Source organism: Ostrinia nubilalis, chromosome 15, assembly GCF_963855985.1.
Source record: "Ostrinia nubilalis chromosome 15, ilOstNubi1.1, whole genome shotgun sequence".
NCBI classification, from domain to species: domain Eukaryota; kingdom Metazoa; phylum Arthropoda; class Insecta; order Lepidoptera; family Crambidae; genus Ostrinia; species Ostrinia nubilalis.
In genome coordinates this window covers 8,467,341-8,608,961 of record NC_087102.1, presented here as the reverse complement: position 1 = coordinate 8,608,961, position 141,621 = coordinate 8,467,341, and the positions used below count along the sequence as shown (strand labels likewise).

Genomic DNA, 141,621 nt, shown 5'->3' with positions numbered 1-141,621 from the left:
GTTGTAGAAAATTCTCGAATTGTTTAAATGGAGTTTTGGGGCAAAAACATTCTAAACTTATAAGATGCTTGTTGTTATAACACTTTTAAGTATCTCGTTGCTGCATTTCTCTTTTTTCTAGCCAAGAGCGTAAATAAACACAGCGGTGAATGAACTAAATGAAAAAGATAACTGTGCAAGTTCACAGCTCATTGCATTGGCAACTTCTAAAAAACTAAACTGAAGTAACTCTTATAATAACAACCATCCGTTATTTTTACTTATTCATCTCAGTTTTTAAAAATAAAACTAAACAAAAACTGCCACTAAGTAAAACTTTATTTAAAAGTTACAAACAAAACGAAAAACAAGTTTATTGCAAAAACAAACAACTATCATAGGAAATATGTATAAAGCTCTATTGACAATAGTTAAAACAAGTACATAGGTATCCTACTAATCCTAATCCTAATTATTAATTATTGCGAAAGTTTGGATGTCTGGATGTTTGTTACTCTTTCACGCAAAAACTACTGAACGGATTTTGATGAAACTTTACAGTATTATTGTTTATAACCGAGAATAACATATAGGCTATAATTTATGACGATCTATGATAAACTAAATTTCACGCGGGTGAAGCCGCGGGCAAAAGCTAGTTATTAAATAAAGAGAAAACGGTTGATATTTCTAATTTCTGTACATGATATATCATACGAGTATTAATGTTTTGTCACTTCTTACATTTTATAAAATATTATTAACGGTCTTGTTTTTTACTGAAGTCAAAAGTTCACGTTGGAGTGCCTTAAAAGTAATTCTACGTAGTAGTAGCAAGTTATAGTTAAGTAGAGGTAGGTACGCGCATTATAACATCGTCTAACTTATTATTAAGTTAGCTAACGCCGATGGCGACTACGCGGATTTCAAGTGGCCTTCAGTTTATGTGTAGCGCGATTCGTCTCGCCGCCGGCTCGTAGCTAAGTACCTACATCTAGCCAGACACAGTGCCATCTTAAGTGGCTGTAAATAAGAGCTATTCTGCAACTAAAATGAGTTGTCTGATGTACTGTCGACTGTACTTACAGCAACCAACTTGATTGTCAAATTAGATTTTTTTTCCAAGATTCGGTAGATTTATTTCTTATCGTGTTTCAGATCCGTATTATAGAGCTAAGCTTAAAACTCTATTCAATCTTGGTCATAGTGTCCTGTAAATAGTCTAAATATTGAATTTCAACATATCGGAAACCTAAATCTATGCTTGAGATCTATTTTTAAAAACTTTTGTTCTGTAATACGAAATACGGACCCTAGTTTTAAAAGTTTATAGCAAAAAAAGTAATTAGTTCGTAGCAAAAAAGTACTCAGTTCTTCAGTCTAGTCATTAAAATGCCATTACGAAAGAAATCCATAGCGTGCTATCATAAATATTTGGTATTTGCGTTCAAGTTATGAATTAATGAAACGTAATTCCGATATTTTTATGCATAACTATGTTCCAGTAGTTACCGATTTGCAGGGTAGTACCTACTGAAAAATGATTATGTAACCTTTCGTGTAATAAAGTAATACCTGAGCACCGAGGTAAGATAATTAAAGTATAAAAAGTACATTAATTTAGTCATAATTTGGCTATTACAGCTGTAATTTAGTAGAGCATTTAGTTATGGAACGACTCTACCAGAACTAGACAGCAAAGTGGCCTATTTTGTGTTTTTACTTATAGTTGTACCAAGGCTTGTTTTATACATTGTAATAATACAATGATGATTGCAATGAAAATCCAAAATTATACATAGGTACATACATACCTAATTTCCCTTAAAAACAACTCGCTTTAGCATCTTTGTAGTAGGTAGGTACTTAAGCCTAAAAAGTAATAAACACGTACATGACCATAGAAATGAATTATCATCACAACTAAGTACATTCAACATGAACGGAATTCGAACCCACAACTACCGGCTGATGTAATCCACAAGATATGAATCTAAGCTGAATCCAATCGATGATATTGAAATAGGAATAAATAATAAAATCAATCTTCTTTGGTAAGGTGTCAGTAATTTATTAATGTAAGAATAATCTTTTATATTTTCCAAAACATTAATGTATTATTTATAATGAATACTTAATTATCATTTGTCCGGAGTTTCAACACTTTCGCTAATCGAATTAAGATTTAAGAAGTAATTTAATCCACCCCAATAAATCCATTAAAGCCAGTGACAACCTTGTTGATTGGTGAATTAGAGGCATTCGGTGTTTCGCGTTTTCATAATTGGATAATAATATATCTAATTAGTTTAATTTAGCTGATTGCTAATAGGTAATAAATAACGCACGTCCTTGGTTTTTATTACTAGATGGAATACGGCGATCTCAGTTTGGACTAACTAAACTGTCCACAAACATGATTTTTATAAAAACTACTAATTTTTTGTGAAATGTAATGTCGTGAAAAAATGATGGGCCTGAAAAAATATTTTTCTTATCTTAATTTATTAGTCTTTGTTAACTTATAGTTCCTATAAATAATAATAGTCGTGGTCTGAAAAAATCTCATATTGAGGATAGTTTCAACATTTATTGTAAGTAAATGCATGTATTCACATCGGATTTCTGCCTACAACCTAAACCGTGCCATTTCAGGGTAGCCCACCACAGCTTAAAAAACAACATTTCGCCGACTCTATAGCCGTAAATTATTGTAATATTAATTTATAATGTTATTCCAGTCCATTCCTCAACTTATAAGGGTAGAATATTGTAAACGAAAGTTTATTTTGTGATTAATAACTTCATATTACCTACTATAATCAAACCCCCACGATAAATTCACGTATGTAGGTACCAATGTCTGTACTAACACAATGAAAAAAAATGTTAACGCTGCGATATCGCCCCCATTGTTATTTTTAAATGCTTTCCATGGCCTTCAGTTCTTTGTGCTAAATAAATACTAATCTTAGGCCTTGCCAAATGGGCATACGAAAATAAATTTCAAAATCCTTGGTTCTCTATTCTATTCATTTTACTATTTGTCAAGTACTACCTACCTAACATTTTTTTCAATCGTTTGGGCTGCTGAAAAAAATATTAGCCTTCAATCATATAAATAAATTAATAAGTAAATTTATAAATAGTAGATCCTTGATAAACCATCCTGGGACAAGTAGGTAGGTATATTTTTTCTTAACATCTTTCAGGCGATTTCCAAACCTTTCCTGCGTGTTTTAAGTAACCCATCTTAATGAAACTGAAAATTATATGCCCTTTTGTCTTCAGTCAAAAACCACATAATCTAGCCCTACCCAAAAATCGAACCCATCATTTTGTGTCAGGTCACCGTTCTATATGCCAAAAAATACCGCATCGACTAGATAACCTACATCCTACTGATTATTATCAATGAAGGACCGAATGCACCGAACGCCTAGACAGCAGAGATTGTACATTCGCGCAATTTCTGTTGGTAAGTAACAGTTTCTGAAGTTGCACAACTACAAGTCGGTGTTGTAATAAATCTAAGCGTTCGAATACAGTACAAATACCCGGCACGGACGGACGTTGTTCTCAGCTCTAATTCATCCTCTGTAAGTGATTATGAAAGTCGTAAATAACCTTACGACGATTCACGTACACCAATTTTCATCTTCATGTATTTTCTCACGCATGTATTTAAAATAAATTTAATGCAAGAGCATTGCATGATTGCGTGCAAGTCAAATCGGCAAAGTTAAGCATCGCATACAGCGTGGTTTCACATTAGCAATTTGCGATGTACAACGACGAGACTGTTTATTTTTTCAGTGTTTAATGTTTATTTTTGAATATTTTATGTTTATGCTGACAGGTTGACCAATTTGCATTTCCACCAATTCAAAAAGTGTAGATAAAATGTTCCAATGATTTCTTTATTCCTACTGTAGGTATTTACTATTAATTACAATAAAATGAAAGTGTAAAAAATAGATAAAATAAGCGCATTTGCCGTGTGGGGACGGCCGTAAAAGAATACTTTTCCCCACCGCCCACAGGAGGCGTGTCGTAAGAGGCGACAAACTCCTGTAGCACCGGACGGGCAGCAGCGTCTGCGTGCGAAACCAAGTAAAAAACTGCGATCGCCAACCCGCCTGCCAAGCGTGGCGATTAGGGCAAAACCCTCCAAATGGTGGCACAAACAAAAAAACGGCCCCTAGTCCCCGGCGGCCCCACTATCCCGGACCACGGTAGCGGTCACGGTAACGGTGGGGCAAGGGGTGCGAAGAATCCCCGGGGGATGCCAAGCTACCAACACCGACGACCTCTGGCCCTGGCAACCTATAACGCTCGCACACTGCGTACAGACGTGAAGCTAATGGAACTCGAGGAAGAATTGAGCAGGTTACGGTGGGATATCGTAGGATTATGTGAAGTCCGAAGAGAGGGAGAGGACACCATAATTCTCAAATCCGGAAACCTGCTCTATAACCGGGAGGGCGACCAGCAGTCCCAGGGTGGTGTCGGGTTTATCGTCCACAAGTCCCTTGTCAACAACGTGGTCCAGAACGAGAGTGTTTCGGCGAGGGTAGCGTACCTGATACTCAGAATCATCAAACGGTATTCGCTGAAGGTCATACAGGTATACGCACCGACCACGGAACACCCCGACGACGAAGTGGAGACTATGTATGAGGATATTTCCAGAGCCATACATAGCTCCCGGTCCCATTTTACCGTTGTGATGGGGGACTTCAACGCGAGGCTAGGTAAACGAAGCGATAATGAGCCGAAAGTGGGGCAATTTGGGTATGGAGAGAGGAACGCACGTGGCCAACTGCTGGCTGGCTTTATGGAGAAGGAGGGCCTCTTTATGATGAACTCCTTCTTCAGAAAGCCAAAACAGCGAAAGTGGACATGGCTGCATCCCAATGGCGCTACAAAAAATGAGATAGACTTCATCTTGTCGACGAAGAAGCATATATTCAATGATGTCTCTGTGATCAATTCGGTCAAAACAGGAAGCGATCACCGAATGGTAAGAGGCACATTGAATATCAGACCCAAGCTCGAGAGATGTCGACTGATGAAGTCTACGCTCCGCTCAGCGCCCATCCAACTCCAAAACCCCGAAAGCTTTCAGCTCGAGTTCCAAAATCGTTTCGAATGCCTAGGAGACTGCGAAAATGTGGACGAATACAATGACAGTGTTAGCTACATAAATGGAAAATGCTCAGCTTTAAACAGGAAACTGTATTCAGATCACATAAAAAGCACAAAAGGCAAAGCAACAGAATTTTTATCCAAAAACAAGATGGCTAACACCGTTGCTAGGCTGCAGTCCATAGACCATGGCCTAGCATCGGTGTTACCAGATCTGTCGCCAACATTCTCCCCCCTGGTAAGAACCTAGGTTCTTACCAAAGAAGCTACGGCGACAGGTCTAGTTTCACAATTTTACGCGCAGGTCGACGTAGGACCCCTGCGCTAGTCCGTACGTCAGCCACTCGCACGATCCCGTCCTTTCCAGGGAATACTTTCTCGACCCTACCACGAGGCCAAACATTACGAGGAAGATTTCCGTCACAAATAAAAACTAAGTCCCCAATATTGAGGTTGCGGTGCTGGTTTGACGATAGGCCTCGAGGTAGTAAGTCGGGAAGGTATTCCTTCACCCAACGAGACCAAAACTGATCAGCAAGTCTGACCGCCTTCTTCCAATTTTGCCTACTTATGAGGTCCGACTCGGTAGAGGCCGGGGCTGGTAGGCATGCGTTCGCTCCAGACAAAAAGTGGTTCGGAGTCAATGCCGGCGCTTCGTCGTGAGACACGGGCACGTGCGTCAGGGGCCTGGCGTTTACCACCTGCTCTACTTCGGCCAGCAGTGTAGCTAGGACTTCTTCTCTAGGCGCCCTTTCTTTAAGTACAACAGCGAGGCCTCGCTTCACACTTCGCACCAACCTCTCCCAAGTGCCGCCCATGAACGGCGACGCCGGCGGTATAAATTCCCATTCGATGTTGTTGGTAGCAGCAAAGTTCCGGATGTACGTGTGGTCAATCTCGGCCCAGGCTTCCTTGAGAAGACGGTTGGCACCAACGAAGGCTGTCCCGTTGTCAGAGAGAATTTTGGTAGGACAGCCCCTCCGAGCGATAAATCTGCGGAGAGCCATGATCGCACTGTCCGCTGACAAACTCCCAACAACTTCTAAATGTACGGCCCTTGTGACCAAGCACGTGAAGAGGGCCACATACCGTTTCTCTCGCGATCTTCTGACTGCAACGTCCACCGGGCCGAAATAGTCCAATCCGACGAATGAGAAGGGCCGGTGATGATGTTGTAGTCGTTCCATGGGCAGATCTCCAATCGGTGGAACTGTTGGCGTGGCTTTCCTCATCCGACACACTCGGCACTGCGAGGCGATAGAGCGAACTGCTGGCCGAAGGTGCAGAATGGCAAATCTTTGACGCAGTTCGTTCACCACTGTCTCGTTGTTTCCATGTAATGCCCAAATGTGATAACGAGAAATGAAGAGTCTGATCGTGGGATGTCGGCCGTCCAGTATAATCGGCTCTTTAGCTTCAATGGCAACTTCTGGAGCGGAACTGATTCTGCCGGTCGCCCTTATCAGGCCATCTTGGCATAACTTGGGAGCCAACTTGTTTAGCCGGCTCCTCTTTGGAATGTCCTTATTTTGCATCAGGCAGTCGAGTTCTTCGGCGAAGGAGTCGCGTTGAGTCTGCTTAAGGAGATACAACTCGGCGTTCTTGACGTCACGTGCGAGTAGCGGACGCAAACCGGGACAGCCGATTGTGTCGGCCGCGCGTGTCTCGCGTTCTCTCAGGAGACGCGTGAATTGGAAAACACGTGCGGTTGTCCTTAGTAGGCGCCGCCAATCCGAAAACCGTTCTGAAGACAAAGCAACGCAATTAATATTAACAGCCTTTTCACTGGTTTTCATTTCCTCGTCTGTAGACGTGATTTGATCGGTTTCCCGAGGCCAAGCTTCCTCTACTTGATTTAAGAAAGAGGGGCCTAGCCACCATCTATCTAGAGAGACTGAATTAGAACGAGTGGCGTCGTCTGCCACATTTAGAGCTGAAGGTACCCAACGCCATTCGTCCACATGCGTCTGCTCTGCAATTTCGCCCAACCGGTGACTAACAAAGGCTTTGTATTTACGAGAGTCACTCCTCACCCAAGCAAGAACGGTCTTTGAATCACACCAAAATACCCTACGAGAAGCTTGGCCACGGTGTTCACTACATATCGTGCCAGCTAATCTCACACCAAGCAAGGCTGCCTGGAGCTCTAGTCGAGGGATGCTGGCTGACTTTAAGGGGGCTACTCTAGACTTGCTTCCGATCAGGGCGAGATGAGTGGTACCGTCGACAAATGTAAAGCGCCAGTACGCGACGCATGCATAAGCTACCTCGCTCGCATCTGTGAACACGTGAAGTTCTTGGGTTACACACTTTGCGATAAGTTTATACGAGCGAGGTATGCTTACGGCGTGAATCGACTTAATGCGACGGTACCACTCCTCCCACTGCTCTCGCTCTGAAGGAGGAAGCAGAGCGTCCCAAGAACTTACTAGCCGCCACGTTCTTTGAAACAGGATCTTACCTCGAGTCACTATGGGCTGTAAAAGTCCCAAAGGATCATAGACACGCATGAGGTCTCTAAGAACCTGACGCTTAGTAAATTTTGAAGGCAACGGAATGTCAATATCAATTTTAAAACCAAATGTGTCGTCTCGAGGATTCCAATGCATCCCCAAGACGCGCACATCTGCCTTTTTCTGTGCACCCCCATCTAAATTGAGGTCGACATCAGTGGTATTGGTTTTGTGTAATTCAACAGGGATAAATTTCAAAGCTTCAGGGGCGTTGGACACCCAGGATCGCATCTCAAAGCCACACTGCTGGTGCACAAATTGCACATCAGCTGCTAGACGCGCTGCTGTATCTAAATCATCGCAAGATCCCAAGAAATCATCCATGTAATGATCGCGAATAATAGACTCGGCAGCATTGGGATACTTATCCTGAAAGTCTTTAGCATTCCTATTTTTAATATAAATAGCCGTGAATGGGGAAGCTGATGCACCAAATATTAAAGATGACATCCTAAACTCCGTCAGATGTCCATCCGGAGAATGCCAAATATACCGCTGGCAATCTCGATCCTCCTCCCTGATCTTAATTTGTGGAAACATCTCGCGTATATCCCCATTTAAAGCGATTTGACCCTCGCGAAACCTCATCAAAATGCCTAGCAAAGATTGTAACATGTCAGGCCCAGGGAGGATGAGCGAGTTGAGACTGACGCCCGAGGATGTAGCCGAAGCATCGTGCACTATCCTTAGCTTACCCGGCTTATTCGGGTTAGTCACCCCAAAATGGGGCAAATACCAGCGGCGCGACGACGAACTTGAGTTACCATGGCTGTCATTACATTCCTCCGCGTAACCTTTCTCAACATATGCTTCTATGTTCACCCTGTATAATTCGGCGTACTCTTTATCTTTTGCAAACCGCCTACGTAAGCCTTCAAACCTAGACAGTGCTAAATGATATGATGATGGAATATTAGGTTCGTCTTCGCGCCACGGTAGCCCGACTTCGAACCTCCCATTTTCGAGCCTACGTGTTGTTGTCTCTAATATGCTGATGGCCCTAGCATCTTCCTTGTTAACTTTGTTTTCATGTTTAATGCCTAAAGAGTCTAGTTCATAATAATACTTAATGAGACTGTCCAGTTTATTGTCTGACACGTGATTGAAAGAATGGGTAAAAAAAACGCTGCGTGGCACCTCCCCGAATACAACCCAACCTAAAGCGGTGCGGGTGGCCACCGGCTCGTGCGCGTTGCCCACTCTATTCTCCCGGGAAATCAGCAAGGGCCAATCCGAGGTCCCTATAAGCACCTTAGGAGTCGCCATGGTAAAGATCAAGTCTTCAGATAAGTCCCGGAGATGATTAAAATTCGTGTCAGTAATCGTTACCTCCTGAGGTCGCAGCTTTAAATTAGGAATGGCACGAGCTTTATGGACCCGGTACGTCTCATTCCCGTGCTTGCCGCGAATATCAAAGTCAATGAATTTGACCGGAATGTTACTCGTTGTGCCAGTGATTGTATCAATAGTCATACTTTCCTCGATCCCGGTAACACCTAGCTGCTCTGCCAACTCCGAATCAAGGAGGGTTACCGTAGATCCATCATCTAAAAGAGCGAACGAATTTATTTCGCCTTTTGGGCCAGAAAGTACCACTGGTACAACTTTTAGAAGAATATTGGATGCACACTCGCTTTTCGGCATGCAAGAATATGCGGCACCCGAACCTGCGTGATTCCGATCCATAGTAACGGAATTTGATGACAACTCACTGACTTTAGTCAAAACCTCCTTTGAAATATTTATTTCTTTTTGTTTGTCAAAAGGATTGACAGACGTTAATGTCAACGGAGTTTGACTGACGGGTGACATGACATTATTTACATTTTGAATTTGTGATTGTGAAAATTTACATAAATGCAGAAGTCTATGATGGAATTCTTCACATCCGTCGACTCCGCATGGCTTGGCCCTGCAGTACTTGTAATTGTGCTTGCCCCTGCGTAGACATTTCGTACAAGTTTTATTTTCGCGAACCCATGCTACCCGATCAGACACGTTTAGGGCTACGAACTTCGGGCACGTCTTGATGCCATGATCTCCGGCAGCACAATACAAGCACTGCAAGGGCCCCCCATTGCCAGGTGATGGCAAATTTGATGGTACTGCAGATGGAAACGAAACTGTGTGATGATGAGCCTGTGTAATGCGGAACGGATACGAGTTACTGCGCTGCGGATATCCAGTAGTATGCTGTGGTGTCGTCGCCCTAGGCCTGTCGCCTTGATGTGGGGCGTTGAAGATCTCACACGGGCCGAAATTCGCTTGCTTATCGGCTTCCACCTCCAGGAAGCGCGCGAAGACTTCAATTTGCGGATGACCGGGCAGGCAGCGCTCCGCAGCATAGTCGCACCACTTGCTTTGCAGTAGCGGGGTCAATTTTGACACTAGAACGTGAATAAGCTCTGGTGAATGTATGTAGGGTGAATTATTTAATAAATTGACTACACTAACGCAGTTTCTTACTTTGCTAGCAAAAATAGCCAATGCATTAGGATGAGTCCCAACTTTTGGTAGGCTTCTTATTGAATTAAGTTCATTAAGAACAATTTGTTGAGGCCGAGCAAAACGCGACTCTAAAGAAAGCATTACAGGCTCGGGGTCAGAAGCACATAGCAAGAGGGCAAGCACCGCCTCTTTGGCATCCCCGCATAAAGCATTGCGTAATCTTGCTATGTTTTCGCCTGCACTGAAATAGGCTTTGGTGTCATGGAATGACCGCTTAAATAAAAGCCAGTCCGAGACGTGGCCGCTGAACTTGGGAAGCTCAGTATTACAAGCCTTTACGTTCGGTTTAGCCAATGATACCAAAGCTTCTGCCAGTTTCGTGATATCACTTACCGGGACCTTGCTGTCATTACCGATATTGCCTTGCTGGGGACGCGAATCCAAATGCAGGGCCTCTTTGTGCAGCTGGCGAGTGATTTCCGGTGAACGTCGTGAGGCGTCGTGCACCTGCTCTGCAACCGGGGCAGGATGCACGGAAACATCAACCTCACCGTGTCCACACGGCAAAACCTCATCGGGCGGCTCGCTAGCTGTGACTGACGCTGCTCCTGTAACAGTTCTCTCAACCCAGTCGGCTGTGGCTCGGCTCCTGGCACTGACTACTTCCTCTGCCTCAATAGCCGCGACAGTCGCTTCAAAAGTGGCGTCTGCGGCCTCTCGCTCAGCCGCCGCGACAGCTGCAGCAGTAGCGGCCGCGGCTGCAGCCTCCCGCTTCGCAATTTCGGCAAGATGTTGTTTGCGAGCCGCTTCCGCGGCCTTGAGGCGGGCGACTGTTGTGGCCGATGACGCAGAGGACGAGGAGCGAGCCTGACTTTTGGCCTCACGGGCCTGCGATCTTGTAAGCATTTTGTAGCAAAAGAATTTAGAATTTTGAAAAACTGGTTTTTAAATCAGATCCGGCTCGAAACAGAATGTTAGCTACATAAATGGAAAATGCTCAGCTTAAAATACGAAACTGTATTCAGATCACATAAAAAGCACAAAAGGCAAAGGCAACAGAATTTTATCCCAAAAACAAGATGGCTAACACCGTTGCTAGGCTGCAGTCCATAGACCACGGCCTAGCATCGGTGTTACCAGATCTGTCGCCAACAGACAGGTTCGTGGAAATTGTCCAAACGACTGGGTCTAAGTTCTTTAAAACCCGTCGTTCAAAAGGAACCAAAAAGATCTCTGACCTCACCAATCAACTCATGGAAGAGAGACGGAACTTGGTTTTGCAGTCCTCTGAAGATGCTGCTCAGTATCGGCGCCTTAACAGACAGATCTCCAAGTCTTTGACTCGCGACCTACGCCAATTTAATACAGACCGTATTAAAGAGGCGATTGAGCGAAACAAAGGCTCTAAAGTGTTCGCAAGAGATCTGTCTGTTGGCCAAAGTCAACTGACCAAGCTGAAGACAGAGGATGGCAGAGCCATTTCGTCGGGGCCGGAGATATTGGAAGAGGTTGAGAAGTTCTACGGACAATTATACACGACTGTACGCGCACCTGTCACAAATCTAGCCGAAGACCCAAGAGCTAGACTGACCCGACACTATACCGAAGATATCCCGGACGTCAGTCTGTACGAGATTAGAATGGCTCTCAAACAGCTGAAGAACAACAAGGCACCGGGTGATGATGGAATCACGGCTGAGCTTTTGAAGGCAGGCGGAACGCCGGTACTAAGGGCTCTTCAGAAGCTGTTCAATTCCGTCATCCTCGAAGGAAAAACGCCTACGACATGGCACAGAAGTGTGGTGGTACTCTTCTTCAAAAAAGGTGACAAAACCTTGTTGAAGAATTATAGACCCATCTCACTTCTGAGCCATGTCTACAAGCTGTTTTCGAGAGTCATTACGAATCGTCTCGCTCGCAGGCTCGACGACTTCCAGCCTCCCGAACAAGCCGGTTTCCGAAAAGGCTTTAGTACCATAGACCACATACATACGCTAAGGCAGATTATACAGAAGACCGAGGAGTATAATCAACCACTTTGCCTGGCGTTTGTGGATTATGAAAAAGCCTTCGATTCGGTCGAGACCTGGGCAGTGCTACAGTCTCTCCAAAGGTGCCAAATTGACTATCGATATATCGAAGTGTTGAGGGGTTTGTACAAAAACGCCACAATGTCGGTCCGCCTCCAGGATCGGGACTCGAAACCTATCCAGTTGCAGCGAGGGGTAAGACAGGGAGACGTCATATCTCCAAAACTGTTTACCACCGCCCTGGAAGATGTCTTCAAGCTTCTGGACTGGAACGGATTTGGCATAAATATCAACGGCGAGTACATCACCCACCTTCGATTCGCGGACGATATCGTAGTCATGGCTGAGACCTTGGAGGATCTAGGCACAATGCTCGATGGCCTCAGTAGAGCCTCTCAACAAGTGGGCCTCAGAATGAACATGGACAAGACAAAAATCATGTCTAATGTCCGTGTTGCACCCACTCCTCTGAAGGTTGGAGACTCTACACTCGAAGTTGTTGACAATTATGTATACCTGGGACAAACAGTCCAGTTAGGTAGGTCCAACTTCGAGAAAGAGGTCAATCGTCGAATCCAACTCGGATGGGCAGCGTTCGGGAAGCTTCGCCATATACTCACGTCCGAAATACCGCAGTGTCTTAAGTCGAAAGTATTTGACCAATGCGTGTTGCCAGTGATGGTATACGGATCTGAGACGTGGTCGCTTACTATGGGCCTCATAAGAAGGCTCAAGGTCACCCAAAGGGCGATGGAGCGGGCTATGCTCGGAGTTTCCCTGCGTGATCGAATCAGAAATGAGGAGATCCGCAGGAGAACCAAAGTAACCGACATAGCTCGCAGAATTGCTAAAATCAAGTGGCAGTGGGCGGGGCACATAGCTCGTAGAGACGATGGCCGTTGGGGCAGGAAAGTTCTCGAGTGGCGACCACGGGCTGGAAGACGTAGCGTGGGCAGGCCTCCTACTAGGTGGACCGACGATCTGGTAAAGGTCGCGGGAAGAGCCTGGATCAGTGTTGCCAGAAGGTTACTTTTGTAACCTTTTAGGTTACTTTTGAACTGCTGTGGTTACTTTTAGGTTACACTAATGAAAAGGTTACTTTTAGGTGATTTTTCAGAAATTGTAGAATTAACTTTACAGGTTATTCAGTAAAAAATATTAATAGTGACAATTTAAAAATTATGTTATAAAGTGCATTTAAACTTGAATTTGATTTGTTATTTGTTAAAAAAAATGAGTTTTAGCGAATGTTTTTCGATAATAAAACGCAAATCCATGAAACGTTTTTATACGACTGGTCACTTTTCGAATTTAGATGATCAATGAGGATCAGTACTGTTGTAGAAAATTCAATAAAACTATTCAATTTCAAATTCAATAAAGATATTAAGTAATAAACATAGGCCGTTTTTGCCGCTAAAAGTCAACGTACGCAGGGCCGCGTGACGTCACTATATCCGAATCGAGCGCAGCCGGCGTACTATTGGGATGGAAAATATTTTTTTCCAGCTAAACTCTCAGTTTTAGAAAAAAACTTTTAATAACATTTATTCATCAAAATAAAGTAACCTATCGACCAGTAATTTTTAAAAATAAAAATTGTGAAAAATAAGTATCGCTATGTCCAAAAACCACATTTTCATAGGATTCGATGCAATGCGGAGACGCGGTTGGGGTGAGTGTAACTTAATGATTGTTTGTATTGAACATAATAATACATAATATGATGCTAATACCCAGTTTCTGGCCTGGGGGGGGGGGATAAGTCATACCCAGCTTATAACCTGGGGGAGGGGCAAGCCTTACCCAGCTTCTGGCCTTGGTGGGAAAGGGGGAGAGGCAAGTCATACCCAGTTTCTGGCCTGGGGGGGGGGGGGGGTTAAGTCATACCCAGCTTATGCTTATGGACTGGGGGAAGGGGCTAGCCTTACCCAGCTTCTGGCCTGGGGGGGGGGGGGGTCAAGTCATAACCAGTTTCTATGGGCTGGGAGGAGGGGCTAGCCTTACCCAGCTTCTGGCCTGGGGGGAGGGGGGGGTCAAGTCATACCCAGTTTCTGGCCTGGGGGGGGTATGTAATACCCAGCTTCTGGCCGAGAGGGAGTCATACCCAGCTTATGCTTATGGGCTGGGGGGAGGGGCTAGCCTTACCCAGCTTCTGGCCTGGGGGGGGGGGGGGGGTCAAGTCATACCCAGTTTCTGGCATTTCTGGCATGGGGGGGGGGGGGGGGGGGTGTCATAACAGGTAGGTATTGCGTGTACATCGAAATGATCTTCATAGCAATGTCTTGTAGCCTAGGCAGAGTGTATATGCTATACCTTATTGTTAGAAGTAAATAAATTAATACTTATACATTTTCATATTTTACTTGGAAGAAGATATGACTCTAACAACACTTATGAACACTTTATTTGAATAAATCGCCAAATATACCACCGCGGAGACCCCAATCGCGTCTCTGCGTTCCATTGAATCATATGAGCGTATGGATTTTTTGCGTTATTTTTCACAATTTCAATTTTTAAAAATTACCTATCGATAGCTTACTTTATTCTGATGAATAAATGTCATTACAAGTTTTTCTCTACAACTGATAGTTTGGCTAGAAAAAAATATTTTCTATCCACGCAGTACGCCGGCAGCGTTCGGATCGGATATAGTGACGTCATCGTCCCCGCGCCGGGCGGTCAGTGAACTTTTTTAGTAATTTGGCCATAACTTCGTCAATTTTTGTCGTAGAACAAAAATTTTTGGACTGTGTATTAAGGATTTCTTAGCCCTATAAATCTGCATTCACAGCTAAAAATCGAAATGATCCTCATTGTATAGCCTGACCAGGAACATAAAAACCCTGGCATAGAGGCGCGTCAATTGCATTTGATAGTGCAACACTGAGTACAGTCGTACCTGTGTTAAATTAATAGGCTAACTTTATGTTTCAGGATTACGGGCTAATTTGATATTTTCATAAATTAACGAAAAAATATTATTATAGGTAACCTGGTTTAAATAAATTAAATGAAACCATCAATCGAGCTAGTAAGATTTATTTTATTATTCATCAATAATCAAATTCAGAACTTGAATATTCAACTGCAATGTCTCGGTACTTCTTTCCCAATTCCATAAAATTCAACACTTAGAAAGTGACAAAAAACTTTAAAATAGGTAGTTGAAACAAACCACAGCTAATTTTCTTGTGGACTGTACTATACGATAAACATGTCAGTCAATTTGACAACCTTTGTTGGAAACATTATTCAATGAAAATATTGTCCGAACCCTTGGTATTTCTCTTCGAGAAATACTTTAACACATTGTGAACCACTTTTCTTTCACGACCATAAAAAGATTTTAGCAATTTAATTCACAAAATCAATTGCGCACATTTAAAATAAAGTTTGTTTACACTTTGACAGCAATAGACTGACATGCAAGGTGACATGTCAATGAAGTTTTCAGTTACTGTTGCCATTAAAAGAAATTAGTACCATTAGTTTTCCGCAACATGGCGAGGGTTTTTATGTTCCTGGTCAGAGCCCCGATTACGGTAACTTTTAACGTCAACAATCCAGACACGCTTCTCGATTCTGCGATACGATTGGTCGTTCAACAGCGTACGTCAGCTGTTTTGACCAATCGTATTGCCGAATCAGAAACGCGTCTGGATTGTAGACGTTAAAAGTTACCGTAATCGGGGCTCTGGCTATATTCATTTTCCATCCATGAACAACCTTACACAATCATCGCTCCGCACCCCCCCCCCCCCCCCTCTCCACCGTATGAAGGTTACTTTTGATTCAAAAAGGTTACTTTTTTTTTATATTTCTGGTAATTTCTGACTAGACCCGACTGGCAACACTGGCCTGGATGCGGGCAGCGCAGGACCGTTCATTGTGGAAAACCTTGGGGGAGGCCTTTGTCCAGCAGTGGACGTCATTTGGCTGAAAAGAAAGAAAAGAAAGAAAGCGCATTTACTTACTAGTTCAAATATACATAGGTAACTTATGCTGGGTTGCACCACTTAACTTTAACCGTAACTTTAATCATAACCGGTGTCTTTTGCATGGAGTTTGACAGATTTTTGTCCTTTAGGTACCTACTTACCTAAAACAGTACTTAGCAACCCAATTAATTACACGATATTTTATTTTACGTAATATTTACCTAACACCTACCTATCTTAGGTACTTATTAAAATAATGAAGTTTAAATTGCTAACCTACATATTCTTCTTCCCGTCTTTTCGGAAGTTACCTTTTTTGATAGCGCAATTAGTGATTTTACCTATATTTTTGTTCATTAGGAAACTCTTGCTTCGTAGGTAGGTACTAAATTAAATTAAACCGTGTCCGTAGGTAGGTAACTAAGTACTTAACAATTCTAGCGCACAGTCTTGCATCAGCTTGCGAACAAAAACATTAATCAGGTTGCCTGAATAGATATCTAGTGCAAAGAACAATAATTTCGAAAGAATTGTTTTCCACGATATTATCTAGTAGGTAGGTACTTTACCTTCGTTCTCACATTATTTTTTTCGTTAGAAAAGGCTGAAGACAAGACCAGCCTGATTACATTGCAAAATAAACTAGGTCATACAACCAACAGACTGTTCTGTATAGTAAAGATCACAGCTCATCAAACTATACCTTTATCTTTAGGTACATATTAATTAATTATGACTGTATTTAATTTATCCTTCCTACCACTCTAGGGCCTCTATTCTGATTTCTGAAACGACTCTTATGTTATTTAACTCACCCTGTGTGTTTCTTACTTTTTACGCCCTGTATAAAACTAGGTTTCCTATTGTTAAAGCTACTGCTATCTTAACTTGTGGGACTGTTTTCATGAAAGAAAAAACACGTAAGTATAGGTATCGTACTTAATTAAAAGTAGATAATCTCTACTGATGATGGAGCTGAGATTGTTCATAACGAATCCGGGCCCATGCTCGATAACCACACTAATTACTTAGGTATAGTTCCAAAATACTGGACTGTCCTGTCGATGACATTGACAGTGGGGCGCCACCGTCAATACCGGATCGCTGGTTCAGATTTTTGCCATGTTGGAAACCATATAGTTGAACGATGGTAGCGCCCCCCTGTCATTGAGTTTGGCGGGACAGTTCAGCGTGGGTCATCTATATGTATAGGTACCTACAGATAATAAAGAGAAAAGATGCAGAGAAAAGTTCCATTTACTCAACTAGGAGTACATGCAGTGAGGTAGGGTAGATGGAGTAGTAGTCGTCAAGTTTTTATTTTGTATGTAAGCTGTATTTACCTATAAAGACACATCTTTTGGTCTTGTCATCATTGCATGCATTACTTGTTTATGTAAAGTTGTGTTGTTGGTAGATCTTTGTCAATAAATAAATAAATAAATAGAGTAATGCAATGGTCGTGTGGGGACGGCCGTAAAAGAATACTTTTCCCCACCGCCAACAGGAGGCGTGTCGTAAGAGGCGACAAACTCCTGTAGCACCGGATGGGCAGCAGCGTCTGCGTGCGAAACCAAGCAAAAAAACTGCGATCGCCAACCCGCCTGCCAAGCGTGGCGATTAGGGCAAAACCCTCCAAATGGTGGCAAAAACAAAAAAACGGCCCCTAGTCCCCGGCGGCCCCACTATCCCGGACCACGGTAGCGGTCACGGTAACGGTGGGGCAAGGGGTGCGAAGAATCCCCGGGGGATGCCAGGCTACCAACACCGACGACCTCTGGCCCTGGCAACCTATAACGCTCGCACACTGCGTACAGACGTGAAGCTAATGGAACTCGAGGAAGAATTGAGCAGGTTACGGTGGGATATCGTAGGATTATGTGAAGTCCGAAGAGAGGGGGAGGACACCATAATTCTTAAATCCGGAAACCTGCTCTATTTCCGGGAGGGCGACGAGCAGTCTCAGGGTGGTGTCGGGTTTATCGTCCACAAGTCCCTTGTCAACAGCGTGGTCCAGATCGAGAGTGTTTCGGCGAGGGTAGTGTACCTGATACTCAGAATCACCAAACGGTATTCGCTGAAGGTCATACAGGTATACGCACCGACCACGGAACACCCCGACGACGAAGTGGAGACCATGTATGAAGATATTTCCAGAGCCATACATGGCTCCCGGTCCCATTTTACCGTTGTGATGGGGGACTTCAACGCGAAGCTAGGTAAACGAAGCGATAATGAGTCGAAAGTGGGGCAATTTGGGTACGGAGAGAGGAACGCACGTGGCCAACTGCTGGCTGGCTTTATGGAGAAGGAGGGCCTCTTTATAATGAACTCCTTCTTCAGAAAGCCAAAACAGCGAAAGTGGACATGGCTGCATCCCAATGGCGCTACAAAAAATGAGATAGACTTCATCTTGTCGACGAAGAAGCATATATTCAATGATGTCTCTGTGATCAATTCGGTCAAAACAGGAAGCGATCACCGAATGGTAAGAGGCACATTGAATATCAGACCCAAGCTCGAGAGATGTCGACTGGTGAAGTCTACGCTCCGCCCAGCGCCCATCCAACTCCAAAACCCCGAAAGCTTTCAGCTCGAGTTGCAAAATCGTTTCGAATGCCTAGGAGACTGCGAAAATGTGGACGAATACAATGACAGGTTCGTGGAAATTGTCCAAACGACTGGGTCTAAGTTCTTTAAAACCCGTCGTTCAAAAGGAACCAAAAAGATCTCTGACCTCACCAATCAACTCATGGAAGAGAGACGGAACTTGGTTCTGCAGTCCTCTGAAGATGCTGCTCAGTATCGGCGCCTTAACAGACAGATCTCCAAGTCTTTGACTCGCGACCTACGCCAATTTAATACAGACCGTATTAAAGAGGCGATTGAGCGAAACAAGGGCTCTAAAGTGTTCGCAAGAGATCTGTCTGTTGGCCAAAGTCAACTGACCAAGCTGAAGACAGAGGATGGCAGAGCCATTTCGTCGGGGCCGGAGATATTGGAAGAGGTCGAGAAGTTCTACGGACAATTATACACGAGTGTACGTTCACCTGTCACAAATCTAGCCGAAGACCCAAGAGCTAGACTGACCCGACACTATACCGAAGATATCCCGGACGTCAGTCTGTACGAGATTAGAATGGCTCTCAAACAGCTGAAGAACAACAAGGCACCGGGTGATGATGGAATCACGGCTGAGCTTTTGAAGGCAGGCGGAACGCCGGTACTAAGGGCTCTTCAGAAGCTGTTCAATTCCGTCATCCTCGAAGGAAAAACGCCTACGACATGGCACAGAAGTGTGGTGGTACTCTTCTTCAAAAAAGGTGACAAAACCTTATTGAAGAATTATAGACCCATCTCACTTCTGAGCCATGTCTACAAGCTGTTTTCAAGAGTCATTACGAATCGTCTCGCTCGCAGGCTCGACGACTTCCAGCCTCCCGAACAAGCCGGTTTCCGAAAAGGCTTTAGTACCATAGACCACATACATACGCTAAGGCAGATTATACAGAAGACCGAGGAGTATAATCAACCACTTTGCCTGGCGTTTGTGGATTATGAGAAAGCCTTCGATTCGGTCGAGACCTGGGCAGTGCTACAGTCTCTCCAAAGGTGCCAAATTGACTATCGATATATCGAAGTGTTGAGGGGTTTGTACAAAAACGCCACAATGTCGGTCCGCCTCCAGGATCGGGACTCGAAACCTATCCAGTTGCAGCGAGGGGTAAGACAGGGAGACGTCATATCTCCAAAACTATTTACCACCGCCCTGGAAGATGTCTTCAAGCTTCTGGACTGGAACGGATTTGGCATAAATATCAACGGCGAGTACATCACCCACCTTCGATTCGCGGACGATATCGTAGTCATGGCTGAGACCTTGGAGGATCTAGGCACAATGCTCAATGGCCTCAATAGAGCCTCTCAACAAGTGGGCCCCAGAATGAACATGGACAAGACAAAAATCATGTCTAATGTCCGTGTTGCACCCACTCCTCTGAAGGTTGGAGACTCTACACTCGAAGTTGTTGACAATTATGTATACCTGGGACAAACAGTCCAGTTAGGTAGATCCAACTTCGAGAAAGAGGTCAATCGTCGAATCCAACTCGGATGGGCAGCGTTCGGGAAGCTTCGCTATATACTCACGTCCGAAATACCGCAGTGTCTCAAGTCGAAAGTATTCGACCAATGTGTGTTGCCAGTGATGGTATACGGTACTGAGACGTGGTCGCTTACTATGGGCCTCATAAGAAGGCTCAAGGTCACCCAAAGAGCGATGGAGAGGGCTATGCTCGGAGTTTCCCTGCGTGATCGAATCAGAAATGAGGAGATCCGCAGGAGAACCAAAGTAACCGACATAGCTCGCAGAATTGCTAAAATCAAGTGGCAGTGGGCGGGGCACATAGCTCGTAGAGACGATGGCCGTTGGGGCAGGAAAGTTCTCGAGTGGCGACCACGGGCTGGAAGACGTAGCGTGGGCAGGCCTCCTACTAGGTGGACCGACGATCTGGTAAAGGTCGCGGGAAGAGCCTGGATGCGGGCAGCGCAGGACCGTTCATTGTGGAAAACCTTGGGGGAGGCCTTTGTCCAGCAGTGGACGTCATTTGGCTGAAACGAACGAATGCAATGGTCGCCTACGAACTTCAGCAGGATAGTCCATTAAAAAAATTAAAGGAAAATAATCTACCTATATACTTACCAAAATAATTTAAGACTAACGAGAAACTCTAGTCGTAAAATAAAATTACGATAGTTCGCAGTATTCGTACATAGAGGAATTATTATTCGTACCATAAAAATTATGGCAAAGTTCAATCGCGCGCCAAATGACATGGAGGACAAATGTTTGGCATTACACATTTATGTCTTTGTCTTTGCTTGTAGTTGAAAAATAATTTTCATGAAATGTCAAAATGTCACGCATTGTTTTGCTGAATTTCTAACAGCTGTTACGTTTTTGCAGTACGCTACGTTAATGTGAAATTTTGAAGAAAATGAACAGAAATTACAACGGTAGAAGAATAGCAGAGTTTCATGATGAACACTGCTGCGCGGGAAACGTCACCGGCAACTTTCGGCGCACCTCTTCACTGCGGCTGCGCGGTGAAAAAATGGTGCAGCGGTCGCCTCTCTCCACGAGGAAATTAATCCCAATAATCACGGAAAACACGCACCAGAAGAACCGGAGCGATGGCGCCCGTCTCGTGGAGCCGGGGCATCGCCAGCGGAGCCACGTAAGTACCGGCCTTGGGCCTGAATAATTTACTCCAACCATTGCCATGGCTACTCAACCCAAGCCATTTAAGCCTTGCTGACGTCTGCATTTGGTAATAGGGGTAGTCTGTCTATGCTCTGCTGTGAATTATTTCATAGTATTTTTATTATATAAAAATACCAAAAACTGGGTATTTGTATACATATTGGGTCAGTGATAATAAAATAAATTACCACATTTTGGACAAAACTCCAGAGAACTTCATGATATAATTTTCATAGTTGTTGTATTATTTTACAAGTTTTATTAAATTACTTAAATTGATTTTACTGTACTACAAATTGAGCAGGTATTTGAACTTTTTGTGACACAATTTTTCCCATGTTTGCAGTCGTTCAGTTCGAATGCTCAGCAGAAGCCTAGAAAATCCTGCCTGAAACAGGACAACTGCTTTGATGGGAAACTGAACATGACTGACTCCGCTCACACCCCACCTGGATCTCCGGAAGACTTGCCCGATGACGAATCTTTGCACAGCTATGGGAGTGCTGCAACTGCTGCTTCGGTGGATGCTGGTTATGCTCCATTCAATGGGACTACATTCAGTGGCCGGTCAATGAGATATGTCCTTCACTGTTCATCGCATGCAGGCCTTGCAGGAGATGAATACTTGACACCCACTCAGCGAGCTCAAAAACAAATACGCAGGCTCAAAAGCCTCCTGACACAAGCGAAAAAGGATCTAGAAAAAAAAGACAGTGAAATATTTCATTTGACCAAAGAAGTTGTTGAACTTCGCTTGTATAAAGCATCTATATGTTCCCCAGATGAAAAATCCAACTCAAGTGAAATTGTGACTATTAGAGAAAATGCAGATGAAGCATCTATTGAACAAGACAGTCCTAAGCGTGGAGTGGCATGCAGGAGTTTCGATGTTACTGACAGCCCATTATTCAAAGACCAGACACCGACAAGGTGTCGAAATGAAATGCAGGGATCTTTCACAGATTCAGGCCACTTTGATGATCTCACCAATTCTTCCTTGCACTCCAAGGAGTCTGTTCACATGTTGACTCATGATGTATCATGCATGACCGATTTTGATGATGGCGAAGAAGAGCGTCGAAGCTTAATAGAGTTTTATGAGAAAAAAATTGAAGATGTGGTAAGGTCACATGTTGGGGAAACACAGGAACTGAAGAAGGGCCACAATGATAAGGTGGAAGCGCTACTGCAGAAACTAGCAGACGTCAACACTCGCTACTGTGAGCTGCTGCCCAACTATGAACAGGCCAAGGAAAGGATCCATGTCCTGGAGAGGCAATTGGAAGAAGCAAGCAAGCAGTTGCAGGACGAGGATGGCCGACATCGCTCGATGTACTTGCAAATGTACAACAAAGGAGTTGAAGCTGCCAAGTTTGAATTAGAGAAGGTGAATATTACATAACTTTTATTTATCTGCAAATGCAATTTAGTTCTTCTTTGCCTGACCTATGGGAATAGGCCTAAAATGTGAATTTTACTACATTTTTCTGCAATTTAGTCATTTTTATAAAACATCTGACAAAACTTGTATTTCTTGGACTCATATCTTTCATGACACTGGTGATTACATCATGCTTAATTTGTAATCATATTATGTAGATATTAGAGATGAAACGGATAGTTGTTTGGCCGGATACCGGATACCGGATATCCGGCCAGCTGCTAGGCCGGATAGCCGGATATCCGGCGGCCGGATAGTTGGACCATTGTCTCGTTGAATGTTGTGACGAGTATAGCGCCGCGCAGGTGCTTCCAACGCGATCAATGGGTCTATTAGTAGACTAGACTACACACACAGTCAGTCACAGTCACACTTTTCGAAAATCGAATCCGTCCGAATAGAATGTCAGATTTTGCCACTTGTCTAGGGGGCAGATCAATTCGGGCGATTTTGCCACTTATCTAGGGGGCAGATCAATTCAATTTCGGTTGCAATCGTGAGTGTGTGATTGAATAGCGAAAATTTAATTAGTTGCATCATGTCATCAGACCATCAGTGAAAAAAAAAATCGCATTTATTTGGCAATATTTCGACATTAACAGATATTTACTATAATATGTATTCGTCATTAGAGTGAATAGCCCAGAAAAAGAAATTAGTTTTGAAAGGCCTTAAATACGGCTTTTTGTAACTTTTTGGACTTTAAATAAAAGCCGTCATTATTGTAAGCCATTTTATTGATATTTACCTCAAAGATTAATGTATTTCATTTTATTAATAGGAAATTGTCGTAGCTTTTTAATATCCGGTATCCGGCCGGATAGTGAGTTACTATCCGGTATCCGGCCGGATAGTAAATTTAGGCCGGATATCCGGCCTACCGGATAGTTACCGGATATCCGTTTCATCTCTAGTAGATATGTCTGTTATTTTAAATGTTTTCCTCTTTTTTTCAGGATACGGAAGCTGGTCCCTCTCAAGTGAACAGAGTATCCGTGGAGGAGTTGCTGGAGCAACTACAGATTACACAGACTGAGCTCGAAAATGTCCGAGTAAGGAAACTTATTTTCATTAGCACTTGAGTTTGCATTGTGTACCAAAACAATGAGACAAACAATAGCATACTCACATTGAATGATCATCCTTGACTACGTGTTTTGTTTTGTAACCTTTCCATTCAAATATTTGCCAGTCAGAATAATCCACAGACGTTACACACAATTAACATTTATTCAAGGATATTTTTCATTGCAGCTCATAACATTCATATTTCATTTCTCGACACTGTTTCTTCCAACCCTATTAATGAGAATCTAACCGTTTTAAATCTTTCTAACGCAGCCTATGTCACTGTATGTGACTGGTGTTTATTAAAAATGTATTAACCATCAAAGTGTTGAACATTAACCACGCATTGTACACCTAGAGTGGCGTAGTGTGTGCATGTAGTGGCGATTAACAGGAACTTGCTTTAACGTGTAGTGCATTGCAGGACACGGCATTCACAGCGGACCGAACGGCAAAGTCACAAGTACTTCTAAGTGCAAAGGAGGCTGTTTCTTTATGGGTCCTAGGAGCTCGAAAGGTTGGATTTTTTACGGACGACAGCATCCACTTAAACACTTCAATATTTTTTTACTTACACCTTGCTTAGCACAGAGGTTACGAGGAAGTCTTGCTAAAGTTTACTTACAGTTCCATTAAAATATTTACAGCTCAATATTTTTATGTCTAAAGTGGATGGGGATATGGATCAACTTTTTCACAGGATGGAATGTGGTTACAGCTGTGGATTACCTATTGTGTGTTTATTTACTTTTTTATATTTCATACAATTTAAACTGTGTCTGTATAACATGGTAATCCAGGACCATGTTCCTCATTTGATAAGTCATTCGAAATATCGTTCTTTTTATTTGTTAATGTTACTAATAACTAACATAATGGGGAATTGGGGATATCAAATAAATATTTTTAATTTACTAACACTTAATTTACAATATGTTGTTGGATAAAGCATAAACAGCTAAATGCATCAAATATGTGCCAATCTTTATTGCTGATACAATACATCACAAAATATCACACAAATGCACGTATCACAACTAGATCTTGCAGTGTGTACATTTTTGTAACATTCATTGTGCAAAAATGTAGTTGAGTATTTGTTTTTACATTTAGCTGTTTAATTAAACATAGTCACTAATTTAGCAATATTTGCTCCTAACGCATGTGGATTAATTTATTTTATTATTTCTTGCATAGGGTAGCTTTGCATGATGTTTTTTGTTTTGAAACAGCCTCTTTTGGTTTCCCGGGTATCATAGGTTTTTGGTAAATAGGTTTTTAAATATTACTAGATTTTGTTTCTGTACAATTTTTCAACTTAGTACATAATTAGAAGCTAATTATTTAGAATTATATTTTGTAGCATGAGTGTAGTTAAAGATCTGCAATTTCTGAAATTGATTTTGGTAAGGGAAGTTTTTTGGTTTGAGAAAACGTGGTTATAAATCATTGAACAAACGACAGCACATCAAACTAAACACTGTGGCATCTTATGACATTGTAAAAGGAGCTATTTTGTGACAAAAACTTGTGTTCTGATGTGCTGTTGACTGTACATAACCATGTCTGAGAGTAGTTTACTTTTGTAGCAGGCGAAAAGTAAACTAAATTTTACTTACTTTTTTCATATTTTAGCTGTATTTTTTTTTTACTTTTTAGTAGATAACGTGCATGCGTGCTACATCAGTTCAAGCGGATTTACTGTTCCTTGTCTTTTCTAGGCCATGTATCGTCGTATCGTGGAATCGCAGAAAGGCAGCAGAACCAATGTAGACCCTGAGGTGACTTTGCAGTTCCTCAAATCTGCAATTTATTACTTCCTCACTGACCCAGAAAACCATCAAGGACATCTGAACGCAATTGAAAATATCCTTGGATTCACCGAGGCCGAGAAGAAAAATATACGCAAAGCTAGGGCAACTTAAAGACTGCTGTGACTGTGTGATATGTCTTATAGATTAATTGTGGCTACTTAGATAGACATTAATTGTTGCATGTCGTCCGGGACGATGTAGCCTATAGATATACTTAATTATAATCTGCGTGCACATTAGCGTAAGTGATGTGAAACCGTCTCTACTTAGCATAATATTGCACATAATAATTTTCTTAAGTTACGGTGATTGTTATCTCATTGCATTCTATTTTTAATGCTTGTGAAAAGAATTTTCGTTTTGTGATTTCCTTTACTTTAGGGCCAAAGAAATTAAGTTTCCTATTACCTTGTGCAATTTTTATTTTTAGTTTTAAGATTAAGTACAGTGAGCCAAAACTACATTCCTTGTAGATTACTTAGATAAGTGTTATTATTTTATAGTTTTATTTCTTTTGTAACATTGTTTTCCTATTGGTTTGTTTTGATATTCCCTGTTACTTTGCATGCTGGTCAGCATTTTTAAGTATTTCATTTTATTGATATTACAAAATCATGATAAACTTTGATTAAGATTGTGATCTATTTATTAATAACTTACTTTGAAGATAGTTTTATTTACATGTTAAACTCAATCAACAATAAATTTTACAAAATCTATATTGGAATTTTAAATAAAACAGATCTTCAAAGTATGTTGATTACTTCTGTTTATTAGTTATTTATATGCCTATCATGTCTTGCCACTGAAATCATCTGTGATTGGACAATAGATTACCGCAGTATTGTCAGCTATTATACCATCATCACACGTAGAGTACGCAATACCTATCGGTATCGAGTGTAAAAACTTGCTCTCTACTAGGAAATGTTTCAAAGTAAACGAAAAACTATAATTAATTTTTGTTGCTTTGGAAGTAACCCAAGTAATTGTTAGATTTAGTAAAAAATATTACTTTAATAATTAACTGTATCTTGCATTTACTTCCTTAGCAAAAAATGTTGATTTATGTGTGCATATTAAAATTTCCTTGTAGTTGGCAGGTTAGTTTACGCTGCGGCGAAGCTATGAACAACTTACTACTTTATTTTCAATTTGATATTCGTAGAAAGAATAGTTAGTCGCTACTGACGTAAGCATTAAAGTATAATTGTATCTTTGTGCATAATTTATAAATTAACTACTCACCAATAGAAATCTTTTACAAATATCAAATTGTTAAAATTGGGACTATTCGTGCGTATGTGTTAAGAATTAAGACCAAGTTTGATAACGCCACTTGTATGTTAAATGCCGGCCCACTGTTATATGAGAGCTCGGAAGATTTTGAATTGTTGCATGTCTTTTAATCTTCCGACTTTCGCGCAATCAAGTTCATACTATCCCCTGGTTTCTGACCTAACGAAAACTGAACCTATGAGATATACATAAATGCATGTACTATGATTTCGCGAGGTACCAAAAACTAGGTCGGAGGAGGACTTTCGTCTGTCAGTCGTTACTATTGTGACTGGAATAGAAGATAGTCTTCTTTCAAGGTCAAGTTGGCCTATTTTCACTTGACAACTCGAATAAATGGCGTTGCAGTATTTGGTCGTGTGTATTGTAATAAACCGATGATTTTGCATCTCTACATTATGTATCTCTGCTTGTAATGTGATAATTAGGCAGGTAATCAAAGGCAAAGGTAACGTCCAATAGTCATAGGAAAACTTGTACCTAAAATAAGCTTCTAAGTTTATTTTAAATAATATTTACATTATTAGTGTTAAATACTGTTGATAATAATGTACATGACATTCACCATAAAATAGTGTTTCTGTGACATAATTTGCTTGCCTTTGTTCTCATTAAATTACATTAAAAAAATATTGTATTTTTCTTTGAACACTGACCAAAAACACTGATCGATATTTCGATAGTTACATGTTAAGTAGGTATTATTACTTTATGTGCTTGTTAAATTGTTCAATTCCCACGATGAATAATGAAGACTTTCAATTCATTGTGGCGAAATATCGGCATCCGTTCTTACACTTCTGCCTCATTTTATGTTCATAAAATGAGATGATCAGAATTTTTTTTTTCTATCTTGATCCCTAACAAATAAACCAAACTGACAATCTACAAAATGGTTTCTCTTAAAACTTCCCCCCAACAACCACCACCACAACTTAGCGCTATTAAAATTGCACTCCGCTCCCTACTCGGGAATCGTACCCAGAATGGTAGACTTGAGAAACCTGAATTTGTAACAAAAGTTTCGAAAAACCTATTGGTTATTATAAACCTAAAGGAATTAAAAAAAACGAAAATGTATACCAAATCAGAATTTATTATGTATAAAGTTAAGTAGATTATTGGTATGTAATAAAACAAAATATTCGTAAAAAACGCCGATTTTTAAAGCTAGCAAACTTACAATAGTTAATTTATAAAATGCAGTAAGTCTTTTGCATTGATCGATAATATCATTTACAGATTTATAACAAACAGTCTGCTACTATATATCGTTCAACAATACATTGCAAAAAAGTGTCCACTACTTATTAAAAATATGTATTTCATCATCACAATAGCCTCGTAACAACCTACTCACAATAAGTATATGTAATTCAATTGCATCACAACCTATCTTGTACATTTTGTTTTAACAACATAAATGATGTCACGTCTCATTTTTGTACGAGACAGCTTGCTAACATCAAAGTATCTCCACTCACAAGAGTGGAACTAATCATTGATTTAACAAATACAGTTTATGCACTATCTTTTCAATGCAATCATAATATAACAACAGTTAGCTAATCCGTAAAACAATCAAAATAGCTTGCCATTATGTATAGATAATTATATCTAAAATCTTATAGCAAAATTACATCTTAGTAGCTACGAAAATATCAGTCGAATCTGATTTATTTCTGTCAGTTATCATACCACACAACAACTTTATGGCACAATTAAAATTATGATTGAGGTTACACATAATATCACAAAACTTTGAGATTGTCATGGATCTTTAAACATCGCGACGGGAGATAATACAGTTCCAAGAGATTCTGATCAGTCTTTTGTTCCTAAAAATGATATACAACAACAAACAAAGTTGTTAACAACACTCGCACGTGTCAAATTGTATTCTGACAATAAAAACTTATCACATGGATAAATACCTTTGGACATACTAATTTGAACTGGTAAACCTACACGCTAAATTAAAATAAATAGTATTAAAGGTAAACGACTCGATTCGATTTGCGCACGCGCACGTTCTATTCAGTTCAATGATATGCAATCATTCGATTCAGCATCGTCGGTATCGCGCTGATATTTGTAAGGAGCTGCGATAGAGTAGCAATTGAAACCGAAAATAATACACGTTCGTATTTAGAATCAATCAAAACTGAACTTTACCTCCTCCCGGGACGGATCGTTGTTGGCCGCGACGGCCTGGAGCCAGTAGCGGCTGATCTGGCTCTCGATGGAGGGGGTGCTCTCTTTGCGAGCGCTGGCGGCGCGGGCCTTGCGCTTGGCTTTAGTGTGTTTGGTGCGGCGGCGGCCGACTTTTGTTTTCATTTCCGCGATTTTTACTGAAAGTTGGCTGTCGAGGGAGTTGCGTCGGGACTCGACGGAGACGTGGCGCAGGCTGATGCTGATCTGCGAATCCTGTGAGTTGCGGCGGTCGGGCGTGGAGCTCAGCGAGTGGTGGTGCGCCGGCAGCACGAGCGCGTCGCGGCGGCGCACGAAGCGCGGCAGGTTGGCCGCCCACGACGACGACAGCTCCGCGCTGCGGAAACACAAACTGTTTCACATCACAACCAACCACTGTTATTATGGGATAGCCGAAATTTACTGGAGTTCATTGCGAATCACCACAAGAAACCGCTTAAATCCAGTATATGTCTGTCTTTTCTTCTAAAAATTAATTACTTTAATCATTACATTTGCCCAGAAAGGCTGACTGGGAAGACAATGAGGGCTATCGTTTTTATACTTAACAGTTGGCACCCCTGGCGATTGACAGGACCTTACTCTACAGTGGCGCCATCTTGATGAGTGCAAATGCGATAGTCCTCCTACCACTTTAGCACTCACCAGATGGTGCCACTGTCTTCGCTACTAGCAAGTGACAGGACCTTACTCTACAGTGGCGCAAACTGGTGAGCGCTAAAACGATAGCCCTCATTGCGGCAGTAAGCGCGCGCGATGTACTCGTGCGTTTTCTTTCCCCATTAAAACGACTCTATCTACCAACTAAACTAAACGTCACCTCTCATGCTTGGCGTCGTCCGGGTAGTCAATAGGCGAGGTGTGGTCCAGACACAGCCCGACGAGGTCTTGCCGGCTGCCTCCCAACGATATGGACAGTCGTCCGCGCGCCGCGAACTCTCCGCGGCGGCGATGCGCGGGCGATTGACTCGTGCGTTTTCTTCCCCCGTTAAAACTATTCAGTCTACCTACAAAGATAACTAATCTAAACAGTCACCTCTCATGCTTGGCGTCGTCCGGGTAGTCGATAGGCGAGGTGTGGTCCAGACAGAGCCCGACGGGGTCTTGCCGGCTGCCTCCCAGCGATATGGACAGTCGTCCGAGCGCCGCGAACTCTCCGCGGCGGCAATACGCGGGCGATTGACTCGTGCGTTTTCTTCCCCCGTTAAAACTATTCACAGTCTACCTACAAAGATAACTAAACTGAACAGTCACCTCTCATGCTTGGCGTCGTCCGGGTAGTCAATAGGCGAGGTGTGGTCCAGACACAGCCCGACGGGGTCTTGCCGGCTGCCTCCCAGCGATATGGACAGTCGTCCTCGCGCCGCGAACTCTCCGCAGCGGCGATGCGCGGGCGATTGACTCGTGCGTTTTCTTCCCCCAATGAAACTATTCGCACAATCTACCTATAAAGATAACTAATCTAAACAGTCACCTCTCATGCTTGGCGTCGTCCGGGTAGTCGATAGGCGAGGTGTGGTCCAGACACAGCCCGACCGGGTCTTGCCGGCTGCCTCCCAGCGATATGGACAGTCGCCCTCGCGCCGCGAACTCTCCGCAGCGGCGATGCGCGGGCGATTGACTCGTGCGTTTTCATCCCCCGTTAAAACTATTCAGTCTACCTACAAAGATAACTAAACTGAACAGTCACCTCTCATGCTTGGCGTCGTCCGGGTAGTCAATAGGCGAGGTGTGGTCCAGACACAGCCCGACGGGGTCTTGCCGGCTGCCTCCCAGCGATATGGACAGTCGTCCGCGCGCCGCGAACTCTCCGCGGCGGCAATACGCGGGCGATTGACTCGTGCGTTTTCTTCCCCCGTTAAAACTATTCACAGTCTACCTCCAAAGATAACTAAACTGAACAGTCACCTCTCATGCTTGGCGTCGTCCGGGTAGTCGATAGGCGAGGTGTGGTCCAGACACAGCCCGACGGGGTCTTGCCGGCTGCCTCCCAGTGATATGGACAGTCGACCTCTCGCCGCGAACTCTCCGCAGCGGCGATGCGCGGGCGATTGACTCGTGCGTTTTCTTCCCCCAGTGAAACTATTCGCACAGTCTACCTCCAAAGATAACTAAACTGAACAGTCACCTCTCATGCTTGGCGTCGTCCGGGTAGTCAATAGGCGAGGTGTGGTCCAGACACAGCCCGACCGGGTCTTGCCGGCTGCCTCCCAGCGATATGGACAGTCGTCCGCGCGCCGCGAACTCTCCGCGACGACGGTAGGCGCGCTCAATTAACGACTCGCTCAGTCTATCTACAAAGACTAATCTAAACAGTCACCTCTCATGCTTGGCGTCGTCCGGGTAGTCGATAGGCGAGGTGTGGTCCAGACAGAGCCCGACGGGGTCTTGCCGACTGCCTCCTAACGATATGGACAGCCACCCTCGCGCCGCGAACTCTCCGCGGCGGCAATACGCGGGCGATTGACTCGTGCGTTTTCTTCCCCCAATGAAACTATTCGCACAATCTACCTACAAAGATAACTAATCCAAACAGTCACCTCTCATGCTTGGCGTCGTCCGGGTAGTCGATAGGCGAGGTGTGGTCCAGACACAGCCCGACGGGGTCTTGCCGGCTGCCTCCCAGCGATATGGACAGTCGTCCGCGCGCCGCGAACTCTCCGCAGCGGCGATGCGCGGGCGATTGACTCGTGCGTTTTCATCCCCCGTTAAAACTATTCAGTCTACCTACAAAGATAACTAAACTGAACAGTCACCTCTCATGCTTGGCGTCGTCCGGGTAGTCAATAGGCGAGGTATGGTCCAGACACAGCCCGACGGGGTCTTGCCGACTGCCTCCCAGCGATATGGACAGCCGCCCTCGCGCCGCGAACTCGCCGCGACGACGGTAGGCGCGCGCGATGAGCTCGTGTTTGCGCGCGCGCCGCGTCACCTCCGCCTCCACTGAGCACCCAAACTTCCTGAGTCAAATAAGAGGACGGTTAGACGCCTGGAAGAAGACAACTTCAATTGGCTGTAAATGAAATTTTTAGTTGCTAAAAAAATATAAATTATTTTAGGTGTGTCAATTTTTATACAGCTTGTCCGAGTTTACAATAAGGTTGATTATTCACTCCTCTCGTTCCCCAGCCCTCCGACTCATGTATACTTTTACTTGACTGCCAATAAAAACCGAACTGAAAGCTAATTTTGAATCAGAAGAAAGGAGGACCATCAATGAAGACCAGTGAAGACCAAGTTTGTCCTAGGGGAAAAGCTAGCCGAGTTTATACACGAGTCCTAGCTAGCACTGATCAGGAGCGAGGCAACCAGTAAAGCCAAGTTGAGGCCTAGTTTGTTCCTGGGGTAAAGATGTCTGGAGTTCCCAAGTCAGTCCAAGCACTGACCGGGCAAGGCAACCAATGTGACAAAGTTGAAGCCAAGTTTTCCCAAGGGGAAAGTTGATCGGCCGCAAGTCGCCCAGGCACTCCCTGCTGCTGTCCTATAGTGCTGAGAGCTAGTCTAATTCCCGAGGGAGTCTTAGAACTGACCGGGGGCGACGCAACCAGTAAAGCCAAGTTGAGGCAAAGTTCGTCGCTGGGGAAAGATGTCTGGAGTTCCCAAGTCAGTCATAGCAAGTGGAGCTAGTGGTCAAGTTGAAGCCAAGTTTACCCAAGGGGAAAGTTGATCGACCGCAAGTCGCCCAAGCACTCCTGCTGTCCTATAGTGCTGGAGCTAGTCTAGTTCCCGAGTGCTAGCACTGACCGGGCCAGGTAGCGGCGCCAGGCGGCGGCGGCGGCGGGCGTCCAGGTCCAGGTGGCCATGAGCGCGCCGGCCGCGAAGCAGCACATCAGCCGCAGCTGCAGCACCGACACTGAAGGACGCACGTCGCCCAAGCACTCCTGCTGTCCTATAGTGCTGGAGCTAGTCTAGTTCCCGAGTCCTAGCACTGACCGGGCCAGGTAGCGGCGCCAGGCGGCGGCGGCGGCGGGCGTCCAGGTCCAGGTGGCCATGAGCGCGCCGGCCGCGAAGCAGCACATCAGCCGCAGCTGCAGCACCGACACTGAAGGACGCACGTCGCCCAAGCACTCCTGCTGTCCTATAGTGCTGGAGCTAGTCTAGTTCCCGAGTCCTAGCACTGACCGGGCCAGGTAGCGGCGCCAGGCGGCGGCGGCGGCGGGCGTCCAGGTCCAGGTGGCCATGAGCGCGCCGGCCGCGAAGCAGCACATCAGCCGCAGCTGCAGCACCGACACTGAAGGACGCACGTCGCCCAAGCACTCCTGCTGTCCTATAGTGCTGGAGCTAGTCTAGTTCCCGAGTCCTAGCACTGACCGGGCCAGGTAGCGGCGCCAGGCGGCGGCGGCGGCGGGCGTCCAGGTCCAGGTGGCCATGAGCGCGCCGGCCGCGAAGCAGCACAGCAGCCGTAGTTGTAGCACTGACACTGAAGGACGCACGTCGCCCAAGCACTCCTTACTGCTGTCCTTTAGGGCTTCTAGACGACATCTGTAGGAAAAGACAAGTTTGACAATGTAATGAACATGTTTCTAAAGCTTATGGCAGTTCTCATTAGACAATAGACAGCGCTTCCATCTAACATCTGCAGGAAACAGGCTAGTTGACACCACTAGTCAATTAAGATAACGGGACTATTCCCACCGCTGCAACTCCTGTGTAGCCAGGATCTACAGCTTGACCTCCAATAAAAACCCAACCAGTTAGGATCAAGCTAGTGATCAGTCAATTAACATGCATTGCAACATAATTAACATAGTAAACTTCTCGAATGGCAATCTCCCACTCAGTGGACGTAGACGGCCTGCTGAAGTTCGCCTTGACGCGGGCAGCGCAAGATCAGCCATAGTTAATATCCACGTTCATGAGCAGTCAAAACACGATTCTCTCATACAAAGATAAGTTATGACGTCACTTTTTCGTCAACTCAACTATTTCATTGCTGACAAATACATTTTTTTTTTCTGAATCCGATTACTTATGCAATAAAACTTACATAATATTCTTCTTAAACGAATCTTTCCAAAGGTCAGCATTCCTGAACTCGTAGATATGGCAGGCGAAGGTGACGCAGATGAACACGGCGACCAAGGTGGCCGTTATGGAGCAGCGCGTGATGGTCTGGCGGATCTTGTTGGCGGCGCGGGGCGATATCACGTCCTTACTGGAAACGCGCACCGCTATCAAGGAGAACATACCTGCGGAAATAATATTAATAAATGTTTACTCATTCAAATAAGAGCGTCTCCTGAACCCAATCCCTTGCGCTTGTTGAAATTCTATAACCACGATCATCGAAGCTCATATAAAATTGAGAACAGTGTTGCTAACATTATATTGACTACTTTGGGTGCCTCAAACAATATGCTACTGGTTACATTTATGTGAAATACTAGCTTTCCGCCCGCGGCTTCGCCCGCGTGGAATTTTGTCTGTCACAGAAGAACTTTATCGCGCGCGTCCCTGTTTCAAAAACCAGGATAAAAACTATCCTATGTCCATTCCCGGGACTCAAACTATGTCCCTGCCAAATTTCATCAAAATCGGTTCAGTGGTTTAGGCGTGAAAGAGAGACAGACAGACAGAGTTACTTTATTATTACGCATTTATAATATTAGTATAGATTGAATATCAGATAAATATCTGCATGCTTCGATCTATGTGACGCTGGCTGACTGTACAAAATGTTTTAATTTAGTTCTTTACTATAAATTAAAAGATAGACGTCGACAAACGTCACTCTGAAATTACATGGGTAGGCATTCTTAATAACTACTGTAAATAACTACAGACTATTACAAGCCTCATAAAGAAGCTCAAAGTTGCATAGGCCTCAGGATAGAACATAGGCTCAGTCGTGGACGTCCCGTGGCTGAAATCATGACAATGAAATAACTACATCTCTTGCCTCTCAATAAGAAGTATCCTCCAAGCACCAGAACCACCGACAGCGGTGCCAATAACAAAGCAGCCCGCATCGGATGGTTGACGTATCCCACAAAACATATCCCTGTCACGCTGCTGCCATCCACCTCGCCGAAGGCCATGGTCGCGATCGTCAAGATTAGCGGGAGAGACCACGCCACTAGGTGGAAGTATGCCGCTTTTTTGTCTATTCTGTCTTGGATTTTGCCTGCGGAAAAAGATATTTGTTAGACTACATCACTTTAAAAAAGACTACTAATCTGTGTCGGATCTGAACAATCTTTACTTATTCTTCTTGTTATAAAAAGTTTTAGGAGTCAGAAAGTTAGCAAGATAAACAAAGGCTTGATGCCCTATTAACCCTTTAACTGGTATAGAGAAAATGTTTTTCATAAGATTTAAAGCTTATCTTACACTGTTTTGAATTGGCCAGTAAAGTTTAATGAAAAATAACTTGTAAATATGGCGCGTAAAATTTTTATTTCACTGTACTATCAGATGGAAGTGGAATATAAAATAAGATCAATATTTTGAGCGTGTATAAGTCAAAAACAAATTACCTAATGCTCGAAAACTCATGTGCCATGCGTATGTGAATATAACAAACCACACACAAGCTGCCATCATGAAGTAGTATACCTGAAACATAAAAAAAAAATTTATAAATCTGTCTATCATCACAAAACATAATTCATTTTTAATGAGAGAGTATTTTTTATCCTTACCAATACAAAAACAACAACACACGACAAATTTTCTTCAGCAGAAGGTTCTCCTTGCCGCCTGGTCCCATCTTTTGAGCAAACTATGTCGTCTCTAGACCCAACGCCAAACTGTACGAGCCATCTGCAACAAAAAAAAATACATGAGGCTGTGCTCGCACGGGTGACTATTTATTACCATGACGGTGACTAGGGATGTTTACTGGGTAAAAAGCAAGAGTTTTAATTAGTCCGTCAGTTAACTTATCAAAAAATACTTGACACGTATTTTTCACTTGTTCAATCGAAAGAAAATTTAAAGAGATCACGCTCGCCAAAGTTCTTAAGATGAGGCCCGTGACGTCAATGAGTGCTTGAAAGTGGAGCACTTTGTGACGTCGCGCGGAACTTCAATGCACCATAACTTTGTAATTATTTGTTTGATTGACAATTAAAAATATACGTGTCCAATATGTTTTGATATTAAAATTGACGGACAAAAAAATTTTTTTTAGGAAACTAGCCTATTCTAACAACTAAATCTGATGACATTGGACCTTTATGATAATAGTCATGGTTCACGGCTCTCGCTAAAATAAAGACCATAACATTCAAAAAAGATAATAATCCCTACCTATTGTTATGTATTTAAATTGAATATTACGTTTTATTATGGTGTTAGGAATATTAAAGTTCTAATCTTGCTTTGCAATTTGAAACAGTGGTGAATTTGATAAACGAAAGAGACTGGAATGCAATTTTGAATTTATAACTATTTTGATTTAGCTAATGTCGATGATACAGATTATGAAATGCAACTCGATCGAGTTAACTGCGCACCTCGCGCGTTCGCCACGTTCCGTACTAAAGCGTCGATGTGACGTCACGGCTGCCAGGTGAGCAGTTACTACAAGTTAAAGTAATAGGCATAGAAACGTTAGCTACATACCCCATCGATGCAACAGCAAAGCACACGTTGATGTAAAAAATAACAAGTGCGGGATATTTGTTAGAGCTCCGCCAATCTATAAGGAAGGTCGCCACCGTCAGCAAGTTGAGGGCCAAGCAAGTGCACGCGCACCAGGCCACTAGTCGGTGTATCTGCTGATGCTCGTCTTCGGTGTACAGAGGATCACGGCACGGCAACCCACAACCCGACATCCCTGAAAAATACAGCATATTAGTATACTGATACAAGAAAATATAAGCTATCAAACTTGAAAATGAAAACGCATAGATACCTTCATAAAAATGTAACTGCTTATTGGTATGTATAAGTGGTGGCAAACATTTCCCAGTCGTATTAAACTTCATCTCTCTCCCAGCGTTATCGCATCGAGACGGAAACAGTGTAGAATTGCATTTCAAAAAGGACGGAAAATATGAGGTATTGTACAGTATAGCGCAAGGTTCCATGGTGATTTTGCACATCTCGTAGGAAGGCAAGTACACCATGTCTTGGCCGAGAATCTCCTCGCATTTTGGCATGAAAGTCGCACAGAGTAAAGGCTGTATGACCGCCCAGCATTTTGGCACATTTATCAACTCCTTGTACTGTTCCAGCTGCATCTGAATTTCATTTTGAGTCTCATAAAAAGTTAGATGTACGCTGGTTTTGTCATAAGATAGTTTGGCACCTAAACAGGTCAGCTTATCCAGCTGCTCGCAATGAGCTTTTCTCACACAGCTGTCTAGTTTCATCTCTCTTTCTGGATACCATGGTGTAGCTCTAAAAGGATTCAGCAGTCTATAATTTGGCGTCCCATTTATAGCTTCGAGTGTAGGGTTTGTAATAGAAATTGCATTTTTGTTTCCACCATTATTAAGCTGGCTCGCGTGGCACATTAGAACAGAGGACGCGCAAAGGAGACATGCTAATAGGTTCATCTGTAACAAAAGAAAATTATGTTGACTAATTGCAAGCAGTAGTGAAATGAGGGTTTCGAATTAAATTCAAAAAATTAAAACTACACTTTATGTTTCAATTTGTCTTTATTGAAAGGTGAGGGCATGTTAAATGAAACCCTTTAATTTTCCATATTATGTTTATTCTACATAGTTAAGTTCTTTTCTTACGTCGATATATTTAAATATAATTAACTTAAATAAACTTTTTTGAATCCAAGATGTAAGGAATAAAAGGTTGAGGTATGAAGCCGGTGCAGTGCAGTTTGATAATAAAATATGTATTATTTTGTTAATTTGTTTATTCCATTTCCTGTAGGTATAACACATCACACCAGACACAGGTAATTAAATATTGTTTTTGTGCTCAGATTTTTTTTATTAAACATAAAATATTAGTAAATAGGGAAGAAGAATAACCAATAGCATTGTTGAATATTTTCTATGTGCACAAGATAGAATTTGTTTCTTTATTGGATGGAGACATGATTACCATCAGTCAGGGTATCAGAAGCAGCTGCATAAAAACCAATTGTAAGCTACTGACTGACGCAGGATTTTTAATGTGCAGGGAAATAATAAATCAATAGGATCGAAGTACAACCGTATATTATCGGCGTTTCAAAATAAGCATTTTCAGTATGAAATAACGATTTCAACATCTGAAAAGGTCCAGCGCGGATGGAATACCTAAATTACTGAAAATTAATTAGAAAAACTTAAAAAAAAGTAATTATTTATTGTGACTGAAAATTGAAAATAGTAAGCATTACCAATCAACGGTGACTTATCATAATAGCTGATAGATTCTTGTCGATATATTTTCGCTCGTAGGCACGTATGTTTTTCCTTGTCGTGACAAAATCGATATAATAAACATTGAACTGGAACGTTAATCACGATCATGTTCCTAAGATTCTCCCACGAGATACAAAGACTAGTTACCGAGATAAAATACAATCTCAGCCGAAAATAGGGGAATTTGATGTAATGATGAAGTATGAAGAAATAAAAAAAATAATTTTAGAAAGATGTCTTCCTTTCATTCCATACTATTGAAAAATAAGAAAACCACTAAAAAATATTCTAAAGATATCTTTTATCTACCTAACTGTCGCAACTGTAATTATAAAAACTGCATGCATTTAATTTTATTTAGGTGATGTAGATACTGAAACTGTGATTATAAACCAAAAAAGTATAGTTATATTTAATTTGAAAATGATAATATCCACCACTAGTTTAATAGTAAATAGTTTGTTTAAACAACACCATTTTAAAATAATAAGGATAAAGGAGATTCCTGATTAGTTTTTGCCTCCTTTTACTTATCCTAATACCTAATAAATAAATGAAAAAATATAGAAACTACTAGTGCCTATTTAATAATAAAGTAAATAAACAAAAAATCTATAGCCACCAAACATGCACTGCATTTCACTGGCTGTATTATATTTCTAAGGGAGAGGATACACCTTGGACTCTTTATTTATTGTTTTTTTTTTTCAACTTTATTAATAACCCCACAATGTACAGTAATATTGAATTATCCGAATAGAGTTTATATTTCATTGTTGTAGAGGTTGTTCTTTATTTATTTATTAATGACAAAACAAATTCAATAAATACCAGTATTTTCTTACTATAAAGTCGAAGTTGTCAGGTCGAAGGCGCCGAAAGCAAATTCATTCGATGAAACTCTTCAACACCAGCCAATGACTGGAGACGACAGCTGGCTTGATGCCACCAACTAACTCCTTCCAAATATTGATTACCTGGCATCATAAAAACACCATATCATCAAGAATTCCTATTTGAAAGAATTTACAAATAAGACAGAAACTTACCAATTTTCCCAGGAAAAGATAGAATAAGTTTTTACCTGTACAAAAATCTAAAAAAATGTTTTGTGACGTAATACAAATTTATTGTTTTCAGCTTATTACGAAAATAAAATACAAGCTGTAAAATAATTATGTACAACCGTTTTGTAACGCCAACATGGTTAATGTCTTTTTCACTTATCCACAACTTAACACTCATCATAAGTCTTGCTTCAAACATAAACTGGTATCAAAGTCTGTGCATGCATACAATGTTAAGGCATTTAGCTAATTAGATATTGGTTTACCACCTCGTCTGAAACCCCGGGTATTACCGCCTCTGTTGGAGTTACCACCTCTTCTGTTCCACGGGGCCCCACGAGAGTTGCCCGAGTTGCCTCTCCAGTTGCTTCGTGAGTTGTGACCGTTCATTCCACGTCCGCGCCCTCTACCTCTTCCCCTAAAGCCTCCATCCCATCTCTGATTACGAGGATATCCATCATCACCGTTGTCACTGTTACCGTCATTATAATTATTGCCCTCATCGTAACTCTGATCATAAGATTCCTCCTCATTATAATCATCGTTCTGTTGGTACTGCTGATTATCATACCCTGAATCAAAGTGACCTTTGTTATATCCATTATCATTGAAGGGAGGACGAGGCGGCATATTATTCATGTGAGGCATATTATTCATAGGTGGACCCATAGGTGGCATATTTCCCATTTGTGGAGGCATATTTCCCATCGGCGGACCCATAGGTGGCATATTACCCATGTGCATAGGGCGCATCGGCGGTCCCATTGGTGGGCCCATGGGACCTCCCATTCCCATTGGTGGTCTCATCATATTTCCCATTGGTGGTCCATTGTTACCCATAGGGCCCATGTTACCCATATCAGGAGGGCCATTGTTATAATGTTGATCATCCTGACTATTTTGATCATTTACATCCATTTCATTATCATAATAATCCTCTTCTTGATCATAAGGCCTGTCATTGTTTTCATTATCATTATCAGTAGGCTCATTTTCATTATCATGATCAGGATATTCGAATGGTTGAAAGTTTTCTTCATCAGCATCATCCTCTAAATGAGGCATAACATCATGTAGCTCCTCTATTTCTCCAGAAGCAATGTATTTTTTTAAAGCTAAGGGACCCTCTGAAATAGCTTTCTCTAACTTAGAGCCTGGTTCAACTGGAATTAGTTTCCCATACATAAATATAGCAGATGGTGTTATCTGATGAAGAGGAATAGCTCCAGGAACAGATTCTACTAATGCTTGTGTAAGAGCATCTGTAGCAGCATCATCAGAAGAGGGGCCATGGTTCCATTGAGCTTGGAAGTTTCTTGGGATGGGTTTGCTATATGGTACCTTTTTAACTTTCTTTTCAAACTCTAGTGGCATATTTGTTGTATCAAAGTCTAGACCTGGAATGACTTTGTCAGTATCAGATGAAAATATTTCAACATTGTCTTCAGGACCCATTCCAGGGATTACAGCAGGTTCCTCCATATCATGATCATCTTGTACACCAGGAGGCAAAGTGTTGAGATTGTATTTGTCTCTCATCAGATCACCAGGTCTATTACGAGTCCAAAATTTGGAAGTGTGGTCATTGGATCCTGAACATAATATATGCCCAAGTGGATGCCATGCCATAGTCCAGACTATTGATTCGTGTGCTCCTTCAATACAGCCTACTTCTTTGTCTGTTCCCACATTCCAAAACAATATAGCACCATCTGATCCACCTGAACAAAACAGCCCTTCATGTGTGGGGTGCCAAACAACACTAGAAGCTTCCTTTTTATGTCCTCTAAATATTTGTAATTCAGTCCCAAGCTTACGAATATCAAACAATTTAAGTAAATGATCTCTGGATGCTGTTATTAACCAGTTGCCATTATCATTCCATTTCAAATCCATCACAGTTGATTTGTGTGCATGAAGAGTGGCTAAAGCTGTTCCCGATTTTGGATCCCACAGTTTAATAGGCTGTTGATTATCTTTACTGCCAGATACAATGAGAGCTTTATTCGGATGCCATTGCACACATTTGACATCTGCACCATGTCCTCTTAAAATTCTTTCTTCCTGGCATCTATAGAAATCAAATATACGCAGAGTTCCATCATCAGAACATGTAACAATTTTGGAATCACTAGGACTGAAACTTATTCCTCTTACAGCTTCTTTGTGAGCCTGGTACATTTTAACATTGTTCATGTTGCTTTGCCAATACTTAATGAACCCTGAATGATCTCCAGTTACCATCCAACCTTCACCGTGAGACCATACCATTGATCGAACGGGTGAGTCATGTGCTTGCAGGATAGTTTCAAAGTTAAATGTTAAACCGTTCCATAGAGTGAACTCCCCAGACGAAGCCCCAGTAATTAATCTACGACCCTCAGGCGTCCAAGCGACGGCAAAAATTGGACATCTCATTTTGTTGGTTGCAGTTTTGACAAATCGCGTAGTTACGGCGTTTATAGGATTATCAGGGTAGGAAGGAGGCGGCAGCAGATCAGGAGTATACATAGCATCGGGTTGGAGAGCGTGCCTATCGCGCCAATCGCGTTGCCACACTCGACACTCTAAAGCTTTTATTATAGCAGCATTATAGTCAACAGTTTTACGCATTACTGATTTACGTAAACGTTTACCATCAAAATCATCTTGAGTCATGTTCAGCGGACCCTGAGGAGGGAAACGCATCTGGTAGTTGAAAGGTCTAAAATTATGGCGCATGTTGTTGCGACCGGGCGGACCCATCATAGGTGGCCCCATTGGAGGACCACCCATACCAGGCGCGGGCATGCCCATATGCGGCGGAGGATGCCCGAACTCCATTGTTTATGACTTCAATAGGTACCTAATTGGAGAAAAAATGATTACCATTCGATCAAAATGAAAGAGTTACCGTGGTAGTTTATTGAGTGTACGCACTTAGATTCCCTTACCTTGTTTACGGAAGCACTGCTATAAAACCATTCTCGTGTCACTTTTAACACATAATATTAACATCGATGATCACTTTCTCTTACACGAACACAAATTTTTAATAAACGCTAACCTAAATTTTCTACAAATGAACGGAAATGCAAACAGCCATGTTGTCTAGATAACTTTTTAAAATTAAGGCATCTGGCTGGCGCAGTGTTGTTCCTGACAAATTTAGGGTTGCCGTATTCTAATTCTTAAATTGCCGGATTTTTAAGGAAAACTAAGAAAATTGCCGTATTGTATAAAATGTTTATTTGGAAGGTTTAAATTAAAAAAAATACAAGTGATGTATTATGTACAGTCACGGAATGAAAAGGTTCGTCAGTTTTCAAATTGATTCCTTAAACGAATCGCGAGCACATAATATTACCTTTTGAAACTATGTTACAGAATAATCTCGAGTTAGAGAAAATAATCTTTAACTATTCGTCAGTAAAGTTCAAAATTATTCAGATCAAAGTTGTTTGACGATTTATCTTGTCAAGAAGATTTTTATGATTGATAAACTAAAACCTTCTTGTTGGTTCAACCTGCCATTATTATTTCTTATAAAATAAAATAAAAACTATTGTCAATTGGTCAATGTCATCATTGCATTGCACTGATGGGATAGAAAAATAAACAAGCAAAACCTTCTTCGTTAGCAAACGTCATATTTATTTAAATGTTAGCAGCACTGTTTCTTACACTGTTATGTTGGCAGGTTTGACTCTTACAGTACCTAGTGCAAGCGAAAACCGACACTAAGGTGACGAACCTTTTCATTCCGCGACTGTACTATGCGTATACTACTTTTAAACTTACTTATTTTATTCTTCACTTTTTCACTGCAGACCCACGATACCCCTGGCGATACCCCTGGTGGTATCGTGGGTCTCGTTAAAGAACTACACTTCAGACCCACGATACCCCTGCGAGTAAAGTTGGCAAACGAGGACCGGCGCGGGCGCGGCGGGCGGGGAGGGGGGACGCACAGTGCACACGGCCAGTGCACAGTGTTGTGGAATAACACTATGAATTCTAAATTGATTTTGAACATGCAATTTAATTTATATCGTTAAAAATAAAAATAAAATAACAAAAATTCATACCTACATACAACGAATAAAATTAATTATAGCACTTATAAAATAACTTTTTGACTTTAATTATTTATTTTTGTTCTGGTACTTTAATCTATGTTATTTGATGTGATAAAAAGTTAATTTCATCTACCACGTTGTGTGTGACAATAATTTAAATGAGTAGTTTGCCATTAAGAAAAAACAAGACATTATCAATAATTTATATTTATTCACAATATTAATTTTAGGCCATATTTTAATTTTATGAAGTCAAAATAAAGTTTTTTTTAACATTACAAAACTTCTCCAGTAGAACAGTTTGTATGGGAAATATAACCAGTTGAACAGTTGCGCAGTTGAGCAGTCTAGTTGAGCAGTGGGGAGAAAAGGAATTTACTACGGTAAATAAAAGGTACCAGGGTAACAACCTTATGGGAGCTATTGTCAAATTCTTCTTGGTTGACCCGAGAAATAAATATGTATCACAAAATAGCTCCTTTATGGTTATGTTCCCCTGGTACTTTACTTGATACTAATTAATCATTATACGAGTATGTTGATATGAATTGTCGTTATTTTATTTTTATTTTTAACGATATAAATTTTATTGCATGTTCAATGAAATCAATTGAGAATTCATAAAGGTATTCCACAACACTGTGCACTGGCCGTGTGCACTGTGCGTCCCCTCCCCGCCCGCCGCGAACGCGCCGGTCCTCGTTTGCCAACTTTACTCGCAGGGGTATCGTGGGTCTGAAGTGTAGTTCTTTAACGAGACCCACGATACCACCAGGGGTATCGCCAGGGGTATCGTGGGTCTGCAGTGCACTTTTTAAGGTTTTGAATAATTTAGTCCAAGAACCTACCCGAATAAAAATGAAGAATCTACCAAAATGAGGAAATAACGATTTTAGACATTAAAATCTCGGAGATAAGGTTGCATTTTTGGCGTTTCTTTTCGTGGCGCTTCTACTTCATCTATGGTTTACAAGTTTTTGCGTTCGATTAGACGAAATATTTATTTTTTGTTTACTAAAACTCATGAAAAACTCATAAAACTCTACTTTACTCAATTGCCGTATATTTTGATACGGTAATCAAAGTGCTGCCGTATACCGTATTTATGGTGCCTAAGATGCCTGAATGCCGTATATTACGGCAATTGCCGTATCAAGAACAACACTGGGCTGGCGAAGTGCGAACAAAATTCATAACAGCATTGGACGTTTGGTATTTCAGTCGTAGGTACAGTCAGCAAAAAAACTTTAACAAGAAGAATAGGCAAGGATTATTAAATAAAAAAATAAATTAAAAAGCTTACCCCATAATTTTAACTTATATCAGTAATAAAAACCATAGGATTGATTGGATTGGCTTCAAAACATCTTTCAGCTTAAAAATATATTGTTCATGTTTCTGATGGGCATGGACGGAAAACGATGAGGACAAGACTTGCCAGTTGCCAGCTAGCGGTAAACCACATTTGACTCCACCTGATAACCTGACTTGCATTGCTTAGGTAGGATACCTTACCTACATTTACTTATATTTATAACTTAAAATGTGTAAATAGTCGTATCTGTACATTTTAGACTTGACAAAATTAGATACCTAGTTAAGGTTGAAATAGAATAAAAACACAATTCTTATAAGTAGGTATAGTTTTATTACAGTTATCGAATCAATCTTGTTTTCCTTCAAATCTTGTTTTTTTTTCCAAATCCTTTTTTATGCTGGAAGCCAATATCTTTCCATTGAGTTCCAAGGTCCATTTCACTCGAATCTGATAATACACTTACATCAGTAGTAGTCTCATCTACAGATACATCTTCTGTAACATGAATATAGTCGTCAAACAACGAACTAGTTTTTTGTTCAGCATTCTTTGTTTGTTCTTCTTTTAATTTATTGAGATAATCTTCATTATTTGTAGTGATTTCTTCTTCCTCTGTAATTTCTCTATCTTCTTCTATAGGTACCGTAATAACTGATGGAGTAGGAGGGGGAGGAAAGGTTGAGACGTCTAATGTCATAAATGCATCATGCTCTACAATCTCCCTAGCATCATCAACGCCACACGTTAGGAACTTATAGTATTTACTCATATCCAAAAATCCAAAACCGCAAGGGCGATCAACTAGTCTTGATAATTATCATCATGCCTTTGATAAATCCGGAACACTCGATAACTGAGCCGATATCGTCCTAAAATGAAATAGGAATTATCTAATAATGGTTCTTTTCAGAGTTAGAAAATTATTTAAAAAAATGTCTTAGGTTCCTTACTGGACATAAAGCACCAAATGACCGTGTCTGAAAAATATTATTGTTGTTAATGTACAATTGTTAGGTATTCTGCAAAATCCCAGAAATTAAGGCAGGTAGGTATTTGTGATTTGTAATAACGTACACTGCAGGGTGACTGTTGTACGCACAAAAAAATTTCATTGTAATTCCAAATGTTATTACATTTATGTTATTCATTTTATTTTACTATATTTATTAAAATTCATAGCCAAATGAACTGTTTAAGCTGTATCTATCATTTCCTCACAGATCTTCTACTACCCCATCCATAGTAACGACGACAGATATTAGGTTCGTTTCGTCTGTAGCCCTTTGGTGCTGATGCGTATCGCAATCTATCAACAACAAAGTCTGAACCAGACTCACGATGATGAAATGAGAATTGTCGGTTTAATACTAGCAGGGCTAAATTTGATGCAGAGCACTCTTTAAATACCATTGTGTGATTATAACCTTTAAAAATAAAAAAGGTTTGGTAAAATAACGTGTAGGAGACAATTTACAATAGCAGGCCCACAAAGTTAAAATATTCCATAATACCTGAGCCAAACTAAATAATTACCTCGATGAATACATACCTACATGTTGCACTATTCGCTCAATACCTGCATATTCTATAAATTTGTGTGTACCAGCAAATATTTGAAATTTATATCTCTCTCCAAACACGCAAATAGCAGGTGTAAGAACTACATGCGGTTCAATTAGGGTTCCAACGCAAAACATTAGAGCATGCGACAAAAAGTAAACCTAAGTGATAATACAGGCTTATTTTTTTATCTCTAAGTAGGTACATGCATTTTCCCTTAGCTGTATTTTTTTTACTCACAATAAATTGTGCTTCCAGAACACTAGCTTCAGTTCCTAAGAATCCAGCTGGATTCTTAAAGTCAATATCAACTGAAATAAGTAAACAAAGTTATTTTTTTGTGTTTTTTAAATTTAACTTATCTTAAAATATACTGGTTTCTTCTAAATTTAAATGTAGCGATGCCTCCTATTTGTCCAGCTCCCATTCTTACTTCATAAAATAAATTTCACGCAATAAAACAATTTCGAAACCATTCATAAAATTATATTTCAAAGGGACATTTATTTAAAAATTCTTAACTCTTGAATATTTTAACAATTCTAAAATTAAATGCTATCAATAGTTTACCTTTACGCATAGTGAATGTAAATTAATAAAAAATTTCATCCAAATCAAAATAATCAACTTGCTACACATAAACTTATGCACAGACCAGATAATAGAATCGGCAAAAATGTGCTGAAGGCACGGTTCTCTCTAGTAGTCATCAACCGGTTAGATCATTGGTTCCCAAAGTGTGGGGCGCGCCCCCCAGGGGAGGCGCAAAGACCTTTAAAGGGGGGTGCGGGACATCTGTGTACTTCAGTATAAAAAACCTGCGACCACTGAGAGAATGCATTCCAGTTCCAGGGCCCCGGTTGTGCAATTTTTTAACGTCTCCAATTCATTGGCCCTTCTTCTCCAGTTGCGCTGCGTTTTTCATTCCAGCTGAGGCGCAAATTCGGTATCGCGGTAAAGTTCACGAGCAAACCGCAAACAAAGACAAAACAACGGATTTAAACACTTTCCATTAAAAGTCCGAAAACCTTATTTTTTTACTAAAACAGCAAAAATTATGTTCGTGAAAGCGTTTGAGAAAAAGTAGCCTTCTTTCAGCAGTTTCAGCTTTTACACAAAGAAGCAGTTGCGTTTTGTTTTTGTTTGAACTAGCTGTCAAAGTGACACCGCGATACGAATTTGTGATTTTCGTTCGTCGTCTAGTCATGTTGTAGTTGAAAATATTTAGCGCAATCGGAACCCTGACTGCTCGATACAACGATGGTGGAAGTATCAATTAATGTAAGGGACATTTTGGCCAAAATGAGTTATACAGGGTGTTTCTTGTAAGGTGTCAAGCCGAAGGCAGGTGATAGGTGAGGACTAGACCTATCGATTTCACCCCCACGTATCGCACGTTCATAATCAAACTGTCACTATACAAAAAAGTCGATTTTTCAGGAAAAGCATTTGAAATGCTCAAATTTTAAAACCTTTGCAAAATGAGCAAAATGCTATTAAATGTTTTGTTTTTTGTTAAAGACCAGTAGTGGCTTATTTGGCTTTTACGGAAATATAATTATCTTTCAAATTATCATAATGGTTTATTTAATATTTAATTTTTTCTCTAAAAATAGTGTCACTTTTCCACTAAAATTGAGACAGTGACAGTTTTCAATTAAAAACGTGTTAATGTTGTATTATTAATTCCGGTAGAAATGTCACTATTTTCATATAAATTTGACGATGAAAAATTAAAAAATGATTATTATTAAATAAAACTAACATAGAAAAATCAGTAATTTTAATGTACTTAAAACTTAATAATTTGGATTAAGTGGTACCAATGGTAACAGTAATAAATGTAAATTCTCGATCAGAAATAAATACGTTACACACATGTAATTACTATAAAATTACATCACATAAATCAATTTCTTAGAAAACAAGGTACTCTCTTGTTCAGGCAGCCTTTAAACAACCAGACCTTGATGACCTCGATGAACTTGACGAACTAGATAGTGATTTTTCATGGGAAAAAGGCTCAGAGAAGTAGGTTTAAATTCTGGATCATTATCCAGCGGCCATTACCTCTGCGAGCTATGTGCCCCGCCCACTGCCACTTGATTTTAGCTATTCTGCGGGCTATGTCGGTCACTTTGGTTCTCCTGTGGATCTCCTCATTTCTGATTCAATCACGTAGGGAAACTAAGCATCGCACGCTCCATCACCTTTTGGGTGACCTCTCAGATTCATAAAATATCACTGGCAACACACACTGATCAAACTTTTGTCTTGAGGCACTGCGGTATTTCGGACGTTAGAATATCACGAAGCTTCCCGAACGCTGCCCAGCCGAGTTGGATTGACGATTGACCTCTTTCTCGAAGTTGGACCTGCGTAACTGGACTGTTTGTCCCAGGTCAGTAAACTTTCGAGTGTAGAGTCTCCAGATAAGTGGATACTACATGGACATTTGACATGTTTTTTGTCTTGTCCATATTCATTTTCATACTCATTCATCAGGCCCACTTGTTGAGAGGCTCTACTTAGGCCATCGAGCATTATGCCTAGATCTTCCACAGTCTCAGCCATGATTACGACATCGTCCGCAAATCGAAGGTGGATTATGTACTCGTTGATATTTATGCTGAATCCGCTCCAGTTCAGAAGCTTGAAAACATCTTCCAGGGCGGTGTTGAACAGTATCGGAGATATGACATCTCCCTGTTTCACCCCTTGCTGCAACTGGATGAGTTTCGAGTCCTGATCCTGGAGACGAATCGACATTGTGGCGTTTTCGTACAAGCCTTTCAACACTTCGATGTATCTATAGTCAATTTGGCACCGTTGGAGAGACTGTAGCACTGCTCAGATCTCGATCGAATCTAAGGCTTTTTCATAGTCCACAAACGCTAGACAAAGTAGTAATTACCTTGATAATTTCTTTGATTTTACTAGTGTTTGGATTGACTGGTGGCATTTTTGTTACATAAAATTATAACTACTTAGTCATTTAAAAATATTTCTTGATTTCACTATTTGGATAAACACAATATTCTACGAAGTGATGAACAATCTTTTTAAAAATGTAAGAGAAATATTGTCACTTTTTGTTTTAAGGCGTTTTTCGTATTACTTTATTGTGACTTATCTTATGGTTTTGGAGTAAAAGCGTTTTTATGCTAAAAATGACGTTTTTCAACACAGAGTTTACATAACTATCACGGCGTGCCCGTCCAGATCCCGTCACTACTAAAAACGTGTCACTGTTACTCACAACAAATGCCGGTTTTCCCATTAAACTCCATAACGACACTAGTGATATCTGCCGAACTATTTGAGCTTTAAGCGTGGGATTTTTACAGCATGCACTTTTCGCGGAGCGCTGATAGATGACGATGTTAACTCAATTTCTCCCAATTTCGTATAGTGACGGTTTGATTATGAACGTGCGGTATGTTCTACGATTTTTCGTAGTTTAGAAGTTATCGTTAATTTTGTGATTTTTTCAAATTTCATGACCTAGTGGCTTAATTTTTTTTTATCTTTTTTTTGGGTTGACTTTTCTCAGATTTCTTTTTTTTGACAGATTCCCTATTATTTGCAGATATTTGAAAAAAATAATCACCTTCCTATCTTTGATGCAAGATACAAAATTTTTGCTAGAAACATAAAAAATATGCTTTTAGCAGAACATTCTAAAATTTTCAATTGAAATGTATGAGAAAAAAAAAAGAATTTCCATAAGTCCAAAATAATTTTAAAAACTGCGCAGTTTTCTAAACTTTCATAATAACACAAAAAAACATGTACTTAATAGGCCATTATTTTCTGTAATCGCTCCACTAAAGTGGTAAGTCGGAGATTCCGTTACATGTTTTTGACTTTCTTAGGACTAAGTAATATTTGCAATCCCCTAAGTTTACGTTAAGTAGAACACATTTAGAGACAATAACTGAAAAGATTTTTTTTTATACCTAACGTAGAAGCTCTTGCTCTTCATGTGGTATACAAAAGGGAATATGAAAATTTTGATGATAAACCATATTAGAATGCAAGAAGCTTTTGTAAATTTACGAATAATTGTTTTGCGTCGTTGTCGAATGTGCATTCAGGTCAGCGACGGACATTTTGAACATTTACTTTAAATTAAATCATTACACCCTTTTTTGCTCTCTCTCTCTCTCTCTCTCTCTCTCTCTCTCTCACAGACACACACAAACACGCACACACACACGCGCGCGTACACACACACACACACACACACACACACACACACTCTTTCTCTTTCCTTTCACACTCTAATAGGTAGGTATATCAAATTTAATCGTAAAGTAACAATCACCACTGTGGTCTAGTGGTAAGACTACCTATGTATTTAGGACATCCAATTCCTCTGTGGTTTAGGATTCCGGGTGAAGCTCGCTGATCATCCAGTAGTTTCCAACTTTCCATCAGGTCAGATGAAGGGCAAGAGCTTCCTCGTTGTGGATAAAAAATGTTCTGTTCAGTTATTGTCTCTAAACGTGTTCTACGTAACGTACACTTAGTGGATTGCAAACATTAGTTAGTCCTAAGAAAGTCAAAAACTTGTAACGGAATCTCCGACTTACTACTTTAGTAGAGCGATTACAGAAAATAATAGCCTATTAAGTACATGTTTTTTTGTGTTATTATGAAAGTTCAGAAAATTGCGCAGTTTTTAAAATTATTTTGGACCTATGGAAATTCTTTTTTTTTCTCATACATTTCAGTTGAAAATTTTAGAATATTCTGCTAAAAGCATATTTTTTATGTTTCTAGCAACAATTTTGTATCTTGCATCAAAGATAGGAAGGTGATTTTTTTTTAATTATCTGCAACTAATAGGGAATCTGTCAAAAAAAAGAAATCTGAGAAAAGTCAACCCAAAAAAAGATTAAAAAAAAATTAAGCCACTAGGTCATGAAATTTGAAAAAATCACAAAATTAACGATAACTTCTAAACTACGAAAAATCGTAGAACATACATGGGGGTGAAATCGATAGGTCTAGTCCTCACCTATCACCTGCCTTCGGCTTGACACCTTACAAGAAACACCCTGTATATACCAACGCATTCAGAATTTTCGGCTCTATCGATTGGTATACTTGAAATGTTGATATCTTTAAAAAAATGTCCCTTACCTTAAACATTTTTAGTCGTCTAAATACGACTTTTGGGGAAATAAATGATTTAAAGGACGTAAATTCCTTTTAATAATACAATTCAGCCCTTACCCTAAACTGTTGGTTTTAACTTTTGAACTCATTGAACCTTACTTCATTTTAAACTTTTTGATTTATCATAATTAGGCCCTAACGTTAATATGCATATAGGATATCAATTACTTTTTTTGGTGGTGATATGCATTTAATGCCTCCCACTCCTACTACACTTATGAACACTAAGTTGTCTTGTCTCTATCTTTTTTCTGTTCATTTTTACGCAGTTGGGTTTTTGACCGAGGGGCTGAAGGCTCTTCAGAAGCTGTTCAATTCCGTCATCCTCGAAGGAAAAACGCCTACGGTATGGCACAGAAGTGTGGTGATACTCTTCTTCAAAAAAGGCGACAAAACCTTGTTGAAGAATTATAGACCCATCTCACTTCTGAGCCATGTCTACAAGCTGTTTTCGAGAGTCATTACGAATCGTCTCGCTCGTAAGCTCGATGACTTCCAGCCTCTCAAACAAGCCGGTTTCCGAAAAGGCTTTAGTACACCACATACATACGCCACGGCAGATTATACAGAAGACCGAGGAGTATAGTCAGTCACTTTGCCTGGCGTTTGTGGACTATGAGAAAGCTTCGATCGAGACCTGGGCAGTACCTACTACAGTTTCTCCAACGGTGTCAAATTGACTATATCGATACATCGAAGTGTTGAAAGGCTTGCACGAAAACGCCACAATGTCGTTCCGTCTTCAGGATCAAGACTCGAAACCAGTTGCAGCAGCAGACAGGGGGAACTGAAAACTCCAAAACTGTTCACCACCTGTAGAACTGCTTCTGGACTGGAACGGATTCGGCATAAATATCAACGGTGAGTAAATAACCCACCTTCGATTCGCACTCTAAAGGTTGGATACTCTACACTCGGCAGTTGTTGACAATTATATATACCTAGTACAAACAGTCCAGTTAGGCTGGTTATAGTGTCACGCGGATCGTCCAGTGCGGATCCGCTCCACACAGCCGATCTGTAAACTTCGAGGAAGCGTTTTAGAGTAATGCGGTCCGCAGGAATCGCTCGCTCCCTAGCAGTTCATACAGATTGGCTGTGCGGAGCGATCCGCACTGACGGTCCGCGTGACACTAAAACCAGCCTTAGCAAATCCAACTCGACTGGCAACGTTCAGGAAGCTTCGCGATATTCTCACGTCTGAAATATCGCACTGTCTCAAGACAAAAGTCTTTGATAACTTATGGATCTGAGACGTGGTCGCTTACTGTGGGCCTCATAAGAAGACTCAAGGTCAAAGGCGATGGAGCGTGCTATGCTCGTAGTGATTGAACCAGAAATGACGTGATCCGCAGGAGAACCAAAGTGACTGACATAGTCCGCAGAATCGCTAAAATCAAGTGGCAGTGAGTGGAGCTCGTAGCTTGCAAAGCTGATGGCCGCTGGGGCAGAAAAATTCTTGAGTGGCGACCACGAGCTGGAAGACGTAATGTGCTGCAGACCTCCACTAGGTCGACCGACGATCTGGTGAAGGTTGTAGGAGGTGCCTGGATGCGGGCGGCGCAGGACCGGTTGTTGTGGAAATCCTTAGGGGAAGACCTTTGTCCAGCAGTGGACGTCATTCGGCTAAAACGAACGAACGATGATTAAAAAAAACCTAACTGCGTAAAAATGATCAGAAAAAGATAGAAACAAGACAACTTGTTCACAAATGCAGACGTACGCATCATCAGTGACTAAATGTTTTGTTGGTGATGTGTATTTGATGCCTCCAACTGCATTTGTGAACACTAAGTTGTCTTGTTTCTATCTCTTCTCTTCGTTTTGTTAATGAAAACTCGAATGCAACCTCTACTTACATCAGGTTTCAATGTTAAAATTGTCAAGTTACAATAATATTACTGTCGTATTTATTCTTAAATGTACCTTACAACATACATGACATTCCATACTGTGAAATTTCAACATTGTAAGGTACAGTCAAGCTCGTTTCTTTAATGTAAGGGACATGCTATCTTTTAAACTACCCATTTTTCGAAAATTTGGCGTTTATATTATGAAAGAACAGAAAATTTTAAGAAACTTTGCCATAGAAACTATTTAAATCGTAACATCACATAAAAAGATATTGAGGTATAAAGAAAAAAAAATCGTTTTTTGGCTCTCCTGAAAAGTCGTGTTTTGTCCCTTACAGTAATTGATATTTCCACCATCGACAACCAATAAATAATCTTGACTGGAGGAGGGGGGCGCGGAATTTTTTGGTTGGTCGAAAGGGGGCGCGTCTTAAATAAGTTTGGGAACCAGTGTTAGAAATAATGATTGATTAACTAAAAGCAGAATAAATAAATGACTCAAAATAATAATAATAAGTAGGTATAATACGTGTTATTATTTGGATTTAATGCAAGTAGGTTCAGAATGTGGAAAATAATATGCCTAATCGTACACTTACGATCATGGATGGAACACAAACTTTTCTTTGAATTTTTATTATACCTAATGGAAAACAAAATTTTTTTTTATTCAACTAAAATTATCAATATAGATAGACGGTGATCTATTGTATCGGCACCAAAACACAGCTATTTTAAAACCTAACTATAGCTACCATATCAATCGTAAACAGCATAATCATTCCGATACGGGTTTGGGGAAAATTCTCAACAATATCCTCATTTCCCATATCATCAGGTAGAGTGATTGGCGTTGGGAATAGAAATAAATTTTAGTAATTTACTTTCTTCAACAATATTTATTTAATGTTCCGTTATTGGACTATTAGGAACCGTTATCACAGAAGGTGTTGGTGGAGGAGTGAAGGTTGTGAAGTCAAATGACATGTAAGCATCATGATCAATTACATCTCTGGCGTCATCAACACCGCAGGTTAGAAATTTGTTATGTTTAGATAGGTCTAAAAATCCAACTCCACACGGACGATCTACCAATCTTGATATCATCATACCCACAGCAAAACCAGAGCATTCAATTACAGAACCAAGATCATCCTAAAAAAGAATATAAGTGGTGTAAACAATGAAAGTTACAGTTTCATCTGAACACATTAATATTATACAATTTTAATTTTAATACTTACAGGACAAAGTGCCCCAAACTTATTTGACTGTAATAAATTAATAAATTTTATTAAAAGCTTAAAAATATAATATTTTATTATTAATTAAAAAAAATACGTTACTTTATTTCTGACTAACCTTGCATGGTTTTTGTTGTATACAAAGAAATTGTGAATCGTAGTTCCACATTTGTGTACACTGATCTGGCGGTAATAGATGAACATCTAACCGACGAAGGTTTATCGAAAGTGGTATAAGATATCCCTGAAAACACACAATAATATGGTCAAGTCCTAATAATTATGTTCTAGGTAATGTTGTAATGCAGTTAGTCTTACATTTCTGCGGCTCCCCCAACCATAATAACGGCAATGTAAGTCCTCTACACGCCTGAGTGTGTTGGTTGGTGTTAAACCATAACGTAACCTGTTAACAACATAATCAGCCCCTGATTCCCGCTGATGAAACGAGAACTGTTTACTTAGAACGAGTAAGCCTAAGTTAGCGGAAGCACACGTTTTCCATCTCATGGTGTGGTTGTAACCTGAAAAATAATACTCGTTCATTACTCTTTAAATTTTAATTGCCAAAGTTATTTTTTATCATTCAACTATCAATCCAACATTCGGACTACGAGTATAATTAAAGTCGGTGTTGGACTGGTCGACTTGAGATCCGATGAGAGCGGGGTCAAACCCGCCCCCGCTGGACTATTGTGATTTATGATGAACTCACTCTTAATCTTAACACAAGCAGCTTCAAGAAGGATAGTTAAATAATAAATATTTATGTTGAGTAAATTTGCTCACCTTTATGAATACACAAATGCTGCACGGTTCGACTTATACCAGCATGTTCTAGAAATTTATGAGTTCCACCGTACACTTCAAACTTGTAACGTTCTCCAAAAACGCATATTGCAGGAGTAAGCACTACATGAGCTTCAATCAACGTCCCCATGCAAAACATTAAGGCATGGGACAAAAAATGAACCTGAAATTTGAACTTGCAATAGTATTTTATTAAATGAAAACATTAGCTCAAAAATACTAAGCACATAATTAAGTAAATGATTTTTAATAAAAAAAAATCCAAGACTTTTTAATATGAATCATTCGAGATAAATATAAAACTGATGTTATCACAATTGCCTCACAACAAACTGCGCTTCGCTGACTTCAGCTTGTGTTCCCATAAAACCAGCAGCATTTCTAAAATCTATGTCAACTGAAAATAAAATTATAAAGTTTATTCTTTTTGTACCTAATTCCACTATAATATTTTTACGAAATAGGTAGGTACATTAAGGAAAAAATAATTACGTAATGTCGCTATTCCACCAATTTGGCCCGCTCCCATGATATAAAAATAAGCAAAAATAAAATAAATGCAATATTAACAAAATCAACGTGACAACAGTTTGAAGAAAAGTTATAATTAATGCCAATACTAGTTGTATTCATAGCATGCATTTTAATTTAACGATTCAATGAAACTTGTTTAATTTGTTAACCACTTTTATTCACAATAGTGTTTTTTATACCGACTAGTCTACGCTTAAATTTTTAACTTCTTGAATTTTGTTGCTGTCTGTACTTAGTTGAGTTTGGTGGCAAAAAGTGTGTTTCCAAGGTTTCGAAAAGATTTAAAAAGACAATATGTCAATGAAATGTCAAAAAAAGTAAGATATTCCATTATCTATAAATTTAAATATTTTGCTATTAACGTTTAAAGTAGCAAGAAACTAGAATATCTGTATCTCACAAAACTAGCATACAGATAAACGTTTAAATTATAGTAAACAGATAGGAACACTCCGCAAAATTGATTAAAATTCTGTGGGTCTAGACAAAGTGCCATTATAATCGCAAACCAGTCGAAAAGTGGTCGAAAAGCCCCTTTTTTGTATGGAATTTGACGGATTCGATTTTCGATTCGATCAAAAAGTGCGTTTTGTCTAGGGGGGCTGATGTGTCCATACTAATGTCAAGAGTGTCAATTTGTCTGGATTTTGTGCAGTGTGTGTATTACATCTACAAGAGAACTTAAAATATTTTTTAAATACTGCATGTTCTGTTACTCCTACGCGCGAAATGTTTATCTATAGAATATGTTGCTTTTGATAGTACTTATCTAACAGTGGGTAAAATCTATGAACACTTAAATATCACATCAAATGAATTATGAATATGTTTAGTGCTACTTGTTTGAGTTTCTTTATTTTATTGATTGCCCTGAATATTGAAATCACTCTATCTCAATACAACAAGCCGTGGGGTGATAAATATGAAAATAACAAGTGTCCAAAATTGTATCCAAAAAATTTCGTTAATTACATTCCTGTAGGTAAGTGAATCCGTTTTGAAATTGTCGATAACATCAACAAATGATGCCAGTTTACGTAAATAATAGTGTCTTAATTAAGGCAATGTAATATAATAATGTTATTATTGTTTTACATAACAGGTAACTTGACTGCTGGAAATTATTCTGAAAAAAATGGGCTTAAAGGCTTGAGACAATGTGTGATGGCATGTTGTCTCAGTGATACCTGCAATATCGTGTTCATCGTGGACAGGAGGTGCTTCCATGTGGAGTGCGTCAGTGATGAGCTGTGCCTGCCTCTGCCAAGAGTAGGGAGCAGGAAGTGGGACGCTCATGTGTCCATGATACTTGTAAAACCTGTGCTACCTAGTGGTAAATACTTCTTTCTACCACCTTAACTAATAATAACACTGTAAATAAGCAAACATTTATGTATTTATTGTAAAAACAGTACTTAGTGCTTAATTTATAAAACAATTTACAGAAAACTGGGCAGACATCTTAGATCAATCAAGTTACAATGAAGTAAACACAAACTTTTCACCAGAAGAAGAAAGTTTGTACTCTCCATACACCAGTCATAGAAATGATCTAATGCCTGAAGATGATGACTCCAATTTCCTCTCAAGGTTTATCAACAATTTGCCTTCCATGGAAGAGGATGAGAGAAATTTTGATAAATACAGAGATAACAATGACAGTGAAATGATTATGGATGCAACTAGCTATTTGGAAAAAGTCCCATGTGAAGTGGGGGCTAGTGACTGTCCCTTCAATGCTGAATGTATCCCTTTGGGTTTAAAACTTCGGAATGGTATTTGCAAATGTATACCGGGCACTGAAGAAAACTCTCAAGGGTCCTGTGTCCAAACAATAAGACCATTTGCTAAAGGGCCCACAATACCTATGGACTCCATAAAAAAGAATGATGAGTTAATACCTGATCCTAAAAATGATGATTTGAAAACTGAAAGCTCAACCCCAAAAGCAATTCAGAATTTGACTGTGTCAGTTTCAGATAAAACGGTAAGGATTCTATAAAAAATATATTTATAGAGAAACTATGCATTGTACCAGTTACCCACTAATAACTCGTTTTTTTCAGGTACAATTACCGGATAATGAAGTAACTTTGGCAGCTTACACTATTCCAGATGAGAAAACAACAAATAGTCATTACAACTATGCATGGACATTAGTTGACCAATCTAAAGGGGGATTTACAGGTATAATTTTAAATTAACATTATGTATTGTATGTTCACCTTGATATTTCACCTGTATTTACCATGTGAGAAGCAAATAAATAAATATTTAAAAATACAGCTACAGACTTGGAAGTATTAAATTATTATTTTGTTTAAATGGTGGCGTTTTTTGTTTTGGACAATATTTTCATTTTATTTAATGTTGGTATTAACAACCCTATTAATGCTTTGATTGAATCTCAATCACACTTATTTCTGTTTGTCTATCAGGTAATATGAAGCAAGACGGTGCAACAGTGAAGCTGACAGATCTCACAGAAGGCCAATACAGGTTCAAGGTGACAGTGAATGGCACCAACTCGTACGGCGAAGGGTTTGCGACGGTGACAGTGAAGCCGCCTCAAAGGATTAACACGCCTCCAATGGTGGTCATCACTCCGCAGTCACAGACTGTCAAGCTGCCTAATTCCGGGGCTGTGCTTGATGGCAGTGCTAGCAAGGTAAAGTCCTGTCCTTTGCAAGTTGGACAAGCGAGTCCGAACTGACACAGATACATATATGCGCGAATTTACTTGAAACTTTCTCCTGTATTGCATTAATTATCAATTAGATGTAGACTGCTGATAAACGGATAAAATTAAGAAGCTTTTAGGGCTTCCTACCCAAAGGGTGTCATGTTGGCATCCTTTGGATTCGGACGAAACCTTAAATGTACAAAAGTTAAGTCGCGACCCTTTGATAGATTTAAAACTTGTATGTTTTTTTAGGATGATGATGCTATAATTTCCTGGCACTGGGATCTGACGTCAGGGCCGATCGGCTACCAACCGCCATTGCAGGATGGGCCCACGTTAGTGCTCAAAGACTTGAAACAGCCAGGCAACTACACTTTCAGACTGACGGTGGAAGACTCTGATCATGTCAAGAACTTCACTACAGCAAATATTACAGTGTTAAATCATACAGATTATCCCCCTGAAGCAAACGCAGGTATGTATTATATTATGTTTGTATATTGTATTGCACTGTGTTGCCGCCGATTTAGCTCTTTACGGAGCAAAAGCTAAAATCTGGCCAATGATGGGTAGGCGTTTCCGCCCTGACCATGTCCATGACCTTTCTAATCGTCCAACATGTGGTGTTTAACTGTGTCGGGTCACGCCTTTACTTCATATTAAGTGCTAAGTTACGCATTTTGCCTCACTCATGCCCGTTTTCACCATCAATCCCTAATTTTTAAGTGACCCCTTTGACAGCAAAACTCCTGTTATGTGTTACCATAGGGGTCACTTAAAAATTAGGGATTGATTGTGAAAACGGGCATTAGCATTACATTGTTATCTCTTGCACAAAATTTTTGTGGATCATAGGTACTTCAATAACTGCATAACTGATTTGATATTGCATATTGTCGCGTAGTGGGAAATTAATAAATAATGAACACTAGCGTACACAGATAAAATTACGGTTTATTACTTTTACAAAAATATGAGGGCGGGGTTCGGATGCCCGACTGTGGGTATGCTTTCGCGGTCCGTGACTTCCCTGGCGAGGGCGGCCGAAGGTAGATGGTGGCCGTAGGTGCTGGACGTAGTCGCTGTCAGCTGGAGGCGCCTTGGATCTTGAGCCGCAGATGGTACGCGTTTGCCTCCGCGTTAGTCCCCAAATTCGATCCCTGGGAATGAACATTCCAGCTTAAGCCACTTCCGGTCTCAACGTCCGGAGACTGCAATCATCGTCAAACCAAGCCAAGAAAGTCGAGCCTAAGTAAGTAGGATAGCAGGCGAAGTGGCGATGAATGCAATCAGATCGGAGTTTACAAACACAGCATAATTAAAATGAAGTAAACAATATTATGATTTATTATTAGTTACGCCAAATGCTTTAAATTAACAATTTGTATGAATAATTACGCCAATAGCGAATAATTACTAACTGACCTCTGCTACAGGAATTTGCGACATAATTAGGTTTTCAACAAAGCTGGATAGATAGGCACTAACTAATCGCAACTTGTAGTTACATTATCTGCTTAAAACTAAAGCGAAAGAAGAAATACTTGTTCATCACTTACCCTATCGGGGATGTATTCACTACACAGTTTTATCGTACTTATTTATGAAATATGGCGTAATAACTTGTACTCGCAGAAATTTGTACTTTGCAATCTGTATTTATTGCATTTGCACTAAATATTATAAATTATTTGAAATTGAATCGGCGCGGCGGCGATAGGCAGGTACGCGGCCGTACTTTTCAAGTTGGTTTGTCGAAAATGGAGCCGGGGAGACGTGCCCTGGCCGACGATTTTTAAAGGTCAAACGGCTTTAGGCGCCGCCCATTAAAATCATACGATGTTTTTGACCAATGCCCAGACGCAAAGGATTGAAGAGAAAGCTGCTTAGGGTCCCGCGCGACCGATAAACGAACCATTAGCAAGGTCACTGTAGATTGATCTATTTTATTTTAAGCTAGTTTCAAGTGATTTATGTAATTATTTGTTTTGTAAATGTTATTTATTTAGTGATAAGAATAAAATCTTGTTTACAGTTTTTTGTTGTTTTATGTATTTGATAGTTTTAGTTATTTTTGTTCATTATTACGTTAATTTAACTATACTTTATTTGTACAAAAATCAATAAATGTAATTATGTGACGTATAACGTTACAATATCTTTATTTTCTAACATTATCAAAAACAATTCGGACATTCGACATTGATGGATGGATCTGTGTTCTCTCTTCTGTTTTTATCTCACGTAGTATATCATGTATATTTATATTTTTGCAGGACAAGATGTGATAATATATTTACCGAACAACAAACTGACGCTAAACGGGAGTTTATCAACTGACGACCATGAGATCACATCCTGGGAATGGACTAAATCGGTTGAGGATGAAAACAAAGCTGTTGATATGCAGAATACACACTCGCCCTATTTACAGGTTCGTTTAACAATCACATTTCGAGCCTGTATACGCAAAATATTTAAAAAAAATACGTATAAACGGTGTACAAAACTGGCTATGAATCATAATATTCATGTGTTATTGGTTGAAAATTCACAAATTGGTACAATAATATCAGACTACATTGAAAAATCTCCCCAATTACAATTTCATAAGAGATAAGTTTTTACCTCGACCAATGACCTTATTCTGCTTAAAAAATAATAACAGATGTCGCTTATACCATGGACAGTATCGATTTGTGGGGAAAAAACTCATCCTTATAGTCCATGATTTTTATATTAAATAATAAAGTTTAAAATAGCTGTTAAAAATAATAGTAGGTAAAAAAACTCTTAGATACATACTTACAATAAGCCCTTACCTCTTTGATACCTACTGTTGTAATTTTCGTCTTGCGTGGTTGACGATTTCAGAGGAATGGAAAATAAATACCTATGAGGAAAGGATACTGAAATAATTAAAAATTTGCTGTGGTTAGAAAACATTTAATCAGTGCAGTGACGCAGTGCTTGGCAGTTATCGCGCTCTATCAGTAAAGTTTAATTAGAGCGTGGAATGTTTGTAGTTTGCACAGTTTATCGGGTTTCGGAATTTGTTAAAAGCTCTGAGTTAGTTTGCGTATAATCCTTGCGTAGATATTGTTTTGTTTCGTTTCGTTAGAAGATACTATGTAAGGGCATGTAATGTCATCTAGATCAAGAAACCCCGCTTTAGACCAAGTAATTAGGATTGGCAAAACTTAGGCTGGGTTGCACCATCTTACTCTATAACAATTAATATCAAAAATCTGTCAAACTCCATGCAAAAAACACCGCATCGTTATCGTTATAGTTAGGCGGTTATCACACTGCGCCGCGCTCCGCCGCGGTACGCGGGACGACAGATTTAATCATTGTATGCAAATACCTCAGTTTGTATAGAAAACACGCGCGGCACTTCACACTGACAACGCGTCTGGGCGCGGGATTTTTTATATGAAATCACGCGCTCCGCGGCGGAGCGCGGCGCATTGTGATAACCGCCTTACGGTTAAAGTAAGGAGGTGCAACTCATCCTTATATTGAAACCCATATCGAATCAAATCGTGCTTTCGAAATTACTTGAAAATGTTCAAGTATGCATAATGCAATGCAATGGCATAAAATTTTTTTTTTCGTTTTAGTACAACTGCATTTGAGAATAAAGCTTGTTTTTAAAAAAGTTTTTTTTTATTATAATTTTTTCAGTTGTCAAACCTTTCGGAAGGCGTGTACACGTTCGTGCTAAAAGTAACGGACTCGTCTGGCCAGTTTTCCACCGCGGACGTGCATGTGTTTGTAAAACCGCCGACCAACACACCGCCCGTGGCTAACGCGGGCGCAGACGTGGTAAGTAAATAGTATAACTATAGAGGAGGAGGGGTGACATTGACATAATATTATGACGTGACAAGGATCTGAAGTCTTGCTGACGTTTGTCGTTACAAAAACACCCTACCGCCGTGCCGTTCCCCATACCTCAAACACTGAGTTACGCGCTAGACCTACCTATTGTAAATTCGCCCCTACTATGTATATTGACGCCTGTAAAGTGACATTATCTCTGTCAACTAAACTGAACTGAACATATTATATATGGAAACGAACATATTATATGGAAACATGCAATTTCTGCCTAAGTCGCGCCACTGTAGCGCAGCTAAATTTTAAAAATATCAAAACCGTATACTTTAAATTACCTTTTTTTAAACTTGGAATATTTCCTTGAAGAAATTTCGAGAATTAGGAAACAATTTAATATTATAAACATGTAAAAAATCTAACATTTATTTTTACTTACAATTTTCTATAACAGTGGTGACTAAACGCATGTGCATGAAGTGTTTAAATTGTAAATAATATGCTAAATTACATGAAGTAATGTAATTATTGTGAAAGAGTCTTATTGATAACATTTTGTATCACTAAGAGTATCAATAAGTTATGTATTTTCGAACGAAAAGGTGTGATGCATTTAGTTTTTGTACAATATTTTGTATACTTCGGGGTATGCCTTTTGAATGAAAAGGGTTATTAAGCATGAATGGATTCCGTATGGCAGGGTGTTGTTTGTTTCCAGTGCATGTTAAAAACCTGATATTATAGCTGTATCTTGTTATGTAAACTCAACATTGGAGATATCATAGGTGTTATTTGACCTACGATTATTTCGAGATAATGAAAAAGCAATCAAGAAGAAAGAATAAGAGCGAAGATTCCGATTTCCCATAGTCTACTAACTTCTTCACCCATCCTTCACCACATTTGTAAATTGTAATTGCAGTTCATATCTCTCCCACAAACATGGATCACCCTGAACGGTTCGGCTTCACACGACGACCACAGAATCGTGGCTTACACCTGGCGCTGCCTGTCGGGACCCACTAACTCTAACATTGTAAACTTTAACGAGTCCGTCGCCAACGCTACTGGTCTCACTAAAGGCCAGTACGTATTCTCGCTCACCGTACTGGACGATAATGGGAATTCGGCTTCTGATAATGTCACCGTTACTGTCACACAGAGTAAGTGTAAATATATCGGTCCATTTAGAAATGAAATAGTTCAGCATTAAAATGTTAATGGCTACCGTATTTGCGCTTATCGGAGCTCCACTACAGGTATTGTCACTCGGTAGTGGCTAAGACAGTGGCGCCAACTAGTGAGCGCTGAAGCGGGAAGACTATCGCATTTACACTCGCCAGGATGGCACCAGCCCCCTTAGACAAAACGCACTTTTTGATCGAATCGAAAATCGAATCCGTCAAAACTCCATACAAAAAGGGGCTTTTCGACCACTTTTCGACTGGTTTGCGATTATAATTTGCACTTTGTCTAGACCCACAGCTATCAATACATTTCAAATACCTAACGACTAGCTATCAACTCATACTACCAATTTTTAGTTCTATCGCTAACCGTTAGGGGCGCTGTACAGTCTGTCATATTTTTTTTACGCGCGCACTTCATAGCGATTCGTTTAGCGTAAACTTATGGTAGAGCTACAGTATTGTGGTTCTTTTGATGATGTCACTCGCAAGAGGCGCCAACTAGTAAGCGCAAATAAGGTAGCCATCATTGATTGTTGGTGGTAACTACTGTATTTAAAATTATACAGTCTCTTTGCGAAATTAATACATAACATTCTTCTCATTTCTACGTTTCTACATGGATCGATTTCGATGAACCAAAAACATATGTTAAATTGCATCACTATAAAAAGTTAGCTATTATCATTTGTCAGAAAAGGGAATGGTTATAAAAAATATTAAAAGTGCATGATCTTTATAACTTTGTCTGTCTTACTAATATGTGTGTTACTAACATAAAAAGCATTTTGCAAGTATGAAGGATGCGGGAACTTGTTCAATATTAATTGAAGCATACTTTTGTCTAAAAATATTCTTTTGGTTGCGTGGAAGATTGCATTTGATCGCTGGGATCGTACAGTCAGCCTCAAATAGTTCGGACACCCAATGTAGCCAAAAAGTGCGCAACACGTCTTTGTAACAATTGGAATAAGGTTGTGTTGTCAACTTTTTAGCTACTTTGGGTGTCACGAACTATTTGACGCTGACTGTACAACTCCGTTTCGTTCGTTCGTTCGTTCGTTTCAGCCGAATGACGTCCACTGCTGGACAAAGGCCTCCTCCAAGGTTTTCCACAATGAACGGTCCTGCGCTGCCCGCATCCAGGCTCTTCTCGCGACCTTCACCAGATCGTCGGTCCACCTAGTAGGAGGCCTGCCCACGCTACGTCTTCCAGCCCGTTTATTGTAATCAAATAAAATTTGTTATTGTGTAGTATCTCTATATCATTTGACAATAACCAAAACTTCTTTAGATAAAAACAGCCCACCCAAAGCGAATGCTGGCGGCGACCAAGTATTGAACCTGCCTGTGCCAGTTCTGATCCTGAACGGGTCGAAGTCTTCGGACGACTTCAGGATAGTCTCGTGGAAGTGGACGAGAGCCGGCGCTGGGCTCGCCGCGGGGACTGTGATACTCAATTCTGATACACAACCTGTGCTGATGGTGAGTATTTTTTAAAATAAATTTTAAATAAACAACTTGAAAAAATCGAACTGCTGATACTCAATTCTGCTGACATACAACCTGTGTTGATGGTAAGTACTTTCGCGATTTCTTAGGCTGAGTTGCACCACCTTATTTTTAACCGTGACTATAACCATAACTATAACTGGTGTTTTTGTATGGGGTTTGACAGACTTGACTTTTGACGTTTGTTGAAGATAAAATAAGATGGTGCAACCCAGCCTAAGAATAATACCGGTTAAATATGGTAGCAACTACCTACCAAATTAAATATGGTAGGTACTGTTAAACAACTTTCTGATTATTGGTCCCTGATAGAATATTAGGTACTTTTCTGTAAGATAAATTATGTAGATTATGACGAATAGGTCAAATCTGGTAGAAAATATAATGTGATATTGATAATGTATATTTTTGGAATAATATGACAAAATCCTGATGACTATTTTATGTTGGATAGATAAATTCACCGATTTATCAGTTGTTAGATAGCATTGATCTGATAACGGTGAAAGTGGCCCTAAGAGTACCTAACAATATAATGTACAAAACGAAAACTCTACTTTTAAAAGATTTGTATATTATGGTAATCACTATATCAATTATGGTTTTCGCGAATGAAAAATCCGCCAGATGGCAATACGTAGACGCGAGGTCCAAATGCTGCATGATTGGTTATTTTTGACATGACATTGACAGATATGTCAAAATCCACCAATCACGCAGCAGTCAGACCCCACATCCACGTCCAGCCATCTAGCGGATCTTTAATTCGCGAAAACCCTCATTGGAATTTTAGAAACCTAACTACCTAAGTGAATTTTAACCCTGTCACTCCTGTCAGAAAAAGTCCAGCGATAAAAGTTCTATAAACATCTTTCCAGCTAACCAACATAGAGCCTGGGAGATACGTCTTCGAGTTGACAGTCACGGACGACCAAGGGGAATCGGGTCGGGACACAGTTAGCGTCCAAGTCAAGCCCGACCCACTAGATATGAACCTACTGGAGATGACGCTCTTCACCCCCATATCTACGTTCACCCAGGGACAGCTAGACTCGCTAGTACAGAAGATGACGTTGCTGTTGAAAGATGACGTCAAAGTCAACGTGACCAGGGTGAAAGGACAGGTGGACTCTGGCAACACGCAACTCATATTCTTTTTGTCCAAAGAGGTAGGTTTTACGTACTCCTTTATCACTGTTAATAGGAATGTTTAACTTACCAAAACTACCGTTGGTTAACTTACCAAAAATACTCGACTCGTCAAGGCGTGCTTAAAGGTGTAGCACTTTGTGACGTCACACGCAACTTCAACGCATCATAACTTTGTAATTACTTGTTTGATTGACAAGTAAAAATATACGTGTCCAATATTTTTTGATAATGTAATTGAGGGACTAAAGGTTTTTTTTATGAAACTAGCCTATTATTTATTCACCAATACGCTGCCAAGTTAGCTAGCTAGCAAAAATATACACCCGAACCCAGCTTCTCTACCCCCACCTTTGGTTTAACAATCACAACATAAAATTGACGTTACCGCTTACTCTATAAAAAATACACAAAAATCATGAGTACGGAAGCATGAGTTACAAAAAATATTTCTTTTTCCAGGGCAAACCTCTAGAAGGCACTAAAGCCCTCGCCTTAGCACGCATCGCAGCTACCGTAGAAGAAGGCGCGCACGTGCGTTCTTTTCTATGTCTTAGCACGTGCTCAGGACGTGGCGTATGCGACCAGGCGACAAGGACTTGCCGCTGCGACGCCTTCTGGATGCAGAGCCTGTTCAACCAGCTAGGACCACTGGGTGATGGGCATCCAGACTGCGGTGAGTATCTATATCGAGTTTATAATAGGCTACGAACGGTCCACAAATGGGACAGCAACGTGACAGTAACGGAACGAATACGTGACGCCGACGAGATGGTGACGTGACGCGAGATTCGTGACGCTGCTGTGACTGACCAGGTGCTGCGGTGAAAGTCTTTGTTGGCTTAATTGTTACTCTCGTATACGTCATACACTCGGCAGTGTAAAGTACGGTCACCGAACCGAGCACGTAGAATTTCGTCCAATGACCCCAAGCTACCCATCCTTATCGCACGCGAGTAATTATATTATTGCTGTCACGTTCGCACACTCACTGCGGCCGCCCGTTGCACAGTCGTGATTATTGCGCGCGCGCGAGCAATAAGAATGGGTAGCTTGGGGTCATTGGACGAAATTCTACGTGCTCGGCGACCGGACTATAGAAATAATTGAGAATTAGCAATAACTTTTTTTTATGCACAACAAGGCAGGTATTTGACCACAATCGCACTGATCCCTTAGTTGAATATTATGCAGACTGGTCACTGATGTCAAGCCAGATTAAGTCAAATAAGTATGATTTTGCAACAGCTGAATTGCTTATTTTCCAGACTGGTCAGTGGTATACGCCAGCCTGGGCGGGCTGGCTCTGCTGTGCGCGGCGGCGGCGCTGTGCTACGGCTGTGCGCGCGCCGCGTCACGCCTGTGCGCGCCCCGCAAGCGCGCCGCCCGGCCCAAGTACCGCCTGCTGCCGCTGCAGGGCCACGAGGACACGCCGTGTGAGTAGACAGGCTTCACAGACTGGGCAGCAGTGTACGCGAGCCTGGGCGGGCCGGCACTGCTGTGCGCGGCGGCGGCGCTATGCGCGCCCCGCAAGCGCGCCGCCCGGCCCAAGTACCGCCTGCTGCCGCTGCAGGGCCACGAGGACACGCCGTGTGAGTACACAGGCTTTATTATTATGGTCCGCCCCGGGTGCCCATGCATCAAGGTGACAACAGTCGCGTAGATTAGTAGGTACTAAAATCTGTTCGCCGAGAGTTGATAAAAAAAATTAAATATCAGAGGTTCTAAACTCATTATAAATTGCGGCCCGCTAATTATTTTTGTCGATATAATGAAAAAGTTGGTAGATTATCATTATTATCTCTTTTAAATTTACGGGAATTATTCCGGTTAGGGCATACGTGGGGATACGGATCAAACACGTGGCGTCCATGTGTTGGATAAAAAGTATTTCATTATTATCAAGTGGCTTATAGTGTATCCCAATGTTGGGCAAAGCCCTACCCACTGTCGTACCATTCATTTCGGTCTTATGTAAAATAAATCTATTCCGTTTCACACATTGCGTTTCACACATTGCGGTCCGCCGGCCGGGGCGCTTGACAACAGCTGCGTGGCTCGTACTATGGTACTCAGTGCGCGTTGTGACAAACGACGCCCGCCATACAGAATGCGATAATTAAGCGACAGTCGCTATTGCAAGACATTTCATAATATTTATCAACTCTCGGCGAACAGACTTTAGGTACTCACTGGCGCATCTGCATGACAAGGACGGTCATGATATGTCATGCATGATAGACCAGACCATTCTGGGGTGCCTTAGCCCCCCTCTTAATAGGTGGGAAGGATCGCCCCGGGTGCCAAGCCATGCTACGCCGCCACTGGATTGTATACCCATGTATGACCGAAATAGCTCGCAAAATGGCTAACATCAAGTGACAGTGGGTGGGGCACATAGTACGCAGAACTGACGGCCGATGGAGAAGCAAGGTTCTGGAGTGGAGGCCACGTACCGGAAAGCGCAGCGTAGGACGTCTACCTACAGTGTAGTCCGACGACTTCATAAAGGTAGCAGGAAGGCGCTGGATGTAGACCGTTGCCAACCGGTCATCATGGAAGTAATTGCGGGAGGCTTATGTGCAGCAGTGGACGTCCTATGGTTGAATTGATGATGATTATGACACTAGCCTGCCGAGCTAGGATGCGCGCCGTTTTAGACGACAGACAATGATCGATACAATGGTGCGATAAATGCTTATTGCGGCGCGCATCCTCGGGCCATTAGCTATTAGTAAGAGAGCCCACGACCAAAACCATGTCTCATAGCAATACGGCAAAAACCCTATAAAATCGTTAGATTGTATGATTCTGAACCCGACTAGGTGTGTAGTAACGGTCGAAAGTGTAGCAAATGCGTGGGAGGCCATTTCTGCTGTATCAAAAAAAAAAGACAGTCGGTATTATAGCAATACGTCTGATAGTGAAAATGTACATAGATTTTATAATTGTATTACGAAAAAGTTTGTTTTCAGACATTTTGCGCGTAGCATATAGCCTGAGCGTATTTTTGAAAATGTCAACAAATTTAGCCGACCTGTATCATAGCAATACGGATAATATTTTTTTTCAACTTTTCGTATTGCTGCCATGATTACCAAAAACCTGTTTTCAGACACTTTAAGTGTATCAAAAAGTTGTATGATAGAGAAGGTGCTACACTTTATTTGTCTGATATAAATTTTTTGCACATGTGGACAACTTATTTTATCATGTCCAACAATTTTCAGACATATTGCTATGATACCGATCGGTAAAATTTGTTAACATTTTCAAAACGGTCTCAAAATTTAATGCGTTCACATTTCCGTCTGAAAATTGTTTTGTTCGCATCAAATAACCAAAATTTACTAATAAAAAAGATTTTCAGACGTATTGCTATGAGACATTTTTTTTGTCTCATTTTTAATTTGTTTAAGTGATTTTACGGGTTTGCGCTACACCACTAACGTCTGAAAATAATGTTTCCGGTATCTCAGAACTATCATTCAACTACAGTCTGCAAATCAGACATATTGCTATGATGCAGTTCGGTAAAATTCTTTGACAATTTTGAAAATTCGGTCAGATCAAACGCTACGCGGAAAATGTCTGATATTGGTATTTTCGAGTTCAGGATAATCGTATCTATCGATTTGATGCGGTTTTGGCCGTATTGCTATGAGACAAAAATTTTGGTCGTGGGCTCTCGTGCTATATAGGTCGGTAGTATGGTGTCACGTTTTCAGGCATGAAAGCAAATTCCGCTAGCACCTAAAACGTGATTTGCAGGGGCTCTTAGAGGATCACTCTGTTGTAAGACGGTCCCTTTTTCATCGCAACAGAATTGAACTGCGATACACTGCAGCGTTGCAGTTAAGTGCGATATGTCTAAAAATTTCTTATATTCAGGATTTGCCTGTGCAAATCCTTGACGTACGACGAAGGTTGAACTTCTTTTCACCTTTTCCATTCTTGTTACAGTCGCGAACAAAGGCATATCGGAGAGCGAAACAGATTCAGACGTGCTATTCGAGTCGAAAGGCCAGTCCACATCGTTCCTCACGCGATCCATGAACGGGGAGCCACAAGGTAACAGTTGGAAGAAAAACGGACACTATAAAAACAGCCGCAAAGTCAAAACGTAGCTGGAAACAATACTGCCTTTGTTATACAGTTTTCTTTGTGCAATTCGCTAGTTAGCTGTTAGTGTGTAAATGTCGCGTGCAATTTGTATACACTCAGTTGTAAAATGTGTAGGGTAGGGTCATGTTGCCTGTTCGCGACCAAACGACGGATTATCCCTTTAATAAAATGGAAAATACTTAGAAATGACACTTGTCATACATTCGGGTTTCTTTCTTTGTTCATGCTTATTTTTCTATATTCATTACTGTTGTTTGGACGAGAACAAGCGACATGACCCTATTATTGTAAGTTACTTATGTTTGGTGATTATACCACGGTAATACTTGATAGTATAGTATAGTATAGTAATATCTGTATTGTGGAACTGCCAAGATTATAAGAAAAATGTGCAGTAAAACGTTAATACACAATTTTGCGCTTGATTGTCCTGTTCATCAGGGACTACTAACAAATTAAGATATACACTCATGTCCGATAGTAAAAAATCTACAACATTGGTGCGCAATTGTATCTATACATTTCATTTATAAAACAAAATAAATATCCCTAGAAATATCTAGTTTTACATCGTAACTACTTTAATGGTTTTATGCCCGTTTTCACCATCAATTCCTAATTTTTGAGTGACCCCTATGAAAACAAAATTCATAGGGTTACCATAGGGGTTACTTAAAAATTAAGGATTGATGGTGAAAACGGGCATTAGTGTATTGAGTTTGCATGTTTCATAATATTCAAAGTATAAATCGAATAAATATACTGACGATGGAGAATTATACAACTTATATACATCATTACAAGTATTATGTATAAAAGTAACTTATTTAAATATATGTGTATGTATTATGAACATTACATTGAACATTGCTAGTGACGTTAAAGGTGTTAATAGTGATCAAATCAACATACTTTTTGTTTTGTAGAAGGTGTTGTTCCGTGAGTTAATAGTAATTAAAATATCAGCCTTCCACCAGTTAAATAGGTAATAATTACTTGTGTAAAATCTTACGAACTAAAAATATTGTGTGCATTTTTTCAGCACAAACACAAGTGATATCGTAACATACTTAATATAGAACAAGTTACCTGTAATGATAATAATATTATAGAATTTTGCATCAATTTGTAAAGTCGAGGTCTGATAGTAGTACAATTAAGTGAATATCTCACGAATCACATGTGCCTGTTGTAAAGTATTCGGCTAGTTGTATTTTTCGGATTGAACGTCGAATATGCTGTGAAGAACGTCATCGCTTACAATTTTTACAATATTGTAGACGATATTGATTTCACGCACAAAATATAAAGTCAGTAGTAAGATTAACACCGTTGAGCATTATTCTAAATTAGATCTATAGTGATTATAATACGTATTGATAGGTAATTTATATCAAACTTACGAACAACGAGATCGCTGCGTTTTGCTCCCTTTTTATTGGTCTACAAGTAAGCATTTTTGGGCGAGGTGATTACAAAATTATGTAGCCTCCTTAGGAGCAAAATAAAGGATCGGGAACAAGCAAAATCTGTATACAGAAAGATTAGTTTACTACATACAATAAGCAAGTTGTACTAGCCACGAATGTTCGTAAGCAAAACAACATTGGCAAATCTATGGTTAAATATAAATAAAGGCCGAACGCCGAACAGATGACAAATTTAAATTAGGATTTGTATCCATAAAAATAAATATTAATTGCAACTGTAATTATAAGCAATATTGGACTAACGAAATAAAATAATTTCATAATTACATAAATTTTGTATAAAAATAAGTATGTATTGTCAAAGCGAAGCGAAGTACATAAACAAATTATACTAAGAAAACCGGAAAAGACGTGTTTTAAACGTTATGTAACTGATGAGATTGTGTTTGTTACTGTGTTGAAAAGGCAGTTACTTAGATGTTTAAGCAACTAATACCCGTCATGTTTGTTACACGTGGAATGTAAAGCTTGAAGGCTGTTTTACAATAGTCAATATTTTTATCAAGATTTGTATTTATTTTCTTTTGGAACATGAGAGAGTACTTATCAAGTACATACTCTCATACTATTTAAATTATTATAAAGCGTGTTTAGGCAAAGACCTTGTTTAATATTTACAAAATCAAATCAATGTGGAAAATATTATTTGCACAAATTCCAATGATGAAACATTTGTTATGGTTGCTATTATTTATGCCCTGTTATATTTTTATTACACGAATTATAAAAATTAAATCTTCCTATTAACAAACTCAGGCCAAAAGAGGTGTATAAATCTAAAAATAGTTCTGAAGTGTATTATTAATTTTAATCATGTATCTATATTTTTATAAATTATTTAAGCGTTTTTACGTTACGATTTTAGCAGACGCTAATTCCAAATGAAGTTAGAAGCTAAATAATTATTTGAAACTATTTGAAGTCTAGTCGTAATAATAATAGTGATATCTATACATAGATCGTAAAATGTTACAGTACTTAAAATATATTTTTAATTTTTTACTTGTGAAGTGTGAAGGATGTATTGACATATTGTAATTTATACATATTAATTTTATTTTACTTCAGTATTTTATTTTAAATATGGACAATAGGAAATGATGGAATGGTAAATAAAATGCTTCAGTGCTAATTTGTATTTTTATTACAAAAATTATTGCATTCTTGGCAAGCCTCTTCACACAAAATTAAATTCATTTGCCTGTTGGCTAAACGAATTTAAGGGTAGCCTCCTTACATTTTTTTAATAATTTAAGTCCCTTCGAATACGTGCTACGACAGCTCAGTTTAAAATCTGTTTGGATTTGGTAGTTATCATTTGGTCCCTATTACGGAAATAGTACGAAATAGGAATTCATAGTTACAACAAGGTGTCCAAAGATAGGATTAAACGCATGTTAATTTATGGTAATTTATTTCAACATTTATTAAATATTTTTATTTAGTAACTTCATCAAAACCAAGTCGTCGTTTCACGTGTTCCCAGGGGAGAAAATTATTCTAATAAATAAATAAATTAAACATTACATTTTATATTCAGGCAACTGTAATTAATAATTATAAAAAAGCTGACAATAGTTAACTTTTTTCTAGCGGTTACTAGAAGTAATGCTAGATTAAAATTGTGTCTAGCTAATCTAAATCTATGTCCTTTCATGTTTCTTTCTACTCAGATATTTTACTTAGCCTTAAAAGTCCATAAATATTATTAAATTAAATAGGTATACAAATTGTTTAACTACTCTTCACTAGATGAAACATTGCATGTTAGCTTATGCATTCTTTAATATCATTATTCATCACTGGAATGTTTACGAAATGTAAAACCTTCAATAAGTACAAACTGTTAAAGTTAAAGGCAAGGTATTTATTGCTATGAAGATTTCAATCACAACCTTACTCATTTAATTTATAGTACCTACTGCCTTTCAAATCACCGAAGTTTTAGCTTTCAATGTATCTGTTTGTAGATATGAATATTTTCCTAATAATTACTCACTTAACATGCATGAATTTCTCAAGGATTCATCATGTTTTTAGTCCATCCAAAGTACAGTAGCATCAGCATATCAGACTATGTATACTTTTTGTTTTGTGGATTTACACAAACAAAACAAAGGTCATGTCCCACATAACATGCACTTCATTGTCAACATTTAAAATTTATACTAACAGCTATTATAAGTTACTTTATTTCTTAAATACACTAGTATTTAGAAATAAGTGTGATTGCTATAGCATAGCAAATTTGAATAGGCCATTGTTTGCCTAAAACTTATCTAAAGTAGAAGGATTGTTGTTAGCCTTTTTTGTTAGGATGCTTAGGATTCTCCTACAACAAACATATTGTGCTCTCAATACCTAGTAACCAACCCCAAGACCAAATCATTTTAACAATTACCAAACCACAAAACTAAAGCAGCATTATGCTTTATTACTATCCAAACTCTTTTCTCTTCTTAGCAATTATTTTGCTTTTTTCTTACCAGATTTTACAGTTTCCTCTACCTCATTAGACCATACTGCTCTGTTACAAGTATCGCCGATACAATACATACCACACACAATACCCAGGCTGATAATATAGAATATTACTCTTACAGGCCAATTCAAGACTGTTAAAATTGGATATACCCAGCTGCCTGTTTTGAAATAGATAACATGGATCCAAATCAAATAACAAATCATGAAAGAGGTCAGTATTGATAAGCCTACTTTTCTAGAGGGGTACATTCTGAAAGATGTTACTAGCTCAATAAATGCAAATAGTACAATGTTAGAGTGCATTACATGGTTCAACCATAATGGGAAGTAAGGGTCTAAACTTCTAGGTAATATTAGTTCTCGGTCAACAGCGTAAATACCCCAAAATAACACCCCCACAAATGAAGCCAGAGGGAAGGCTAGACAGCTAAAAATGGTGTCTTTACAACGCCGAATCAAAGGTTTATCAGAGGGTGATGGTTCATTATTTCCAATCAGGTCATTAGCAAAAGCGACCGTGAAGTATATTGTTTGTAGCATCTGAAACAACAACAATACACATCAATGACCAAATAAATGTTATAAAACAATTATGTTAATGGGGATAAAAACTTACAGCATCCAAGAATGTTAAGTATTTAAATTTTCCACCGAAAGAAGTAACGGTGCTTGAAGTACTTGGTATTCGGACGTAGGTATAGTCATAGTAGCATCCGTAGAAGAAATGAAGAGCTCCAACCAGATGAAATATTGCTTTTAACATTATGCCACGTTTCCTGCAATGAATAATGAAGATTTTGTGATGATATCCGACCTGAAACTTGTGGTTTTATACAGAAAACCAACTAAAATATGTAATTACACGAGTTATTCTTTCGTAATCAAGCAAAAGTATTTTAGCAGATTTAAACAACATAAAAACGATGATTTTATGATTCTTTCTTACTTTTCTCGATAAGTTATCCCAAGTAAATAATAGATATGTGTTATTTACGGACGCAATTTAAAATTAAATTGTATTTTACACGATCGAAATCCGCGATTTAATTTTTTTTTTGACGCAATGCGACTGACATTGACAGTAATAGTGATGTACTTAAGCGATTAAACTTTCGACACCATGATAGTATTGAAATCGACTAAACGCTATTTTATTGTAATTAAACCTACTATAATAGTAGTAACTATAACCACAGAGACCATAACTAAAGCCTCTATTAAGCATAATCGAAGAAAGAAATATACATAATATTGAACATGAACATGTATGTCACATCACATCATAATAATATCTTAATTTATGAATTGTTTAGAATTCTTGATAACCATTCTAAATGCAAATAAAGTAAAATTATTGCTGATTTGCAAAAAGGTGCAAACTTGTATTTTGAATTTAGATAAAATGAACTCATGAACTAAGAATTATTTATCGTATCTCGACATAATCGACTAAGATGAAATGTCGATTGCTTACTCAGACTAAGGATAAAAATAGCTGCATCACTAGATTTTTTTCTTAACTTATTGTGTTGGTCTGGGTAATAGTCTTTTTGCCACCAAAAATGTGCTCAACAGAAAGGTAAATACACACTTGGCCATAGAATAGATCCATAACTGTTCACACTAATACACTATACACCTTTTCCATCGGAAAATCCATGAACATCATGATCAACATCGTGATAAATGCAATTTAGGGACGCTGAAACCCTGATACATGAACAAAGTGAATCGTCTGATTGTCTACAAGCAATAGGTTTTGATATTTTATTAAAAAAAAAACTTTCGCAACATTTTTAAACGTATATCTTTATTCATTTATATTGGTGGGAGTCTGGCATAGGCCTCGGGGCCGTCGTCAGGGTAAGGCGCCGTGAAGCCAGGCGGGTATGGGCGCTGGTACCGCGGCTGCGGTTGCGGTAATTCTGGAAGCGCGCCGCGGACTAATCGCCGTAGGGCTGCGTTGCGTCGCCGAAGAAGAATCACTTCCTCGTGAAGACGCTCCCGTTCTGTAATATTTTAGAAGACACCACGATTATTTTCTTCTTATTCTTAGGTATAAAGACCAACACAACATACTTAGGAAAACTCACCCTGCAATATGGGCAAGTAATTATTCAAGCCAGTAAGCAAACCATCCCAAAAGCGATCTTTTTCGACAGGAAAAATATTCTTCCACTGAGACCAGTATTGTTCTATTTCATCTGCTTTCAGTTTACGTGACGGTGTGCTAAAGTCCGGTGGTTTTACACTATCCCTGAAAATCAATCAATATTTATAAAAGCTTCGTGATCATAGTCATTTAATCATTTATAAATTTAATTTAAATTCAAAAACATCAAACTTACAAAAGATCGTAGAGCTTCTTTTTCTCAGGTGGAATAAATACTGATATGAATTCTCCTAAAGCGGTTAAGACCTGCATTGGTTCAATCTCCAAATAATGCCCAACTGAAAAAATAATAAACTTGGTTAATTTATTAGTTTAACTCTCAAGATTTTTCTTTATTAAAAGAAATCAAACCTGGACACAAAAAGGGGTTGGGTTTTTTCAAAGCAGCTAGATTCGACTGTGAAGTAACCGTGACGCCTCTTGCGCCCGCACGTCTCGAGGACGAAGGTCCAGCGATTTCTGATGCTGAAGCTGCCACCAGTGCCCTTCCTAAAATTATAATTGAATTTCATAATATTAGAGGGACCCAGCTATGTTCCTTTGGGAAGACCCACAAAATGAAATATAGCCATATTTTTACACTTTTTATGAATACATTTTTTACCTTGGGGATCACCACACTTTTGTATGATTTCATCAGCTTCTGCCATAAGTTGCTGATCAGCAGGAGTTAATTCATGTCCTCTGGAAATACAATCATAAGCATTCTAATGTCCATTCAATAAGTCTTCAAGCAAAGATTGAGTAAGATGATGTCCTACCTAAACCCAATATGAGCTGATCGAGAAGTGCTGGCTGAAATGCTCCTGGCTATACTGGAGCGTGCTCTCATTGATGTTCTTTCGCCTGGGAAAATGAACATTTTTTTATTGTAGATCGAGTCCTAGCACCTGCTCTACTAGGGCTCAAGCAGTAGGCTCTTTTGAAACCTATCTAAAATGAGTCTACTGAAGCTATCATGATTACTTCATAAGCCATAAGACCACGCCTACCTCGCGCTCCTTTTGCACTGACACTAGGGTGATGTGACTGCGCGTCTTCCTGCGATGTAGTGGATATTTGATCTAGCTGTTCCGAAGCCGCTTCCATTCCAACACATATAGGACAAAATGCGTAATTCAGAAACGTTGTGCACAGAAGTTCTATGTCCTCTTCTGCTTGAATTTCTAATGCCTAGAAAATTTTGCATAAAATAAGTAAGTAAGACGTAATTAGATCGATACCGGTATTATAATGGTACTGCAATGTGACACCAACCATAAAAATTGCGTCCAACGTGCAAAGGTTTCTGGCAGACAGCTGGTATTTCTCAATAAGCTTTAGTAGACGATCTTCAACCAGAAACCCGGTGTTGTCTGCTACCAGTTGAAGTATGTGTCGGACCTAAAACGAAGGCATCTTATAGTTAGGAACAGTTAATAATTTACTATCTGAAAGCTGACATATTTGAGTTTACCAATCTGTCTTTGGCTTCTTTAGCAACCATGTTTTTGGGGTCGACTGGTTCCTTCGGAACTATTGCCGTGGAAGGCTCAGCTTTGGCTATTTCTTCATTTTCTGCAAGACATTGAGCGTCGTTAGTATATAGGTAATAACTTTTTTAAGGGTGCATACTATGGGTGTGTTCTGTTATTATCACTGCGATTACTGCTCAGTGCTCTCAATGGTAGGTGTGGAGGATATCTTGCTTCTAAACATCCATAGTGACAGCGAGCATAGGTATTGCTCAAAATACTGCTACAAAGCTACGTTTTAAGATTGTATAATTCAAGTGTTACCAAGTTTGGACAACGGGCTCTTCGGTGGTGGCGGAGGCGGCGGCGGTGGTGGTTCAGACAGAATGTGCGCGTGGAGCGCCACCTCGGCCTGGCGTAACTCGCGCATCAGCTGCGCGCAGCGAGCGGCAGACATGCGCCACACCTGTGCACGCGCATATCACTGCATTCTGATAGGGGCTATCAAGCTTACGCTGTCCATACAGAAGGTATAGTTATATTACTTAGGACTGATTTTTCAATCATCGGATAACTTTTATCCGAAGAATAAGTTTGGCACATTGACAGTGTCTGTATGGGAAATAAGTCAAAATGACATGTTTATTCTTTAGTTAAAAGATATCTGACTATTGAAAAATCAGCCCTTAGATGATATAAGTAATTTAAATTATTTTATTCTTCTGGATCTAAAGGTCAGACCGCGCTGCACTATCACTGGCTGGACAGCGCGGCTCAAAATATTCCTTTAGTAGTTATTTAGTAATTTTGCGGACGTGCATAATGTAAGTAGGTGGTACCTAAGTGACGTAAACGACTTTATAAGGATAGGGGAAATTGAGAATTTGCCATCAACCATAATAATATGAGCTCTCAAATCTCACCTGGCTAAACTTGTAATGGTTCACGTGCGAGAAGTGCATCGACTTCTTCTCCAAATCGTCCATGGTCTGCATCAGCTTGACGATCTCTGCGTCCGCCTTGATCTCCTCGATGGCCCCGTCCTCCGCCGCTTTGCGGATCTTGGACCGCAAATTGTTGGCCACGTCTGACATCTTGTTCAGTTTGCGCTTCTGCTGAGATCTGACGAAGACATTCTCTTCTTCGCGTTTTTTGAGCACCTGTCGATACAGTTTGCAGATTCCGGTTGTAGATTACTTACCTACCTACAAATTACAATCCTTTCAAGTTAACTGCGCACCTGACTGCCGTGATGTCACGTATCGAGACTCTGGCGAGTGCGAGGGACAGTCGTATTCCAGCGAGGTGCGCAGTTAGCTTGACCGGGTTGGAAGTAGGTATCTAGCTATCTATGTGAACTATGTGGATATTAACATGAACGCTAGAATCAGAATCAGAATTTTATTTATGAAATGAAGAAATGCTAATATGCTGGATCAATGAATGCAGGATAGTAAAATACGCACTTGATAGTTGTACCCGATTTTTTCAGTGTTGATAATGCATGTAGCTTTCAACTTCTCCAATTCCTTTTGCAGTTCTTGGATCAGCGATTCTAATTCGATTTTAGCTTCGCGGTATTTCCCGTGATGGTCCCACATTATCGCCTCGACTTCTTGCTTGTGTTCTTCTAACTGAAAAAAAAGTCATGATCATCTTGCATTCTGTCTTCCTCAAAAAAGACTGTCATGTCCACAGATATGGATTAGAGGTCATGTCAGTAGAAAATACCTGTTCAAATTTGTACTCCATATGGGCCACTTCTTCGCGATCTCGCTGCTTATACAGAGCTTCCCATCGCTTATTGTTATGGTCCACCATGACGTCACGTTCTATGTTGATAGCCTGCTCTATCAGGCTCAACTGCTTTTCGTACGCCCTCTGCATGATCGTCACTTGTTTCTCGATCCTGTCTGAGAGTTCTTTTATGTCTTTATCCTGTAAAATGTTCATCATGTTAATGATTAGAAGTTAGAAGTTATTCTAAAGTATTTAATTCCCATCCCAAGAATTAAAAAAAAAGTTAATTTCCCAAGCGAAACGCTTTAAAAACAAATTGTTTCTTCTCAACGCACTTGTTTATCCAGATCATCATAGTAAGCTTGATCCATCCGTTTTAGATCGCCTTTTAGTTCGTCAATCAATTGATTTTTTTCATCCAACAAATCGTCGCATCTCCTCTTCTGTTCTTTGATCGCAGCGTCAATGTCCAGCGGGTCTTTTATTTCTAGCATAGGATCCCAGTTGCCAGTGATGGCTTCGTACTGAATCTGAGCTTCGGCTGCTTCATCTTCTATCTTTTGGTAGGAATCTACAATAATTTGATATGTCTGTCAAAAGGAGTAGTACTACCTATCATAATGAATCTTGTGTCTAAGTACAGTGGGTCACAGTTGAGAGTTAACTAACACAAGTTCATATTAATGATTTAATTAATGCTTTATATAAAAGTTTTATAGCTTGTTAGGTATAGATCGTTTCATCCACGAAGACGCGCCCCACCAATTCTGGTCGAGGGAAGCGCGGGGTGCGGGGAGTTTGATCCGAGCAATTCGAGCGTCATTGTTGTAGTGTGCATGTGCACTCATGGATTTAGCGTGTACAGATAACACTCAAACATTACGGAAGAATGGTGGGGCACGTCTTCGTGGATGACACGATCTATACCTACTCAATGTCTAGTTCAAAAAGTGTAGTCAATAGACCTACTTCTCATCTTCTCCGAGAACAGAGCGCGCCGTATGACCTCACGCTCGTCTGTCGTGACCTTCACATTGGTGACCTTGGCAGCGCCATCGAGCGCCAGTCTCTGCAGCTCCTCTGCCGCCGCCGCCGTGGCCTGCTCTATGGGCCCGGGCTCCTCATCTACGGCGGCTTCCTCTGCCGGTTGCTCCGCTCTGGTACGTCATGAAACTTACGCTATTTAAAAACTTTGAAGGTTGTTTGTAGATGTGCAGTTTCGGCAATGTTACTCAGTTGCAATTTGAGGTACAACCCAATCAAAGTTACTCCGTGATCATGGCGCTTGCAACAGTGCCGAATCGGAGATTTAAACCTTAAACTCGTCTATAATAATTATTCCGGTCAAGTTAATTGCGCACCTGGCAGCCGTGACGTCACATCAACGCTCTAGTACGGAACGGGGAGGTATGCGGGTAAAGTGCGAGGGAGACGCATTCCAGCGAAGTGCGCAGTTAACTCGACCGGGTCGACAACACCGTTTCAAGTTGTAGTTGTTGTAGACAGGGTATACCTACTCAAGTGTTCCTCACACCAGAGTGCTGTGCAGCAGTGCTATACATGAACACACCCGCAATAAACTATAGTTTCGTTTTGTAGCAGCTCATCAGGTGGTGTAATGTGGCACCCTGTTTTAAGTGAAGGTAGGTATACCTACACTCAGATTAACTTTATTTGATTACTTACCTCTTCAAGGCATCCTGCCTCCGTTTGATGCGCATCGCTCTCGCAGCTTTCCTCTCATCAGGGTCCTGCGAAGTGACCTGCGGTTCCTTTGGTGCCAGTACATCTTCCTCGTCATCGTCGTATCCACCGTATTGACCAGCCATGATTTATTTATTTACACACACAAATCTCTCATACTAAAAAAACCACCCCAAAAATGACAAATACGCAAAACCGGTTGCCTTGGTGACCGAATTGTTTTTTTAAAAGCAATGTTTAATCAATACAACAGAGTATGTAATCTATATTTCATTTATCTATGATCAAAAAGTTCGCAACACGTCTTTGATACAATGGAATAAGATTGTGATAATACCTATCTACTTTTTGGCAACTTTGGGTTGTTTGGGTGTTACGAAATATTTGACGCTGACTGTACCTAATAATAAAAATATGCTTTACTTTGCGTTAATAACAATTTGAATGTCGTTATTTGAGTGCTGTGTGTGTAGTGGAGATAATTATGTAGGTACAGACTTACTGTGCTGTCACATCAAACATGATTCAAGCTAAACACTGAAGTCCTAAATGAGTTGTAATAGCAGTGTCAGTGTAACAAAAATAGTCTGATGTGCTCTCATCTGCAACTGTGTGTAATGGAGATTTGGATCAGAGAGATTTAAAACTAATTTAGCCTCCATTTACGTGTGACATGGGTATAATAAAACTAACTTGTTTGCGCCGGAAAGTCAACAACTGAAAATAACAATAGCACATTATTAGGAAATTCAATTTTCTAAAATGACGTATTGTCGGCACGAACAAATTAGTTTCAAAGGAGTGATAAATTAAAGATTGAAAATAATTTTAAAAATTGTTTTTACTTAGTTTACTTTTTGCTGTTAAGAATGATACCATCGTATTTCTGTTGGAACCACTTCATGGCATCTTCCTTTGTCAGACGGTGTGGGAATCCCACCTTGCCAGTCTTACGTCTTCTGTGGGCAACGTTGAAACCTGCAAAGAAAACATTTAATGCTATCATTTGTGATTTTCAGCATTTCCCATTTGAAAATAAAAGGGAGGTGAATTCAGGTGTATTCTAAAACTATTTGATTCAAAGCTGTGGTTACTAGAATTCCAGTATTACATTTTTAAAGAATCTGGCTATCATTAATCAGAAACATAAGCCTCATTGGTGTTCTTCTTAGATTTTAGAAGGCTATAGACAATAAACAAGAGATGAACAAATCGATGTTTTAATTTTATGAAGCAAATACTATGGCAAATATTTGCTTTATAAATATAATTTGATATAGCACACACTTTACAGGGTGAAGGAAAGGTATCCCAGCACTCTTGAACAAATGTGCTAGTTCAGATTAATATGTTTAATTTCGCTAAAATTATGAACATGAATACACAATGTTAAATATGAAAGTAAATATTTATATGCTTCTGATAATAAGACTATTATAAATACAGGACGCGTGTAAAACGGGAGTGAGAGTCACAAAACACGATGCGTAGCGGCGCCGCACCCTAAAGATTTCGACGTATCGCGTGGCGTAGCGCCACAGATATTTATAAATAAGACGACGCAGCGGCACCGCTCTTGCGTCGTATCGTCGCCGCAACGCATCCTGTGCTTTGGCTCTGAGGTTATAAGCAGGTTAGTTCTCATTTAGTAAGGAGTAATATGATTATTGTTGAAAAAATCCTCCTCTCTTCTAATTGCCATGCCTACCTACAGAACACTTACCGTATTCATAAACATTACAATGAGGTCTCACAGTGCATGTGGATGTACAGGATGACATATCAACCTATCACAGAGCTCTATGCAACGCTGTGCGTCGATTTGCTGCTTCACTCAAGTAAGCATTGTTTGTGAATACGGCTGTGAATGTTCTAGTTTAAAGTTCATAATGGTAGTATTTTAAAAAATGAAAATATTTAAATCTATCTCACCTGGGCGGCCAAGTACAACGTAGAAGTCCAGACCATAGATACCAATGGAGGGGTCGTATTTGATACCCAAGTCAATGTGTTCCTGGATACCGAAACCGAAGTTTCCTGTGGCTGAGAAGTTGTCACGCCTCAACTCGTATTCTCGTACCTAAAAGGAAAATATTCAATGACATAAATTATTTTTAAAACCTTTATTTCACATAAAACCGTTCAGATGGGCGAGTTTTTTATTTCAGAAATAGATGGTCTCAGCGATAAAGAAGCTAGTTTTTGTGTTGTAATTTCCTCGAGTATTCTGAACAGTAAGGAGTTAGTGTTCAGAAGTTGCAATGAGAAATATTAATTTAGCATACATTTACAAAGAAACACAAAATATGTTTGTGCAACTTGAACAAATGTATGCATGTATTGGGCAAAAAGAAATATCCTACAACACATTTATTGCTAAATTATCACACTATTCAAGTAACATTATTTGGACTGAAAAAATATTATAATATGTGTAAACTTGAATAAAATGTTAGGAATAGTTTTATTTATCTATTTTTTTCCCCTGTGATACATAATGTCTCATTTTATGAATTTTGGGACTTTGGTGTTAATGCTTTTAACATGTATCTATCAGATTAAATCTAAGTAATAGAGTAAACAAGGAATTTCTTTGATTTTATAACAACACACCAATCTCTATTAGGTATGTATACAGGAATCCTAAAAGAACTGGCTATTAAATTTTGATAGGTTATGATAATTTGCAAATTTAACTTACTTTCAGACCCCTCTCAAGGATTTCTTCAGCCTTAGCACCTCGGACGGTGCAGTGGACTGCGATCTTTTCATTACGACGAATACCAAAGGATCGCACAGTGTAACGAGCCTTAGAGAAGACGGGCTGTTGGCCAGTAAGCTGCTCCAACACCTGCAAGATTCATCATTTTAATTATATTTATATGTTTCTAATAAATAAGTAATTCATTGAACTTACTGTTCATATTATGATGAACCATGTTGTGGAATTTAATCAAATGTAGTTTCTACGAGTATTCTGAACAGTAAGAGGTTAGTGCTCAGAAGTTGCAAAGAGAAACATTTAGTTTAGCATGAACTTACAAAGGACCACAAATAATTGTGGAGCATGCAAAAGTTTATGCATATAAAATAATACAATGTGTAAATAACCTTAGCAGCACGAGTCAGCCTGTCACCAGATTCTCCGACACAAATGTTCAGGCAGAGTTTCCTGATGTGAAGATTCCTCATAACATTTTTGGAACTGTCTTTAGGAACCTTCTTCTCTTTCTTCTCCTTTTTCGCGGGTGGTGGTACTCGCTAGAAAGCATATTTCAACAATTAGCCTAAATTATTAGCCACACGATACAAGAAACTCAGTGTTTTCCGATGTTTTTATCACAATGAATGTTTAGGTTATGCCGAAACAGAGACATGAAAGGGGATAAATCTCTAAAATATAAATGAAATTGTTGTACTGGACGCATAAACAAACACTTTTTGCTATTCATTTGGTATTCTTATCACAAATTTTACGGATTCGATTGGATATTATAGCACAAAAATACAAAAACACCCACCGCCATGATTACAATTTTTACGAAAGAACTATTTGACGTTTCAGAGAACCATAGACACAGATATGGATAGATGCAGCATGTGTCAAAAATTGTATGAAGCCGAGCGTGCCACTTTTTAAACGTCATTAGTGTCATTTTAGCGAATTTTAGTGATTGCCGCAACGTAAAAGTAATCCTTTTGTACCCTTTGCACCACCGGCCTGCACCACTGGTGGTGCAAAGGGTATTTTTAAATCCCTCTTGCACCACCAACAAATAGTGCTGTGCTACCATCGACTGTAAAACTAGTAGTAGACTGTAAAATACTTAATAATTTAATTGTTATAAATAAATCAAAACCTACCTAAAAGTTTTAATTTGTGTGTGTGTAAGTGCCTATAAACATTTCACTTCAGACCCACACGATACCCCGGGCCTACATCCTACATACAACGAATAAAGTACCAGGGCAACATAACCATAAGGGAGCTATTTTATGATACATGTTTATTTCTCGGGTCAACCAAGAAGAATTTGATATAGCTCCTTTATGATTATGTTGCCCTGGTTCTTTAGGAATTATTCGTTGTATGTAGGTATGAATGGTTGTTATTAATTTTTATGTTATGTTGTCAAGTCTGTCCAGTAGTTTCGGAGCCTATTCAGTACAAACAAACAATCAAATCTTTCCTCTTTATAATATTAATATTATATGATTATAGATAATCGTTTTACAGTTAATGGTAGGGCGGCACTATTGGTGGTGCAAAAGGGATTAAAAAATACCCTTTGCACCACCAGTGGTGCAGGCCGGTGGTGCAGGCCGGTGGTGCAAAGGGTACAAAAGGAAAGTAATCGTATCATCGTACTGCATTCGCAAAGTCATCGAAAGATATCGTGTGACTCGATTCGAAAATTAATTAATTCCGATAAAACTGATATTTTGTTAAATTTATAGCTAGTCTGACTGTGGATTGAAATAATTTTGTAGCGGTAGACGTTATTCTACATTATTAATTTTCTTATTAATTTGCAAATAATATTTTTGTTGTGCCTGATGTTTAAGAAAGTAATGATCGTTATTCCATTATGTTAAATAGTACTACTAGTAGTTCATACCTACTTACCTAATTTCATACTTTTAAATATTCTAGTACCTACCTGACCTAGTTTCATAAAATAAAGACTAACTCAAGCTTTTTATATTTAATAAATGTAAAAATGCGTAGTTTTGCCAATACGTTTTCTTTCATAGTACCTACTTTTGAAGATATTTCTAAACGACAAAATCCAGTGCCGTCGTATACATAGATAACATCGATGCCTCCTAAGTAAACTATCGTATGTCTTAAAACCAAACTTTACAGTAGAGCCATTTAAAGATATTTATGTGTGCAGTTTTCCCATCTTTTGAGCTAGGGATACGATTTTTTCAAAACTTATAGTCAATTTAAGGTGTATTCTCATACAATAACATTTATTTTTAAATATATTATAGTTTTGGAGATATTGTTGTTACGGTGTTTTACGGCGGATAAAATTAGTCATAGAAATCGTAACATAACTATACAATTATTTACTTTGTCTAGCTGTAGGTAAAATATATAGTAAGAGCCACATACTCCATTGTACGGGAACATAATCATTCATACTGTCGAAGGTATGTTACATATTTATTAATTTTTCTTTGTAAATTCATGCTAAAACTAAATTATTCAATTAGGTACTCGGCTATTTTGGACAAAAGGATTCACAAAATCAATTTGAACACAATGAAAGTCTTGAAATGAAACCTCTGTTTTAAATACCATATTTATTAATTTGTACCAAAGAATCACGTTATAACAGTCTTTCTTTCTTATGAAAATATAAATAAAATAGTTTTAAATTAACATAGAATGTGAAGTTATTACAAATAATTAAATCAAAAGTAATTAACTGACGAGATCAAATAATTTTTTTTTTTTTGTTTTCTAATAAACATTGATTATTTTTGAAACATAGCAATTACGATTAAATTAAAAAGTTTTATTTATAAAGTGATAAAAGGAATATTTATCTTCTTTATTAACCTTAAAATAAGCAAAATCTATTCTTAATTGATAAAATCAATAATTAACAAAGTTACATCGCTATTGTTCTTACTTAAAAAAAAATAGTATTTAATCTTATTAGAGCCTCTAATATTATTCAAAAATTGTACATAAGGAATCTATATAATTGGTAACATGAATAATAATTAATGATAATTCAGTAAATTGTGTTTTTTTTTTCTGAAATCAATTAAGTTTAAGTTATGAGTTATTTTTTTCTACTGGACTTTTAAAGATATTTATTTTATTTAGTTACACTTTTATGTATTTTTATAAGTAATCAATAAATAGGTAAAAAACTTATAACCAAAAAAAGTTAATCTGAATCAGTCTCAGCATTATGATTAGAAGAATCTACAAGAAGATTGTGATAGAATTGGTGATGCACCGCTGGAATGACACCTCTAGTACAAAGGCTTACCAAGTATTTTTTTTTAACTTGGCTACTATAGTAGCACATGGTTAAAAAGGGGGCAAACATCAGAGTAATCTTGCTGTCGTCGTCTCGTGTTAGTTTTAGTAACAACAGTCATATATTGAGACTCATCCAAATGATATTTATAATGGAGTTTATTTGGCTCAGAAGGAAGCACCTTGACTTCTTTTATTTTCATCCATTGCACAACAGCGTTCAAGTTCTTGGTCCAATTTTTACAGCCTAAGGTTGACTTAAAATCCAAAAATTTGGTATGATCCAACTCGATTACAGTACATGGTTGTAGTTTCATGCTTTGATTGAAAGATGTGCCAAAAATAAATGTATTTATACTCCTTTAGAATGGTTTTCATTGGTACGATGGGCTAAACAAGATGGGAAACCATATACTGTAATCGAGTTGCATCATACCAAATTTTTGGATTTTGAGTCAATCTTAGGCTGTAAAAATTGGACTAAGAACTTGAACGGTGATGTTGTGTTCAAATAAACTCCATTATAAATATCATTTGGATGAGTCTCAATATATGACTGTTGTTACTAAAACTAACACGAGACGACGACAGCAAGATTACTCTGATGTTTGCTTCCTTTTTAACCATAAAATATGCCACCTATAACCAAAGTTAAAAAAAATACTTGGTAAGCCTTTGTACTAGAGGTGTCATTCCAGCGGTGCATCACCAATTCTATCACAATCTTCTTGTAGATTCTTTTAATCATAATGCTGAGAGTGATTCAGATTTACTTTTTTTAGTTATAAAGCTTTTTACCTATTATTGATTACTTATAAAAATACATAAAAATGTCACTAATTAAAGAAATTTAGTTTGTCACAGATCGTCATAAATTATAGCCTATTATGTTATGTTATTCTGGGTTATAAACAAAAATACTGTAAAGTTTCATCAAAATCTGTTCGGTAGTTTTTGCGCGAAAGAGTTACAAATTTCCAGACATCCTGATATCCAGACATCCTAACTTTCGCATTTATAATATTAGTAGGATCGAAGTACCTTCATCACTAAGTAAATCACTGGAGATCAAATTAGAAAATGCTTGGATTTCTATTAAATCAGCTCCTTCAGGCAATGGCGATACTGAAAATATTAAAAAAACACAAACATAAAATATAATTTAACTTCACAACGAAGACGAAAAAATCGTAATTAAACGTTACAATAGGAATAAATACTCAATTTACCAACGTAAACAATATTAAATTGCACATACAATATCAAACGTACGAAAACAAACCACGTTAATAATCGTATGTATTACATACGATAAAAAATAAATTTAATTGACAACGTTTATCATGGTATGTAAAACATACGATACTTTGTTAGCCTAAAAAAGGAACGTAAAGAATCGTATGTGTTAATTACTATAGTTTTGAATAGCTAGTAACAAAATATAAGGCAATTTTCAACACCAAAAGGAAAACTGTAATTACTACTTACCTAATAGTATGCGCTCGCTAGCGGTGAACCAAACCGCTTCTCCCCTGTAGACGATCGCACAGGACATTACGATAGTATACGTTGCGATCGTGGATTACATACGATTGAATACGTGTGAAAAATCTTTTATTTTAAATGATATTGCAATTTTTGTTCGCGGGTTCGATAATACGTATTTTAGTAATTATAAAATGCTTATAAAATCAAAATTGATATTTTGTGGCTTACGATTATTTACTTAGGAGGCATCGACATAGACTTATACTGCGATCACTGACCTAACTTCTTTATTTATTTGTTACTTGTGCTGTTAATTACAATTCTCAATCCGTAAATAATTTCTTCTTTCTACCGTGTTCGTACTACTGTTCTCGTAAAATTATCGTAACCGATTGTTGTAATCGGATTACATGAACATCACTCGACCATGTATGTCCATTTGGACATATCGGAATGGCACGCTTTGACGAGCAACTTGCTGTATCTACTCTAATCCATATCTGTGACCATAGATTTACAAATCAAATGTCAAGTACAGTTTTTTTTCACAGATAATAAATTAAATTACAGATTACATTATTCGAATATAGTTTCCCTTTATTTACTAGAGATGGGTTATACTAGGTAAATTTGATACTAGGTGCACCTATTCCTAGTATTTATTAATACTCGATCCAAATACCTATTCCACCTAGTACGTAGTAATTTAGCATACTTGACGCGACTAGTGCGGACTAATCCACGTAATAGGTATTGACTTTAAAATACAATTTATTTTTTAAAAGATTTAATGCAATTTGAAATTGAATAATAATTCCTCCCTTCATACTTCAACAGGCTTTGGACTGTCAACTTAAAAGTTGGCGTATTTAAAAGATATCAATTTCATAAAAATATTTACAAATTTTTTCTTATTTACATGAATATGGTTTGACTACGTTTGTGTGCGTTTGCTTCGTCGCGCTCAAATTTGTTTGGTCAGACAGAGACGGAGTGAATCTCTACGTTCGCACATAAGCTTAGCGAGAAGTACTAGGTGCGCGTAGTATACAATTACGGATTACGCAATAATAACCTCTATTACCTGATGGTAGGGTCGGAAATCGTGTAATTTATAAAATACTAGGTGGATCAAGTATTTAAAAAATTGGAATAGGTGCCGCCTAGTACTGTAAAATACCTAGTGTGTGGATCTGTTCTAGTAAATGGGTATTTCGCCGAAACAGTAATTTTTCTGTGTCCAGGCAGGCGAACACATGTTTTTTTATATTTATATGAATAAAAGTATTTTTATGGGAAAGTTAATCAAAAGTTTTATTTGTTTTTGCTATTACAATAGCAGAAACTACAAATAATACCGTAGAAAAACTTGTTCAAAAGTCGTTTTTCTAATTTCCATGTTATGTCCATTACTGTTGTTTGCCAAAATGAAGGCACATTATAACAAATTGAAGCGTAATTTCATTCTAATAGCACTCTCTTTATATTTAAGAAACGTTTGGCTATCGGAAAATAAAAACCTTAAATGTCAAATGCTTAAAGGAAGGAAATAAAGTGAAGTTAAGTTCTTGTCCGAGTCAAAAGTATAATTTCCCTGGGTCTTCTTTTCGGCCATTGTAGTAACGAAACGAAAGAACTTAGAATGTAATGCACTGCACCGTTACACTCGGCCATTTCGTCCCAAGAGGCCATCGAGGCAGGACAGTAATTCGTTAATCAGTTTCGCGACAAATCACATAACTAGGTCCCTCCTTGGGTTTTTGTTTACTAAAAAGTCAATTTCTTTGGACGGTTTTTTGCAGCTAAAAAATGGATTAATTTTATTGTTTATTTACACAGATGTAGTGTCTGTAGGGGTAAACCCATGATTTAAATAGTAAATGCATAGGGTAAATAGGTTTTCGTCTGTGGTGTCTTTTAGGCATAAATCTAATTTCTTTGGCCCTAATTTCCTTGTTTTCCGTGGCATAAAATGGCCCAGGAAATTATAAAAGACCATTTTTAATTCGGCGTAAAGTCAAATTTTGAGTATTCCTTTATTGGAATAAGTTTAAAATTTACATTTTAAGAAATGGGTATCAGAATAGATATAGAACAACTTGTTTTTAACTCTTAACTCAATCTACTGAATTTATCTTCCTAAGTTGTGTAAAAAGCTCGTAATGATACAATATTCATAGGTATGTTTGCTTGCGAAGGTACACAGAAATGGGTCGAACAAAAAAAAAGCAATCCACAGAAGAAAACTTAGAGAAAAAAATATTTATAATAATTTCCTTGGCTACCAAAAATTCATGACCTTATAACTTTGTTTCTAAAACGAATTATGACACCCCTTTTAGATATATTAGCTTAGTTTTTGCTACTTAATACAATGGGAAACTAAAAATAGTCAAAAACAAAAATATATTTCGTACCAAGGAAATTAGGCAAAATTGACCATTTTTGGCGAAATACCCAAATACGTCTCATCTCTATTATTTACTATCAATAAAGATTAATTTTAAAAAATCTTTATAAAAATACAATAAACAGTGGTAAAAAAGCCATTAAGGAGTAAAAACTTCCTAAAATCTCGCTTGAGCTCTTTGCAGCAGATAGTTATGCCTATTCAAAAGGAGACGGTATAGACACGTCATACTTATTTTATGGCCATAACCATAATAAATTGTAATGTTGAATTCTTTCTTTTGTTTTGATTTGTGTTTTTACGCGACTGCCAACCAATTATTAAATTTTATGGCGTGATATCCAATAAGAATAGGTAATAATAACTGGCAAGGAAACAATATTAATGAATAAGAAAATTCTTCTTATAGGCAGCTAACTAATATACCTAATAAATAATTAATAAAGGCTATAAAATTACAGGTGTAAAAAAAAAGCTGAGAAAAATAGCCATTGCAACAAAGCTGAAAAGGCAGCGCCAAGGCAATAAGGATCATATTGCGTCGAAATAAGATGCGTATTTCATCGACTAGATTCATAGGGCATAATAAGCCAAATAAATTCAAGTGGCTTGGACAGGCGCGGCCAAAATTTTTTTTAAGTCTGCACCTATAGTCATATTAATTAATAACTTATTCCTGGCCTGGCAGTGCCATACATAAAATAAGTGCGCAGCTCGACTAAAAATAAGTTTGGGAACCACTGACTTTAATTTAACCCTAAAATAATAAAAAATGTACACTTTATTTTGTTCTTACTGGTTTATTAAAACCAATCTGTGCCAGCACATAATAATAATATCTCATAAGCGGTGTTGTTAACTAATTATAATATAGCCATTACCTATTATTTTCGATAAATACCTACATAAATGTCAGGTGTGATAAAGTACGCTTTTACTTAAGTACTTAAGTACTTATTTACCTACTAGTTTATTTCAATGCTTAACCCTTAAACGGATAAAAAGTAAAAAAGGTTAAAAATGTATATTATAGGGTTTAAAATTTAAACCCTAAATAAATCATCATCTATTTACTAAATAAATCAATATTATTTACTAAATAAATCAATATTATTTATTTTTATTGTATTATGTTTATTAGGTCACATACCTACTTCATAAAATCGCCGTTCTCATCAAAGCAATCGTCATTTTCAATAACTTATTGATAGACCCTATATTTCATAAATAAAAACTTGAAACAAAGTAGGTACCTATTCACAACAAGTCTTAAGAAGTAGGTAGGCCTACTTACATACAATTCGTGATGGTACCTAGATTTTAAGGTAGGTAGTTCCACGACATATTTATCGAACAATAACAGCACCTACATATTTAAATTATTAAATTAATTATGTACATTTTTACTTGCTACCTATGCTTTTACCCGAATACTTACCTACTTAAAATAACTGAGACCATATTATTTGGCACAAGTACCTACTTACCCATCGGAGAAACCGCACCCGTAACTCTCCCTAATCGGTGAACCTATCAAAATTACAAAAAAACAGGGTTCAGTCAGGTAGTTGTACAGACTTCTTATCTCTAAGCCACCCCTTTGTATTTTTTTCTGTAGAGCAATATTCACCTTTGGTGCGGTAGATTCATAATAATAATTTCAATATCACCCGTGCGTTCATTTTCTTGCTTAGGCTTTTTGAAGTTGAACATCACTCTTTTTTGGACAGAATTTGAAGATTTGTTTAATCCAACGTTTTGAGAAGACGCAATATGGATAATAAAGGTTCAGTTAACACTTCTAAGAAATACCACAAATTTTACTGCTCCACTTGCGACTTACATACCAATTCTGTTAATCAATTAAACCAGCATTTCGAAGGCGTACGACATAAGCAAAATGCATTAACAAATAACGCCCCTAAAAAAATTACTTACAATGAAGATCATCACTTCGATTACACTGTTTATCTGTCAACTTTCGTCGTTATAATCATCACAACATATGTGTTTTGTTACGTAATTGTTAAGTTTTGTAACTCTGATACCTACTGTAATTAATTATCAGCATAAAATCAATTTTACGGCACCTTAAATTTCGCGCCATAATTTTAATTGGCGGAGAGGTCGTCCCCAAGCGTTCACGGCTTCTATGCGCACGAACGAACGCGCAGAACAATGAGGTAGCAGCCATTTTATGTCGGTGTCTAAGAAAAACATAATTCGAATGGCCAATCTTAACGAAATTGTGTAATTAGTGCTATAATTTATGTGTTTCCGCACACGTTACTATATTTACGTGATCCATTACTAATGTGAGTAGAAACTTAGTTTTGCTGTACATAACTACAGATAGAATAACATAAGCTCAATGAAACCCTAAGATTTTGCATAAAAAAGATATAATAATAAATTTATAGCTCGTTCCTTCCACACATAACGAAAGGTCGTTGTATTACTTACATTGGATGCGAACCTTTTCTTTGCAAGTGCCGTTTTTGTTTACAGACAATAACGTTATTGTTGCAAAGTGCATTATATTATTTAAGATTAGGATATGACATAACTTTCACTAATATTACGGTTTTAATGCATTGTAAACTCAAATTGTTTATATTTATAAAGTTGTGGTCAGTAAATTACTCGTCGCATTAAAACCGGCGTCGCGCAGCCTCGGCATGAAAGTTGGGGACAAAATTCAATAACGAATTGGCCATTTTATTGATGGCCGGGGGGGAGGCTGGGTGGAGACAGTCGGTAAGCTTCCGCCATTTAATACTTTGTCGGATAGTTTATTGCATTTCGGATGTTTTTGTTTACACTTATGCATATCTGAACGCGATTTAACTAAATAATAATTTGTCATACAGTGCCTTTTCTTTAATTATGTACATTTAGCTTAATCACCACAACTACTAAGTATATCTATGTATGTTGTGGGTGTGTATTGAATACATAAAATGCTTGTGTTGTAGTTACCTACTTACTGTACCAAACAACTGAAGTTATAATAATATGTAGATATAATAGTGTAACCATCTACTTGTTTACCTACTGAGCTAAGTCAATGGCCTATGTGCAACAATATAAATTAAGTTGCAGTTGAAATGTTGTTGCTTAGGTAGATATTTTATTCTACTTTACCACTAACTATTTTATTATAATAGGTATTTGCCAAACTAATTTATGTTTCACATAATTATTTAAGTATTTATTTAATAAAATATTTACCTAAGTTATAATTGAATCGCGTGGGCATTTTAATATTATTTTCATTTTTTTTATTATGGGTTTGTGATTGATTCAATTAAAGGCATCTTTATCAAAATTGAAAATCTATTATTTTGTTTATGTTAATAAAGTTTTAATTTATAAATCACATTCTTTATTATTTTTTTGTTCCCATTAAGCAAAACCTTTTATAATACATACCTACTGGTCTGAGCATGACTGAGCCTTTTTTATATAAAGTATTATAGTAAAGAACCGCCTCCTTTTTTGAAGTCGGTTAAAAATTATAAATAGTCATTATTGGCTTGGAAATTTTCATAACCAATTTAAGCCATTTTAAGGGCAAGTTATATCTTTAATTGAATATCTGTTGTAATTACCAACAGAAAATATTTAATAGGGGTGTAAGTTGTAACGTCAGTGCCGTAACTAGCCTTTTATGCGCCCGGTGCGAGCTTTCAAAACTGCGCCCTTGAAAAATGCTTTTGTCAGAAATTACCAGAAATATAAAAAAATGTAACCTTTTTGAATAAAAAGTAACCTTCTACGGGGGGGGGGGGGGGGGGGTGCGTGCGGAGCGATTGTGTGTAAGGTTGTTCATGGATGGAAAATGAATACAATTGATCATCAATCATTTACCTATCATGTTTAAATGCAGTTTATGACATAATTTTTAAATTGTCACTATTAATATTTTTTACTGAATAACCTGTAAAAGTTAATTCTACAATTTCTGAAAAATCACCTAAAAGTAACCTTTTTATTAGTGTAACCTAAAAGTAACCAATGCAGTTCAAAAGTAACCTAAAAGGTTACAAAAGTAACCTTCTGGCAACACTGCGGCTATCTGAATGCGTGATTCTCGATGTATCGGGGAATCCCCGAATATTGGATGGGACGGCGCGGCAGAATGGAACGTTTGTCAATCGTTTAGTTTTGTAAGTCATCCTTTTCACTCTTGTCGAACGATAAATTTTCTATCTCTCGCACGCTAGTGCGTCAGTAACGCCGCACGTAGTTAATGAATAAAATCAAAGATAAAGGGAGGACCAATGAATGTGGCTGACAGCATGGTCATTTCTGCGCCCCTCCAGGGTCTGCGCCCTGTGCCTGGGCACCTCTGGCACCGCCCTAGTTACGGCACTGTGTAACGTATAAATGTTACATTGGGTGGGTTATAATAAAGTTTGAGAACATTGTATGCCAATATACTACAGTAATAGCACATTAATAATAGTAGGTATAACAGTGAAATTAGATTTTTAATAAATATACTTTTTTTTATTACTTTGTATAAAATCAGTTCGTTCTTATTATTTAAACTATGCTACAGTAGAATCATAATGTGAATCACAAGACCGGTTTGTTCTATTGTATTCACGCGCCGCTGTGGTAAAATCCTTTTCAACGTATTTTTTTAATAATAAATAAATTTCTTCCCTTTATTTCTTGCACATTATAAACTTTTGAAATTTTTACTGTTTTACTAAGCGGCTATAATCACGCACATTACGTAATAAAGAAAATTACTAAATAAAACTCATAGTTTTGTGTCAGGATTGGTGAATAGCTAGAGATGAAAGGAATATCCGGTAACTATCCGGTAGGCCGGATATCCGGCCTAAATTTACTATCCGGTCGGATACCGGATAGTAAGTCACTGTCCGGCCGGATACCGGATATTAAAAAACTACCATTATTTCCTATAATAAAATGAAATACTATCTTTGAATTTTTGAGGAAAATATCAATAAAATGGCTTATAATAATGACAGCTTTTATTTAAAGTCCAAAAAGTTACAAAAAAAGCCAAATTAAGGCTAAGGCCTTCCAAAAAACTTATTTCTTTTTTCACTCTAATGACGAATACATAAATAATACTAAATATCTGTTAATGTCGAAATATTGCCAATTAAAATAGGTGATCTTTTTTTCACTAATGGTCTGATGACATGTATGATGCAGTTCAGTCAGATTACGCAACAAGTAAACTAATTTTATTTTCGCTATTCAATCACACACTCACGATGGCCACCGAAATCGCCCGATTTGATCTGCCCCCTAGACAAGTGGCAAAATCTGACATTCTAGTCGGATGGATTCGATTTTTGAAAAGTGTGACTTATCTAGTCTACTAGACCCACTGATCGCGTTCGAAGCACCTGTGCGGCGCTAAACTCGTCACGACATGCAACGAGACAATGGGCAAACGATCCGGCCGCCGGATATCCGGCCATCCAGCCTAGCAGCTCGCCGGATATCCGGTATCCGGCCAAACAACTATCCGTTTCATCTCTAGACTGAATACGCAAGAAACGCAAGCCATAACAATCGAATCCCCTCACATAAAGTAACTAAAAAAGCGTCGGAGCAAAGCCACTTTAAAATTACAACTGGCACGTTTTGCCACTTGTCTAGAGGGGCAGTTCACCCTTCAAGTGGGCACGTAATCCTAAACATAAGACTGGATTAAGTCTTGGGTTATCAAAATCTATACATTGGTCTGTGAGAGATGGTCATTATCCGTGGTGGTTAAGCTACTTATTTTTTTACCTAGATTTTTTGGTGCAGGTGGCAGTAGATGAAAATGGGGGAGCAGACAAGAGTTCGCCATTAGTTTCCCGGCACACTGGGGCGTGGGCGTCGGGGGTGTGGCACGGGGCGTGGGGGTCCCCGTGCCGCCCCCCGGCGACCTACTCGCCACTATATCCATGTTTGAGCAGCAGATCAAGGCAGAGCCCATGAGGTAAGAACAGGTTCCTACCCTACCATGATACCCAAATTATTCAAGATACACAATAAATTTTTCGGACTCACTATTATGAAAGATAAACCAATCCCTAATATTTTACATAAGTATTTTATAATTCACTACATCGTGACAGCATCTATATATTTAAAAATTATATTTATTAATCTACAAAATATAGCACCACTTTTATTCATTAATTTACTGTACAGAATCCACTGGCACCGAATAATAATTAAACAGATTAAATATAAAATAAAAGTTATTTTTTTGTGTTTCTTTTGACAGGTGGGATTGTTGTTTTTGTTGTCAAACAAAAGTTATAAAAGTTTGAGAACCACTGACTGAATCTTGTAGGAAGAAACGAAACAAAATAAAATTCATATTTATTTGATTAGGTTCATAGTTTCAATATTTGCTATATGTTATAATTATCATTAATAACACCTGTGGCAATAGTTTCATATAAAATGTTATTTTCCAGACTTTCTTTTAGAGTAAAGTTTTCACATGAGGACACGACTATCTGTCTTCTGTCCTGTCCATTAATATTCGTTAGATAATTCAAGAAACACTTGTTCTCGTGCCGTTTTTATAAGGTTCTTAGCTATGGCCCTACCTATCCTACTTTTTAAATAAAACAAGTGAAGCGCGCAATGTTTACTTTTCTCCGACTACAATTTTCCAAGAAGAAAAGTTGACGTAGGTACCAAATAGGTCTGCCGCCACGCCAGAGCATAATCAATATATATATTTTTTTGTTTTCAGTTTCTACTCATCCCATCCACATGTCCACTCCGGTCCCCCATCAATAGTCCGGCCCGACTCCAACCATCCGATCATCAACATGAACCAGCATCACCAGTCACACCAGGAAGACTCCAAAGACAGTCTCATAGTACAACAACAAGTACAACAACATCAGCAGGACCTTATGGAACAACACCAACAACAAGAATTACAGCAGCAAGATGATGAGGTAAGATTTTAGTTATTGTTTTGTTTTGTTAGTCTAATAAGATTTAATGTTGTAGGATTCTTATTAGATTCACATCAATTATTATCACTCTGTGAAAAAGTTATTACTAATTAGTTTTAGGTGGTCTAATTCAGCCTATGTAATCTCTAGGGGTATTGGTAAAAATATTTACTTCCTATTATGTTAAGTTCTGTTGAATTATAAAAACTTCCTGATGAATGTTTAACTATGAGCTACCAACAAACATAAAGAAAGTATCACCACATCTTATTAGTTTTTTATTCAAAGATTACTATAATTTGTTACAGCTCAGTTTCAAGGGAATGGATGATGAGGGTGTAGACATGGACATGGATAGCCGACAGTGCTCTCAGGTATTACATAATATTCTAATAGGAAATTATACAGCTGTGAGGACTCATTCATTATGAAAATGTATAATGTTACTCATACACATTTTTTTTCTTTGCAGAAAGCTTATTTACAGGGTATGGGTGTGGATATGGGCTCTGTTCAGACAAAAATGGAGGTACCAAATGGGGGCCAATCAACCCCTCGATCAAAACCTCAAGCTTGCAAAGTAAGTATAAAATTTTTGCTAAACACCTTATTAAATATTTTCTTCTATTTTAAATACATTATTTAATGTTTATAGTTGAACTCGCTGTTTATAAATAAATTTAAAGTGTTAAACAAAATTGATATGAATATTAGGTAGCCCGCCATGCGTTTCTTCAGATATTACCTGGAGATTACCAGAAGAGCAACTGCCAGCTCGGTAGAAAATTAGACTTAATCAGAATAATCAGGTAGTGTAAAAAAATTAAAATTATTTTCAGGTCTGCGGTAAAGTGCTATCATCTGCTTCATCGTATTATGTCCACATGAAACTTCATTCTGGCAATAAACCCTTCCAGTGTACGGTAAGTACTTTTTTCTACAACATAATTACTTTGTCCACTGTTACTTTAACCCTATTTTAGAAAATTAGAGGAGCAAACATCAGATAGCTTACAATTTTATTATAATGCATTTCAGAATCCTGAGTTAACTTTGAATCCTATACTTAACTTACTTTCCACTTTAAAGTTTGCCACTTTGTTCAGAGAGCAGTTGGCAAAGTTGGGTTGATTTTTTTTATTATTTATCGAAGGTTTGCGACGCAGCTTTTTGCCGCAAGCCTTACCTGGAGGTCCATATGCGTACGCACACAGGCGAACGCCCGTTTCAGTGCGACCTCTGCCTGAAGCGATTCACGCAGAAATCCAGTCTCAATACGCACAAACGCGTCCACACTGGTGAGTTCACGTCGCCATTATTAATTTATTATGTTATAAGCTACGAGAAACCAGCTTGCAGAACTAGTTTTCACTTTTGAGTACCCAATAATGTGTAGAGGGGTTGAATATAAAATGAATGGGGTCACTTCAATGGATCTTTTTTTAATGCTAATGAGTCTTGCCCCTGGTAAGGGTAAGTTTCTGAATATGAGTCTGATGCAATAGCACCACCGAGAGATGGCGCTACCTGTACGTTACATCGCGATGGCGAGTTATTTAAAGAAATGTATTATTCGATTATTTTTTTTCATTTAGAGTAAATTAAATAAACTGAACTTAATCAAAAATTACCAAAATTGATACTTTTCTACTTATTTGTTTCACAAAGTGTAAACTAGTTCTGTAATCTGTTTTATTGTGTGACAGTGTGTTAGGTTTTGATTGGCTCACGTAGGAATAATTCCCCGTTTTTAACAGGTAAATAATTGTTAAACCTGAAATAACATAAAATATTTTTTGCAGATATTCATTCATTTACATAGTTTTTATTATAATAAATCTATATTTTTTACATAATGTGTAAATGAATGAGTACAGAAGGTACTATTTGCTTAGACAAATGTAAAACATAGAAATCCTTATTATTGTAGTATTCAAAATAATATTCAAATGTTAAAGAAATACCATGGGATCCAAAAGAGCTTAGGATAAATGCTATAAGGCCTTGATATTTAATGGAGAAACTAATGATTAAACTTTAAATACCCTAGGATGGAGGTTTTACGGTACTCTTTTAATACTTTAGTATTATATCCCATAGCCATGGTGTTAAAAGCCTTGTTGGGAATGTTTGGAACATTGTCCAAAAATGTTTAAATTTTAAAAATGTAGCAACGAAATTAAAGAAGATTAAAGTTAAAATATAATAATAATTTCACTTTACAAAACAGGATAAGCTTACATTATGCCATTCCTACATTATTGGTACCATGAGGGGATTCTTTTTAATTGAGACAATAAATTGGATTTTTATATTTTTACAGTCAAGTTTAACCTCCTCCTGTTTCCGTGAAACCAAAATATGTAAAGTTTCTTTTGTTTTTAATTTTTTGATATACTCAAATATTGTTACATATTTTGCTTATTGAATATCCTGTTATGAACGCCCTGATATCTGAGTTATATTTTATATGTATTGTCTTTTATTGATAATATACCATTGTTATTATTTTCCATATTATATCTATGCAAAAGTACTTGCCTGAAAGCCCATTTTATGTAATCACATTATATTCCAAAGTATAAGACTGAATTTTGTTTATTTATTGTACTTATTTTATTTATTGGTTTTTTATTATTATTGAGGAGTATCTGCTTTATTGAACTGTTTATTTTCTCCGCTCAATTTGCATACTATTGTATTTATAATTAATGTTTCTGTCCAAAGTTCGTTCGTACTCTATGTATGCATATTTGCAAGTTGCCTATACATAATATTAGCACGCGGCCTCTGGACGGAGCTTCATAAACGAACATCTTTACCTATACTTATATACTTTACTATTCTCTATACATATTGCATTCAATGGAGTACTATGTTAAGTACTTAGTCACTGGTGCGACACACAGTTCGCTATGAAACAATTGACAATACATATGCTTAACTTATAAATGTGAATAGTTTTTGAGATGTGTCGAACAGCCAAAATAGCTTTACATTAAATCAGGGCGTGAGGAAGGCTTCATTGATGCGAGGCAAACAGGGGGAGGTAAAAACATGCAACGGACCTCGACACTGCGAGGGTTCCGTCGCGTGTTTTGCTATAACGTGTAGAGCGTGTGTTGTTGGATGTGGCCTGGGTTCTAGATGAGCACACGCGCGCGTTGCTGGCGAAGGACCGGCCCTACAAGTGTGACCTCTGTCAGATGCGGTTCACGCAGAGCTCCAGCCTCAACCGACACAAGAAAATTCACACGGGTGGGTTCTGTTTGGGTACGCCTCGTACCGCCCTGTGCCCAATTCTATGTCTCTTCATAAACGTCATCACGCGGCTCCTAAAGCCCCGTTCTCATCGTAGTAAATGTTAACATTATTTGACTTGTGCGATGGTTTCGTTCAGAGGAACACAAGCGCGCGCTGCTGGCTAAGGAACGACCCTACCAGTGCGGCGTCTGCTTTGTGCGATTCACCCAGAAATCAAGTTTGGGCCGGCACGGAAAAATACATACCGGTGGGTCCCTATCTCTCTACTGCCTACGTATGCGTGACGTCACCCTTGAGGCAGATCGGTACTAACGTTTTACTGTAAACCGCATAGCCTACCTCCCCCTGAATGTGTGTGAGAGAGTGTACAGTTTAACCTTAGGCTAATATACTGTTGTTTGAGAGGATGCTGAGTTGCTATATCGAAACTCGTATAACTTATAGAGGAGCACAGACGAGCCCTGTTAGAGAAAGTGCGGCCGTACCAGTGCCACATCTGTTTTATGCGCTTCACTCAGAAGTCCAGCCTTGGCCGTCATGGGAAAATACACACTGGTAGGCATTTTCCCCTAAAATCCTTAAGTAGACAATGAAATTTTATTATAGAGCTCACATTATTAGGCACTATCATCAAAGCAGTGCATGGAGCAGAATCGTTGTTGTAGCTGAATTTTGTTGGTATTTCTAGAGGAGCACATCCAATCGCTGATCAACAAAGTGCGCCCCTATCAGTGCGACATCTGTGACAAGCGGTTCACGCAGAAGTCCAGCCTTGGCACTCATAAACGTATACACACTGGTGGGTCCCTTGATATTAACATTTTTATTTTCAATCGGTCTCCGAGCCACAATTCTATTACTCACTAGCTTAATTCCTTTGTTTTCGGTTGTGGCTTTGAAACCTATGTTTTGTGAATAGTTTTTAAGGGCTCCCAAATTGATAACTTAAACACTATCATTGATTGAAAAGCAAAATGGTTAGCGATTCGGAAGTGTTTTATTTTTGTTCCATAGATTTTCTGTAACGCTATTCGAAAGGTAAATTCCATTAGGATGCACACGCTCAAAAACTATTCACAAACAGTAAAGTAAAGCATGTGTACGTTGTGAGGATTTTGGTTACTTTTAAAGTAGGAGAGAGAATGTTTTTGATGGACAAATAGTATCGTTAAAATTCCCTCATGGTAGTTAAAGTAAAAGTGCAATAATTGGTATGCGCTGAAGCGTGGTTAGAATTATTTGTCCATCGTGGTTTTGTTTTGTTTCTCTGTCCCCCCGCGCGGCGCAGGGGAGCGGCCGTTCCAGTGCACCGTCTGCCTCAAGTCCTTCACGCAGAAGTGCGCGCTCAATTTGCACGAAAAAATACATACGGGTTAGTAGCCCACATATTTTATATCCGCAACATTCCTATCGGTACGACTATAGACAAGAGTGATCGATCACGCACTCCGCATTTCATTAGCGTCATGCTTTATTCCTGTTTTTCCGTTGCCCGCCTAACCCGTTGTTTTTACATCCCCATATTACAGTAGCTTCCATCTCGTTGCTTTCGACTAACATCTCGATATCTTTAACTCGATTAAATGCGCGCTTTCGTACTTCTGCATTTACAAACTACTCGCCTATCATACTAAATGCATTGCCGATCACGCCCCTCTCATTTGCAAACATGTAGGTGATTATAGTGTATCATTATGTATTTCATCATTTCTTCATGAATATTAATACTTTCACAAAAGCGGTAATGCAATCGCCGCAGTAACGCATCTATTTGGCGCCTCTCGGTTTCGGTACGATGCCGGCCGACAAAATTGGGTTCGAAATTGGGGTATCGGTCGCTCAGACCACATGCGGTTGAGATTGGCAGCGGGCGGGCGCCCAGCATGCGTCGGCGACGTGCGTTACTCGCTTTTGTGTGTGCACTGCGCGCAGTGCAAGGGCGCCCATACTCGTGCGGGCAATGCCCGGCGGCGTTCGCCCGGCGCCCCTACCTGGACATTCACTTGCGCTCGCACACAGGCGAGCGGCCCTATCAGTGCGACGCGTGTCTCAAGCGCTTCACGCAGAAGTCCAGCCTCAATATACATAAGAGGACGCACACAGGTGGGTGCACCCGCGGGCCGGACTGGCGCCCCGCCCGCCCCAGCCTCTCTCCACTTACACTCTGCCTCTCCTCCAAATCTCTTTCATATTAGCTTGCGTGTCTTGCGACTCCACTTCGATCACAGTTCATTAACAAACTAAGCGGTAAAGATTTGGAGCGGAGTTAGCGGCGAGCGGCGACCAGTCCGCGCCGCGATCTCCGTAGTGCGAGGGCGTCTAGCGTCCTTGCAGACTCGCCGCTGCTATAATATATGTGTTGGGCACCAGTCCAGGGGAGACCGTTCCAGTGCCTGTCGTGCCCCGCCGCCTTCACCTGCAAGCAATACCTGGAGATTCACACTCGCACGCACACCGGGGAGCGCCCGTATCAGTGCGACATCTGCCTCAAGCGGTTCACCCAGAAATCCAGTCTGAACATCCACAAGCGGACCCACTCAGGTACGTGCGCGGCCTGCGTCGCTCTAGGGACGAATGAACGTAATGTGGGCTACTAGAGAGTGATGCGTGCACGGGGGAGGTGGGCGCGGCGCCTGCTTCTCACTAACGTCTGTCTTCGTCCACAGTGCAGGGCCGGCCGTTCCAATGCCTGCAGTGCCCGGCCGCCTTCACTTGCAAGCAGTATCTAGAGATCCACAACCGCACGCATACCGGCGAGCGCCCTTACCAGTGTGACGTATGCCTCAAGAGATTCGCGCAAAAATCGACACTCAATATACATAAACGAACGCACACAGGTCAGTCGCAGCGATTTTTGTTTTTGAGATATCTAACTGCATTTGTTTCATGAGCTATCATTATGTTTTCTTGGATGTGATGTCTTCTAGCACTTTCTGATGTGGGTTAAAGTTGTCGGTGCCACATGTGGGGGGTTGTAACTCGGGTAACTAACGTGTTGGTCAGTGCAAGGGCGGCCGTACGCCTGCCTGGAGTGCCCGGCGGCGTTCACGTGCAAGCCGTACCTGGAGATTCACATGCGAACGCACACGGGCGAGCGGCCCTTCGAGTGCGATGTCTGTTTCAAGCGCTTCACGCAGAAATCGACGCTCAACATTCACAAGCGAATACACACCGGTATGGCGGACCACACGCTTTATGCTTGCCTTGTTGTCTCAGTGCAGGGGTTTCTTTACATCGCGATTATGCGAATAGCATTTTCAACCCCTGAGCTCTAAAACATCTGTGATTATTTTAAAATGCTAATCGTCTAATTCGATGTGAATTACACTCGGTAATTGGTTCACACATTATTAAAGTATCTAAGAAATTAAACACAAACTTATTAATGACACATAATTATATGTAACATTAAATACAAATTATGTACACCATATGGAAGGGAGCCGCATGTGTGAAGTATTTACCGCAATTAGAAGATGAAAGTTAAGAAGACGGCAAATGCGAACGCAGGTATCAAAATTCCCTATGATGTGGCACCGACAACGTCATCATGTTTTAATTTTATCAGCGGCTGCATCATCACTTAATTTTCAGTATTGTATTATTTATTTCATTTCTTGGCTTCCGCATTCATTAATTTAAAACTTGCCTCATTAATGTCTAGTTGCATCTTGCCGTCTTTCTAACATCATTTTCCTTCAAACTTGCTTTCATTCATCTTTATTTTTATTGCTGATTTATATTTTCTTAGTTACCTAGTTGTTTGTTTCGTATATTTTATTTTACGAGATACTAATATAGTTGTAACTTTCAGGTGAGCGACCGTACGCTTGTGATATTTGTCAGAAAAGATTTGCTGTGAAGAGTTATGTAACGGCACACAGGTGAGAAATACTTATTTTACCCATTTAACATGATTTCATGTACTACTTTTACATCCTGTATCCTTTTCTCTTTCACCTTTGGGGAATCACTTCCTTTTCTCCTTCTATAGAATCTGGCACCGTAATAATTCATAGTTGATTGCTGAGGGCATTATGTAGCGTATGTCCGATTGAGCCATGACATACGTCCAGGGCAGCTCATAGATCTTTTGAGGAACACTAGTTCGATCCCAGTCAACCGCTGGATTATTGTGGTGAACCCACTCCTAACACCAGCACTTTAGCGTACATGAAGCCCAAGGAGGGGTTAACTATGGGGTTAACAGTATTTTAAAAAGCCACAGTCCAAAAACCTGAGGTTGACTATAATCTGGCGTCAGAAGTCTATACCTAGTGGCCTAGTGGTTCATAATCCCCTCCAAGTTGCAGTTCGCGCTGCACACCTTCTTCCCTATAGGATTTGTTTTGTCTATAATCTGGCTTCAGACGTCTACATAGCAGTGACTCATAAACTTCTTCCCGTCCACCGAGTTCATATGACATCTGATGTCAACATAATTCCACAACGTCTGACATCAAAATCCCTTACAGATGGTCGCACGTGGCCGACAAGCCGCTGAATTACGACCGCTGCTCGATGACGTTCATCAAGTCGCACTTCGCGCTGCACATCTCCCGCCCTCTAGGATTTGTCTATAATCTGGCGTCAGATGTCTATAGCGACTCATAAATCTCACCCCATTCACCTGAGTTCCACCCTTAGAAAATATCTGACGTCATCGTCGTTCGCAGATGGTCGCACGTAGCCGACAAGCCGCTGAACTGCGACCGCTGCTCGATGACATTCAGCAGATCGCGCTGCACATTTCCTTCCCTATAGGATTTGTCTTTGATCTGGCGTCAGAAGGCAGATATCAATAGCGGCTCATAAATCCATCCCTTATTCCCCATACATCAGTGTATAAATCTTTCCTTAGAAAATGTCTGACATCAACATAATTCCCATAATTCTACAACGTCTGATATCAAAATCCCTTACAGATGGTCGCACGTGGCCGACAAGCCGCTGAACTGCGACCGCTGCTCGATGACGTTCACGTCCAAGTCGCAGTTCGCGCTGCACATCCGCACGCACTCGGCCGGGCCCTGCTACGAGTGCAGCGTCTGCGGGCGCACCTTCGTGCGGGACAGCTATCTCATAAGGTATTGTACACTAATGCACAGTCAGCGTCAAATAGTTCGTTCGTTCGTTCGTCACCCAAGTTCTCTGCAGTGGGCTGAGTGTGAGTTTATATGAAAATTTTAGTTCTTCAACGTTTCCACTAGGGGCGTTGTACAATCCGTCGTACATTTTAATGTAATTTTTTGACGTGCTCACACTAGGCCCTCAGGTCTTTGTTACAATTGGAATAAGGTGTTGTCAACTTTTTGGCCACTTTGGGTGTCACGTGCTCTGTCTGTTTTAATTTACGCCCAGAAGCCATTTATGGAGCATAAAAATTCTAAATCGTAATTTTTTCAAGAAGTACAAGAATATTACTGATGATCGCTCCGGCAACCACAGTTATTTACGTGTCGTTGAATTTTCCACCCTAATGTCACAATTTTAGTGTGTGTTTTTAACCACCCAACTTTCCGCAGACATCACAACCGCGTGCACCGCGAGAACCACAGCAACATGTCGGCCAATAGCATCGGCACCATCAACAGCGTCGCCACTAACACCAATAACTCCAGCAGCAACTACGACTCGCCCGGCGTTTGTGACTTAAGGTATATACCATTACCATAATATTTCAGCCACTGACCCTCCTCTCCTGATCGCAAGTCTCCCCTGAAGAAGCGGCTCGAAGAAAGGCAGGATTCCACAACGATGCGCTGCCCACTGCTTCCCGCGACTTTCACCAGATCATCGGCACTCGAGAACTTTTGCCACGCCCACTATAACTTGATTTCTGCGGGCTATGTCTGTTATTACGGTTACTTTGGTTCTCCTTTTATGCGTCCATTTAAACGTCAGTTTTGTATAGCGTGCAATATACCGGTTACTAACTTGATGACACTTTCATGTTACCTATATTAGTTTTTTTAGGAAGTTTCAACATCGAAGTTGTATGCCATAACAATAATTAATGTTTTCAGCTTCGTGCCTATGGTGAACCGCTACATGACCTCTCAAGGCACGCAGGTTTCGATGCAAGATACTCAGAGCAAGATGTCAGCTATGTCGCCGCAGTCTATTGCGTCAATATGTAAGTATTATCTGCGCCATCAAGTCTCATATGGCTAATAACAATAACGTTAGGATCCGAACAAAACAGGTCATGCCAATAAAAATATTTTTGTTTCAGCTTCGCCCCCTCCTCCACACACTCCAACACCGCAGCCCCAGATGTCTGGACAGATGCATCTTGGAGACTGATCGCCTGAATAGGTACGTACCTTTACACGTATACGTACGTACGTGCCTTTATACGTAAAGGCTCCTGCTTTTGACATTTGTGAATTCTATCGATGTGTACGAATCTGCTCACAGTAACTTGTCTCTTTCAGCTCTCGGTTGAAAAGTGAGCAGCCAGAGTGCAATATTAAAAAATTGGCAGCCATCAACAAGAGCAGCTATGACCATGATAATAACGCATGCAACCAGGAGACTGGACGCTCCTAACCATTAGGTTTGTCAGCATGGACTCGTGCACAGATTTTGTTTATTATATATCGAGTTATTTATTTATCCTGTTGAGTTTGTCGGCCGTGACGCGAGAGCAAGGATCGTGCAGCATCGGTTTAGTTACGCTTGCGGAATCCTCGTAACACCTGGTGGACATCACATAGAGAAGAGGTAGTGAGTAGTCACGTAGCGGTACCGCCTATGATATGCATTGTGATTTTTACCCACAACTGTGATTTATCTATACCATCACATAATTATAATTATTCTCGTGGTGGCGTTCATAAATCAATACTTAAAAAAACTCTCATCATTTTAGATTGTAGGCCTAAAAATTTTGATCTCATATTCTAATTTGCTTAGTGTGATAAATTTTGGAATCGTGAATGGTAAATCCATGTTTGAAATTCTAAATTTGATGTTCGTCGTTCGCTTATCATACCCCACTTTCATTAGACGTAGTGAAATGTAACAATATCTTATTGCGATGCTTTAACTTAGGATGTGTCAGTGTATAATGAAGTTCAATAATTTTATAGAATTGTTACCAGTGAGAGGTAAATATTTTGATCGCTGATAAATTTAAAGGACTCTAGATGATACTCCTCATAGTAATCCATAAGAATGCTTTAATGAAGTCTCAAGTTCATATGAAGTAATAATAATAATAAATAAGTACAAATAATACACATACTTTCAGAGTCCTCAGAGGCAATGTTAAAAGCTTCACAAAATTAATGTCGTATAATATGATGTTTATTGGAGAAATCCAGAAAAGTGCCTGTTGCAACATAAAATTGGCAATATTTTTTAATCGTATTGCGTTCGTAAGTTATGTTCAGCGCGAGGGGAGTCATTTGTGAAGCTTCTTACTAAAACTTTGTGTGCCTTCTAGCGGATAGCGATATTAGGCAGTATCAATCGTAACACCACAATAGGACGTCATTATTTTTTCTAATTTCCATAAAGGATGTTCATATTTAGTGTACTCTCATACATATAAAGCATCATATAAGTATATACAGCATATTTTGATTACCATTTAGAATATATGAAACAGTTTTCACTTTACTGCGTACCGTAAAGTGCGAATTGTTCGTTTCCATTACTGTTTCGAATAATAGTGATTATGATAGTGTTAGAGCAGTAGTCTTCCAATACCTTGAGACAGTACTTGAGCGCACGTGGCCGCGTGGGCGAGGTCCGCCGCGGGGGTTCCTTATGGTTTGCCATTATGATATCAAAGATAGATTGGTGCCATTCTATGTAACGATGTGGTAGAGTAAGCTTAGTTAAGTCTGCAGGTCAGGGTAGAACTGGAAATAAAATATTGTAAGAGAACTTATCTCCTTGTCGCCTGTTATTTATATCGAACACGTTTAAACTGTTTACCTTGTTTATTATATTTTTACTGTATTGTTATTTTATACTTTTACACATACATTATTTTATTTCCACATTGTATGTGTCCATGTGCTGGGTCAGAAATTGTAAATATTGGTAGGATTTATTTATTCAAATAAATCGTCAAAAATCAATTTCGGCGTTGAATAGGAAGGAATTTATGATTTGTAGACATATATCTCTACAATCATAGTTAATACAAATATGAACTGAGCAAACATAAATTGGAATTAATATTAGAGTTTAGTGCAGAACTATACTTTGGGTACTACGTACTATTAAAATCAAAATTTCCTTGTAGATGTACATACGTATACATATAATATTATATACATATGAATGTTGTTTGATAGTCCTCAATATTTTTTTATATTTTGATAGTTCTGTATTTGAGAAAAAAAACACGAAAAAATAGGCCAATCTCATTTATCATTTTAAAGTTAATAAATAAAATAAAGAATATGTACACGATATTTTAAGATAAAATAATATGACGGATGCATTTAGTTGCCCAGAAAGTTAAGGATTATGTAACATCTTACGCGTTTTTTTTTTCAAATTATTAAATGTGTAGTAAGTTTCTTACCAAGCCATTGATAACAGTATTATTTAGACAAACTAGGACTTGGGTTTAAAGAGTAGTATAAATCTTCAATACCATTTTATGAAAGATCATTGTGGAATTTTCAAACCATAGTTTATCAATAGTTATGTAACTTCATTGGTGAGCATCATGCTATAGATGTGTCGCAATGTCGATTACCGTGTATTATCCATAGATATTATGAGAGGAAATAGAAACACCAACATAGTATACTAGTTTACATATTATATGATGAAGTATATATTAAATGTCTACCTAATTCTCCGTAACTCGACGAGGGTGATTGTTTCTTATTAAATTCTAGAATTAGTAATATATTTTTGTTATTATATGTTTACTGTCTTTATAATTGTTTTTCTTTGAATATCCTATCGTTGCTTCACCCTAGTCGAGTGTGCGGGATGATAGAAATCGGCGGATCCCCGTGATCTGCGAGGTGTATCTTAATTATTATTAGATGTTTGCATTGTGAATCTGTTGAACTGTCATTATTGTTCCCGCGGGATACACCTCGCCGAAGCCGGGGTTGCGCGGCATTCAGCGGAGCAGCATGCGCTGGGAGCCCCGTGGCGAACGACACTTCGCGTACCAAGTATTCCGTGGGCCCCCAACTTGTGTCGCTTCACTGTTCCAGCTATTTTACATACCGATGTTAGTTACTATATTTAGAGTAATAATAATGAGCCATTTAAATTTACGTAATCAGAGGTGTGGTACAATCCGTACGTTTAGCGTTTTATCTTTCTTTTCACCTGTAGAAAAGACTGAATTACTTTAAAAGATGGAATTCACAATATTGAAACATGAATACTCACCGGAACTTTTGGCAGTGTTAGATATATATTTGTTGATTTCGTTGTTTAATATCGGAGCGGTTGTGGTGAAGGACCAACCAAATTCTTTGTAATACTGTTTAAATTTTGTTGAAGAAATCGTACATATCCCTTACCCGTGAATAGTCGTATACTACTTCCCTCGTCGAGGCAGGCTACTAGTCTAGGGCCGCGCGCCGACCTGCACTGTGGTAGTAGTACGAGCAAATAACAGTGAGCCTTGTGTAATCATAATGTCTAAGGTACATACATATTTAGTTATATTGTATCGTTAGATTTACGCGAACTTCCGCTTTGCCAACATTATTGCGTTGCTTACATTATAATCATACGAGAGTACAGCCTAAGGATTTTAACTTTTTTTATATGCTGAGAGCTATTTCTAAGTCACTGGTTTTATACGATTTGTATAGTCTAACCAAATTATATTACATGGCTAAAAGTCATAATTACCAAGTTTTGGAGTTATTTACATCCCTTTATGTGCTAATTTTTTATTGAAATTCAACAAGCAAACATCATGGCATGATGATTACGGTCATTTAGTTATAGCTCTTCAGAGTTTTAATGACCAATATTTTAACTACAACTGTTTTTCTTTAATTGTTAAAATTTTTAGGCTAGTTTATATTTTAAATAAGTTAGATTTGTTAATTGTGGTGTATTTACATTGCACGTGAATATAGCTCTTACAGCCTTTATTACAGATAAATGTTTTGTTGATTTTATAGTCTGAATTGATTGTGATAGAAATTTATTATATTTGGTTTGTTTTATCTTCTACTTAAAAATCTTATTGTTTATTGTTGATATTTTGAATACTAAGAGCAAGGCAACGCGGGAGTGTACGAGGCTGTAAGAGCATTTATGTAGTCAGCATTATGTATATGCTTTAATGTGATTTTTTAAATGTACTCTTTATCTTTATTATATAGTCTCATCAATCAATATAATTAGCGAACTAACAAATCGTTTATAATTTTTTTCAGTTCATAGTGATTTATATTGAGATCAAATTAAAAACAGAGTTTATTTAATTTTATGGAAAATATACATTGTAAAATTATTCTTTAATGCTCATTTGCAGAGCTCTATTAAAAAAAGAAACTATATGAATGCAAAATAACAAGTCACGATTCTTTTAGAAGTCGCCATGTAGTGGAGAAAAATAAACGTGCCATGATATTTGTGGCTAATTTATTTGTTTTATTCGCCCGACGCCTATCCCTTCTATTTTATTATAAGTACAGGCGGCAGCGCATCAAGCAAATCACTGAATAACCTTATGTCCTGGTAACAGTTGCTATAATAATAACACATCAAAAATGTAGCCTGATGTGCTGTTGACTGTACTTTAATATTTTAATTGATTCAGTAAATTGATGACATGGCTATGCCCTATAGTGATGGTCCAGTTTTAAATTCAGAGTTGTTTAGCTTACATTAGATCCACAAATAATAATCACCCACATAGAACATGACTTGAAATTAAATTATAGTTCTTTATGTGATGTGTGAGACTGTGATGTGGGTTAATTACTTAAGGGTAGTATTTAAACGAGTGACTGTAAATTTATGTTGTAAGTGTCAAAAATAATTAATGTGGGCTAAAGAATTACTAAGTGAGCGACTGAGTGCGAGTGACGAAAAATCAAAAGAATAGCAACTTACAAAAAAAAATTGAGTTCCTTAAAATACAAAATGAGAAGCTTCATAATATTTGAGCGACTTAATATTTGATTGAGTGTCAACGTTAGGTCCTGCATTTTTTTCAATATTTGGCAAATGCTTTTTTTATACTGAGTGGTATTTTGAACTTTAATGAAGTGTTTCGAATGCAAAAACTACTTTGAAAAATACTATTATGAGCAGCGTATTATGAGCCCACATTTAAATAAAAAATGATCTTATGAAATAAATATTTGACGGAACACTATTCTAGTAGCGAAAAAAATAAATCATTAAAATTTAAGGGTAGGTAATCAAATGAAACAATGTATTATTAAAAATGAAATAAATTTGTATTTTCTTAAATCGAATCAACAAAAAAAAAAACAAAATAAAATAAGTCGCTTCTGTCGACCCAAAAAAAAGTAATTTTATTAATAAGGCTCATTGGTACCTATGAGGATTGAGGAGCTCTACCTACTCATCGTCACTGTATGATAAGTGCTGGCTTGGACTTAGCGGGCCGGCCTCGTTTTCTTTTTTGTCCAATAGGTATCAGTTTTGCTTCCAGTGGCGGTGTTGTTAGTTTGAGCCGAATTGCTAGACCCAAAACGTGTTTGCATACATATTTTGTTAAAAATTCGGGACAGTCACCCGCCCCGATTCGAATTCGCGCGCTACAGCGCGCGAATTAATTATTAATTATTTATTAATGAAAACTACAGATTGTTACAACAATCTGTAGTTTTCATTAATAAAGCGTATCAAAATAAAAAAACATGAGACCTCAAATATAATATCAGTAACCAATAATCATTAATAAAGCAGCTCACAAAACTTTGCTTAGAATTAACTTTTTTGTAGTTCGTTCAGTAAAACCTCAATTAGAAAAATCTAATGTATCTTCATATTAAAGTTGCCCTCTCTGTATTTCTAGTCGCTCACTTAGTAATTTAGTCGCCCGGATAGTATTTTTATGTCTGAAATGTAATAATCAAAACCCACATTTTGTAAGCTCGTTCTGGATTTTATTATTGATCAATATTCGTCGTTAGTTTGGTAAATTTTTCGCTTACTCAAATTCATACCGCTCAAGGTATTAAAACAGTATGCCATCATCAGTCGCAAAGTTTTTTTTTAGTCGCTCGTTTTATAATTCCCCATTACTTAACTCGAATTAAATGATAATATAATATAATCTGAATACTTAGATGGAACTACTAATGGGATGTATCAAGAATACGCAAAGTTACTTAAATACTACTTTATTTGTTACCTCTAACAATCCACTACTATTTCTTCTTTCACAACATTTGCGTCGCCTGCGGGCGCTAGCGTAGTATCTACAATCGGCGCCGGACTTTTATAATACTTGTTACTCGCGTGGTGTTCCTTCAAGTATTCGCCGCCCATTTCGTAGTAGTCTTCCTTGGTGATGCACCAGTCTTCGAATTGACTGCTTCCCGCGAAGTCTCGCGCTCCGTACCACGTGTCGAGGCTAGGGTTACTGGCCATGACAACTTTGTGAGTGGATTGGAACGGACGCATCTCTAACAGCTCCCTTTCTAGTCTTTCCTTCAAACCTGAAAAGGAGGAGGTAGTCATTGTTAACAAATAATCCATGAATATTACAAGAAACAATAATCTCTTTTGAGAATCTATGGTTAGTGGACTTTGTATATACCCTAGAAATCGTACAAAATGAATGATCGGTTCGCATACCGAATCTTAAAACGTAATGGCTGTATGTGTGTCTTACTAGACCAATCAAGTAAGAGAGAATAAGAACCTCGAAATTGAATAATAATACCCTAAAGATTTAAAATCTTCTACATAGCTCAAAAAAAAGAAGATTGAATAATGAAGAACCTACCTGGAAATTGGGAACATCCACCAGTGAGAAAGACGTTATTGGCCAATAGCAACTGATCTTCTGGAGTGAAGTGCTTGAACACATATTCCATGCTTTCCGCAAGTCCGGCTTCCAAGTTGCCCATCATAGACGGCTGGAACATCAGCTCTGGGGCCCTAAAATCCACAAAATAAATGAAAGTCGTACAGCACAGTTTCCGTATTTTCCAACGCGAGATGTTGGAATTGGTTATCTGTTGCTATTGTCCCTTTTCATTGCAGTAATAATGTTTTAAAAAAGGTTCCTAATAATCGTGTACACATAGTTGAGCCAACGGAACTTTTTTTGGTTTCTTATGTCCACTAGTAGGTGGCTCCTAAGACACCTAACGCGGCGTTTTCTTCCATTGTCGTAACTTATTTTACCGATGTCAGCCAAAGTGTGAATGGTAGGGTGGGAACAACGGGAAAAGTTTATTTTTTTACCTGAATGGTTCAATGGCAAGGTGCAGCTGATGGTGCTGGTGGGAGGAGGTCTGCGGCTCGTACTCACGAAGCGCCTCCTCTAATTCCACGAGCCTTTCGCCATCCGCCTCCGAGTCTGAATCCGCATCGCGACTGATGCTGTAAAATTATTATATTGGTTCCAATAAACATCAGTTTCGTGTATTCTTAGTCACGGTGAAGATGTAGGCATACATAACTATTAATATTTTGTGGGCCAAAATAATTGTGCGATTTCGCGAAAAGGTGTAAAGGAAAATTAAAATTTTTAATGGTAGCCAATGAGGATCAGTACTGTAGTAGAAAATTCAATAAAACTAGTACCTACGTTAATCTTTAAGACATAAGAAAGATATATCTTTTTGAATTATCCAAATCGGACCATTACTTACGAAGATATTAAGTAATAAACATAGGCCGTTTTTGCCGCTAAAAGTCAACGTACGCAGGGCCGCGTGACGTCACTATATCCGAATCGAGCGCAGCCGGCGTACTATTGGGATGGAAAATATTTTTTTCCAGCTAAACTATCAGTTTTAGAAAAAAACTTTTAATAACATTTATTCATCAAAATAAAGTAACCTATCGACCAGTAATTTTTAAAAATAAAAATTGTGAAAAATAAGTATAGCCACAACCAAAAACCACATTTTCATAGGATTCGATGCAATGCGGAGACGCGGTTGGGGTGAGTGTAACTTAATGATTGTTTGTATTGAACATAATAATACATAATATGATGCTAATACCCAGTTTCTGGCCTGGGGGGGGGGGGGATAAGTCATACCCAGCTTATAGCCTGGGGGGAGGGGCAAGCCTTACCCAGCTTCTGGCCTTGGTGGGAGGGGGGGAGAGGCAAGTCATACCCAGTTTCTGGCCTGGGGGGGGGGGGGGGTAAGTCATACCCAGCTTCTGGCCGAGGGGGAGTCATACCTAGCTTATGCTTATGGACTGGGGGAAGGGGCTAGCCTTACCCAGCTTCTGGCCGAGGGGGAGTCATACCTAGCTTATGCTTATGGACTGGGGGAAGGGGCTAGCCTTACCCAGCTTCTGGCCTGGGGGGGTCAAGTCATAACCAGTTTCTATGGGCTGGGGGGAGGGGCTAGCCTTACCCAGCTTCTGGCCTGGGAGGAGGGGTATGTAATACCCAGCTTCTGGTCGAGGGGGAGTCATACCCAGCTTATGCTTATGGGCTGGGGGGGAGGGGGGGGGGGGGTCAAGTCATACACAGTTTCTGGCATTTCTGGCATGGGGGGGTGTCATACCCAGCTTCTGGCCGAAGGGGAGTCATATCCAGCTTATGCTTATGGCCTGGGGGGAGGGGGAGGGGTCAAGTCATACCCAGTTTCGGACCTGGGGGGGGGGGGGGTAAATCATACTCAACTTCTGGCCGAGGGGGAAGTCATGCCCAGCTTATGACCTGGGGAGAGGAGGGGGGCGGGGGAGTCATACCCAGCTTCTAGGCTAAGATTAAATAGATTTCCAGGAGGGAGCAGGCAGCTGTCCTTTCCTGCAGCAGCTGGCCCGCCCCATGGGAACGGCGAATATAGGTAGGTACGTAGGTTTAACTCAGAAAAACTAAATAACAGGTAGGTATTACGTGTACATCGAAATGATCTTCATAGCAATGTCTTGTAGCCTAGGCAGAGTGTATCTGCCTCAGCTATACCTTATTGTTAGAAGTAAATAAATTAATACTTATACATTTTTATATTTTACTTGGAAGAAGATATGACTAACAACACTTATGAACACTTTATTTGAATAAATCGCCAAATATACCACCGCGAAGACCCCAATCGCGTCTCTGCGTTCCATTGAATCGTATGAGCGAATAGATTTTTTGCGTTATTTTTCACAATTTCTATTTTTAAAAATTACCTATCGATAGCTTACTTTATTCTGATGAATAAATGTCATTACAAGTTTTTCTCTAAAACTGATAGTTTGGCTAGAAAAAAATATTTTCTATCCACGCAGTACGCCGGCAGCGTTCGGATCGGATATAGTGACGTCATCGTCCCCGCGCCGGGCGGTCAGTGAACTTTTTTAGTAATTTGGCCATAACTTCGTCAATTTTTGTCGTAGAACAAAAATTTTTGGACTGTGTATTAAGGATTTCTTAGCCCTATAAATCTGCATTCACAGCTAAAAATCGAAATGATCCTCATTATGACTTCGTCTTTGACTTGACTCATTCTTCCAGTAGGTACACGTGACGCTAAACGGCTTGGCTTGCTCAGGATTTAATGGAAATCAGTATACATAATGTTTCTATTGTCATAGCAAGCATGTTTCGTCAGTACCTCTTAAAGCGCTCCAGTTGTACCGGTTGCCTAACCTGGAGAGACATCTGCTCAGATCTAACGCGCTTCGTCTATAAGCTGAGACGATGGTGTGTGTACATGAAGCTTCTATGGATTTATCAGAAGCAGTTAGTACCTCTTGTAGGCGTCCCAGTCGGAGTCCTGGTTTCCAAATTCGTCGCCAGTGGCTGCGAGGCGCGATAGTCGTGCGGTGCTTGAGCATAGCGGCGAGCCTCATAGTAGTACTACACAAGATTTCAATTGCCCTAACAGAGTGCAGTTAGTAGTGTCAGTACCTCTTATAAGCATCCCAATCGGAGTCCTGGTTTCCAAATTCGTCTCCAGCGGCAGCAAGACGCGAGATGACGCGCATACGTTCAGCCGCGGCCGCCGTGCGTCGTTTGAGCATGGCAGCGCGTCGGGCGCGGCGCGCTTCGCGACGGGAGACCAAGTCGCGGTACTGTAACATGGGAAATACACTTGTGTTACTTTAGATTTCAGGATTTTTTCTATAATGCATTGGATTAAAAGAAAATAAAATCTGAGGAGCAGTGACCCTTGAAGCGTCAATATCAATTGGCAGTTAAAAATGAATCTTATTCCAACTGCTACAAGGCTCAGTGAACCTTAGCACGCCGACCCGAGGGCCGCGGGTCGGAGATCTCTTCCCCGAAGATGAGTTATAATTATAATTCTTATTCCAACTACACAACGCTTACTGTACCTACCTTAGCGCGCGTGTCAGGCAGCTAGGCCGCGACTGTCAGCGGCTGCATGCGACCCGAATGCCGCGGGTCGGGGTTCTTTTCCGCGAGAATGGTTTTAAAATGAATCTTATTCCAACTACACATGTCTCAGTGTACTTTAGCGCGCGTATCAGCCTGCCAGGCCTGCAGCGCAACGGGGTCTGATGGCGGCTGCATGCGGCCCGAAGGCAGCGGTTAGGGGTTCTCTTCCACTAGGGTGCATTGTAATGCGACTCTTATTCCAACTACACAAGGCTCACTGTACCTTTGCTCGCGTATCGGCCAGCCAGGCCTGCAGCGTGGCGGGGTCTGATGGCGGCTGCATGCGGCCCGAAGGCCGCGGGTCGGGGTTCTCTTCCACTAGGGTGCATTGTAATGCGACTCTTATTCCAACTACACAAGGCTCACTGTACCTTTGCTCGCGTATCGGCCAGCCAGGCCTGCAGCGTGGCGGGGTCTGATGGCGGCTGCATGCGGCCCGAAGGCCGCGGGTCGGGGTTCTCTTCCACTAGGGTGCATTGTAATGCGACTCTTATTCCAACTACACAAGGCTCAAAGTACCTTTGCTCGCGTATCGGCCAGCCAGGCTTGAAGCGCGGCGGGGTCGGAAGGCGGCTGCATGCGGCCCGAGGGCCGCGGGTCGGGGTTCTCTTCCACTAGGGTGCATTGTAATGCGACTCTTATTCCAACTATACAAGGCTCAATGTACCTTAGCTCGCGTATCGGTCAGCCAGGCCTGCAGCGCAACGGGGTCTGATGGCGGCTGCATGCGGCCCGAGGGCCGCGGGTCGGGGTTCTCCTCAGCGTTGGCAGCTGCGAGGATGCGTTGCTTGTTCTTCTCAATTCGCAAGTTTACTGCTGCTATTTGCCGCTGAAATGGTAAACATTGTGTTGAATGAAATGTACACTTTTGTTTCGAATTACACCTAATACTAGACTAGAATTAGATGGTATATTATTTTGTATTGCGAAGCCATCTTTAGTTGCCTCTAGCAGTTTAAACGCCCGTGTGCAACACCAGTAATGCTCGTACATGCCAAACACAGTTTAAGACTGTGACTCAAGTAATTACCTGTAGATCTTCATAACTTTTGATGTCAAAGCCCTTGATTGCTTCATTAAACTCATCAGTATCTCCGTCTTCTATCATTTCCTGAAAAACAACAAGTGAACTAAAATTATTATAAAATGTTGCAAGTAAGTTTACTCAAGAAATAATTATATCATGAAACTGACCTGTATTGCCAGTAATTGATTGAGCTGTTCCTCATCCTCAGCCAATCTTTCCTCACGTTTTCTAGCATTTATTTCTAGTAATCTTCTAGCCATCTCTTTCTTGCGCTCTTTCTGTTGCTCAGCTGTAATAAGTATAAAAATTTTATTAGGATACTTATTATTTTGTTGTTTTTTGGGTATAAAATCTAATAAGTCTACTCAACTGATATTATGAACTGGGCATACTATAAAGTTTAGTTTCTTTCCCCATTCAAGATATTCCAAATAAAAATAACATTTACCTGTTAATGTAGATGAACTAGTAGACTGCACAAAAGGCAGCTGAATCCTCTTGACATTAGCCTCATAATAGTCAGGGCTTGCCCACTTCCGTATTTCCTCCTGGTAGTCCAGGGCTATGGAGCAGTGTTCATGCAGGATCTCTTCTATCCTAGACATGGTGATGGCATTCACATGGACAGGGTACTTCAGTTGAAGCAGCTTGTGAAGGTATGATATCATTTCACTTCCACCTAAAATGTTTGAATCTATTAGCACTTAGGATATTATATTCCTTGAATCTTTGAATGAACTTGCAGTTTGAGAACTAAGAAGATTCAGAAAAATTATAATTTTGTGAGTACCCCACAGTTGGGGTGAGACCTGTGGCTTATTATTTTGTATTTTTATTTGATTAGTATATTATTGATTAGAAGATAGATTTACCCAAATTAATTCTTCTGGCATGCTCCTCTATAATGTGGCCTCTAATGACTGGAATAATATGAATGGTGTGGTATCCACAGTTGATAATGAGGGCTGTATCCCCAATCTCATTTTTATACATGCTGAAAAGGGAATCCACACCATATGACACTGCTGGTACATCATACCCTTCAAAAAGCAGTTCTGACATCACTGAAATTGTAACAAAATATTAATATCACAGTTTAATTCAGTAACTACTGTCATGCTTAGTTTAATACCTTAATTTAAAGGCTAAATAATAAAACATATAGGAACTAGACTAATGTTACATACATTGCCTACAATAATTAGGGTTCACAAAAGCTTCAGTCATCACAATAGGGTGCGGCACACACCCTTCACTGTCTATACCCAGGTGAGAAAATATGTAGTCACAGACTTGCTCCTGCGCCTCGAAATGCGTTACAACATTTTTGTCAAACTGTGTCTTCAACTGAAACCTGAAAAGTTATGGATAGTAACTATATGCTAATTTTGTTAATTGTAGAGGTTACTAGGTAAGTTGACTTCAGTGTTCTGGAAGAAGACTTCTCTTTATTTACCTGACAGCCTCAATATTGATAATGTCATTCCCTATTTGAATAGGAGGGGTCACCGGGGGTTCAGCGTCCTTTTTGCATCTATCTTTTCGGGGCCGCGCTATCAAGTTTTTGAATATAAGGTGTGGTTCTTCGTATATAGACCAACCCACACGACACTGGTATGAACCTAAACATATAAAAACGATTAGAAACGTCTTTAATTCATCAAAAATTCAAAATTCCAATCCAACTCCATACAGTTTACTCACCGTTATCAATGACTAAAGGAATATGACCAAATTTTAATGACGGTTCATATTCATGGACCACATCAGGTACAGTTTTGTAATCTTTCAATACTAATACATCCTCCATTTTACAAGTAAATTAATTAAAATCCGGCGTGATCAACAACAAACAACACAATCCACACAAATGTCAGTGTGACAGACACTGACAGTTGTTTGCTGTCATTGTGACATTTTTGTTTTTTTTGTTCCCGCTTCAGTCTACGGTCTTTAGCCCACGGTTGAGTTTTTAAATATTTGTACACGGCTTTAGATTTATCTTATAAAGACACTTAACGGAAATTCGTGTCATGATCTTTTCGCATTCCAAAATACAGACGTAGCGAAAAAACCTACCGACAAGGTACGAATGTACCATCGGCAACAGTGTTAACTACCCATTGCCGGTCATGTCGTCTCGTTCTATCGCAAAGAATCACCATTTGATGAGAGCGAGAGCAAAAACGGAAATGGATAGTTAACACTGTGGCCGATCACAGATATGGAGTTGCCGATAGTACCTACTTGAAGAGGAGATTGCCCAAGATTGAGAAATCTTGCTTAGTAACTTCTCTGAGAGCTACCTCAAACCTATACCTGCAGGCCACCAGGGCGGAGCAAAGAGAAGTGTTTTGAACAATCGATTACATTATTTCCACTTCTCTCCGCTCCGCGCCGCCCGCGCCGCCGCCAATGCGCAAATTCTGTAGAAAAATTAATCCGCCCGACACTTCTCCACTCTCAGGGCCGGATCTACCTATGGGCTGATTGGGCTGCAGCCCAGGGCCCCGGGGTTACAAGGGGCCCCCAGATCCCGCTAAAAAGTAGGCCATAATTTGAAAAAAAAAAAAAAAATTGTCTGTAAAGTAGGTTTACGGACGATATTTTTACGTGACAACGTCCATAAGAAAATATTGATTAAAAATTGCATACTTTTATGAGTATAGTTGAGGGGGGAAATACGTGTAAAAGGTTGTTTTCATGCTGTTTTTCATTAATTTTTTTAAAGTTAATAATGGCAACCCTAAGATCTGTTAACGTTGCAACCGAAATTGTAAACTTTTTTGGAGTAGTCCAACAAATACACGTTTTCTTTTCTGCTTCGACCCATAGGTGGGAACTGTTGAATCGTGAAATAAAATTAAAATTCACGTTAAAAAGTATAAGCCAGACCAGTGGGTCTAGACAAAGTGCAAATTATAATCGCAAACCAGTCGAAAAGTGGTCGAAAAGCCCCTTTTTTGTATGGAGTTTTGACGGATTCGATTTTCGATTCGATCAAAAAGTGCGTTTTGTCTAGGGGGGCAGATGGTCTTGCCACTATGATGCTGTCAAAGCGTTAAAAAATAGTTATGATGACATCATGAAAATTTTAAAAAGTTTCAGCGAAATTGAGGTGGAGAAAGTAGATTTCCGGAAAGAGGCACGAAATTTATACATGAAAATGGCGAAACTCGAGACTGCAATTTTGATTATCTTTTGGGAAGAAGTTTTGGAGAGATTTCATTTAGTCAATAAAAAAATACAGAGCCCCGGTTTAGACATTTGTGAAGGCAACAAGTTAATTAAGTATGTCATTAAAAGACTTTGTGTACAACTTAACACCAATCAGATCAGAAGCTAAAGGAATAGGAAGAGAAAGCTAAAAAATAGAACTGTTTTGCATTACAACAAAACAGTTATTATGTGTAGAATAAAACACAGCGTTCTGTTGAGAGAGCTGTCTATGATCTTTGCCTTATTTTAGTCTATGGTATAAGAAAACTTACCAATTGTCTCTGCTTTATCATCTAGTTTACCTTCTTCATACACCAGCTGGCACCACTTTCTATGGAAATTGGTGATCTGTCAACGTGACATTTCATAGTCGTCCAACACCAGCAAGCACTTGCTGGAACGCTGTGTTTTATTCTACACATAATAACTGTTTTGTTGTAATGCAAAACAGTTCTATTATGTGCCTTAATAAAACACAGCGTTCTGTTGAGACCTGTTTGTTATCTGCTGGTGTCAAGCACAAACGCTATGTGATATAAAATGTATTAAGAATGAAAGAATATAAAGAAGTTTAATATCACAATACAAAATAATACATTAAACAACTTATTGTACTCTCTGAGAAGCAGACGAACCAATAAGAAACTTATTAAACAAATAACCAGTCTTTAGGTTAAATAACTCAAATTATTTAGGACATCTCCTTGAGATCAACATTATGTCATTAACTTCTTATCAACCAATAAAATCATTCTGGTACTTATGGTAGGTTAATAGTAAGATCTCCCCATCTGAAAATATAAATATGTATAAACATAAACATGTTTTCATCTTGAACAATTAAAACATTACTAAAAACTTGTTATGAATAACATAACATTAAACAATTAACTATTAATAACATGCTTGTAAAATTATAAACTCATAAATACAAGATGTTATTGTTCCTTCGTAGGTCTCTGCAGTAATATTTCATAAAGGTATACATACCCCCACCTCCAATTAAATATTGGGGGTCTTATCAACTACTCTCTTGTCCAGCCAGTATCTGGATGTTACTGCAGACCAAACACTTCATGGAGAAGCAAATATTCACTGCACTTCTTGGAGAAGTAATTATTCACTAAAAATGATCTTAATCCAATTTGTAATATTTGACCTGGAAAACAGGCGTTATCATATTGTTTATGGAAATAAACAAATTTCACACATAACTCTGGGGTCTCCATTAAAATGAAGTCTTTATCAGCTCACTAATATGAAACTACAGGACATAATTATGCGTTCATCTGGGTGCTTAGCAGTCAGAGACAGTCTGTAGGTGGTTGAATCAGATTCAGATCCAAATATCAGCCAAAATGCTGACGTCATGTCTATAGCGGGGAGGTTCTGGGCCCCCCCCGCAAAACAACCCTAGATACGCCAATGTCACAATGTGATCATATTCTGATACTTCAACAAAGTAATCCTGTAATGTGTCCAAAGGAATGAGATCATGGATTCTGCGATCTGAAGCAAGAAGAAGAATGAGAGCTGTTTATCAAGTAAAATTCAATGCTAGAAGAAAGTCCAGCAGCCGGCAACCAGTCAAATTAATTCCAGTAATTTAATACTAAAGACCGGTGATCTCGGTGTACTTGGCCTTGCAAGTGAAATGGCCTTAAGGAACTGATGTACAAAAGGTAAAGGTAGATACAACTGACCTAAGTATCAGTTTTGTACTGCAAGTTTTTGCTGTAAAAACAGCTTGGCTAACAGCAGCGCTATAGTAACGGCGTAAAACATCTTTCATCTTCGAATCGGTAACCCAAAAATCCTGGGGGGCACCAGACCAGACCATTCTGGGGTGCCATAGCCCCCGGGGGGGCGGATATATATGGGGGGTACGGACCGCCCCGCGCGCCAAGCCACGCTACGCCGCCACTGGCTACCACATCACTACCAGTTGGTAACTTGTGGTCAATGCTGTGAGATTGACCCACATAATGCATCTTATGATTGCTCCTTCCACCACCAATTTTAAATTTTGGAGAGATAACTTATCTACTTGTTGTAGACTAGGGTCTCTAACAGATCCTTTATTAGCACTGGGGCCGATGTTATTAGAATGTATGTTCCGTCTGCCATTCAAGTATGGTAACGTCTGTAGCTGGGAGGTGAAAACACTCATCCAGCTGATAATCCCAGAGACGGCTGAAGGGCGTCATAAAGAATCAGAGTTCTGATCTATTTGCCTTAATGTGGTACAAAAGATGGATAATACTATTTATTAGCTAATTTTCAATTATAATTTTACTTGTTTATTTAAGGAACACAAACAGTATAATTTTATTTAATATTTAACATCCATCTTTTGAGTCCAGTGTAACATAGTTAATACTACTGCCGTGGCCCTGGAAGCCAATAAGTCTATTTTGGGACACCCCTACATAATGAATATAGCCTCTGTGGCCGGGGGTACTAATGGATTCTAACTGGAACAAACAAGTCTCTGTCTGCGACTCCCCATACACTGAGTATGGCCTCCGCGGCCTGGGGTACTAATATATTCTAAATGGAAGCAAACAAGTCTCTGTCTGGGACTCCCCATACACTGAGTATGGCCTCCGCGGCCTGGGGTACTAATAGATTCCACCTGGGTACTACTCGACCCTTTGATGTTACAGGTGGTCTGGGATACCGTGCCTATGGCCCGGTCTGCAATCCCATCTCCTGGTAGATAACAAGCCGACAGCGTCATGTCGAGCTGTTCGGTCAAGTTCATGAGCTTGGTGGTCAATTTGAGGAGGGCCCGTGATCGAGTACCTCCTTCGTTTCTGACTGTGTCTGTGTCAGAATGTGACCTTCAGGAGCTTGGTGGTCAATTTGAGGAGGGCCCGTGATCGAGTACCTCCTTCGTTTCTGACTGTGTCTGTGTCAGAATGTGACCTTCAGGAGCTTGGTGGTTAATTTGAGGAGGGCCCGTGATCGAGTACCTCCTTGTATCAGGATGTGAACTTCATTCAATCGATCCTGATGACTTAATGCTACATCTCCATCGCATTGGAGTGTCATCATCACTAGTAAAAATATATATGTATTTTTCAAAAGTAAATGCCAACATTACATTTTAGGTGTGCGTTGTAACACTGACCTGTAAAATTTTTGTAAAGTACTGTCTATTTTCTTTCTCTGACCTTTAATCTACTGTTATAATAATATTTTCGAAAAAAAAATAATAATTAGCAACCCTAGTTGAACGCCCCACTACGCATCCGCTGCGTCTGTGGACTTGGAAGTCTGTGACTTCTTTTCGCCGCAACGGCTTTGAACTAAAGTCTATGGCATAGAGAAAAGTAATACATAGGAAATAGAGAACCCTCTCTGTCAAATTTTTGAACCTACTAATTGACAGCCTGGTGTTAAATTCCCTGTACTTAACCTACGTACGTAACGCTCACATACATACATAGTCCACGCACACATACATACATAAAGTCCACGCACACATACACACAGTTCACGCACACATACACACAGTTCACGCACACATAGGCCCTCATAACCTTCAAAGAATTATTGTTTTTTTGATGTACAATGTAGAATTTTTTCAAATCCATTATTTTGAAAGTATTTATCTTTATGGTGTACGTATTGCATTATTTTCAAAACAATGGATTTGGAAAAATTCTACATTGCACATGGAAATGCAAATAAACAAAAACTTTTGAATTTAATAATTTTACTTTATTTATGAACACACATAATATTATACACCAAAAGCGTCTTTTCGCAAAGTTTTCAACAACACTAAAAAAGCATTTGCACTTTGAGAAAACTCAGATCACTTGTGAACATAACAGAAAGTTTCTTCGCGATTCACGAAGGAACGAACAAAACTCCGATGAACCAGAACAGCAGCAGGTACGAAGGAATGAACTTGAATTTGACTCGACTCTTCAATACTTTAATAGGGCCACAGAACTCATAAACGATGGCTAAGAAAACAAGAATGCATTCAACCTAACAAAAACAACACCGGCCATTTTGGAGGAAAAACAAAGTTGCCATATGTTAAATAGTAATTTCTACTACTCTATTATGTAAATTATAACAAAAAATGTCACCGTTCAGTTTTAAATTAAAACAAATTAATTTCATTTTAAAAAAAGTTTTCACATTGTAATTAACAATATTCTGAAATATATTTTAATTAAGAAAAAAATGAAAATATGAAGGAAACAGGAGCAGCGACATCTAAAGCGTTTTAGGGTAGTTAAAAAGTATTGCTTCCTCATTGTTATAGCATTGCTGCAAAATCTGAAAAGCTTTTAAATATTTTAAGATGTGTTTATGGAGTCTGGTGGGGTGCTCACCCAGCGTCATTAAGACTTTTATACAATGCTATTATAAGAAGTGTACTTGACTATGGCAGTTTCTATCTAGAGCCTTGTAATTTAGTTGGTTTAAGTAAATTGGATGCGATTCAATCTAAAGCGCTAAGGATTATAGCTGGTGCTATGAAATCGAGTCCAATCAATGCCTTGCAAGCTGAATGTGTTGAGCCCCCATTGAAATTACGCCGCCAATATTTATGTGACAAGTATCTTTTCCGTGTACTTCAATTTGCTGACCATCCTATATATAGCAAACTCAACAAACTTAATGATTTAATTGATACTTCCTCTTATTGGTCACGTAAATCTCCTCCTTGTGTGATTATTAGTTTTCGTAAATTTATATCAATCCAAGCCCCAGTCCACAGAACCTCCTTTCTTCCGATATTTTCTGTAAATTTTGAATCCCTTATTCTTACTCCGACAATTCATTTCAACCTAGACATACATAAGGATGACTACAATGCTAACATTAAGTTCAATCAGATCGTAGACGAACACTGGGGCGATTGGCATCATATCTATTGCGATGCATCTAAGCACTCTCCAACGGGTCATGTTGGCGTTGGCGCATACCATAAACAATATCATATTGTCCAGAAAATAAAACTCCGTCCAGAATCATCAGTCTTTACAGGAGAATGTTTTGGACTGTTTAAGGCTTTAGAGTATGCTCTCCTTATGAAATTAAACACAACTGTAATATTTTGTGACTCTAAAAGTGCTTTGCAGGCATTACATAAATTTCCATTTAAGAACAATACTAATTATCCTATTATTACAGAATGCAGGAAATTACTTCACAAATGTAGTCTTAACAGTCATTTAATTAATTTTGCGTGGATTCCTAGTCATACCAATATTCCAGGAAATGATAAAGCTGATAAGCTGGCCAATGAAGCGGTTGAGTGTGGAGATATACATCCGTACACAAATTATTGCCATGACTTAACGGCAGCCCTTCCCAAAGCTTATCTCAAATCTGCCTGGGATGAGAATTGGGAGTTCACTAGCCAATCTAAGGGGAAACATTACAAGCTCATTCAACCATCCATCCTTTGTAAACCATGGTTTGTTAAAATTAATCTTTCCAAAACAGTTACTACCATTTTAACTAGAATGCGACTTGGTCACGTGTGCACTCCAGCACACTTGGCTAAAATTCATGTACTTGATTATGATTCGTGCACTTGTGGTTCTGGCGTCGGAGACTTAAATCACATATTTTTTTACTGTTGCCTATATGATCGTTCCTCTTTTATTAGTTCTCTTTTAGCCATTAAAATTCCTTTTCCTACATCCATCACTTGCCTATTATATACCAATAACATTGATGTTTATAATATCCTAGCCGAATTTATTACCCATAATAATATAACATTGTAAATAGTAATGTATATTGTACTTATGTAAATATTATTTTATTTTTATTATTTTGTACTTATATCACACCTAAATTGATCCTATGAAAACCATCCTTTGTTCCGTTTCCTTCCGTAATTGATTCGTTTCCCTACCTTTTAACTTTAACCCAATCCCACCCTGTCTAAACGCAATGTCCGCAAAACTTATGGCAAAACTGAACGCAAAAATCAAGAACCCCGTCGTGGCTAAACGCAATCCGCGAGAGCCATAAAGAAGAAAAAAAAAAAAAAAGTATTGGAATTTATCGACTGAAGTCGCTGTTTGGAAGCAAGTTTGATCGTAGTATGGAAGTTTCCGTACCCTGGTCTATGGCGTCTATACCTCTTAAAATCCTCTCAGAAACAGCTGTATACTATTGTGTATTTAGTTGACATTGACAGTTTATAATATTGTAACTAATTGTGGGTATACAAATAATAAATCAGTTATGCTTTGACTTGAGTTGATGTTGTATCTTTTACATACCATACCTATTGCTTGAAGAGAGACGTCCTCCGGGGACAGTCAATGTTGCAGTTGGCAAATGTATAAATATTTTTTTTTTTTTTTTTTTTGAAATAAAGTCCCAAGTTTTTGAGCTTGTCTTAGTGCACAAATAAGATCCCAGTCCTTTAAGATATTTAGAGACATTATTCTGCCATGATGTTTCTGAGAGTATTCCAGGCTTGGGAATTTAGGATATTTGTGTTGGCTCTATTTACTTGCGATTGACATGCAAAAAAAATAAGGTTTCTGAAAGTCTCAGTGTCTATGAGACATGAGCGATTAAGACAGATCTGTTCTGATGACCCAATAGAATAAATTATATTTTCAGTATATTATTACTCAAATGCCACTGGCACGAGGAGTTTCCGCAACTCCACTTGACACCGCTGAGAAAAATCTGCAGTGCCGAAGACAAAATAAATGGCAGGGCTTCAGTTGTAAGATTCCTTGGAGGAAACGCCTGTGAGTCTCTGCTCTGGCAGATGAAAGTAAGTGTTCTGAGAGTTGACCTTCACTAACCGGTCGTGCATTGTGATCCTGAAGAAGATCTACATACTATTTCAGAAACTAGATAAAAATGTCTTATCGCAACATGAGCATAAAGCCCATCTTTGAAAAGAAACATTGTTTCTATTAACTTCTTATCTTGAACTCTTTTGAGAATTTTTAAGTAGGTATACTCGCATATTGTTTAATTTAATTATGATAAGGTGTTCAACCAGATCTGTGACCCACCCATGACTAGGTTGGGGGAGCCTTTTGTAATGTTGTACGAAGGTTAATATTAGCAATTACCTTAAACAGTGCTCGCGTTCATTAAAAAGATTCCGCTCTTTTATCCACAAAGAATTGCATTGTGGTTTCAGGGTTCTTGGATTATCAAGCCAGAACCAAACATTACAAAATAAAATTTTTGAAATAAATGATTAACATCTAAATTTAAGAGGCCTTTTAAGCCCAATCTAAAATAATTTTACTTATTTATGAATAGAATGGTAGTAACAATTGCATCATTCAAACAGAATGTTCAACTAGCTGCCTTTAACCCGCTATAAGGTAGCCAAAATGCTGCAATTTATCTCATTAATAATTCGCTCAGTCAGCAGGAAAAGGAAAAGTAATATTCTATCTTCCTTATGATTGATCTTAACTTCACTTTACGATAACGAAGTAACTGAAATCGTTCTTTAGAGGAACTGAATACTACTTTGCAAGCTATTACCATCTAGTAGGCTTGATGTAGAAGGTAAGTGGTGCGCAACAAAGTTGGAAATAACATTCATCTGAGTCGTCAAAGTTTCGACCGAGTGTCTTACGAGTGGGGTTAACACTTACATGGCCTCCGTCGCCTATTTGGAGGTGGTGAAGCAAACATTTCCATTTCCGAGGATGATGAGGATGAATCTGAAAAAGACGACTCGGATTTCGAGCTTTTCCTTCATCCGGGCCGACAGAAGTCAACCTTTCACCGTCACCACTCTTTACCCTTACACTCTGCATCACTTATATTTCTTATTTGCACATTTTAACTGTTTTATTCTTATTTTATACATAAAAAACAAGAAGATAAAAATTTTTGCTGTGTAGGCCAAAGAGCATAAAAGAGTAAGAGACGGCACTCCAGTGGGTAGACACCAAAGAGCATAAAAGAGTAAGAGACGGCACTCCATAGATATTTTTTGAGCTCACGCACACATATGCATTTTAGAGAACGACCCGCAAATCTTTACCAACCGCACAAACTACAGGCGGAGCTACCAACATAATGCCTTATTTTCTGACAGTATTAGTGACGTTCGTAATAACTTATCGATTATCGATACTTTGCTAGGGTTGTAATTGCATATCGATATCTAGTATAGGAACCTTCAATATTTTAATGATTACTATTTTTATTTTATACTATGTGTAAGTAAAACGAAGTTTTGTAACGTAAATTATTTATTTCGAAATAAAATAGGTATATTACAATAAGTATTGAACATGACATAGCAGTTGTAGGCATGAGGAATTATTGAATATTATAACAAAGTACAGAAATGATAATTTTGTAAACTTTTATTTTCACAACTTTTTCTAAGAAAAAATAGGATTTTTATTTATAAACATCTTTAATTTTCTTATCAGCTGATCGAACCTCAGCCTCAAGATTACTTTTCAATGCTTTGTTGCTGTGCTTTTTTACTTTTGTCAGCAAAATTGTTTTCACTTTTTATGAAGCTGTCATTAATGATTTTACAACTTTTTCTTAGAAAAAGGTAACTTAATATTTTAAACATCTTATCATAAATTTCTTTATTATGTTGTTGACATTTAAACCAACTAAAATTACAATTTGTACTCAACATTAAGAAAATGAATTTTCCAACATTTTCCATATATATCTGGTCGGCAATATGGTCATGATAAAATTGTTTAGCTTCATTTACGGTGGTACATAATTGAATTGTTGGATAAACGAGACTTTTTTTATCATGCCACCATTCGCGAAGAGATATATATGCATACAAATCATTGTCAACAGGAGTTTTCACGCTCAAACACTCTTCACAAATTAAACAAGAACTGTTCTGTAATAGTTTGGCAGCTAAATACCCGCTTACATATACCACTGGTTGGTTTTCAAGGCTACACAAATTTTCAATGGGCTGTTCTAAGTTTTCAGGGTCCGGGATAGACAACACAGGATAAAATTCAGTGTCTGTGGAATCTTGAACATTAATTTTTATTTCTGTTGTTTTTAAATTAGTTTTTAAAATGTCTTTATATTCCAGCATATGTTTATTGTTGTCTGCTTCACAATTAGCACTTCTGCTATGAGGCACTTTCAGCCCAGTAACCATGCTTGTTTTAAGCGCTGCAGTAAAGTGCGTGATAGTGGGATTTCTATTGGTTACACTGTGTTGCCTAATGATTCCAAATAAGTTTTCCAGAGAGTCTTGGTTAAACTGTCTAAGGTTCATATATTTAAACCCTTCATTCTTTAACTTTTCCCAAATATCGTTTAAGGATTTGATAGATATTTGATATCCCTTAACGCATTTAACATTTTTTAGTATCGTGTTTTCTGCTGTTATAAATTTTATGGTTTTTAACTTATCAGTATAAAAGGTCCAAGACTCAATGTGATTACTTGATGTGGAAACATTTTCCCGGATCCCTTTCTTTACGTCATTTAAAGATGATGGACCATTTGTACAATCAAATAGTTTATCTAACTGTTCAATCACAAATGCTGTATCATTGCAATCAGAAACTTCTTTCCATGCCATCATTTTTAAAATAGCTGCCACGGTATTACTCAGAGCATGCGCAGCATACTTCACCCTCATCTTAGTTTTGAATGTTGGATTTACAACGGTACTATTCAGTTTTTTAAAATTTAAAAAATTTCTGTTGTGTTCTTCTGCAACTACCAAATGCCTCCATTGTGCAATTTTTCCATCGAAAGACATATTTCCACTTTTAAAGAAATTGTTTCGTAATGATTTGAACAAGTGAGGGATGTCATAGATTATAAAAATTTTGTCATTATTTACAGAGAAAAAGTTGCTATCTATGCCTTGTCCACAGTTTCTTTTTAACATGTTAAGAGCTCCTATATTTGTAGATCCCTGATCACAAACTGTTGTTAGAACCACAAATCCGATTTCTTTTAATTTTTTGATGATGTCCGATATAATTTTTGCCAGTTTTGCTGTTGATATTGTGCCTTCCACAAAATAGTGCGCAATATATTGTTTGTATTTATGTTTAGCACCCTGTATCATAAACACTAACGCATGGTCTGCAATTTTATTTTCTCGTCTCATGTTCTCGCCCTCTCCATAATCCACGTAGCCATCCACTTTATCAGCAATTTCGTTATAAATTATCCGTTTCTTTAACGCCATCTCGTCAAATATTAACGAGCAATATTTATTTTCCTTTGGCATACTTGATGCTTTTGCCTCTAACATATCAATTATATTTTTATTTATACCAGGCTCCATTGGTATATTTTTTAAAATCCTTTGGAGCGTTTTAGTGCTTGGTAGCGTGAACAGCTTTTGCATATAGCGGTATGCTTTAGGGGACCGTTTAAATATAGCCAAAGCATATATTTTGTTGGCTAAAGTCCACCTTTTTCCTTGTGACTTTTTTTTGTTATTCTGCACTACATCCTTTACTAACGATGTCAGCACTTCCGAATCTAACTTGTCTAAATTCACTCTTGACTTCGCTATATTCCTTATTGTTTTTTTTTGCATTTTGTAACTGTCGCCAAAGCCTCTTCTCTTTAATTGTAAATGTTGATGAAGTGTCTGTAATAAAAACATTTCCATTAGTAAAAAAAACAACATTAAAGCAAATTGAATTGAATATTGGTTAATTAATCAGCAATTTTACTTAGTTTTTTAAATTAGGTATGTTTTATCTTACCTTTCATTTCAATGTTTTTCTTAGGTCTTTTATAACTGTGGACTAATATTTCTGCCTGTGCATCTTGATGGCAAATGTTTTTATCATCTGAAATATTATAAATATGCAAATTAGTTTAAATTTATTTTGTTGTTTTATGAAAAAAATAAAATAAAAAATAAAAAAAATAAAAAATGTATTTATTGAAACATATTATTTCCAAATCAATCAATCATTATCAAGTTTTAAAAAAATGCAAAGACAGGATAATGATAGCTCTTCTCATAAAATATGAAGCGTGGGCCCACCTTCAATAACAATGACATAATATTAAATTAAAGGCATTTAGAGGTTTTAATGTTCTGCATTCTGGATGCGGTCTGCGGGTATGTCAAGACAATCTGTAAGTGGTCGTGATAAGGCAATCAGTCACGTGTGCTTTGCGTTCTTTGTTCGTATCCGCACGGTCAAATCGCATTAATATAAAATGTACAGAAACCTAGAATGTTGTACATATAAGTTCATTTTGACCTGACTGCAGACTGCAGAACGCATCCAGGGTGGCATTCTTTAGTTTGAGGGAAGGCATATTTTAGAAGGTAAATAATTAGTTTGTACACTTACCATGAGTAATGGGTTTATAGGTCATATGTTCTGGTGCATTGGAAGTAGAAGGAAGAGGTTCAAAAGTTGTTTTCGCAGAAATACCAGAATCTGGTATATCCACAGCTCCCAAACATGTTGAATTTAGTTGTTTGGTTGTAGTTGTAAGGGGAACTGAAAGCAGATAATGAAATGTGAATTGGGTAATAAAATGTCATGTTCTTACCCAACTTTAGGGTACAATCAGTCTAGTACATGTCTTGCTCACATTAAAAATTACTAGCTTATAAATATTATTAAACTAGCTGACCTGGCTAATTAATGTAGATTGCCTAAAATTTTTCAAATTGGACCGGTACTTTTTTTGAAGAATTTGTATTACACAAATTACTAAAGTCCCTCTAACTCAACACACATTCTAAGCTAAATTGTGTTACGAGTGGGTTTACTACAATATTCAAGCTGTGGGGTTCTAACCCGCACTTTAGGCTATCTTGGCTCGAGTTACGGAGCCGATCAAATACAAACAAACAATTAAATATTTCCTTTTTATATTATTAGTATAATTTTAGATAAACATACCTCGTTCAACTGGATTTGACTTCTTTGGAATGCAATATGAATGATCATAAAGAACTGTAACAAAGTATAGATATAATTAATAATTGAAATTATATATTATTTATTGATAAGCATACAACACATGTTTGTGGTTACAAAGAAAGAACCTTGTTAAATTGCATTCGGTTGGTTTGTTTTGGAAACCAAAGAAAATTAATTAAGACATCTAAATAATTCAGAAAAATTGATAGATAGTAAATTAAATTTAAAAAAAATAATTGAAGTCATCATCATACCTGTCTTGAGGTTTTCTTTATTGGAGTCTTTTACATGAAGAGGAAACTCTGTCAAAACTTCATCTGGCAAGATGGGATTGCTCAATTCCAGTGTTGGAATAGCTGAGTTCTTCAGCCGAGTTCCTTTGGCATTGAAGGATTCAGGAGTGAAGTGCCCACCACAAACAAACTTCAGTTGGTGTAACTTTTCAATAGGTACATATGCTAAGTCTTCTAAGCCAGCATTTTTAACCCACATTCGACAACTGAAATAAGAAATACCTATTAGAAAAGAAAAAGAATAACAAACTGAAATTTATTCATCAACTAATTTCTTTTAGTATTGTTATGCAATTCATTTGCAGAGTACGAAACAAAATACTGAAATTAAAAATTGGTTATGGTTATTTACTGTATGATTAAAAATATTAATCCCAGCCTTTAAGTTTACACAATCAGTAAAATTATCTTGTAATAAATGAGTGTTATTAGAAACTCACCGGTCAGAATCCAGAGGAAACCTACTCAAAAGTAAGGGTGATCCACCACGACTTCGCCTCTTATTACAAATAACGCACTTCTTGTTGTTTCTACTCTCCATTATCAGTAGAAGCCTAAAATGAAATAGGTATTAATTAAACAAAGCCTATAATTTCTCTCCAACCAGTGTCAATGCCCTGGTTCATGCATTTACCAGTTTTGAAAGTACATTTACATTTTCATCACATAGGGTTGTTTTTAATGAAAAATAGATTTGTAATAGATGTAATATTTCAAGTAAGTAGATAACATACCCATTAAACAGAAAAGTAAATAAGAGTTTAAACTTCTGTAGAAGTTGAAACACAGCTTATTTAAAAGAGTCTCTATCTCACAAAAAACATAACACTGAACAGCAAACTTTATCACGCCCGATACGGAGGAACTTAATCAACTCAACGTAAACGACAGAAAAGTTTATTTACAGTAATATTGCACCAAATCTGAGAAAATAACTTCACACGAATCAATTCGCCGGTTAAAAACTCAAACTCAATTGACAGACATTTTTTTTCATTTGTCAAACTAACAATACTACCAACATAAGGACACTAACAATTATTTTTAGTATGGTGGTATTGATCCGCGGGTTCCCCTGCTATAGTAAAATCAATCCAAAATGCACTTTATTGCTTAAGGGATAAGGTTGTATATCAATTGCTACATATAGAGACTAGTTTTTGTATGAGAAGTGTCTACCCACTGGTGTAGGCGGCAAAAATCACAAACGCTATGAAATGTCACGTTGACAGATCACCAATTTCCATAGAAAGTGGTGCCAGCTGGTGTATGAAGAAGGTAAACTAGATGATAAAGCAGAGACAATTGGTAAGTTTTCTTATACCATAGACTAAAATAAGGCAAAGATCATAGACAGCTCTCTCAACAGAACGCTGTGTTTTATTAAGGCACATAATTATGTGCTAGCGTGGGAATAGACTACAATGACATAAACAAGAGGCGCATTACTCCAAAATTTTCAGATAGGTCTACAGGTGAATTCTTAGTAAACGGCGCAGAAAGATTTAAAAGGGACACGTTAAATGTTGCGTTGGATAGCCAATAAAATTATCTCTTAGTAGAAGTAGAAAACAAAAACAAGTTTCATACATTTTATGGGAGTAAGAATGGATTTAATTAGAAAAATACATGATTTTTTTCACTTCTTTTTCAGTTATTTTCCAACACAAGAAAAACCAGGTCGTTAAAATATGTTTTATTTGCATTGTATTATTAGTATTTGAGCTATTCTACAAAAAGAATGTAATTTTATTAGTCTACGTCTATTAGTTTTGACGTTATTGTTGAACAAAGATACCCCTTCCCAGCCGGTTCCATCGCGCGTCGGAATAGGTCGGCTGAACCATTTAAGAACCTAGTAAGAGCAGCGGAGTAAATTTTACAGGAGCGCGAAAAAACACATTTTCGTTTACCATACTGGTATACTCAAACTTTTGAAAACTTTTTGATGTTTATTTTGAAGCTTAATAATTTAACTATATATTTTACAATAAATTAATTAATTAACTTTTAAATAGCAAGTTTTATGGCCCTTACTAACACTCAAATGGTTTTCTTTTTTTTTTTACTTCGAAAAAACCAGAATCCAAACCTAGTATGAGCGTACTTACTAGGTTTTAAAATGGTTATTGGGGTCAGGGTCCATTTCAATCTTACCATAGGTCGGTCAAAACAGGAAGTGATCACCGAATGGTAAGAGGCACATTGAATATCAGACCCAAGCTGGAGAGGCGTCGACTGATGAAGTCTAGGCTCCACCCAGCGCCCATCCAACTCCGAAACCCCGAAACCTTTCAGCTCGAGTTGCAAAATTGTTTCGAATGCCTAGGAGACTGTGAAAATGTGGACGGATACAATGACAGGTTCGTGGAAATTGTCCAAACGACTGGGTTTAAGTTCTTTAAAACCCGTCGTTCATAAGGAACCAAAAAGATCTCTGACCTCACCAATAAACTTATGGAAGAGAGACGGAACTTGGTTCTGCAATCCTCTGAAGATGCTGCTCAGTATCGGCATCTTAACAGACAGATCTCCAAGTCTTTGACTTAATACGACCTACGCCAATTAAATACAGATCGTATTAAAGAGGCGATCGAGCGTACCAAATTACCAGACTCTAAAGTGTTCGCAAGGGATCTGTCTGTTGGCCAAAGCCAACTGACCAAGCTGAAGACCGAGGATGGCAGAGACATCTCGTTGTGGCCTGAGTTATTGGAAGAGGTTGAGAAGTTCTACGGACAACTACGATTGTATGTACACCTGTCACAAATCTAGCCGGAGAGCCAAGAGCTAGATTGACCCGACACTACATCGAAGATATCCCGGACATCAGTCTGTACGAGATAAGAATGGCTCTCAAACAGCTGAAAAACAACAAGGCACCGGGTGATGATGGAATCACGGCTAAGCTTCTGAAAGCAGGCGGAACGCCGGTAAAAGGATAGAGCTCGAGGGAAAAACGCCTATGGCATGGCACAGAAGTGTGGTGATACTCTTCTTCAAAAAAGACGACAAAATCTTGAAAAACTATCTCACTTCTGAGCCATGTCTACGTCCGAAACTATTCACCACCGCCCTGGAAGATGTTTTCAAGCTTCTGGACTGGAGCGGATTCGGCATAAATATCACCCACCTTCGTTTCGCGGACGATATCGTAGTCATGGCTGAGACCGTAGAGGATCTAAGCACAATGCTCGATGGCCTCAGTAGAGCCTCTCAACAAGTGGGTCTTAAAATGAACATGGACAAGATAAAAATCATGTCAAATGCCCGTGTTGTACCCACTCCTCTGAAGGTTGGAGACACTATACTCGAAGTTGTTGACAATTATGTATAGCTGGCACAAACAGTCCAGTTAGGTAGGTCCAACTTCGAGAAAGAGGTCAATCGTCGAATCCAACTCGGCTGGGCAGCGTTCGGGAAGCTTCGCGATATTCTCACGTCCGAAATACAAGACAAAAGTCTTTGATCAGTGTGTGTTGCCAGTGATGCTAGGTTTGTGATGGTCGGTAGAGGGGTGGACACGTATTTTCATTTCCCAGTAAGGCACATTGACCATTATAAAACCTAGTATGTTCATGCACTTACTTAGGTTTCGAAATGGTTTATGTTACTTACTGGTTTTTTAAAATGGTCAAATTGGGTTTGTGGTGTAGTTACTAGGTTTGGAGTCCCTTGCCTTTTAGGCTTCTAGTTGTTTGATCGCAATTTCTGTCTTTGTATTCGGTAGGTACCTTAATATTATGTAGCTTTATGATAAAAAACGAAAATCTGAAAACATGTCCCTTATTAGGTTCTTAAATGGTTCAGCCGAGATTGTGTGATTCTTTCAGGCAGTGCATTTTCGTATGTTAGCAGCGCTATGGAACCGACTGGGAAGGGGTCTTTGTTCAACAATTGCGTCGAAACTAATAGACGTAGACTAATACATTTACATTCAGTGCCGTATTATCCATAAGGCACTTTAGGCCAGTGCCTAGGGGCCCACTATGGCCAGGGGCCCAGCACTCCGGATTAAAAAATGGAAAAAAATGTTAAAGATTATTTTTATGAAACAAAACTCAAACCACCTCAAAACTTCGCCTTATTTTGGTTTACACATTCAATCGTCACATTTCGATATTGGTTATGGCCGTCTTGCAAATATCTGCCTCGTTCACTGGAATTTGCTGGTACGCTTTCACCAGGTCTATAGTTGAAAATATAGTAGATCCTGATAGCGTGTTAGCAAAATCAGCAATGTGCCTCACAGGATATCGATCAGGCACCGTCCTGGCATTTAAAGCGCGAAAATCCCCACAAGGACGCCAACCATTTTCTCCTTTGCGCGCCATATGAAGAGGAGAAGACCACGGACTGCTTGAAGGACGTGTTGTCCCGCAGGCAACCATGTCATCAAACTCTCTTTTTGCCTCTAACAGCTTCTCCGGAGCTAGACGGCGTGGGCGACTCGAAACCGGAGGGCCTTCAGTTGTGATAATGTGGTGAACTGTAGAGTGTTTGACAACTCGCGGTAAGCCAGGTGGCTTAGTCAGATCTGGAAACTCGAGCAAAATCTCGGAAAATGGTGACTGATTAATGGACACCGCTCTAATACTGGCCTGTGAAGTCTTATCCACTGAAACAGCAGTCGAGCAATTAGTAGTTCCGTCTATTAGTCGTTTATTACGAAGGTCTGGTAATAGACTGTAATGCGCCAAGAAATCAGATCCAATTATTGGTATGCTGACATCGGCAATTACAAAGTTCCAATGAAAGACCCGGCGTAACCCTAGATTAAGGCGTAGAGTCACTGTGCCATAGGTCCTGATTGAGCTCCCATTAGCTGCACCTAACACAATATAATCTGAAGAGGAATGAGTTCCTCTTAGAAGACGACGCGGAAAGCAGCAGAGGTCAGAACCAGTATCGATCAAAAAACGACGCTTAGATGACACATCAGTAACAAATAACCGGCGGCCGGGCTCTAGACAGTCAGATGCCGCCATCAATGACTGCCTATCTAGTTTTTTGCTTTATTGACATTTTCCTCCCAAGAACATGGAGAAATGCACCTGTGAGCCTTTTCACCGAAACACTTATGAAATCTGCAAAGCCGCTTGTTAACACGCTCTGGAGACTTAGACGAAGATTGACCTCGCTGAATACTAGAGTTGCTAGAGCGTAGAGCCTCTACTTTTTCAGCCAACGCATCAATTCGCTGTACTAAACTTGTCAAAGTCGGCGTATTCGCTTCAACGGCATCCACGATAGATCCCATAATAGGTGGAGCTACCTCCATAATTTTATCAGCAATTTCAGCCACTTTACTGAGAGGTAAATCGACCTGCGCTGTCAAAATTACCTGGACGCTTTGTGGAAGGCGTCTTAACCACAACTCCCGCAAGAAATCATCATTAGGCAGAACGTCGCCCGCTAGCGAGCGAAGGTGCCGCAGGAATTGTGATGGTTTTCTATCTCCCAGTTGCTCCTCGTCCAAAAGTTGACGAATCCGCTGCTCCCTCGAAGTCGATAACCGCTTCGTAAGCTCAGCCTTGAGACACTCGTACTTGTTTTCCTTTGGTGGGCTCGCAATTATATCTTCGATTTCACCAGCCACCCGGGTGTCTAACATGGAAATGACATGACTGTATTTGGTGATATCCTGAGTAATACCAGCTATGTGAAATTGTGCCTCAACTAAACCGAACCACGTAGTAGGCTTGTCGGCCCAAAAGGGTGGCAATTTAACCGACACGGCAGATACATGTGAAGCTTGTGATGGGCACTGTAAGGAATCAAGCTTGGTTTTTAATTCAGAAATCTGACGTTCCAAATCATGTGTCGACATGTTAATGCACTATATTAAAAAAATAAACCTCAAGACGAACATAAATTATTAAAAAAAACGGTGAAGGGGTAGCGGTGCTAAAACAACATTCGCAAAGCCAATAAAAAACAAAATGCACCCTGTATAGCTACGGCTCACAATATTCCAACTAGACCTGAATTTTAAAGATAATCACCCTATATAAACAACTGTACACAATTACACAAAATTATTTACATTAATATAGTTAATTAAATATTGTAATATAAATAAAAATAAAAAAACACTCAAAAACTTGCAATCTGTCGCGTTGTCCAGCAAACAGGTAGGTGCTCAGCATTCACAAGGCAGGTGAACGCCTCTTCCCTCTGTGGTGAACGCGGCGTGGTGTGTCAACCCGGAACACGGAGCACGAAGCAAGCAACACGGAACAAATTGTGTGTCAACTTCTAGGTGTGAGCTCGGGCACGGGGTGATGCGGTTCCAAAATGAAGTTGGAACTCGTTACTCGACCCTTGGTCGGGAGTTCAGGTCTGAGGTGTAAAAGTAGTCCTTGTCCGTTGCAGCAATTAAGCAGTACAGTTGTAGACAAATTGGACGAAAATCGGGGTCACCAATAAAGGGTTTGTGGCTTATGGAAACTCACGTAGTCACTTTTGAATAAAATATAATATAGTTCCAAAATACTGGACTGTCCTGTCGATGACATTGACAGTGGGGCGCCACCGTCAATACCGGATCGCTGGTTCAGATTTTTGCCATGTTGGAAACCAATTGAAACCATAAAGTTGAACGATGGTAGCGCCCCCCTGTCATTGAGTTTGGCGGGACAGTTCAGCGTGGGTCATCTATATATTGTAAAATCTCCTATTTTACTACCTGACGTTCTCCTGACATCAACAACCCGGTTACCATCGCAACCGCCGTAGCCTATACCCGGCGCAGAGTTTTGCTTACCGCTACATGGAACCTAATTCATTTTCATAACGTTCTCATTAATGCTTTGGTTTACATGACAGGTCGACCGTCGACGCCCTTCAGAGGCTAAAAAGCCTCACTGCGGAGGCTAGGGAGAGGGGTGAGGGTGTGTT

At 39.0% G+C, this 141,621-nt stretch overlaps 14 protein-coding genes and 3 long non-coding RNA genes across 35 annotated transcripts in view; 3 read left to right on the top strand and 14 right to left on the bottom strand.

Annotated features, from left to right (window-relative positions):
- LOC135078921 (protein quick-to-court-like) overlaps positions 1-27,840 on the top strand; it is a 41,010-nt gene extending 13,170 nt beyond the window's left edge. For 2 of the 4 annotated variants that reach the window (XM_063973518.1, XM_063973517.1), the window contains exons 2-6: positions 21,029-21,299; positions 21,672-22,712; positions 23,723-23,818; positions 24,259-24,351; positions 25,556-27,840. In XM_063973518.1, coding sequence (XP_063829588.1) covers positions 21,060-21,299; positions 21,672-22,712; positions 23,723-23,818; positions 24,259-24,351; positions 25,556-25,759 — 1,674 coding nt within the window. In that variant the 5' untranslated portion in view covers positions 21,029-21,059 and the 3' untranslated portion in view covers positions 25,760-27,840. Of the gene's footprint in view, positions 1-3,488; positions 3,579-21,028; positions 21,300-21,671; positions 22,713-23,722; positions 23,819-24,258; positions 24,352-25,555 lie in introns of those variants that run through there. The other 2 variants (XM_063973519.1, XM_063973520.1) reach the window with 2 other exon arrangements.
- Positions 5,394-9,326, bottom strand: LOC135078664 (uncharacterized). Its single transcript, XM_063973194.1, has 3 exons — positions 9,308-9,326; positions 7,589-9,187; positions 5,394-6,871 (listed from the first exon to the last, which is right to left on the bottom strand). The coding sequence occupies exons 1-3, from the start codon at positions 9,324-9,326 to the stop codon at positions 5,394-5,396; spliced, it is 3,096 nt and encodes a 1,031-aa protein (XP_063829264.1).
- Positions 10,028-10,994, bottom strand: LOC135078659 (tol-Pal system protein TolA-like). Its single transcript, XM_063973188.1, has 2 exons — positions 10,482-10,994; positions 10,028-10,045 (listed from the first exon to the last, which is right to left on the bottom strand). The coding sequence occupies exons 1-2, from the start codon at positions 10,992-10,994 to the stop codon at positions 10,028-10,030; spliced, it is 531 nt and encodes a 176-aa protein (XP_063829258.1).
- Positions 27,841-28,025: 185 nt separating the features above from the next.
- LOC135078656 (protein smoothened) lies at positions 28,026-42,568 on the bottom strand. The gene is made up of 18 exons (XM_063973183.1): positions 42,479-42,568; positions 37,017-37,662; positions 36,725-36,938; positions 35,800-35,920; positions 35,635-35,713; positions 35,058-35,282; positions 34,146-34,347; positions 33,470-33,640; positions 31,915-32,118; positions 31,699-31,845; positions 31,287-31,466; positions 31,067-31,225; positions 30,849-31,007; positions 30,633-30,779; positions 30,413-30,571; positions 30,195-30,353; positions 29,979-30,152; positions 28,026-29,510 (listed from the first exon to the last, which is right to left on the bottom strand). Exons 2-18 carry the CDS (start codon positions 37,660-37,662, stop codon positions 29,102-29,104), a joined length of 3,555 nt encoding a protein of 1,184 aa, XP_063829253.1. The 5' UTR covers positions 42,479-42,568; the 3' UTR covers positions 28,026-29,101.
- On the bottom strand, positions 39,586-42,567 carry LOC135078916 (pre-mRNA 3' end processing protein WDR33). The gene is made up of 2 exons (XM_063973497.1): positions 42,479-42,567; positions 39,586-42,390 (listed from the first exon to the last, which is right to left on the bottom strand). Exon 2 carries the CDS (start codon positions 42,366-42,368, stop codon positions 39,792-39,794), a length of 2,577 nt encoding a protein of 858 aa, XP_063829567.1. The 5' UTR covers positions 42,369-42,390; positions 42,479-42,567; the 3' UTR covers positions 39,586-39,791.
- Positions 42,569-45,247: 2,679 nt separating the features above from the next.
- On the bottom strand, positions 45,248-46,843 carry LOC135078485 (uncharacterized). The gene is made up of 3 exons (XR_010258628.1): positions 46,722-46,843; positions 45,872-45,898; positions 45,248-45,790 (listed from the first exon to the last, which is right to left on the bottom strand). It is a non-coding gene; the product is annotated as an uncharacterized LOC135078485 (long non-coding RNA).
- A 7,557-nt stretch (positions 46,844-54,400) lies between these two features.
- LOC135078891 (transmembrane protease serine 6-like) lies at positions 54,401-56,215 on the bottom strand. The gene is made up of 7 exons (XM_063973464.1): positions 56,068-56,215; positions 55,902-55,972; positions 55,555-55,738; positions 55,084-55,289; positions 54,884-55,009; positions 54,766-54,792; positions 54,401-54,676 (listed from the first exon to the last, which is right to left on the bottom strand). The coding sequence occupies exons 1-7, from the start codon at positions 56,102-56,104 to the stop codon at positions 54,425-54,427; spliced, it is 903 nt and encodes a 300-aa protein (XP_063829534.1). The 5' UTR covers positions 56,105-56,215; the 3' UTR covers positions 54,401-54,424.
- A 502-nt stretch (positions 56,216-56,717) lies between these two features.
- On the top strand, positions 56,718-70,935 carry LOC135078655 (dyslexia-associated protein KIAA0319). The gene is made up of 15 exons (XM_063973182.1): positions 56,718-57,091; positions 57,212-57,442; positions 57,555-58,096; positions 58,176-58,296; positions 58,548-58,777; positions 59,045-59,267; positions 61,069-61,226; positions 62,480-62,620; positions 63,555-63,795; positions 65,114-65,304; positions 66,210-66,500; positions 66,943-67,156; positions 67,749-67,916; positions 67,947-68,072; positions 70,444-70,935. The coding sequence occupies exons 1-15, from the start codon at positions 56,929-56,931 to the stop codon at positions 70,605-70,607; spliced, it is 3,204 nt and encodes a 1,067-aa protein (XP_063829252.1). The 5' UTR covers positions 56,718-56,928; the 3' UTR covers positions 70,608-70,935.
- Positions 59,727-60,882, bottom strand: LOC135078484 (uncharacterized). Its single transcript, XR_010258627.1, has 2 exons — positions 60,352-60,882; positions 59,727-59,952 (listed from the first exon to the last, which is right to left on the bottom strand). It is a non-coding gene; the product is annotated as an uncharacterized LOC135078484 (long non-coding RNA).
- Positions 70,936-73,221: 2,286 nt separating the features above from the next.
- Positions 73,222-75,638, bottom strand: LOC135078889 (androgen-induced gene 1 protein-like). Its single transcript, XM_063973463.1, has 3 exons — positions 75,526-75,638; positions 75,196-75,355; positions 73,222-75,119 (listed from the first exon to the last, which is right to left on the bottom strand). The coding sequence occupies exons 2-3, from the start codon at positions 75,340-75,342 to the stop codon at positions 74,562-74,564; spliced, it is 705 nt and encodes a 234-aa protein (XP_063829533.1). The 5' UTR covers positions 75,343-75,355; positions 75,526-75,638; the 3' UTR covers positions 73,222-74,561.
- Positions 75,639-76,370: 732 nt separating this feature from the next.
- Positions 76,371-81,906, bottom strand: LOC135078483 (dynein regulatory complex protein 1). Its single transcript, XM_063973030.1, has 16 exons — positions 81,633-81,906; positions 80,916-81,103; positions 80,282-80,517; positions 79,938-80,144; positions 79,673-79,840; positions 79,130-79,366; positions 78,531-78,672; positions 78,209-78,309; positions 78,010-78,135; positions 77,745-77,925; positions 77,514-77,598; positions 77,357-77,436; positions 77,104-77,241; positions 76,928-77,030; positions 76,673-76,836; positions 76,371-76,588 (listed from the first exon to the last, which is right to left on the bottom strand). The coding sequence occupies exons 1-16, from the start codon at positions 81,773-81,775 to the stop codon at positions 76,398-76,400; spliced, it is 2,490 nt and encodes an 829-aa protein (XP_063829100.1). The 5' UTR covers positions 81,776-81,906; the 3' UTR covers positions 76,371-76,397.
- A 567-nt stretch (positions 81,907-82,473) lies between these two features.
- LOC135078925 (large ribosomal subunit protein uL5) lies at positions 82,474-85,280 on the bottom strand. The gene is made up of 5 exons (XM_063973523.1): positions 85,172-85,280; positions 84,762-84,911; positions 84,352-84,501; positions 83,583-83,730; positions 82,474-82,628 (listed from the first exon to the last, which is right to left on the bottom strand). Exons 1-5 carry the CDS (start codon positions 85,175-85,177, stop codon positions 82,501-82,503), a joined length of 582 nt encoding a protein of 193 aa, XP_063829593.1. The 5' UTR covers positions 85,178-85,280; the 3' UTR covers positions 82,474-82,500.
- An 8,381-nt stretch (positions 85,281-93,661) lies between these two features.
- LOC135078918 (zinc finger protein ZFP2-like) lies at positions 93,662-112,367 on the top strand. 16 transcript variants are annotated; one of them, XM_063973499.1, is made up of 22 exons: positions 93,662-93,867; positions 97,355-97,529; positions 98,301-98,511; positions 98,820-98,885; positions 98,984-99,091; positions 99,351-99,434; positions 99,665-99,809; positions 101,659-101,769; positions 101,912-102,022; positions 102,220-102,330; positions 102,464-102,574; positions 103,064-103,147; positions 103,795-103,878; positions 104,146-104,316; positions 104,442-104,612; positions 104,779-104,949; positions 105,590-105,659; positions 106,701-106,862; positions 107,301-107,432; positions 107,802-107,911; positions 108,011-108,093; positions 108,213-112,367. In XM_063973499.1, the coding sequence occupies exons 2-21, from the start codon at positions 97,495-97,497 to the stop codon at positions 108,079-108,081; spliced, it is 2,319 nt and encodes a 772-aa protein (XP_063829569.1). In that variant the 5' UTR covers positions 93,662-93,867; positions 97,355-97,494; the 3' UTR covers positions 108,082-108,093; positions 108,213-112,367. The 16 variants fall into 16 exon arrangements, with proteins under 16 accessions (XP_063829569.1, XP_063829574.1, XP_063829573.1 ...); XM_063973500.1 differs by lacking the exon at positions 93,662-93,867 and adding an exon at positions 93,887-94,309; XM_063973504.1 differs by lacking the exon at positions 101,659-101,769.
- A 1,721-nt stretch (positions 112,368-114,088) lies between these two features.
- On the bottom strand, positions 114,089-121,669 carry LOC135078654 (actin-related protein 5). The gene is made up of 13 exons (XM_063973181.1): positions 121,020-121,669; positions 120,772-120,937; positions 120,503-120,669; positions 120,188-120,379; positions 119,764-119,994; positions 119,483-119,604; positions 119,319-119,399; positions 118,956-119,117; positions 118,660-118,902; positions 117,797-117,960; positions 115,177-115,314; positions 114,713-114,867; positions 114,089-114,422 (listed from the first exon to the last, which is right to left on the bottom strand). Exons 1-13 carry the CDS (start codon positions 121,123-121,125, stop codon positions 114,118-114,120), a joined length of 2,232 nt encoding a protein of 743 aa, XP_063829251.1. The 5' UTR covers positions 121,126-121,669; the 3' UTR covers positions 114,089-114,117.
- Positions 121,670-123,079: 1,410 nt separating this feature from the next.
- LOC135078888 (uncharacterized) lies at positions 123,080-130,392 on the bottom strand. Its single transcript, XR_010258686.1, has 2 exons — positions 130,157-130,392; positions 123,080-123,693 (listed from the first exon to the last, which is right to left on the bottom strand). It is a non-coding gene; the product is annotated as an uncharacterized LOC135078888 (long non-coding RNA).
- Positions 130,393-132,873: 2,481 nt separating this feature from the next.
- LOC135078885 (THAP domain-containing protein 5-like) lies at positions 132,874-135,902 on the bottom strand. The gene is made up of 6 exons (XM_063973460.1): positions 135,162-135,902; positions 134,683-134,927; positions 134,408-134,461; positions 133,847-133,999; positions 133,244-133,330; positions 132,874-133,125 (listed from the first exon to the last, which is right to left on the bottom strand). Exons 1-6 carry the CDS (start codon positions 135,260-135,262, stop codon positions 132,968-132,970), a joined length of 798 nt encoding a protein of 265 aa, XP_063829530.1. The 5' UTR covers positions 135,263-135,902; the 3' UTR covers positions 132,874-132,967.
- Positions 135,903-139,723: 3,821 nt separating this feature from the next.
- Positions 139,724-140,551, bottom strand: LOC135078653 (uncharacterized). Its single transcript, XM_063973180.1, has one exon. It carries the CDS (start codon positions 140,549-140,551, stop codon positions 139,724-139,726), a length of 828 nt encoding a protein of 275 aa, XP_063829250.1.
- Positions 140,552-141,621: the final 1,070 nt, after the last annotated feature.

Excerpts from the sequence above, each read along its gene's own strand:
- LOC135078664 (XM_063973194.1), bottom strand. Across the intron at positions 6,872-7,588 it reads ACAGCCCATAGTGACTCGAG|AACGGTTTTCGGATTGGCGG; the intron begins GTAAGATCCTGT and ends CTTTGTCTTCAG.
- LOC135078659 (XM_063973188.1), bottom strand. The coding sequence starts at position 10,994 with ATGCTTACAAGATCGCAGGCCCGTGAGGCCAAAAGTCAGGCTCGCTCC.
- LOC135078656 (XM_063973183.1), bottom strand. The coding sequence starts at position 37,662 with ATGAACCTATTAGCATGTCTCCTTTGCGCGTCCTCTGTTCTAATGTGC. Across the intron at positions 33,641-34,145 it reads TCGTTTAAGAAGAATATTAT|ATGTCGTCTAGAAGCCCTAA; the intron begins GTAAGTTTTATT and ends CTTTTCCTACAG. Across the intron at positions 32,119-33,469 it reads TGGCGCCGCTACCTGGCCCG|GAAGTTTGGGTGCTCAGTGG; the intron begins GTCAGTGCTAGG and ends TATTTGACTCAG.
- LOC135078916 (XM_063973497.1), bottom strand. The coding sequence starts at position 42,368 with ATGGAGTTCGGGCATCCTCCGCCGCATATGGGCATGCCCGCGCCTGGT.
- LOC135078891 (XM_063973464.1), bottom strand. The coding sequence starts at position 56,104 with ATGGGAGCGGGCCAAATTGGTGGAATAGCGACATTAC. Across the intron at positions 55,290-55,554 it reads GCATTTGTGTATTCATAAAG|GTTACAACCACACCATGAGA; the intron begins GTGAGCAAATTT and ends ATTATTTTTCAG. Across the intron at positions 55,010-55,083 it reads GTTGGGGGAGCCGCAGAAAT|GGATATCTTATACCACTTTC; the intron begins GTAAGACTAACT and ends GTGTGTTTTCAG.
- LOC135078655 (XM_063973182.1), top strand. The coding sequence starts at position 56,929 with ATGAATATGTTTAGTGCTACTTGTTTGAGTTTCTTTATTTTATTGATT. Across the intron at positions 58,778-59,044 it reads TTGATGGCAGTGCTAGCAAG|GATGATGATGCTATAATTTC; the intron begins GTAAAGTCCTGT and ends ATGTTTTTTTAG. Across the intron at positions 63,796-65,113 it reads CACCGTTACTGTCACACAGA|ATAAAAACAGCCCACCCAAA; the intron begins GTAAGTGTAAAT and ends AAACTTCTTTAG.
- LOC135078889 (XM_063973463.1), bottom strand. The coding sequence starts at position 75,342 with ATGTTAAAAGCAATATTTCATCTGGTTGGAGCTCTTCATTTCTTCTAC. Across the intron at positions 75,120-75,195 it reads ACTTAACATTCTTGGATGCT|ATGCTACAAACAATATACTT; the intron begins GTAAGTTTTTAT and ends TTGTTGTTTCAG.
- LOC135078483 (XM_063973030.1), bottom strand. The coding sequence starts at position 81,775 with ATGGCTGGTCAATACGGTGGATACGACGATGACGAGGAAGATGTACTG. Across the intron at positions 80,145-80,281 it reads ATGATGATCTGGATAAACAA|GATAAAGACATAAAAGAACT; the intron begins GTGCGTTGAGAA and ends AACATTTTACAG. Across the intron at positions 76,837-76,927 it reads AAGAAGCTCTACGATCTTTT|GGATAGTGTAAAACCACCGG; the intron begins GTAAGTTTGATG and ends ATTGATTTTCAG.
- LOC135078925 (XM_063973523.1), bottom strand. Across the intron at positions 84,502-84,761 it reads GGCTGACTCGTGCTGCTAAG|GTGTTGGAGCAGCTTACTGG; the intron begins GTTATTTACACA and ends TGAATCTTGCAG. Across the intron at positions 83,731-84,351 it reads TCCTTGAGAGGGGTCTGAAA|GTACGAGAATACGAGTTGAG; the intron begins GTAAGTTAAATT and ends TTTTCCTTTTAG.
- LOC135078918 (XM_063973499.1), top strand. The coding sequence starts at position 97,495 with ATGTTTGAGCAGCAGATCAAGGCAGAGCCCATGAG. Across the intron at positions 98,886-98,983 it reads ATAGCCGACAGTGCTCTCAG|AAAGCTTATTTACAGGGTAT; the intron begins GTATTACATAAT and ends TTTTCTTTGCAG. Across the intron at positions 107,433-107,801 it reads CCCGGCGTTTGTGACTTAAG|CTTCGTGCCTATGGTGAACC; the intron begins GTATATACCATT and ends TAATGTTTTCAG.
- LOC135078654 (XM_063973181.1), bottom strand. The coding sequence starts at position 121,125 with ATGGAGGATGTATTAGTATTGAAAGATTACAAAACTGTACCTGATGTG. Across the intron at positions 120,380-120,502 it reads CCCTAATTATTGTAGGCAAT|TGATGTCAGAACTGCTTTTT; the intron begins GTATGTAACATT and ends TTACAATTTCAG. Across the intron at positions 114,868-115,176 it reads CTTGCCATTGAACCATTCAG|GGCCCCAGAGCTGATGTTCC; the intron begins GTAAAAAAATAA and ends TGTGGATTTTAG.
- LOC135078885 (XM_063973460.1), bottom strand. The coding sequence starts at position 135,262 with ATGGAGAGTAGAAACAACAAGAAGTGCGTTATTTGTAATAAGAGGCGA. Across the intron at positions 134,462-134,682 it reads TAAAGAAAACCTCAAGACAG|TTCTTTATGATCATTCATAT; the intron begins GTATGATGATGA and ends ACTTTGTTACAG. Across the intron at positions 133,331-133,846 it reads CTATAAACCCATTACTCATG|ATGATAAAAACATTTGCCAT; the intron begins GTAAGTGTACAA and ends ATAATATTTCAG.
- LOC135078653 (XM_063973180.1), bottom strand. The coding sequence starts at position 140,551 with ATGTCGACACATGATTTGGAACGTCAGATTTCTGAATTAAAAACCAAG.